At 31.6% G+C, this 144,179-nt stretch overlaps 1 protein-coding gene across 1 annotated transcript; it reads left to right on the top strand.

The window, feature by feature from the left end:
* The first annotated feature begins 33,197 nt into the window (after positions 1–33,197).
* SI (sucrase-isomaltase) lies at positions 33,198–135,292 on the top strand. Its single transcript, XM_050778250.1, has 48 exons — positions 33,198–33,261; positions 35,681–35,798; positions 37,017–37,153; positions 42,555–42,672; positions 42,936–43,045; positions 44,340–44,491; positions 46,466–46,637; positions 48,340–48,439; positions 49,394–49,506; positions 52,062–52,187; positions 52,793–52,924; positions 53,015–53,134; positions 58,037–58,150; positions 63,470–63,554; positions 64,090–64,207; positions 66,309–66,480; positions 71,012–71,128; positions 73,145–73,299; positions 74,276–74,360; positions 75,124–75,180; positions 76,107–76,231; positions 77,668–77,756; positions 81,367–81,416; positions 82,122–82,292; positions 83,910–84,065; positions 91,040–91,243; positions 93,476–93,630; positions 95,063–95,231; positions 96,766–96,862; positions 96,959–97,071; positions 97,160–97,285; positions 98,765–98,893; positions 99,602–99,712; positions 101,470–101,532; positions 105,019–105,135; positions 106,415–106,502; positions 107,400–107,538; positions 115,741–115,874; positions 117,638–117,672; positions 117,759–117,875; positions 120,026–120,174; positions 122,005–122,089; positions 122,169–122,225; positions 122,940–123,064; positions 127,191–127,279; positions 131,157–131,206; positions 131,791–131,958; positions 134,765–135,292. Exons 2-48 carry the CDS (start codon positions 35,681–35,683, stop codon positions 134,831–134,833), a joined length of 5,481 nt encoding a protein of 1,826 aa, XP_050634207.1. The 5' UTR covers positions 33,198–33,261; the 3' UTR covers positions 134,834–135,292.
* The last annotated feature ends 8,887 nt before the right edge of the window (positions 135,293–144,179 follow it).

Below are 144,179 nucleotides of genomic sequence, written 5' to 3'. Positions count from 1 at the left end.
CAATGCACACGCTAAACAAATACAAAAACCTCAAACTCTACATAAAAGTGGAATTTATCTCAGGGATGCAAGACTGATCCAATATTCAAATGTCAATAAACCATAACATGATCATATAAAATGCATTTTATAATTCCGTATCTATTTATAACAAAAATCTCTCAACAAATTTGAAATAGAAGGAAACTTTCTCAACCTAAGTTTCTGCAGCTAACATCACCCTAATGTTGAAAGATTAAATGTTTTCTATATTAGATAAATAACAAAGAAGAACATGTACTCTGATCATTCTTATTTGACATTGTTCTGGAAGTTCTGATGAGTATAGTAGATACAGGAATAAAAAGCTATATGGATGGGAAAAAAGGAAGATAACTGCCTTATTTATAGATGATGTATTATCCACCTAGAAAATCCCAAAGAATCTGTGATGGTTAGTTTTATGTGTAAGCCTAGCTAGGCTAAATAGATTTGTACCTAACTTAAAAACTAATACAGATCTTATAGTAAAAGTGTTTTGTAGATGCGGTTAACATCTACAATAGGTTTACTTAAATTAAGGGAGATTACTCTTGATAATGTATATGGCCCTCATTCAATCATTTTAAAGGTGTTAAAAGCAAACTGAGGTTTCGCTGAGAAAAAAGATTTTCCTCAAGACTGCATCGTCAACTCCTGCCCCCAAATGTCCAGTCTGCTGGCCTGTCCTACAAATTTTGGAATTGTCACCTTCCATCATCACATGAGCCACTCCCATGGGTCTCTCTCTCGATATTTTCTAGTTATTTTGTTTCTATGGAAAACTCTGAATGATGCAGAATCTAAAGCCAAACAAAACAAACAAGCAACAAACTCCTGGAACAAATCAGTGAGTTTATCAAGGGTAAAGCATACAGGGTTAACAGACAAAAACTCAATACTAATTACAATAACTTTAAGAAATGAAATACTAAGGCACGGATCTAAGAAAACATGTAAAACATATATTTGTATAAACTATGAAATAATAATGAAATGAAAGAAAACCTAAATGCTTGGAGAGACATACTGTGTGCATGGATTGGATTTTTCATGTACTCAACATAGTATTTATGACAAATCTCCCCAAACTGACATAGAGATTTAGTGAAATTACAATTAGCATCCCAGCAGGATTTTTGTTAACATAAACAAACTGATTCTAAAATTTTTATGAATAAGCAAAGGAACATTTCTAGTGGGAATGCTAAATGTTAAAGCCATTTTGGAAAATAGTTTGACAATTTCTTCTAAACTGAAACAAACACTTATCATAAAATCCAGGAGTTTCACTCCCAGATATTTATCTTAGACACATGAGAACTTACGTTAGCCCAAAAAATTTGAACACAAATATTAATAGAAATTCTGTTTATAATTGCGAAAACATGATTCAACAGATGAATGGATAAACTGTGGTACGTTATTTACAATGGAATATTACTTAGCAATACAAAATAATAGAGTATTGGGATATGCAACAATTTGAATAAATCTCAAAGTTATTACATGCTGGGTAAAATATGCCAGTTTTATTTTTTTTTAATTTTTTGAGGCAGAGTTTCACTGATAACCCAGGCTGGAGTGTAGCAGTGCTATCACGACTGTCTCACCGCAGCCTCTACCTCCTGGACTCAGGTGATCCTCCCACCTTGTCCTCCCAAAGTGTTAGGATTACAGGTGTAAGCCAAAATGGCAGTGTTAAAGGCTAGCTAGTGTACGATTTAATTTAATTAATTAATTAGTTTATTTATTTATTTATTTATCTATTTATCTATCTATTTTGAGACGGAGTCTCCGCAGTGGCATGATCTCGGCTTACTTCAAGCTCCACCTCCCCAGTTCGAGCCATTCTCTTGCCTCAGCCTCCCGAGTAGCTGTGACTACAGGCCCCCGCCACCACTCCCGCCTAATTTTTTGTATTTTTTAGTAGAGACGGGGTTTCAGCATCTTAGCCAGGATAGTCTCGATCTCCTGACCTCTTGATTCGCTCTCCTCGGCTTCCCAAAGTGCTGGGATTACAGGCGTGAGCCACAGCTCCCGGCCTGTACGATTTAATTTAAGTGGCATTCCTGAAAACACAAAACTATAAAGATTGAAAACAGATCGGCATTGGTCAAGGTTTAGGGTTAGGGAGAGATTTAATGACAAAGGAGCAGCACTAAAGAGTTTTTGGGGGTTGATAGAATTGTTCTTATCTTGATTGCAGTTGTGGTTACAGAAATCTATACCTGTGCTAAACTCAGAAAAGCATATACCAATAAAATGAAATTTTCGTGAGTGTTAATTTTGAAAATACAAAAGATTGTAACAATGCTATCTCCTGGCACGTACAATCACCTTCTTACTCATTTCTCTACATAACTCTTACCGTGTTCTAACACACTATATTATATACTTATTTAATAGTTTAATTGTTGGTTGTCTATTACTTTCCCATTAGAATCTAGGCTCAAAGTATAAGGACAGAGATATTTTTGTCCTTATACTTTTTTTTCTTCCTACTGGGCCTGAATCAGTAGGGCATTGCAAATAGCAGGATCTCAGTAAATAGTTGAAAGAGTATGAAGTCATTTTAGAGCATATTTAAAGAATGTTAAAATATTTATATTTTAATTCAGAAAACATGTTTCATAATTAGTTGAAAACTGAACTTTGTGTTCAAATATTTTCATCAAATATAATTGCAATAAAACAGGTAATTTATTGGAGGAAAAGTTATTATTGTACCTTGATCCTCTTATCACAGTGAACTTTGTGTTGTAAGCCAACTTGTGTTCTATCTTTGCTTCTTTTCTTAGTAGGAAGTTAGTTATAAAAATTACAAATGTCTTTTCAAAATGTTATATTGTATTAAAATGCATGAACTTAAAATATTTAATTGTAATTTAGTGTACCAACAATCATAGCAAGACAATTTTTTTTTCTCTTAGGCATATATAATTTTCTGAATTATGCTGGTCAATATTTGATTGTTTTTCATAGACAATCAAATAAACAAGGTTGAAGACACATTACCTTATTTAAATTATTTTGTTCTTATAAAAAATATACTGCCAATTATAATTAAATAAGTCTAGTTAGGTTAGTCTTCAGGTTTTAGGCTTAATGCAATAATTTTCTTTAGAGTTTCCATTCCTTTATTATTAAAGAACAGAAAAGAAAGTTATTTCCTTCTTCATATTTAAAGCATGGTCCATGTTCATTACTTTACAATCAGTGAAAAGCTTTGCCATATCTGTTGGTTGCTATGAGAAAGGCATTGTTTACTGACTAGCATAATATTTCACTTTTATCCACTTGGTATGATATAGAAATTTCTCTCATCACAATAAGATAACTTAGAAATATTTTACTAACTAGTATTAAAACTTTGAAAACTTCACTAGTAAGCTTATTTTCTTAACATTAAGCTCTCCAACATCAGTTTGCAAATCTACCTCTGAATTTCCAGGCAATTTTGGTTATTCAGCTATAATTTATTCTTTCTCACTTTCTGGAAAGCATTTCTTAATATTTTTGAACAAATTCAGTTCTATTTAATCCTTGCCACCTAGCATCAGGCTTTATACATAGCAGCTGTTTCCCAAATGAAAGAAGAAATGCAATATGTACGTTCATCATTCCATAGCTTCCTTTTGCTCTCTTCCTAAAACCATATTTTGTGATCATACTAGGTTACAGTGTAAGAATACTATACTACTAATAATAAAATGTTATGAAAAATAACTATTTTTATTAGTTTATTACAATTTGTCAAGAATTGTCAGAATTTTGTTTAATTTGTTATTATCTCTTACATGTTCATAAAATTTTTATGGTATATTTTAGAATGTCTGTTTGTAACTATGGAATAAATAAGAATTACCTGTAACAGGTTGATGTATCCAGTTGTACCCTAGGTACTTCTGATGCCCTGGCACAGTGGTTCTGCAAGTGTGGTTGAGGGATTTCTAGGGTCTCAAGAACCAATCAGGAACTCCTCAGTTCAAAACTGTTTTCATAATAACACAAAGATATTATTTGCTTTTTTTAATTCTCAATTTTTCATAAGTGTATACAATGTGTAATATCACAATAAGTTAATAACAGGAATAAATATGAGAAGACAGCTATTGTTTAGTAAGCCAAATATTAAAGAGATTTGCCAAAATGCAAAACAATAAAAACTTTCTCATTTTTTTGTTTTTGAAAACATTTTTCAAGAAAATATTTATTTTAATGTGTGATGGGCTATTATCAATGCTTTTAAATGACATAATATTTTAAATTCTCATTTTAATGTCAAATATGGTAAATGTTGATTTATAATATCCACATAAGTAAAACCTCTTTAGATACTTCGCTACCTTTTAAGGGTATAGTGACGTCCTGAAAGTAAGATATTTGAGGACCACTGATCCAGCTAATACAGGAAGCAAGCATAGGAGATCAGAGTAATACATATATAAAAAATTATATACCTAACTTCTTAATATCTCTAATATAAACTTGGTTTCTGTAATCTGGAGACAACAATAGAGCCTAAACTCAGAGCATGTTGTGAAATTTTCATTAAATGATTCGTGTAGTCTGTAATAAATTGTCTAAAACAAAGTAGGGGCTCAGTAAATATTCTTGAAAATGAACTTCCTAAAAGCTCTGGATTTCAGTTTATACTTGAATTCTAAAGTAATTGCTTAGAAATATAATAATCTATCTTGTTTGTTATAAATAAAACACTACATATGTTAATGAAGTGGAGCACATTTAAAAATTAAGAAATATCCTACTTGGGGAGTATCCTACTTCTGCACAGAAGAGGATTTAGTAGTTTCTTTTCATTTAGTTGAACTATGACACCACCACAATGCTCCAATAATTGTAATCATATTGAGCTAAGATAGTAGAATTCTGCATTCTAAAGTAGTAAAAAATGGTTTTGAATCAGAATTTGTATGCATTTTTATTTCTTTCATTTCAAATATGAATTACTGCTTGAAAATATTTTATTACTATTTAATTTTTGCAAAGAGAAGGTAGCAGCAAAATATTTTCTCAAGTAGTTGAATGCATTGACATTGGAAGATATGTATCAAATGCAAACTATTTTATTTCAATACAGTGTTAAGTTAAACTTTCTGACAATAATAAACTGATTTTTAGCTGCAATTCAAAGTTATCGGATGAAAAGAATGCTGTAACAGGTGAACATGTGCCATGTTCATATCATATCTTTATCATTTTACTTAAACCTATGGAAAATTAAAGGAAGTCTTAGATAACACATATGATAACTTAAAGGAAGGTTTAGAATATATGTCTGTTATTTCTTATTTCACATTACACTTTGATCTATGTTGTTGTGTATTCTGAGTTTAGTAATATTACAGGCTTTGAAGAAATATTAACATTCCCCAAATTTCTACCTATATAATAGAGCGTGGCTGTGGAAACACCAGAAAATCTCAGTGTTACATTTCGGTATCATTTTACCAGCTTAAAAATTTGTTTAAATGGGATTATATTGATTTTTCTCGTTAACACAGAAAGAATCAGTATCTTTATAACATTGAGTCTTTTGATAAAGAAACAAAGTATAATTTTGGATTAGAATATCATATTCACTTATTCCTATTTGCTAGAATTGTGATTTTTGGGAATCTGATACCAAGGGACTCCAATGATGTCTATGTTACTTGGTTCCCAGGGTAACCCTGACAACTCTACTGTGAAATTAAAATTTGACTGTGCTCCTGAACATCGCCATGGTAGCCACTTATTTTTCTCCTCTTTTTGTTTTCTAATTTTTAAAATTCCAACTTTTGTTTTATATGCAGGGAGTACATGTGCAGGGTTGTTACACGAGAATATTGCATAATGCTGAAGTTTACGGAACATATCCCATCACACAGGTAGTGAGCATAGTACCTAATAGGTACTTTTTTGACCCACATCTCTCTCCCTCCCTCCCCCTTCTAGGAGACTGCAGTGTCTATTGTTCCCATGTTTATGTCTATGTGTGTTCAATATTTAGCTCCACTTTTATGTGAGAACATGTGATATTTGGTTTTCTGTTCCTGTGTTAATCACCCCCAGTTATGGGACCTTCTTGAAGGCCAGAACCTAAGTCCTAGTAGGACCTTTTGTGTTTCTTCAAATCTGCCTCCAGCTTGGCAAGATTTACAAACAGTATTCCCAATTATTCACTCGTTTTACAACTCTTGAGAGTGTCTTTAATCATGGGATAAAGTCCGTGAGAGCCCATGGCTTCCCAGAACTTTGGAAGCCTAGATACAGATGCATTTGATCATGATACAGACGACGATCTGATGACCAACAGTAGCCAGGAAAACAAATATTAAGTGAACACTCCGTATTCCTTATCTATACCTATTTGTTTTAGTTCTATGTTGTTTGTATGTTTTATTGAGTAGTTTTAGTTTCCTTTGGATTATCATTGTTTAACGTAATAAAAATATAAGTATGCTATACAATTTACACAGTGCACAATATTGTCTAACGTTACATTTTGTTATATTTTAATGTGAATAAAATATTGCATCATATGTGTATTGTAAATGTTTTTTTTATTTTTATCTAATTATTTATATTATTTAACTAGTGCCTTTACACTTTTGTAAGATGTCTGTACTGGAATAAAAATTAGACTACAGTATTCCAAATGCACCACACACACACACAAATCAAAACAAAAAGCGTATCCTCCTGGATGAGGAGGGAATATAATTCTGAGGGATTTCTGGGCACCCTATTTTTACAAGTAGTTTCAAGTTCTCTGGAATCTGGATTTAGTACAGGTAAATTTGACAGACAAAGCAAATTGGGCCAGTCTTCCAGCAAAAGTGATCTGACAGCTGAAGAGGTGTTCCAAAGAGCAGATTGGTATTTGGATGCAGAGCTAGAAAAGAAAATGGGACCAGGCGGTGAGTGGAAACAGCTGTTTTGTGATATGGAGAATAAATGGTTAAATCGTATTTTTTGGACATTTTGTGTGTGTTGAGGAAAATAATTCTCTCCTTAATCTCTAATCTTCAAAAGTTCTGAAGTTGGAATTCTCATTGCTTTTGTGTATGTGTAATTGTGTGTGTATATATATGATGGTGTGTATGATTATATGAGTATGTATGCGTGTGTGTATTAAATACAACTCTATGCTGCTGCCACCACCAAGGTAGCTTAGCTTATTCAGGTTACACAGTGTATATTAAAGATATATATTTAATAAAATTTACCATCAAAAAAGACTATCATATTCATATTTTCTTATATGTCTTTGAGAATAGTACTAAAGTTTTCTTAAGTTAGGTCCTACATGTTGCACTTTATTTTGAATTTAGTTTTTTAATGAAGAATCTTTTCTAAATATTTATATTCCCATTATATTTTCTAAAATTACTATTAATATTTTATTAGCATGGTAGTCAACTATCACTATTAATTTTTTTGTTGCTGTTTTCTTTGATTTCCTTGTATTTTCCAGGTATATATTAATTTCATCTACAGTTAACATCTCAGTAGAATCTTTTCCCATGCTAATAACTTTGTTTTCTTTCTTCTATCTAACTGCTGAGATTAGTAGGTCTAATTAACAGTGTTTAACTGTGGTGACAATGTCCTGGATAATTTTTATTTTCCAGGACATGTTTTTTTGTAGCAACATGTTGAAAGTCTCAAATTTCCAATGGATTTGCAATTTAGAGGGCTGGATTTTATTACTGTTTCTTCTTTTTATTCTACTTTTAGCAGACTTATATAGATATAACTGACATGTAATAGACCATATATTTAGTATACAATTTAATAAGTTTTGATGAATACATATACCCATGAATATATCCACCAAAACCAAAAAAATGAATACTCCTATCACCTCCACAAGTTCCTTATATACTTCGATAATCTTTCACTCTTTCTCCTACCCTTCTCCTTAGCACACTTTGCTCTAGCAAAAATTGATCTAGTTTCTCTCACTAAAGATTAGTTTTCATCTTCTAGTATTTTATATAAATGCAGTCCTACTCTATATATTCATTTTTGTTTAATCCATGCTGTGAATGTACTGGGAAGGAAAAATTCTGTTTTCTCTATTCATTTTAAATTATTCACTGGAGGCCCTGTACCTTTGATTAAGAAAGGACAGATTGACAAGAGAAAAAAAAATTATTAACATGCATTATGGTAGTATTAAAAGATGAGTAATTGAAAGGATTGGCTAGAACTTGGCCTTACATACCAACTTAACAAAAGAATGGCAAGTTTTTAGAGAAAAGGGAGTTTATGATTTCGAGGGCAACAAACTGTGGGAAGATAAATATTAATATATGGGGAGATGGAATGGAAACTGACTAGGTTACCTGTGAAGGTCCATACGGCCCTGACTTTCTGTTCTTTTTATGACCATAAAACTTCCCTGAGCTAGGATATTTATGGCACTCCTCATTTTTCAGAAGTTTCTGCTTTTAGTAAGATAAGGGAAGCTCTGAGAAAACTTTTTTCTGTATCTGCTGATTCTCATTTGCCTGTAGCTTAAAATAATTATTATGCCAACATGGCATATTTTAGCACGGTGATTTTGATCCCCTACAAGTCCATTCATAGTCCATTCAGTTTTTTCTTCTTTTTTTCATTAAGATGTATTCCATTGTATGGATATAACACAATGTGTTATCAATTCACTTTTTGATGGATATTTAGGTTGTTTCTAGTATTTAACTATTACAAACAAAACTGGTACAAACATTAATTTACAAGTATTTATAGAAATCTATGCTTTCATTTCCTTTGGGTAAATATCTAGGAGTAGAATGGCTTGGTAACATGGTACGTGATATTTAAAGTTTTAAAAAATTCTAAACTATTTCCCCAAGTGATTGTACAGAGTTCAATTCTTCCACATCCTTACTATCATCATTTATGATGAGTTTTTTTTTAAATTTTATACAATCTAAAAGGTTTGTGTTAGTATGTCATTGTAGCTTTAATTTGCAGTTTTTTTAATGACCAATGATGTCAAGCATCTTGTCATGTCCTTATTTGCTGTAATAAATCTTGGAAACATCACTTCAGTATCAAGGGAAATGGAGAGGAGTCAACTTACAAGATCAAAGAGACCAGTTATGAGGCCATAAGAATGCAGGCATGAAGTAATGCATATCTGAGTTAAACAAAAAGGATAAAAGGGCTTTAGTGCAAAAAACAGAATAGATACAGAAGATATTATCACATTTTGTTACACTTTCTGTCTGAAGTACACAATTCTTATTTGCACTGTTTTATATAAAATGTATTTATGAAATAGCAATTTCATGTTATTTATAAATTTTGTTATAGTACCTTTCAGGCTCGTGTGAGCTTAGAAACTCACTCACTTTAAGTATAGCTCTTCTAATGGTTATGGAACCCCCAATTTTATTATGAAATAATATACCTTTCATATCGCCCATAAACTTATCACCAGATACATTTTTAATTGCTTATATGTGGACACTTGAATTCTTCCTGATTCTCTCATTCACCCCACTTAAAAATGTTGCTTAAATGGAATTGATGTTATTCATAAATGGCTTGATGAATCCAACAAAGATACTTTTCTGATATCATATTATCCCAAATTATTTTAATAATCTCAAAATAATATATTCCAGATTTTTTCCTCATTAAATCAGTTTGAACAAAAATCACTGAAATACTCCTAAACAGTTACAAAATTTTAAGCTGGATCAATATGCGAAGTCAATAGTATTTAATTCATAGATTCAGTTTTAGTTCTTTCTTTGAAGGAAAACATATGTACTCATTTTGACAGCACCATCTCTGTATCTTTCTACCACAATGAATGATTAGCATTTTTTCTATGATTTTGAAGTAACCTGAGATACAGCTAATCCAGAATATGAGACTTAATCCCATACTATGGAAGCCAGGCACTCTTGTATATCTTCAGCTGTATTGAGATTTATTCTTCCACCATACTATTTTAGTGAGAAAATTATTTTATTTGCCAGAGAAGATAATCCCCTATAAAAGGAATAAAGTAGTGTCTGTCATATGATATTACATATAATATTATTTCACCATTTGCCAAAAAGAATAATACTTTATTCATTTTTCAGTCCAAATGTAGTTTATGAGTTTTAGTAATTTTCACAAGCTTCTAATTTAGAACTTATGACTCCACATAGTTATCTTAAAAACTCATGTGACTCATCTATGTGTTTTTGTTTTTACCTTTTATTTCTATCATTTAAATATGCACTTTGTAAACTTTAAGTTCAGTGAGACTTGTCCTTGCAATCACTCTTTTTATCTTCTCATTTTCTTCTTCATTAATAGCTTTTGATTTCTATGTAAAAATTTTGTTTATGAGAAATTCCCAATAATATTGAATCATATTCTCTGAAGTATCATAAATGGAATCAACAAGTTAATGACACAAAATATTGTATAGTCATTCATTAATCTTAATCCTCTTGTAAGATGATAATTACAGCTGATCAAAATCAGATGCTTGCTTTTCAAGCAAAGTAAGAATGTTTTCAGAAGAAAGTTGGTGTAGGTAATTGAGTATAATTTCAGCCAATTAATTATCTGCAATTGGAGAGCAATAGAGAGCTTCATACTTTAAATATGCAGAATATTATCCCTTAAGGATTTGGGGGAGAGATAGATAATTATTTGAATATTTCATTGGTTTAAGTAATTTGATGGGAGCGTCATTTAATTAGATAAGAAGACACATCTCAATATGATGTCTATTTTTCTTCATTTTCTTTTCTTTCCTTTCTTTTTCTTTCCTTTTGTTTGTTTTGCTTTTTCTCTTTTGTTTTACCTTTTTATTTTTTCTCATTTAACAAGAATGAAACAGAAAATTGTTTTAATTTTCAGGAATGAAATAAAACTATTGAATAATAGTTCAAAATCAAGTGAGGTATAACAAATAGTAGACCATTATTTCTTCTATTATGTACCTGAATTCCCAGACTTCTCAAAATATTATCACGCCAGTAAAGCAGAATGAAAAAGTTGTTTTTGTAGGCTGACACAATGAACATAAAAAGGCATTTTCAAAAAAGTTTTGATTTTAGATTTTGTTTTCTTTTATATCTAAAGAAAAGTTCAATTGAATTTTCACATTAAACATTTTCAAATATTCACATTTATGAATGTGATAGTCCTGCTGAATAAGAATTTCATGAATTTAAAAATGTTTATATAATGTTCTCTGTTATTGAGCAGTAGCACAAATACTAAGCTACACACAACGGCCCATGCTCACATATAGATCCTAAGTGATTAAAATTTAGGTAAATAAACAACTAGATTGTAATTGCAGATACAACCAAATAAACTGATCATTACTTCACAATATCATAATTGTTAGCATGCTGTTATCTTACATTTTAACTATTATTTATCTTCAACTTCAACTTACTTATGGAGTGTGAGGAAATACAATTCTTATCAATAGACCCAGTTTTAAAGTTGCATGATTTTAGCATACTTCTTTTAATTGCTTACGAAGTACAGACACTTTAGAAACACAAAGATAATTAGGTCACATTAGTGTATAGTCCTTCTCAAATAAAGATGTGATCCAGCTCCCGAGACAAACTTGTAAATTTCTGCCTATATTCCAAGGTTAAGGAAAATTAGCTTTATATCAAATATATATATATTTAAATAAACACCTTAATTAACAAGTAGAAGTGGAAAAAATGAAGTGAGGCAGGGGATTGAGAAGCAGACTGAAGGGACATGACAATGACGTGAAATGAGCTGTTTATGGAACTGCTAATCCCCCTGAACTACTGATTGATACAGGCGTATAGCGTTTCTTGTTTGTAAGCTTCCTCCTCAATGGAGGTATATTTGTGTTAACTGATGCTGCTCTGAGTTTCTGATGACCTGCAAGGTTAAAAGCTAAACCTTTTCATGGTCCTTCACCTGGATTGTGGCTTAAGTGTCTCTAAGTAAGCTTTTAGACATGATAGTTGCCCAGGTGACTGGAGGCAGTCACTGGAAATTGCCAAGGACAAACTGTTCTGTTTAACTGCGTGTTGTGAAAAGGACTGTTTCCCTATGAGGATATCACTAATTTAAAATAAATGTGTATTGTTACATGATAAATAAATTGTGTGACATTTTAACATTCTAAAGAGACTTTGAGAAATTAGAGTGTATTTTGAACATCATTATGTGAACTGAATAATTTTTCATTCTCCAATATTTTGAGGAGATGTTCTAGTAATTCTTTGTTTCCTTTATTGTTTATATTCAGGCAATATGGATGCTTACTGAGATCATAAACCTAATTTTTGCATGGCTTTTTTTTCTTTAATCAGGGACCAGACTTCATCTCTTAGTATCAACAAAACATTCAGAAAATGGGTAGAAACTAAAGGATGCTAGGTAGTGCCAGACACAGCTATGATAATGCCCTGAAAATGATCTTGTTAGGATTCTATCAGCACTGCTAGACCCACAACTTCGCTGCTTTCCAGTGAATTATCTCTGGCAGTTAATGTTGCTGCTGAGAGCAAGGAAAACAAACTCTATGCTCCCTTTTATCATGAGAGACAGTCCTTATTTCCCATGTCTGGGATCTTTCCATTAATAGGAAAGATTTTTGAGATTTTATAACTATGATTTTCATTTAGCCAATCTCTATTGAAGATAAAAGAGAATATCTTGAACAAATTCAGTGTTTCCTGAGCTTGATATTTCACTACAATAATGACATTAACTAATAATAATATACAAGAGGCATTATACAAAATTTAAAACTAATCAAAGATGTCCTTTTTAACACCTTCTTAAATATTTTGTCTTATCTTTTCTTATGGTGACATTTGGCAGTCAGCCTTTTGATTTTATGTTTTATTACTTTGTGTTTATTATCTATGATTCAATGGGTTTTGTGTCTATAAATAACCTAGAATATATTCATATATAGACAATGATTTTATTATTCCCTCAGAATAGTGTTGCTTTATTTATCATCAAATAGAGTAGTTTCGAGGGTTAGACGTAGTGGCTCAAACCTGTAATCCTAGCACTTTAGGAGACCGAAGCGGGTGGATCACTTGAGGTCAGGAGTTCGAGACCAGCCTGGCCAACATGGAGAAACCCAGTCTGTACTAAAAATACAAAAATTAGCTGAGCGTGGTGGCGGGCGCCTGTAATCCCAGCTACTCGGGAGGGTGAGAAGAATAGCTTGCACCCGGGAGGCAGAGGTTGCAGTGAGCCGCTATCACGCCACTGCACTCCAGCCTGGCTGATAGAGCAACACCCTGTCTCAAACAACAACAACAACAAAACAAAACAAACAGCAACAGCAATAAAAAAGAATAGCTTCATTTTTGCAAGACTGATTTTTCTTTACTAATCTACCAACAGCTATTCATTATCTACTTTATTTTCAGAGTTGGACATGGTTTAAAGAAAAATAAAATGTTCCATGATATATTAGGAGAAAATACAATTGTAGAAAGTTTTACAAATTATACATCAGAGTAGAATTAAACCAAAGTTCTGTACAACTTTGAAATAGGCGTATTATTCTCAGTCTCATGAAACCATTGGTAAAACCGGAATTATGGGTTATATTTAGCATAATTTTGTTAAGATTGAAAGTTATTTAGGTAAGACATTTATCACGTAATGTTCATAGCTAAATCCACATATATAAAACCATTAGGGAATGAAACAAAATTACCTAATATTAAATGTATTTTTAAAATTCTATAGAAATTCTGAGAATGGGAAAAGCTTAACAGCTGAAATGATCAGAAGCTTCATGCAAGATCTAACATGAAGTCACCTATCTAATGAAAGATGTTAAATAGGTATTGAGGATGGTTACTTTAGAAATAGTAGCACTGAAAAGGTCTTGAAATAATTTAGGAGCAAGTTGAGAGAAAGAATACTGAATACTGAATTTGGTTTCAGAACTGTGGACTTTGAAACATAGACGCACATTCAAGTGAAACTGTGTGGCATTTTGTTAGGCCTATTGTGGCTTAGGTCAGAAGATGATACTAGACAAAATGTACAATAGAAAGTCTGGGACCTAGTAGTTTAGATGAGAAGAAAAATTAGAAAAGCAAATTTAGTAGTTTTCAGCATACAAATAATAATTAAAGAAAACATTCTCTGAGGGAAAGGATTTTAAGAAAATGCAGAGGTCTAAAGTAATTTTCAATTCAATAAACCATATTATTTTTGTTATTCTTTTAAGATATGCTCAATATTCCCTTTACAATTATGAAATATATTCCACTTTTAAAAGGCAAACGTTGTTTCCTTGAAATCATATCTGAAAAACACAAATATAAATCTAATTTCATTTTAGCTAATATACTGGTAAAAAGAAATGCTTCATTTATGAATCAGCTAGCTATATCTTTTCTAATGGAATTTTTCTATCCCAAATACTTTATCCATTTGGTATAACCAATCCTTGAGAAGCAGTAAAGTATCTTTATTTTCCTGTAATGTACACTTTCTAAAAATATCCTGATTAAAGTAAAAAATATAAAGTAAAAAACAAAAGTAAAGATAAATTGTAGATAAAAGAAAATGTAATGTTTTTCATAACCTTAAGTTATAATTGAAAATGTATTTATAGGCCGGGCACGGTGGCTAACGCTTGTAATCCCAGCACTTTGAGAGGCCGAGGCAGGCGGATCGCAAGGTCAGGAGATTGAGACCATCCCGGCTAACATGGTGCAACTCCGTCTCTACTAAAAATACAAAAAAAATTAGCTGGGCATGGTGGCAGGCACCTGCAGTCTCAGCTAATCGCGAGGCTGAGGCAGGAGAATGGCATGAACCCGGGAGGCGGAGCTTGCAGTGAGCCGAGATCAAGCCACTGCACTCCAGCCTGGGCGACAGAGGCAAGACTCCGTTTCAAAAAAAAAAAAAAGAAAAGAAAAAATACATATGTATATATATACACATATATACATATTTATTTATAAATTGTTGATTGCCAGTTCATGACAGAAAGTTATATCCGATGCAGATGAATTCATTTTCTTACAGATTATTAATCAGTAATCAATTATGATTAGAGATAGTCATATCAGATGCTTTCCCTTTAGGACAAGTTGTGTATTCAAGATGTAAGTACTGTAAGGATCGATATAATCAAATATTTTATTCAGTAGTAATTTTTTCTCTAAATTGCACAAATAATTTTATGTTTATGCTGTACACCTAAATATATTGTAAATCACCAAAAAGCTAAGATGGACTCATTTATTATTATTATTTTAGTTATACCATGTCTCTTAATATCTTTACCTATTTTCAAGTTTAATCCAAATTCTTAATATTTCTTTTTCTGATATTGAAGATACTTGCCTTAACATATTATTTTAATTATTTTTCTCATATCATAAACTTAATATATACATTCTCATAAATTTCTTTTCTAGTATTCTTTTTTCTGTTTTTCAAAAATGCCTGTTTTAAGGAAGGAGAAAATAAGACAAAAAGGGTAATGGATAGTATTTACATTTATATCTCAAATACTTGCACGCGTGCACACACACACACACACACACACACACACAGAGAACTTCCTTGGGTATACAGTTGAATTGTTGTCGCTCAAATTTATTTATCTTTCACTTTGGAAACCAGAGAGCAAGAAACACGATGTAGTCCTGATAGTGAGTAATAGAGTTAGTCTTCCGGTTTTAAACTTTTATGTTTCCAGAGATCTAAAACATGTTAAAAGATCTCAAATTATATCTTTCTTATTTTAATACCATAATATGTATTTCTGGGAATTCATGCATATTTTTTCACATTTCAAACCATGATCAGTTTACTTAAATTCATTGAGGCATAGATCGAGGAGAATTTTTTCAGATTTAATCACACCTAAAGATATTTTTCTTTTTTCAAATAGTACTACTTGGATTATCCCAATTAAATGTCCTAACTATATGAAACCTCTACTTTGTGATCACTGATATTAAAACTTGCTCTTTTTTTCCATTTAAAAAATATGAGAAAAATTCAATAAAATATTCAAATATGGTAGTTTCACAAAGATTACTCCACAGTTGCTAGGCAGCATTGGGTAGCTCAATTTATAATTGCTTAGAATATTTTTTCATCTGCTGATGTCTAGAAGTCTAGACTGGAATATAAAGGTAGTTTGTAGTGTCAGTATACAGGAGAACATGTAGGAAAATAAAAAATTGAAAACAGGAAGATTGAGTATTCTACTAACTGTACTTAGATTAAGCAAGATAAGCAGAAATTTAATCGTACAATGCCATGATTTTGATCATAAAATTGATCATACTGAACTACCTCCCTGAATAGACCCTTTGTTGGTCTGTCCTCACACTGCTCATAGAGACATACCCTGAGACACAGTAATTTATAAAGGTATGAGGTTTAATGGCTCACAATTCCACACGGCTGGGGAGGCCTCACAATCATGGCAGAAGGCAAATGAGCAGCAAAGTAATGTCTTACATGGTGACAGAAAGAGTGCTTGTGCAGGGGAAATTCCATTTATCAAACCATCAGATCTCGTGAGACTTATTCACTACTATGAAACCAGTATGGTGGAAACTGCCTCCATGATTCAATAATCTCCACCACGCCCTGCCCTTGAAACATGGGCATTATCACAATTCAACGTGAGGTTTGGGTGCGGACATAGCCAAACCACTTCTGACCCATCTTTCTTTAGGCCTCTATTGAAAGGACAAATGGATGAAACTTATTGCCTTAAATACTGTAACAAGGAGAAGTGATATCCTTTACTTTCCTGTACCCTATACCCAAAGACCCATGAGATAAATATATTTACACTCTCAATATAAGAAACTTATATTTTTTATGTGAGTTTTGTGGACAACTGGTTTGATTTTATTTATGAACACTGGAAATTACATAACTAAGTCTGACTCATTTCGCAGAGACTACTAGAGAGCATGAAACAAAATTTGTTAGGATCTGTTCGAATACTGAGGAAATTACATCATCAATATTTGTGTTATCATCAATTCTGGTTTCTTCTAATCATATTTCATGTTTTCTATTATCTTTCTTTTTTCTCTCTCTCCTGCTTTTCTCAGACACTCGTTTCAAATGTTAATCTATTTTATGGTGGTGTTTATATTTAAGCAAACTCTAAATTCTTTTTGTTATTCACTGAGGTAAACATATGTAAACAAGAAGAACTTGCTAACACATTGAGTAATGTTTGGAACACTAAAAGAGTGTTATTAAGATGGTTGGCAAATATACACAAATATTTATAAAACAGGAAAAGGGAGATAAAAGGAATCTAATGTACCATAATGGGGTTGCAGAGATAGAAACTGCTGTTAGCTAGGGTAAATCAAGTGGGGTGGAAGAGTACAAAGAAGTCTTCATTATAGTGAGGGCATTAGACCTGACCTTTAAGGAGTCTAGACTTTAAATATCAGTGCTGGGCTATATGAAATATAATGATTGTATGTCTATTGAGGTTTCAAGTGAAATTACTTCTAAAATTTTAAACTTACATTTCTTATAATAGCAGCCTGTCCAAATATTTTATGCTAAGTAAAAAAAATAAATTTCCCCTCACTGATTTGATAGGGTAACTTTCCGAACATCAGCAGATTTTAGGAAGGTTTATTTTGTTCAGGTTTACTAAGTAACTCTGTCTAACATTTACCAATTTACATGTCAGGCATGCCATTCACTATGAGAAATGAAAACATGATTTAAAAAACCATAAAAAATCACGTAGTGAATTACAGATTATTTCATGTGTATTATCTTAAAGAAATACTTCGATTACAATAACTCAAGTGAATAAAATATGAACTCATAGAAAAAAAAAACAAACACAGGCAAAACTTCAAACCCAAAACCCCATGATCTTATTCTGTTACAATTATTGTACAAGTATAAAATAAGGAGAAAATAAGAAGCATCCGTGTTTTTCTTATTTATTCATACAGGACATCAGATCTCAGAAATTAAGAGGATAAAGTATCAAAATAAAAAAGTAAAAAACAAAAATCAGTAACCATCTGCAAAAGCAAAGACTTTCATTCTGGAAAGCACTGTGACTGCCGGTGATAATCATATCGATCTTATTTGATCTTTATACACTTTACTTTTTAAAATACATTATCAAATGTGTTATGTTTAAATACACTATCAAATGTATCAAAAGACAAGGAAACGTAATCTCAAGATAGGAAGAACTGCATTTGTGGCTTAAACTCAATGAACTATTTACACAAAGATAAAATTTAAATAAACATACAATAACTATTTATATTGTTTTATTTTTAGTTTTAGAAATGAGGATGTAAACTTTTTTGGTTTCCAACAAATTCCTTTGTACTTATTAAAGGTTGTAACCAAAAACAAAATAAAATGAAAATGCCATAAACAAAGCAGAGTGAGAGATGGAAAGAATTGGATTTGAGATGTTTATGTTCTAAGTCTTTAGGATATTAGAGTTAAATATTACTGTATTTTAACTACTGTTTGTCTCTCTCTCTTATCCACTTAATTGTGTATTGAGCAAAGTATTGTCATTTTTGCTATTTAAACTTTGTGCCTAAAACAATGTCTGATAAAAAGTTGCTAAATATTGATGAATAAATAAATTTTAGGTACAAAAATCTATCTCATAGCAATTAGCTTTCAGAACTGAAAGTCTCTTGGAAATGATAATGTATTTGTGAAAAAAAATTGCACTTACTCTATAAAGTATTTGAAAACCAAAAAAAAAAAAAAAAGATTTTCTTTCTCACTTCAATTTACTTAATTAAATATTTATTCTAATTTAGAGAAATAAGGGATGCCTTTAAGCTATATTTGACTTTTATGAGGGACTTTGTGGTGTCATTAACATGACAAGTAAGTGGCAAGTTCTAAAGAAAGAAAAGCATGATTTAAACAAGAATTTCTAGAAGTTGTCTCTCTACTTATTTTATGACTCTTTATAAAATCAGACTCCAAGGCTGAAATCAAGCTGTTTCCATTTTATCTTGAACAAAAATGATCTACCAAAATATTTTAACTGCATTGATAATGATATTATTTACTTACTCTATTTACCTGAACTAAATTACCTGCCTAATATTTGTTTGACTTTTCCTTTTTTTAAGAGAAAATATTTAACTTTCGGTTAACCTTTTTTACATTTTACATTTTGGGTACCTTTCACCCCACAATAAATGGTAGTTGCCCAGGAAAAAGCAAAGCTATGTAAATTTACATCCATAAAATTGAATATATATATAAAAGTAATAAAGCAATAATTTTTATTTTGAATAACTCATTTATGTGGGAAATTAAAAATTAATGTTGTTACATAGTCTTATTAAATATCTTTTCAGTATCTCTATGCATAATTAATTTATGCAGTTTTTCTTTAAATTGTGATGATCAATTTACTTAATCAAACACTTGGTAAATTTATTTCTACTACTCTGGTTGCTCAGATGTGCATGCAGTCTTTAATGGGTCTAAACCAGATAGATGAGCAAAAAATTCCACTCAGAATTTAGTGAATCCAAATTTCTTATCTTTTACATTATATTGGATGATGACATCTGACCTCACATTCTAAATCAGAGTATATAGCTACTAGACTATAATATCTATGAAAAAATAATTTATATCTAAATATCTAGCTATAAAGAAACCTCCATGATCAGATTATTTCACTGATAAATTCTAACAAATATTTAAGAAGGAAATAATGGCAATACTTTATAAATATTGAAGAGAAGGAAGAATATAGGAGAAGAGGAAGCACTTCCCTGTTTATTGTATGAGGTAAGCTTTACACAGATATCAAACCAGACTAAGTAATTAGAGACCAATATCCTCATGAACACAGACACATGAAAGCCCAAGAAAATACTAGAAAATCAAAGCAACCATATGTATTATGAAAATATAATACATATGACCATGTATAATTTGTTCTATAAATGGAAGACTTTTTCTAATATTAGTAAACTAATCAAGGAAATTCACCAGTTTAACAGAAAGAAAAGCAATTGGATCATCTCAATACAAGCTGAAAAGCTTTAAGTAAAAATTAGCATCCATTTAGGCAAACAAGAAAGGTAACGTTTTCAACCTGATCAAGAGTATCTATAAAGAAAAACCTTATAAATAACATTATTTAAAATGGTGCATGATTGCAGAGTTCCTCTGTGATCAGGAACAAGGCAAGAATGATTTGTCACATCACCTTTATTTAACATTGTTTTGGAGGTCTCAGTGCAATAAAACAAGGAAAAGAAATAACAGGTGCAAACATTTTAAAAAAAGAAATAAAACTTACTCTATAAGCAGACAACGTGGTCATTGTTGTAAAAGTCTCAATGATTATCAATAATGATACAAGAACTCTGTGAGTTTAGCAAAATTTCAGGATAAAAGATCAATATACAAAATTCATTCATATGTCTATAATTAACCATTAAAATTAAAATTTAATATAAGACTTTTTTACACTAACGTCATGAAACATAGAAACATTAAGGTATACCTTTTAGAAAATACAAACAACATCTGCATGCTGAGAACTTCTGAATAAAGAAGTCAGAGAGCCTAAATATATGGGAAGATATACCATGTTATTGGATTGAAAGACTCAATACTGTTATGAAGTAATATCTCTAAACTTATATATAAATTCAAGGCAATCACAAGTACAATCTCAGCAGAAATTCTTGGTAGAAATGTCCAAACTGATTCTAAAATGTATATAAAGAAAGAGAGCTCAAATAAAAAAAGCAATTTTGGAAAAGAACAAATCTAGAGGGTGAACTTTACCCGTTTTTAAGAATTACTCTAAAACAGTAGGTAGTGTAGCATTTGAGAAATGCTAGACATAGATCGTTGAAAAAGAATAGAGTACAGAAATGGATCCACACTTATATAGACAATATATTTTCAATATAGATATGAAAATTATTCAATGAAGAAAGAATAAATTGGTTTCTAATGAATGGCACTGGAAAAACTGTACAACCATATGCAAAAAATAAATCTTGCCAGATTTTGCACAGTATTTAAAAATTAAGTCACCATGTGTTAGGCAAAGACTTTGTAGATATGACACTGAGGCAATGAACCAATAACAGCAACAAAAATTAAACTTTAAAAATTAAGAAAATCAAAACTAAGTTACATGAAATTAAAATTTCACATGGTCTTTGCAAATTAAATATATTATAAATATACAAAGTTATATATAATGATGTACAGATTATACAATCACATTATATTTTTTTATATAAGCTGTAGAATCACAGTTTTTTTTTTTTTTTCTGAGGTGGAGTCTCACTCTGTCACCTAGGCTGGAGTGCAGTGGCGTGATCTCTGCCCACTGCAAGCTCCACCTCCTGGGTTCTTGCCATTCTCCTGCCTCAGCCTCCCGAGTAGCTGGGACTACAGGCACCCGCCACCATGTCTGGCTAGTTTTTTGTATTTTTAGTAGAGACAGGGTTTCACCATGTTAGCGAGGATGGTCTCGATCTCCTGACCTTGTGATCTACTAGCCTTGGCCTCCCAAAGTGCTGGGATTACAGGTGTGAGCCACCGCGCCTGGCCTGTATAATCACACTTATAGTATATATAATCCATATATAGTCAGCTACGTAAATGTGTTTTAAATGCATAAATGTATTTATTTAACTACATACATGACTATATTATATAGTTATATATTAGGTATTTGAAATTATATAACAGATTATATATTACATATATGATTATTATATTTATTACATATATTCTGTATTATACAATAACATTACATCAAGTATGTCACATACATAATTATGTATACCTATATGCACATTTTTCTTTGTGTCCTTATTATAGGTGTACATCAATGATTGAAAAGTTCCTTTCATTTAAAGTTTCAAATTTTTACATGTAAAGCAATATATATGCATATTTTAATAAACAGCATAGGAGAATGACGTAAACCCGGGAAGCGGAGCTTGCAGTGAGCTGAGACCCGGCCACTGCACTCCAGCCTGGGCAACAGAGCGAGACTCCATCTCAAAAAAAAAATAAATTAAATAAACAGCACAATTTTATTTCTCACAATTCTAGAGCCTGGAAGTTAGAGATCAGGGTGGCAGCACGGTCAGGCTCTGGTAAGGACTCAGAGTTGCAGACTGCAGGCTTCAGGTTGTATGCTTACCTGGCAGAGATCAGAGGAGTGCTCCGGTTTTGTTTTTGTTTTTGTTTGTTTGTTTGTTTTTTTAATAAAGTCAGTAATCCTAATCATAAAAGCGCCACCCTCAGGTCCTAATTGACTCCCATCTCCTAATACCATTACATTGAGGGTTAGAATTTCAACATGTGCATTTTGGGGAGAAAAACATTGTCTATTGCAACTCCCAAGATTTTGTTACAAAAACAGCAGTGATTTTGTACATTGTTGGTCTGTCCTGTGTTTCCTTCCTTAGTCTCTGTCTTTGTCTCTGTCTCTCTCTCTTTCTCTCTTGTTTCTCTCTGTGCCTCTCTGTTGTACTTTTCAAACTGAGGTTGTGAGCTCCAATGTTATAAAGTGCCCTGTGCAGAGGCTTACATGCCAGAGAACCGAGGGAGTGCCTAGGCCAACAGACAGGGAGGAACTCAGGTAGCGAGAAATTCAGTCCACACTGAATCCTGCCAATACTCACATGAACTGAAGCTCCCCCAGTGCAGGTTCATTTGAGACCACAGTCCCAGCCTCCTCAGAGAACCTGAGCCAGAGACACCCAGCTAAGCTGGTGTCCAGATTCCGGTTCACACAAATTGTGAAATATTAAGTAGTTGTTGTTTAAAGATGCTAAGCTTTGGGGTGATGTTGTCAAAGAAGAGCAGATCACTAACCTCATCTCCCAGGGCCCAGGATCCTTCCTTTCAAGTCCTGCTCCCCACCCTCAGAATCTCTACAGCCACACTGCCCCCCTTTCTCCTTTCTTCTGCCAGACTCACTTTCAATTGTGAGTGTCTGTGCCAGGGGTGGCTTCTCTTTGACACTGTTTCCAGAGTTGTGCAAGATGACTCTCTACTGTCATTTTGATCATGACATAAACGTCATCTCAGTGAGGCATTTGTGTCTCCTCCCAAGCAGTGACTCCTTAACCCTCTCTCCCAACATAATCTTCGTTTTTACTTATAAATCAATAGTTTAGTCTTACTGTTTCTATTTAATATTTACTTCCTCATTAGTTTTATATCTTTATTGTTTTCTTCTGAATTCTAGAAGGGCATCTCTGTTTTTCTTTTGTATCTTCTGATTTAAATTTGCCAGTATGAAAACTAAAGACAACCAAAACAATATTCTTCAAAGAAGATGAATATACCAATTTAATAAAAGAAAACACCATAAAAAGGTAAAACCAAGATAGCAAATTTGGGAGGTGGAAAAGTTTGTTTGTTTGTTTGTTTGTTTTGAGACAGAGTCTCACTCTGCACCCAGGCTGGAGTGCAGTGGCGTGATCTCAGCTCACTGCAACATCTGCCTTCCGGGTTCAAGAGATTCTCCTGCCTCAGCTTCCTGAGTAGCTGGGACTACAGGTGTGTGCCACCACGCCTGGCTAATTTTTTGTATTTTTAGTAGAGACGGGGTTTCACCATGTTAGCCAGGATGGTCTCGATCTCCTGACTTCATAATCCACCCTTCTCGGCCTCCCAATGTGCTGGGATTACAGGCATGAGCCACCATGCCTGGTCTAAAAAAGTTATTTTAAATATGGGTCAAAGGTCTCACTTCTAGGGTGATGGTCAAAAATGTTGTTTTTACTTTGATAATGTTTTTACTTTGATTCTCAAAGAAATATTGATTTTATAGTAAATATCTATACAAACTGAATCCCAATAATAGTTGAAGTTTCTTTCTTAGTATTTAAGTGTAGGAATATTTATCCATTCTCTTAATATATTTTTCTAAATAATTTAGTCAGAAATTGCTAGACCATTTTAAAAAGTTTAAAAAAACATTTAAAAGGTTGATATTCAATTCAGGTTCTTAATTCTGAATTTTAATGCTAGCAGCAATTTGATCCATGTTTTGTTATTTTTTATTTTATAAAATTTATTTATTATTTATTTATTTTTTGAGACGGACTTTCGTTCTTGTTGTCCAAGCTGGAGTGCAGCAGTGCGATCTCAGCTCACTGCAATCTCCACCTCCTGGGTTCAAGCAATTCTCTTGCCTCAGCCTCCTGAGTAGCTGGGATTACAGACACGTGCCACTACATCCACTAATTTTTGTATTTTTAGTAGAGACAGGGTTTTGCCATGTTCACCATGGTGTCTCGAACTCCTGACCTCAAGTGATCCGCCCGCCTCAGCCTCCCAAAGTACTGGGATTACAGGTGTGAGCCATCACACCCAGCCCTTTATTTTTTATTTTAATTTTATATACATATGCATTTTTATTGTCTTAAATACAAATAGTTTGCATGAAGAATTTTAATTCCTACATATATACATAAATAAGCATGGGTTAGCATTTCTCCTGTAGTATACCTTCCGGCATTAAAACTTCACAGAATGTACATATCACATTGTATCACCAAAAATCTGCCTCAATACATTTTAATCAGCTAATATGCCATCACTAATATGTTTACTGTATAAGGCAAACAAAGGAGGATACTATACTATCCATGCTTTTATGGGCACACATTATTTAGCATGGTTGGATAATTAATATAAATCTGATAGTGAAATTAAATTGAGATATCTTTTGTAGGATAGTGGGGCCTGAGGTAAATAGTATAATACTCATGCCAGGAAGTGGTTGCATTTTTGCCTTTGCTAGGCCTTTATTGTGGAATGTTGTGTCAATCTAGTTAGGAGCTAAACAAGGTTTGGATATTGTTGTTTCTATGAATACCCTAATGAACTGCAGGCTCAAATATCTATAGACTCACCTTAAGTTTGAAACAAGGGTGGCCGTAAGGATGGTTGGCTTGCAGAGTGTGTTTTTCTCGATATCTGCTGACTCTTGGCTTTAGGTCATATATTTTCCTCTGTGCCTCAGAGAAGATGTCTTTCCATGCTCTTGACCATTCCCTTAACAGTAGACTGCTGTTCTATGTTTCTCAGTGCTCTACCTGGTTTGATAAGGGTGGTGTTCTCACTTCCAGTTTGGACTCCATTATAGCAGGTGCTGTGTACCTGGGTCTCAAGGGCATGGTCTTCTCAGTGATTTTGTCCCAACCCAGGGGCAGGGAGACCCTCCTAGTGGTCCAGGTCCAAAATATATTTCTACCGATTCTCCAAGAGAATTTTTTTTTCTTTGTTTGTTTGTTTATTTCTATTTCATTCCCCTAGCTTCAGGTCTCCATCTGTGTCCCAAGGACACCAGATTTGTTATCTTTTCCCAGCATCCTAAGGCCTTTGCTCTGTGGAGGAGCAGGTGGGATATTGTACTTTTCATTCTTTTCCACTAAAACTGTCTCGTAAGGGAGGGCTTCTCAAAACTCTCCACCCAGTCTGCAGTTCTATGCATGAGAACTCGTGAGTGGGTGGAAATTCCCCTGTGCCTTTGGTTCCCAGAGTTCCCACACTTTCATGATTGCCCACACTCAGCCTTTAGCAATTCATTACAGATTTCAGTGGTATTCTCCTTACTGGCTTGCATGGCATTGATGCCCATCTGCCTCAAGTACACAAGAGCTGATGTCCTGTAACTCTTTGGGTTCTTCTGGCTTTATTCAGATTTTGAGTTAATAGTTTTACTGTAACTCCAACTGTCAAATGGGTTCAAGAAAAGTTGTATCTTTGAAGAGTATTCAACTGTTTTCTTATAAATGTGGTAGCCTTATGTCCTTTCCAACTTTCTAAATTTTGTGCAGCAGGCAGAATCTAGACATTTTGAAGCATAAATAGACTACTTTTTGAAAAATCTTGTTGCCAAATTAACCTATCAAAAAAGTAGAAAGTCCTAACAATTCTGTATTTGTGAAAGATGCTGACATATTATTTCCATTAAAGCATGTCTTGATGTGGTGAGTTTTCAGTCTTGTGCCAGCAATCTAGTTCCTATCCAAAGCACAGTATGAGATGTTTCTAAGATCTTTTTTTGGGTAAGAGTGAAACAATTCATTAGGTTCATGTATTACATTACAAGTGACATGTAACATGGATTTTTTTCTCAATTAGGATTTCTTTTTTTTTTTTTGGAGACGGAGTCTCAATTTGTTGCCCCAGGCTGGAGTGCAGTAGCGCGATCTCAGCTCACTGCAACCTCTGCTTCCTGGGTTCAAGCAATTCTTCTGCCTCAGCGTCCCAAGTAGCTGGGATTACAGGTGTGCACCACCATTCCCTGCCAATTTTTGTACTTTTAGTAGAGACATGGTTTCACCATGTTGACTAGGCTTGTCTCGAACTTCTGACCCCAAGTAATCCACCCACCGCTGTCTCCTAATGTGCTGGGATTATAGGGGTGAATCACCAAGTCCAGCCAGGATTTCTTTTAATATAATTTGAGTACTACAGTGCAAACCTAAAATGAACCCCAACTATTAGTCTGACATCATATTGTAGCTATAGATCTTCGCATATTCTGGGGAAAATAATTACAATGCTAGTATTGTAACACTTGTCTTGTATATTCTGAAAACATCAAAGAAGTTTATTAACAACATACAATGTCTTCACGATGGCTTATTCTCTCATTTTAATAGAACACTTTTCCATTTTTTTCATCAAGAGTTTAATAAATTGAGACTTTTGCACCCAGTAGAAGGGCACATATTCTTTATGAAGTAGTGATTGTAGAAAGGGAATATTATTCATTCGTTTATTCTCCCTAATGCAGATACGGCATTATGTAACATACCGATAGGTTAGAATGGTCGTAAAAATCTCAAAATGTGGTAAGTATGAATTTTAGAGCTGGACAGTGTTTCTTCATTCTGTTGGTTGTCATTGGCTTAGAAAACATTTGAGTTAAATGAGCAATTGAGACCACATTTTGTGCCCCAAAACTTATGTTTCTAGAAATAATTGCTTATATGGATGAATACAAAAAGGGGTTTTGGGAGATGATTGCTGTAATCTTGATTGAAGAATTAAAAAGGTCCACGTCTTGGAGATGCTTACTCATAGATACTGCTTCGTTACTTTTGAAAAATTTATACTTGAATTGATTTCAAATGTACTTTTAGTAACTGCTATTTAAGTAAAAATATTATTCCCATTAGGTTTTATGTGTGAAGAAAAGAGAAAGTAAGTGTTTAGTCCCTGTTTCATTGATAACTTACTATCATTGTTAAAACCTTCACAGAATTAGAATTAAAAATTAGTTTGAATCTGGTGAACACCCAGGTCTATGAAGTTTTACCAGTTAACTTTAATAGTATAGCAATAACCTTAGAGAAATTTGGGAAAAAAAACAAGTTTCTAAGCTGGTTTTAGAATTCTCAATTTATTTGTCAAAGAAATATGGCCATGAGTTTCTGTCAAATATTTAATTAAAAGTAGGTAAGCCTCACAGTGCTCTTAGGAGAGCAGATTAATTTCATAGTTGCCTCACTTTATTTTTATTTATGTTTACTGTTATTTGTGAAACTTCTATTTCAGGAATGTATAAGTTAATAACCATTACAGAGAAATAATGTCCAGTTTAAATTTCTTACTGTCCCTAGTCTTTTCAGAATTTTCTAATATGTGAACAAATATTTTATATCCCAAAAGTGATATTTTCTGTAATAAATTTCCTAGAATAAAATATGGAAGTAGGAAGAAGAAAATTATTAACAAGTTGAATATTTTAGGACTGGAATCTTTCAGGAAGGAAATGTATTTTCAATTATATTTATAATATTTATAGTGATAATTATAAATATTGTTCTCAAACATTCATTTTTATTAGTTTAATTTTTGCGTATTTCATAGCATGGATAATATTATACAGAAAAAAAATTTTACATATCAAATGACTGAAATTTACTAGGTAGCAATTTGTTTTGTCAATTTTTTTCAGTGAAGATTAAAGAATGTTTTTTAAATATAACTTGAAGGAGTTCTCCAAGAATTTACATTTGAAATGAACCAGCTCTTCTCCATCTATCTTAGTCTATCTGGGTTTCTGTAACAAAATACCATAAACATGATGGTTTGCAAACAATAGAAATTTAATTCTCACAATTATGAGGGTTGAGAGATCCAAGATCAACATGCTGCCAGATTTGATGTCTGGTAAGGACCCGTATCCTGGGTTTATAGATGGTGCGTTCATGTTGTGCCTTCACAAGGTGGAAGGGGCATAAGCTCTTTTGGGGGCTTTTTTATAGAGAAACACTATTTTCATTCACAAGAGCTGCATCTCAATGACCTAATCACCTCCCAAAAGCCCCAACTCCTAATAGCATCATCTTTAAGGTAGGAATTTCAGCATATGAATTTGGAGGGGACATAAACCTTTGGACCATAACACCATCCAAGTCCACAGTTCCCATTTCAAAAATGAAGATTTGACAACACAAATAAAACTTTTGTCATCAAACAGCAAAGCATGAGTGAAACTCCTTTTCATTTTCTGTTTCATTTTATAATTATCTATAATGATATTATAGTCCTTTTAAGGTTTTTGGGTTTTATTATTTCTTCTTAGTCTTTCAAGTTTATGCAGTGTATCTATGCAAATAGTTTCCTGATTCATAAAAATACTTGGCAAGTTACATAATGGAAGGTCAAAGAAGGTAATAGATAATGCATATCATACAACTAAGAACCTCTAGATCCATAGTAGATGCACTTAATATTTTATTGTTAGAATTCATAATTCAATGGCCAATATCTTGTTCTATATTATTAGATGAGTATGAAACAAGCTACTCTAATGAAAAGATTCAAATGTTCACTGGCTAAAAGAAGATAGATTATTTATTTTTCATTTACTATTCAGAAGAAGGTGAACGATCTAGGGTAGACAGGTAGCTATGTTCCACAAGGATGTCATGGAATCTTATGAGATTTCTAACTTTTTACTCCAGTACCTCCTAGAAAATACGTGGTCATAGCTGACTTACAGAAATGCATATGTGTTTGGTTCATAGAATGAAGTAAAGGATGAGGGAGAGAAAGGTGTTTCTTAAAAAAATATATATATACTACGGAAGTCACACGCATGAAATCAGCTTACATCCCATTGACGGGAATTCAGCTACATACACAAAATTAGCAGCATGAACAGTTTAATGGCATAATCTGGACAGTCACATACCCTATTAAATGTAGGCGGTTCTATCACTAAAAGAAAGAAAAGAGAGAAAATGAAAAATTAGCTCTGGTAATGGTCAGATTACAATAAACCATGTTTTTAACAAGGCCATATTGTAGCTGCAAAAATTGACTTTTGAGTGTGTTGCTGTTTTATTACCAGTGATATCCCCAGCATGATTTTTTTTTTCCTCCAACGTCCTGAACAAAGATTATGATGCCTGGCAACTGTATTACTGAATTGCTCTTACTTCTGGACATTGTTCAATTCAAAGCTAGCCTTCCTTTCTTTAGCCTCTATAGTCACACAGTACAAGTCTAAATCCTATAATAAGCCCCTTCCACTTCTTGTTACTAAGACACCCTGCTCTTCCTTGTTCGACCACATTTGTGTTCCTTATAGACTTTGACTGGCGAGCTTTGGTAAGGGAGAATTGATATGGGTATACAAGTGGCAGTCACTGCTATATTCTACTCCATATAAAACATCCTGAAAAGCATTTTGATTTAAGTGAAGGCAGGGAAAGCATTGTCCTTACTCTCTCTGCATTTCCAGTCTCATATGACTAATTGAAGCAATCATGGATAGCTTTAATATGAGACAAACTAAGACAGCACTATACTACAAGCGTGACACACATTGTTATGAAGGGAAAAGCAGGGGAGATGAAATGGTAAATATGAAAGGCATAGGGTTTTAAATAAAAGGTTAAGAAATTTGGTTCTCTACCTCTAGGCATTAAGTATCATTGGACTACTGCACTGGGAATATAATGAATTGAATTATTTTATGGTGAAAGGTGGGTGGATTTACTTTAGAGAAAAGAGATAAGTTGAATAACTGGAGTTTGGGAAACCAGTTAGGAAACAATTACAATAATGTAATTATTATACCAATAGCAGTAAAGTAAATAGAATTACATATGAGACATTGAGGAAAAGCACTTGCAGAATTAAGTACCAACATATAATGCTTAACAAAAAGGAATTAAGAGTCTTGCACTCACGTTGCTTAGGGAGAAATAGAGATATCAATTGAAATAGAGATAAATAAAGAATGGTCTTGATGGAAATGGTAAAGAGTTCCACTTTAGACTGCTGAAGATATCTGGAAATTTGGGCATGAAGCTTGTAAGAATTGTTACATCTAGAGATACATGTAAAAAGTCATCTGTGCTATTTACTAGCAAATGTGTGCTATTATTTATTTATCTATGCATCTGTGCGCAAGACTGGAATACCAGCACTTGTATATGTCCTATTTTCTGAAAGCTCTTCACATAACTCTCCATCTTTTGGTCTTTCTAATGGTGCTGGTGTCTTGCCCCTGACTGTCTTCTCCTTCTTCTTCTAAAATCCTTTGTATCCAATATTTTTTATGACCCAGGCAGGAACCTTGGCTTGCCTTTTTATATTTGTGTTCTATTGCATTCTTTTCTGTCTTCTAGGAAGAAGAACTCAAACAAATTAACTCCTAGAGGCTTCTTCCATTCCTTCTTCTCTTACCATGTGGCTGTTTCCTTTTTAGTTTTTTCACAGGCCTCTAAAAGAAGCAGAACATTTTTTATTATTTAATATTTTTAAGTATCTCTGTATTATTACTGTGAAAATTCGATTTTGTCTTTTTGTTGCATCCTGGTGGCAAGTAACATATGAAACTAGTATATTAAATCATATGACTTTTAACCTAAAGTGCATATTTGATGTCCATGATTTAACTACCATACGTTTGCAATTCTGACATGTACATTTCAAAGACAAAATACGTAATACTCCATAAAGACAGTAGTTGAACAATCTGTTCTAATTACACTAGGTGTCAATCACCAGTATGAAGTTATGATTCATTTTGGTGTTCTCAACTTCTAAGCGTTTTTTGAACACCTTATTGTATTGACTGAGGTTCACTGTTGGAACCAGAGCTAGGGTGGCAGAAGTAATTACTTAAAGCAAAGGCCAGTTTGTCTCACACGAGAGGGAGATAAGGATATGAAATGGAAGATATGCAAATTCAAAATCACACAAAATTTTTAACTGGAGAAAACAAAAAATGTTACTTAAAATATTTCTATATGTAAAGGAACATGTAAAGGTGGACTAATTGAAACTTGACAGAGGTTTACCCTTTCAATTCAAAGATGCGGTAAGCTGGGAAGAATCTTTGCTCTCACTTTTAAAAGAAGAAATAAAAAGACAAGTTGTTAACCATTTCTCTTGAATCTATCAGATAACTAAAATGAAAGGGAAAACAACTGATCTGAAATATAAGATTTATCAATGTTGTTGCATAAATCAGTAGTTTATAACTTTTCATTGATGAGTAGTTTGCTATTGTATGGATATGCCAGAGTTTACAGACACTTTGGTTGTTTCCAGTTAGGGGAAATTATCAATAAAGTTGTTATACAAATTGATATACAAAATTTACAATCAGCTTGTCTATATTTACTTCTTGGAGTTTTGATTTAGATTATATTTTATATGTAGATCTAATAGTGGCAAATTGGCAGCTTAATACTGAGTTTTGCAATCTATGAATATGGCATACCTCTCAATTTTTAAAATCTTTAACTTTTTCATCAACAGTTTTTGATGCTACTCTAATTGACAATCTCGTTACCTATCAACTTACATCTCTGTCTATATCTATGTTTTAGTTTCATTTTCCAGTTGTTCCTTGCTGTTATTTAGGATTATGATTGAACTTTGTATGTTGACCTTATATCCTGTGACCTTGCTTTGCTTGCCTATTGGTTCTAGGAGCTTTGGGTTGATTTAGTGAGATTTTATACATATAAAATAATGTGGCGTATGAACAGAGAGTAAATTCCTCAAAAGTTTTGTTATATTTTTCCTACTTAGATCATTCTAGACTGATTTTAAACTTATTGTTACATAACTGATTTTATATACTGAAATTTCTCCTTTATGTAGCTACTGAGTCTTACAGAAATCCATGCATAATCTTTTAAAATTTTCTTTTTAGACTCATATTTAGTGTATTTCAAAGCCTAATTGCTCTACTTTATGCACACACATTATTTTAATATATATTTTGTTGAAAATGTAGTGTCCAGATGGTATGCAAAGCTGAGACTCTAATAATTTCAGAGTCATATTGAAGTCAATAATAATAAGCAATATTAGCTCATATAATTCTCTTAGTGATTTTATAGTTAGTATTTTTCCCACAATTTCTCAGGTAAACATAGTATAGTCAGCATTTATGTCCAAATCTCTTATATCAAATCCATTGCTTTTAAACATTATGCTAGCTTAAACCAGTAGCGTAATTAATTTTATAAATTTTACTATATAAAATGAGAGGGGTTTACAACATGATTTTTTTATAATTCAATGAGTGCTATGTATGGTAAATAAATAGATAAATATGTTGATTTTATATCTAAATTACTTATCTGTACACCTCTACTTTATGTCTTATACTTAAGGATTTGGTCACTTTTTCAACCTTAAGATCGAAGACAAGACACAGGGAATAATTTTTATTTAATAATTACTTTTTACAAAATATTACCTTCTAATTGTTATATCCTGCAAATTTTTTACAGATTCTGTCTTTCAAATATGTTTCTACTTTCCAGTGAAGATCTAAATTGCACACAATGAGACAAAATAGTTATTATAAGAACATCTAAATATAAAAGAAATATAATTATGAAAAGAGAAAAAAAAGAAAGAGCTACTTTTATGTTCTTAAGATACTAATAGTTCACAGCTTTGAGAAATCAAAGACTATCTGACAGTACAATTACTAATTAACTTACATTCCCAGAGAGAAAGACTTATGTAAACTACTTTCAGGGTTAAGGCTTTTAACAATTGCATGTTGAGCAGAAGATTATTAAACACTGATAGGCTGGTGAGGGTGCAATAAAACTTTATGAGTAGTTCAATATATACCTAAGCAACTTGCCCTGATCATTATTTTGGCAGCCTTATCCAAGTCTGGTATAACACAGCAAACAGAACAGGCTATGAAATAAGGTAAGTCTATAGCTCATTTTTTTTTGTTATTTTTATGTTTTCAACTAATTATATTTTTTCTTAATTTGTGTTAGCAGTATTCCCATCTGTCAGCACTAGGTTAAAATAGCAATATCATATATTTTAAGTTGCCATTTAAAACATGCAGTACCTTGTATTAAACAGGAAAACACATTTCTAATTTGTTTTAAACACAGGATTTTTTTTTTTTTTTTTTTTGGCCCAACTCTTCACTATAACTTTTGTAAGACTTAGGTGGAATCATAACAACTTTTGTTTAATGACTCTATATGAAAGAAAATAAGTTGATTGAGATTTTGAAAAATAGATAAAGTATGCTTACATATATTCTAAGAAAATCTATATAGAGCAGAATGCTACATTTATAAAACATTTAATGTTTCCTAGTTGACTTTTCAAAGATCATTCTTCAAGTTGTTATACAATAAAGTAATGTTCATCTTCATAATAAATATGCAGAGAAAGGGTATCAATATATAATTTCCAAGAAGAGTTGTTTAAAATTACTGTAATCCAAAATTACAGGGATCGTATTTTTATCACAGTAATTTTAAGCAATTGTTTTAAATTTTGTTTTGATTTTTCTAGACAAAGGAGAGTTTGACTCATGACCAAAAAATGCATTTTTTTAAGATTTCCCTTGTCAAAAAAGAAAACACAATTCTCATTACTGACTTCTTGGTAGCAAAGTAGGTTATCACTTCAAATGAGATTTACACTTATTTAAAGTTGAACACTAAATTTAACTTTGTCAATTCTCAACGTAGTATCAAGCAACTGGGCTTCATTTTTCAAACAGCTTTATATGTTACCTGTTGCTCTGTTTAGTTTACATTCATTTTCTTTGAAGATTACTGATGCAGTAATAAGCTTACATATCTGTAACAGAAAATTATATACTAAGAATGAATGCTAATCTGCAGATATTCATTTATAAGCTATAGTAAAAAATTAAGTTTTTGGTTACTTAATATTAGTCTCTGACTACTTTTACGATTTTTGCTAACAAGAATGTAACAATCTAATTGAGGAAATTGACATATACATAAATAATTGCAATGAACATTTCCTATGCTATGGTAAATGAAGAAAGGCTAGATTAACTCTGCCTCAGAGTAGTAAGGAACTCACCATGACATCTGAATTGAGAAAAATTTAGAATTCACCTAGAAGAGTGGATGAGCAGGGATTGAAACTGAACTGCAGGTATGAAGGCAATGTGTTATCTAAAAATTATGCTGTGGTACTGGGAATAAAATGAAGGCATAATTCTAAAAATTCTTTAAAGATAAAGTCAAATGGACTTACTGAATGATTGAATGTTGTAAAACCTATGGAAGAAGGAAAAAAAAGATGTTTAGGTTGGGAAAACTGGGCACTTAAGTTGACACAGTTACAGAACAGGGATCATTGTGAGACCAAAAAAAAAAAAAAAAAATGGTTTTAAACCCAGTAATTTATTAAAGCATTTACTATAGAAATTCCAAGTTCTACTTTGGTATATGTCTTTGAATTAAGATTTATATTAAAATCATGGAATACAGGTAATCCATGGAAACCTGAGAACTAAGAAAAATAAGATATATGTGGTCAAAATTAAATTAAACAAATATACTTTCAGTTAATTATTGTAGATGTGTTCTTTCCAGTCTACATTTGGGTATCTTCTATATGCTACCTCAAAAGTATAATGCCATCTAATAATAAATACATATTTTTGATATGAGAGTTTTGTATATCTAATTTGCTGCTGTTTGATGGAGGAACTTAGTGATAATTCAAAAGATTTTTAAACAGACTAGCAACTTGCAAATATATACTGTTCTATCAAATATATGTATTTATGTTCTTTTTGACAGTATCATTGTGGAAAGTAGTGTTGGAATTAGAGAGACGAGAGTTCAAGAAAAAAACTGAAGTTTTTAACTTTGAAATATAACTTATTCTCTCTTAAGCTTAAAGTTCCTAATTCATAAAATATGAATAACTATTTCCTTCATAAAATTGTTGTGAGAATTGAGAAACAGTGCAAATGGAAGCCTTTGCCTTGCAAAATGCTCTAAATGAGAAGGCAATGCACACCTACTTGAATATATTTTTTCCATCTATATTTTCATCTCAGCATACTACTACTGTAATGCACATCAGTAATTCATTCCTTTTACTTTAAATTGCATGTATTGCTTACATTTTATATGAGGATAAGTTACAAGTTATTAAGTACATGCTTAATATATTATTAAGTGGGTGCTTAATTTAGGATGTTATGGAAGTGCTGTCTGCCACTCTGCATTGTACTTACTAAAAAAAAGAATGTATGTAATTTCATGAGAATTATTGGTGGTTTATTATAGTTATATATTTTACATTTTAAATATATATTATTTTCTCTTTTTAGATGGCAAGAAAGAAATTTAGTGGATTAGAAATCTCTCTGATTGCCCTCTTTGTCATAGTTACTATAATAGCTATTGCCCTAATTGTTGTTTTAGCAACTAAGACACCTGCTGTTGAAGGTAAGTAGTGCATTAAAAGCATGTCTACATTATCGTGAAGTTAGGAGGAAGTTACTCCACAATAGTTATAGGTTTTAAAAAATAATCTGTGTAAGATGAAACACTCATAAAAAAATCCAGGGTCAGTTACACAACTACTCCAACTTTTTCTATTCATTATATTCAAGTTATTTCAATGACGAGCTATTGTAATTAAGGAATCCATGTTCTTTGACATTAATTGCCTTCCCTAGCTACTTGACAAAGAGCAAAGAGGCAATGGGATCAAATCGTTAATGTAAGGTGGAATAATAGCTTACTGGCGTGAGCATCATCTCATTAGTGGGAAAACCTGGGTTTTTGCTCCAGCCTTTGCACACTTGCAAAGGAAATGAGGATTTGAGCATATATTCTTTGTTCTGGCTAGATTTTATTTTAAGGAGAGAGAGGTTGTATGAAAAAGGCAGGTAGAGGAAAGTTGAAAAAAGACTTGGATAGTTTAATTATCTTTTTTCTGAATATTTTAATTCTAATTTAGAGTTGGTACATACGGAACGCTGAATCTCTTCATTATTCTCTCTTGAGCAAACCAGCCTTGTAAAAGATGTTACACATTATCATCTAGACTATAGTTAGCATCTCTTATTCCTGGTAGTCTTTTGTTTTGCCTACTTCCAGAAACTGAGAGCTTACTCTATTATGAAGCAATAGATTTTAATAATATCTCATTGCTGGAATGTTATTTATATGGAGTTGGTATCTACCATTCTTTGCTATTCCAGCTTTCTCTACTCTACCTATCAAATTATTCCCTTGAAAGTACGTACTTTCACCTATTTTCCTCTTCTCTAATTTCTTCTCACCTTTTCTTTATGCTTTTCGTAAATCATATTGCTCCATCTTGTTTCTTAAGCTATAAAATACAAGTTGTAAATACAGTATGAATGTATATTTTGTTACCTTTTGAATCTACACCAAGTTGTTTTGTAAATATATTTTGTATTTCTGAAGAAAAAGTCAATAGGATTCTACACTGTCAATTTTAAAAGTATGATTGGATCTTTTCCTTTTGATAACTAGTGCTTGAATTTGTAGGTCTTTTTTAAATGCAAAATTTATTTGAAAATTTTCATTTTATATGAATTCATGTATTATTTCAAAAAGTACTTGTTACTTGAAAAATCTGAGAAAATTAATTTAATGTCATGTTTTATTTTATTGAGTTCTTTCCTCCCCCAGAAATTAGTGATTCTACTTCAACTCCAACTATTACTCCTACGATTACAAATCCTTCTGATTCAGGAAAATGTCCAAATGTGTTAAATGATCCTGTCAATGTGAGAATAAACTGCATTCCAGAACAATTCCCAACAGAGGTCTGCAACAAAAGTCTTTACTATTTTTAATGAATATGTAAATTATTATATTAAGATAATTGTTCAATATAAGATCAATCTTATTTAATAAAGAGCTAGACATAAATTAGGCTGCATTTATCTTTTTATCATAGCTCTCTATTAAAAATGATAGATAATAGAAGTTACTGAGTTTGCTTTCCTTTATCTCTGCTCAGTTTAAACTAGCAAGTTAATATTCATCCATATTTAACAAATTATCATTAATTTTATAAATCTTCATGAAATTCTATCATCTCAAATCTACTTATTGAAGAAAATATACCTTTGATAATATAGAACATTTAAGAGATGATATGTATGTTCCAATAGAGTATTTGTAATAATAGCATTAAGAAGTATCTGTGGAACATAAAATGATACTCATTTTATGAAAATTATTATTTGTTTTTAATTTAGCAATTAGAAGTGAAGAAGAGAAAATGGAGAAAATTAGCGGTAACCAATTGGATTCATGTAACCCACATTCAATCTTCCTTTATTCCCACACAGATTTGTGTGGGAAATCTGTGTGGGAATAAAGGTCTATGTGTGTGGGTGTATATGCACATATACATGTGTATCCTCGGGGAATTGGTTTCAGGACTTCTGAGGATATCGAAATCTGCAGATGTTCAAATATCTTATATAAAATGGCAGTATTTGCATCTAACTTATGCACATTCTCCTGTATACTTTAAATCATCTGTAGAGTATTTATAAGTCTAATACCATGTAAATGCTATGCAAATAATTGTTATACAGCAGTTTTTTGTTTACATTATTTTTATTACCATGTTGGTATTTTTTGTTCCTTGAAATATTTTTGATCCACAGTTTGCTGTATCCACAGATGCAGAGGGCTGACTCTATGTACTGACATTTTGCAAATATTTGCATTTGCAAATATGATATGCAATTATAAATTTCACCTTCTCCACTCCACCTTACCACACACAAATTAACTGAATAAACTATAAAATTTATTTTGTTCCTATTCTATCTTCCCTACATCATAGTAAGCATATAATTTTCTAATTAATTTGCCACAAACAAATTTGAAAGAGATGAGATTTTCCTTAGAGTAATACTATGAATAGTAGGCCCTATAGCTTACCCACTGATAGAATAGCTAAATAACATAGTATTTACTGTGATACACTGAGGAAAGTGGCCAGATATTCTCTTTACTTAACCTTTTTAGGTGGAGCTTGCAGTGGGCCGAGATTGAGCCACTGCACTCCAGCCTGAGTGACAGAGCGAGACTCCATCTGAAAAGAAAGAGAGAGAGAGAGAGAAAGAAAGAGAGAAAGAAGGAAAGAAAGAAGGAAATAAATGATTGAAGTTGAACATATAATTCTATGAGGAACAATATGGGTTTTGAAGGTCTTATAGGGAAACAACATTTGAAAGTGAATGGTTTATAGTTTTGTTGCCTACTATTAGTCTTTACTGTCAACTTAAACTGTTAGATTGCTAGATTGCTGAAGAATGTTTTCAGTGTGTAATAAATTATATTTGTGAAGTAAACAAGTTAAACTTCAGCCAATATATTTATGCTTGTTATTTATAAAATGACAACTTACAGTTTAAAAAGTTTAACTTAGTATATCTCAAATGAATTTGAGTATTTTCTTGACATTTTTAACTAGGAAAGTGCAACTTAACAAAATGATTTTAAAGAGATTATCATTTAAGCGGTAACTTATTCATAAAGTTCTGGACTTATATGGAAGCTTAGAGTGTTTTTCAAGGCTAAATTAATACTCCAATGTCACTTTGCTAGTTTACAGGCAAAACTGGAATTAGAATAGTAGTATGCAAAGTTCAATGTGAGCTCATGTTTCACGAACTCAGTAGTCACTGTTCTTTAACGGGCATGTCATAATTTTCTCTAAGTGGATGAATTTTCAAGGTTGTATTTTTCTATTATACAAAATGGATTTAAAAAGTAAATAATAAAGGAATGAAAAATGAAATCTACCTGAAATTAGAAAATGGGCCTAGATATTTGCCTTTTTCTGCTTTAGGAGATGTTGCAATTTTCAAATACAACTTTTATTCAATCTTTGTCACTCAGGGTTTTTTTTTGTTGTTGCTGTTGTTGTTATTTATAGTTATATATCTTTAATAATACTTTTCATTAAATACCTTAAATATTCTTTAAAATACTTCAAATGTTAATTTTCCACCATCTTAAGTGATCAACTAAATAAATAATTTTCATCTTAAATATATACACTTACTCTTTTGAATATGAGAAGCATTCCATCTGACTAAATATTATTTGTTCCAAATGTAGTGATAGAGATTGAAGTTGGTTAAAGTAATGATTTTCAAAAAATTTCCTTAACTAAAAAAAGATTTATCTTGAATTTTCATATACATGAGGATAGATCATGATTGTTAAATATTTGAAAATTGGTTATATTAAACTTACTGTATAAATTATTGTATACTAGAAATGGCATGTTTATTGTATATTAGAAAGGGCATGTTTACTTAGTGCACAATGATGAGAAAATATAGAATAATCAAATGATTACCTAGGAAACAGCCATAATTCCATGCAAAGTGCATTAGCTCAGGCTGCCATAACAAAATTCCACAGAATGGTTAGCTTAAACAATAGCAATTATTTTCTCACAATCTAGGAGGCTAGAAGTCCAAGATCAAGGTGTCATCATCAAGGCTGGTTTCTAGTGAGGCCTCTCTTTCTCGCTTGTAGACAGCTGCCTTCTCATTTTGTCCTCACAATGAGTATTTCCTCTTTGTGCAGAGAGAGAGATCTCTGTTGTCTTTTCCTTCTCTTAAAAGGACACCAGTCCTAATGAATTAGGGCTCCACCCTTATATTTCTATTTAAACTTAATTAATCCCTGAAAGGACCTATCTCCAAATACCTTCACATTGGGGGTTAGAGCTTCAACATATGAATTTTGGGGGCATAATACAGTGAATATACATATCTATGTATTGTATACACATATGTTACTACATATAAAATTATTACCTTTAATATATATAATCACATAATTGTATATCATATATGATGAAATATGTTACAATATGATAAATTTATTATACTTTTATTTGCTAGAGTTTAACTGTGTCAAATGAAGCCAAAAGGAAAATAATTAGATAAGAAACTAAAAATAATGAGACCTGAAAAATAGGAAGAACAACTAAACATAAATAACAAGTATCAAAATCTTCACAAGATAAACTAAAATTACCAATATTTTTAAAGCAACAACAGGGATATATGTTTTTAATTAATATATTGGTGTGTATATGTAGTAGGTTAAATAATGTTTTTCAAAAATTCATATCTACTTGGAGTCGTTGGATATGACCTTATCTGGAAATACAGTTTTCCAGAAGCAATTAGTTAAGATGTAGTCGTGGTGAATTAAGTTGGGCCCTGGGCTGAATGACTAATGTCCTTATAAGAGGAAGGAACCACACACAGAAACAGACAGGGAAGAAAGCCATGTGAAATGGAAGCAGAAATTGGAAAAATACACCTATAAACCAAGGAACGCCAAGGATTGCCAGGAGCTACTAGGAGCTAGAGAGAGACAAGGGAGAATTATTTTGTGAAGCCTTTGGAGGCAGCATGGCTGCGCTGACACCTTGAGTTAGGACTTATAGCCTCCAGTACGGTAAGAGAGTAAATTTTTGTTGCTTTAAGCCACCTTTTCCAAGGTTTTTATGAAAGCCATAGGAAAATAATATGGTATATTTTCAGGAAATGAATGTAAGCCTATTTTACTCTATATTTTTTAATTATTTAAATTGGAATTAGAATAGTAGTATGCAAAGTTCAATGTGAGCTCATGTTTCACGAACTCAGTAGTCACTGTTCTTTAACGAGCATGTCATAATTTTCTCTAAGTGGATGAATTTTCAAGGTTGTGTTTATATATGTATTTATGTGTTTATATATGTATTTATGTAAATGTATTTAGACTTTTATATACAAATCTTTCGTAGAGACTGCTGTAAATAATATTTTTTTGTATTTGTATTTGTATTGTACAATTGTCTCTTTGTATTGCTAGGAGTATTTCTTCAGGTTAGATAACCGGAGATAAAATTGCCTGATCAAAAGTTGCACACACTCTAGGCTCTGATAAGTAATTAGATCCAATTGTAGCCCAGTTTACAATATATATGTGTGTATGTGTGTTTGGGTATAAATATATAAATATATACCCAAACACACACATATATGTATATAAGGTGTTTAGAGAGATTTTATATATATAAAATATATTATATATAATTATATATGTATATAATAATATATGTATTTTTATTATACATAAAAATAAAAATATGTGTGTATTTTTATTTAATATAAATATATATTTTATATATAATATATACTTTAATATATAAATGAATATATAAAATCTATATTTTATATATAATAAATATACATATATTCCATATACTTAGCTATTTAAATATTATATAAAATATATAAATATATAGTATATATACTATATATATTATATATGTGTCTGTGTGTCTGTATCTGATACCATTTTAATTTGAGGATGAAATAGCAGAAAGGCTAGTGCACACTTTCAGCTGATTAAAATGGAGGTTTTTAAGAACTTATTTTCATGGAAAGGAAGCAAAGGGGAAAATCCTACAATTTTTCGAATTATAAAAGTGTGTCACACTATTAAATTTACATAGTAAGAAGACTTGTAATGATACTGCTGTTCATGCATAGCGTCAATATTTAGCTAAACTATTTATATATAAACATTTATAATTTTTCTTTCACTTCACATAATATTTCATATGGATAATAAAATTACTGAGAATTCAGTATTTTGCTTTATTAATTGAATGCAATTGCAGCAACTACTTGTGATACCGGCACATAAACTAGTTAAGATAGTTTAATTAAATATTGAACTAGTAAGTAGGTAGAATTAAATCCCTTACAGATTTTAAGTGGCTTTAAATTCAGGGCCATATTTTCATCCTTCTAGTTTAAATTTCAGCTTGATAGATAATTAGTACAAAATAAATATTTCAGTTCTTCCATATGAATACCATGACAACAGAATAAATTATAACCGTTTGGAGATCAGGTTTCTTTAAAATACGTGAGCTTACAAAAATTTGTATAGATACGTGATTTTAATAATCACATCTCAGGTCATAAATTTCTGACAGGGTGTAATTAATTCAATTTATTAAATGTATTTCTTCCAGGTAAAAGAAACAAAAGAGCAAATGCTATTTTACCATATTATACATTTGAAAAAATTAGATTATTTAAAAATTAATTGGAAAAATAGAGACTGGGACATCTGATTAATAGTACTAATGATATAATTCCTTTTAAAATATTTTATCAGGGAATTTGTGCACAGAGAGGCTGCTGCTGGAGGCCATGGAATGACTCTCTTATTCCTTGGTGCTTCTTCGTTGATAATCATGGTTATAATGTTCAAGAAAAGACAACAACAAGTATTGGTAAGAAGTCCTTTACCGTGTTGATTCAATATGATATATTGTAAGTGAAGCAAAAATGTGCCTTAATTTTTTCTTTGGAAAAATACCTTAAATAGAATCAAATAAGAAATATGTTCCTGAGAATGTTCAAATTTCTTATTTTTGCATGATTGTAACAAATTTAAAAAGTACTCATTTTTGGTAAATAAAGTAACATAAATATATTTAATAATTGTTAACATTATACATCAAGTCACTCATGGCAGCTTTTTTTATTCTTTAAGGACTTGAAGCCAAATTAAACAGGATACCTTCACCAACACTATTTGGAAATGACATCAACAGTGTTCTCTTCACAACTCAAAATCAGACACCCAATCGTTTCCGGTTCAAGGTTCGGTTTTTAAGGTTTCCAAAGAAGATTTAATACTAAAAGACATTTGATGGGCCGGGCGCGGTGGCTCATGCCTGTAATCCCAGCACTTTGGGAAGCCGAGGCGGGCGGATAACGAGGTCAGGAGAACGAGCCCATCCTGGCTAACTCGGTGAAACCCTGTCTCTATTAAAAATACAAAAGATTAGCTGGGCGTGGTGGTGGGCGCCTGTAGTCCCAGCTACTCGGAAGGCTGAGGCAGGAGAATGTCGTGAACCTGGGAGGTGGCTCTTGCAGTGAGACATTTGATGAACACATCTTTCATCCTACAAATATATTTTCTCTCTTGAGAAATATTTATTCCAAGGCGAAGGATTAATTAAACTGCACTTCTCTCAGATTGTTTATGCAAATATAACATACAAATAATAATAGTGTGCTCTGTATTTATTTTTGAAGGATTTAAATTATATCATTCATGCAAAATATTTAGCTCAGTGCCTTGAAGAAAATAAGCATTCTCAAGAAACGTTTAAAAATTATTATTATTTAAACTACAGGCTATGATAGAAGATTAATCTAAAATTTAATTTGAGAAAAGTGTTAGTGTTGTATACATCTAACATAATACTTTCTTTCATTGATTATAAATTTTCTTCATGATTTTAAAAAGTACGATTCTTCTTTTTTTTTTAAGAATGTAGTTTACTAGTATAAATATTTTGGATTTGGAAGTAAAAACAGCACCAAATTATTTGTACATCACCTTTTTAGCAATAATTTCACGGAAACCAAATTTTTCTTTTTCTCAGTGATTCAATTTTATTTCAGTACTTCTTTTAAGTTTCTCTAAAAATTTTTAAACAAAATTTCTTTTCTTTATGGATAAGATAAGTTTCTTATCTTTATATAGTTATATAAGGACCCAAACATTGAAAAGCATTGAGAATGATTAACTTCACAAAGGTCTAGTATTTAGTGTCTTGATTTACTAGTATACAGTGATTGATTACTAGTATTCAGTAATCAATATTTGGTAATACTGTCATTTTTATATCAGTCAGTAAAAATCTGTACTTAATTTTATACACAATACTTCATAACCAGCTAAATCTATGTATTTCTTTAATATTTATACACTTTGTGCATAGCCACTCAAAAATGTTAAAATTAAGGTTCTGAATAGATTAATACTCTTCTATGAAACTAATCGCCACGTTATTTTTTGTTCAGAACTTGCATTTAATAGTTCAGAAATGGAATATTAAATAAAAGTCTAGAATCAAGTGATGTTAATTTGCTTAAATCTTTCCAGATTACTGATCCAAATAATAGAAGATATGAAGTTCCTCATCAGTACGTAAAAGAGTTCACTGGACCCACAGTTTCTGATACACTGTATGATGTGAATGTTACCCAAAACCCATTTAGCATCCAAGTTATTAGGAAAAGCAATGATAAAATTTTGTAAGTATATTATTTTACAATTATATGAGTTTATTCTGTTATTATAGAATTGGAAAGTCTTAATTTCAAGACATTTTTGGTAGAAATAAATTTCCTCCCAAAAGAGGGTAAGTGGATAGGTTTATAAAGTTTACAGTGATAAAAGAGTTTGGTTTCTTGTGGATGAAAGATGCTGGAGCATAAATCAGAATCTACAAATAAAGGTTGAACAAAGATGAAGGTGGAGAGCTTCACTAATGCAACTCTAGTCTTGCATATATTTGTACATACATAGAATAGCTCTTGTGTCTTTCCCCCATATTTATCATATTTTATTGCCAATTTGTAGAATCAGACAGTTACTATTCAAAGATGAAAGAGGAGTTAGTTCCCATATTAATATTAAAATAGTTTATATATATGTAGAATCCAATATAGACTGAACACCTTCATTATGATTGTATGAGGTGTGTAGGTGCAAGAGATTTAGTAATTTCCTATGAATGGTTTCAAGATAAATGCCCTTGTATCCCCAAGAATTGCTAATAAAGCAATTGTCAAGATTAAATCTCAGCAATTACTCTTACTAAATGTATTTTAGTACTTTTGTTAATGACTTTATGTTAAATCATAAAAATATTAAATACCATGTGAAATAAGCCAGACACAGAAAGACAAATACTATATGATCTTCCTTATAAGTGAAATCTAAAACATGTTGAAATCATAGAAGCGGAAAGTAGAATTATGGTTTCCAGAGGCTGGGAGTGGAGGAGAATGGGGAGATGTTGATCAAATGATTAGACAGAAACAACATGTTTTTGAGACCAATCAACACGGTGACTATAGCTAATAATAAAATAATAATTTAATGTATATTGCAAAAGTACTAAGAGACTACTATAAATTCTAAATATTTGCAGTAAAAAGTATGTAGGGTGATGGATACGTTAATTAGTTTTATCATCAAATCATGTGTATCAAAACATCACATTGTATCCCATTAATACAGACCTCCCTCAGTATCCATGGAGACTGCTTTCAGGACAATCCCCGCTCCCCCACTGAGTATACCAAAATCCATGGATGCTCAAATTCCTTATATAAAATTGTGTAGTATTTGTATATAACCTACGCACATCCTCTTGTATACTTAAATCATTTCTAAATTACTTATGATAATGAATGCAATGTATATTATATGTAAAGAATTGTTATACTAAATTGTTTAGTGAAGAATGATAATAAAAATATGTCTGCATGTATTTAGTATAGATACACCATTCTTTTTTTTTCCCCCCCTCAAATAATTTCCATCCCTGGTTGGTTGAATCCATGAATTCAGAACTCACAGATATGGAGGGTTGACTGTATATACAATAACTAATTGTCAATAAAAATAAAAGCATACAAATCTTAAACGTCATTTAGCATTTCTTGTAGTACCTATTTCATCTGCATAAAACATAAAACTTTTTTAGGGGAAAAATGCTTTCAAACTTAATTTTTAAGGGTGGAAGCCAGTAAAATACTGTATTTTAAAATCTAGTACCCAGAGCAAGCAGAACTGGGTTTGAAACTTGGCTCTCCTGCCAACCAGTTTGTGGTCCCTAAAAACATCAACTAATTATCCCAGTTTGTGTCATCTGTGAAATGTGATTGATAATGGTAGTTATGCTTTAAACTTGTGATGAAAAGTAAAGGAAGAAATGGATGTGAAAGATATTGGCAAAAATTGTATCGATGCAGTGAACAATTTTTTTTTATGGGGTAATGTGTGTGTTTCTAAGAAGTGACCAAAGCTAACCACAGGTGTGTTTAAAATGAAATATTCTGGATGACGTTAACATAAACCTGTATCTGGTAGAACTACATATATATATTTATTTCTTTATTTATATATGATTAATATATGATTATTTCTTTATTTCTTTTATGGTGATTATTTCTTTATTTCTTTTATATTATTATTTCTTTATTTCTTTTACGGTGCAGGTTTGACACCAGCATTGGTCCCTTAGTGTACTCTGACCAGTACTTACAGATCTCAACCCGTCTTCCAAGTGATTACATTTATGGTATTGGGGAACAGGTTCATAAGAGATTTCGTCATGATTTATCCTGGAAAACTTGGCCAATTTTTACTCGAGATCAACTTCCCGGTGATGTAAGAAACTATTTTTCTTGTTATAAATATAATCATTATAGTGCAGCAGATGATAATCTTAGCATATTTGAAAACATCATTTATTTTAACTGATCAACTAAACTATTTGAATGTCACTGATACCAACACAAAAGCTTATTGTTGTATTGTTTAGCTTGAGAGTGACAATTGATAGGTTTTAAATGGACTCAGTGACTAACAGATTTTGTGAAGTTTTTCATGGGATTTCCAGTTTATAAATGGTTTATTTTGACTTTCATGATCATATTTTATTATTCCTTTTCAAATCACCCTTGTACATCCATCAATGGCTAGCCATTGCACTAGAATAATTCTGTTTTACATATCTTCATACAACATAATGTCTGCCTAGCTACCAGATACTATCTCGTGCATCTCTGTCCTTCTTATTGTTCTACAATATATGATCATTTTCCATAACTTCATATCTTTGCACAGTTTGTTTTTTTTTCTGATAAGTACAGAAACCTGATGTTCTTCATCACTCATATTATATCATTCAGCTCTCAACCGAAATTTGATCTTGTAAGAACTCCCAAACTCTCCAATAAGGACTTAGTCTTTATCTTTATACTTGACTTAGTATAATAATCATATTAGTGTGTTACTCCTGTATATGTTTGTTTCTATGTTTTTTGCTCAAAAATGTGAGATTTTTGAGAGCAAACATCATACCTTTAAAAAATATTTTTGATTCATGATTGACTTTGATCAAATGTTTGTCAGTTATTTCTTTTTAATTGGCAATGCTGCTTCTATATCAAAAATAAACCAGTGAGTAGTTGTTTTAAAGAGTTTCATTTGGTACAGAATTTCTAATGAATTTTACTAATTTCTGTTTACAGCAGAGTGAGATTAATTAATTAACACCAGAGAGAGAATGTCAGAGCTAATTTACATACATTCTTTCCTTTAAAAATCCATATCCACTTAGTCAGGAAGTCTTTTTCCTTTCACCATATCAGTGTATTTCCAGTTTGTCTCTATCATGTAAGCTCTTCATCAGCTCTCAAGAAACAGACTACTAAATTTTTATGAGGGTACATATCATTTTGGAAGCTCCTGCAGTACCTTGGGCGTACATGAGGCCTAATTGATAAACATGCCATTACCTTATCATGACTAAGTTATTATTTTAATTTTTTATTTTATTTATTTATTTTTGAGATGGAGTCTAGCTCTGTCACCTAGGCTGGAACGCAGTGGCATGATCTGGACTCACTGCAACCTCTGCCTCTTGAGTTCAAGCGATTCTTCCGCCTGAGCCTCCCAAGTAGCTGGGATTACAGGTGCATGTACCGCGCCCAGCTAATTTTTCGTATTTTTAGTAGAGGCAACATTTCACCAGTTAGCCGGGATGGTCTTGATCTCCTGACCTCGTGATCCTCCCACCTGGGCATACGCTATTAAAACTAATGTAATTATAATAAACAGGACAGTTAAATAATATATTAATAGTATATGTTATATATTTTATACATTACTATATTAATAATGTTAAAAAGTTTGAAGTTTTGTTTTACCTATAATGTTTCATTGGTATGTATAGTGAAGACAATTAGTATAGAAACATGGGAAACAAATTATAGTAACAAATTAATTCATGAAGAGCATATAAAATATGTAATCTTTTTGTTTTAAATATATTTGAAAATTTTATTTTCACATTCTTGCCTTATAGAATAATAATAATTTATATGGCCATCAAACATTCTTTATGTGTATTGAAGATACATCTGGAAAGTCATTTGGCGTTTTCTTAATGAATAGCAATGCAATGGGTAAGAATAATTTATTTGATAATATATTTATAGATTTCACTTGAAATGTTTTAAATGCTCTCTTTATTTCAATCATGCATATTGTATGTCAGAGCAAACTCTATTATAGTTAATATTAACGTATGAAATTGTTATAAGTAGATTTTGAAATTAAAGACAAAATCAATTTTTGCATGCCAGTGCATCTATTATGGGGAGAGTATGCTATGTTGTGGCATTCAGGCACTTTATTTTCCTTTCAGAGGAGTACCGAAACACATCCATGCCAATCGGTATTTTCATTCCCTCAATCTCATTTGTCTAGATAAGTAAACATACCACTACAAATGAAAATAAAAAAGATGTCCATGGAAATAGAAGAGTAAATTTTTTAGTTCATCATAATTCATATAATGTAGTATTTTAGTTTTTAATATTATGAGTATAATATCTCTTTAATAGGTGAATTGATGATAACAAAAAATTGAAGAAATTAATCACATTTCAGCAAGATCAGTTTATTACATGGTTATCCAGTCAGTTACTGTGTCTTATATTTAGAAAAGTTAAATTAAAACTTTTGACACTTTGTCCTTTAGAAGTTAATATGTGATAATATGACCTTTCAGAGAATCTTCAATTTAAATGACTAATTAAAAACGCAGTTTTAGAGAAACATCTTTTGGTGTCAGAGAATTAATCCTTTGCAACTAACCCTTTGCAACGCAATATCCAGGGGGAGCTTTTGCCACCATCTGTGAAAGAAAATAGCAGGGACATTTTATTATAAGCCTCAGACATGTTGGCGTTTTACTTTTTCCCTATGTTATTTCCGCATTCAATATTTCATTATTTCTTATTTCAAAATATTGTAAAATAATGTAGTTAATACAAATTAATTTAAATGGAATTTGCAATTCATTACTATAAGCCCTTTCACGATTTACATATAAGTTTCCCAATTTTATTTTGTAGAGATTTTTATCCAGCCTACTCCAATAGTAACATATAGAGTTACTGGTGGCATTCTGGATTTTTACATCTTTCTAGGAGATACACCAGAACAAGTAGTTCAACAGTATCAACAGGTGTGTTTCAGGTCTATTTTATAAAATTTTTTCTGCATACTTTTATTTTATCTAATATGACCTCATATTTAGATGACTTTATTTTACATATTAGGGGCCTCTTAGCTAAATGTTTTTGAAAATCTTAACATATTTAAGATGCAGCTGGGTGGTTTTTGCTTTTCCCAATGAACTCTATATGTACTCAAGTTTCTATGTTTCTGAATTCAAAATTTCTTGCTTCTAGGCAGCTGAGTTCGATAATTGGATTTCATTGAGATTTTGAATATTAAATATTTACTTATTCATGACTTTATATGATGGAGTAAAGCAAAAGGAACGATCTTATTTAACAAAGAATAGGCAATAAATGTAGAGGTCATATATCCTTTTGGTCAAAATCCTAGAGGTAACTGAGTTGTGGGAAAACCGATGAATTTAGAAATTCCTATTTCTGTAGTGGGCCAAGCAAGTTCAGTGCAAGAGAGTATCAGTGTCACATTACAACGGATGGTATAATTTTGCACATGGAAATTTGGATGTAACTGGTGTTATTTTTTTCCACTAAAAACTGAATATTAGGTTATATGTGATGCATAATCATACTTGACATAAAAATTTTTCTTTGGTTTAGGCATATATATATATATATATATATATATATATAGGATCCATGATTTCTAGGTAACAATCAAGAAATTACTCATGTTGGGTTATTGTTTTCTATTCAAATGAAATAATAATAAATTCATAGTAGGTAAACTCCAGGAAAATTGACTCCTATCCTGGGGCCTTCAGAGGGTTGAGTTTAAAACCTAGTCTGAAACTGTACATCTCAAGTTACTATCTAAGCAACTCTTATTTATATATTAAGTAACATCTTGTATACTGGAGCTCAATATGGGCTTTAGAGAGCTGGGGAATCCAGGACCTACACTGAAGATGATTCTAAAACTTGCACGTAATTTCTCTCTTCTAACTGTTGATATATATGATTCCTGGTGTTATAATGGAAAAGAAAATTATTTTCATTGGTATAAGATTTAAAGATTATGCCTATTTTAAAAATCTTATTTTCTTGATATACCTTTTGACATAAAATTCCCATTTGCAAAAATGATCTCAAAGGATGATTACTATAAAAAACTTTTAAAATTAGGATCCAAAAATCTGAAATGAGAGTAGCTAGGGTTTTTTGCTGTTTAATCATTTACAATGTATAATCATTCCCAAATTTATGTTTATAAATGTAAAATTTAGAAAAGAAACACACAACATTTACAGTCTCTCTAATATAAAATCATAATTACAGTTCTAGGCTGGTCTACATATAGACTTTGTGTGTGGTTATCACATGAACAAGAGGGAGAAACACTACTCTTTGACATTTCAACTGTCAAACATCAGTTGGCATAGCTATCTCCCACATGTTGAGTAAAGTCGGCAGAATGTCAAACTATTTCAAAAAAAGTATTGTTACATATATGCTGATTCTTCACATATATATGAGAAGAAATTTATGTCAGCATATATGTTGATTCTTCACACATATATAAGAAGAAATTTCAATCACATGTCTAAATCCTTAATTTTATGGGACATATGGTGTTTAGGAGTATGGTATAAAAAATACTAATTCTTGAAAGCTTTATTTGATATAAGGTTTATCTGATACCAAGTTTGAAATAGGTTTAGTATTTCATTTGAATAGAAAACAATAACCCAACATGAGTAATTCCTTGATTGTTACCTAGAAATCATGGATCCTATACGTATATATATATATATATGCCTAAACCAAAGAAAAAATTTTATGTCAAGTATGATTATGCATCACATATAACCTAATACTCAGTTTTTAGTGGAAAAAAATAACACCAGTTACATCCAAATTTCCATGTGCAAAATTATATCATTCGTTGTAGTGTGACACTGATATTCTCTTGCACTGAACTTGCTTGGGCCACTACAGAAATAGGAAGATATGGCAATCCATTTGCCCCCAGGAGGAAGAAATGAAGCTGAGGCACTGCATGTGAATAAGAAAGAGTCTATGCAATAACTGGGTGGGAGGACTGCAGAACATATATTTTATTAACATTTTTGCAAACCAGGAGATAGATAAGTGCCAAAATGTAGGGAAACAGAAATTCTGTACTTTCAAACATTTTTTCTGTTTTTCTTATATGGTGACTTGTAATAGAAAATAGGATGGTGGTGGAAAATTTTCCCTTTTATCATCATTTATTTGTTGTTTTTATTGTATTCTCTTATTTAACTTTCTGCAATACTTGAAACATATCTCGGCAAATGCTCCTTTTTGGTATGCTGCACTTTCTAATTTTTAAGCACAAACTAAAACATGAAGTATAAGACTTAAACTTGTTAAAAATTTCATAACACATTCAAATAGAATAGGAAATTGTTTAGAATCCAGGTAACACTAATTGTTTGTTTAAATTATATAAACAAATGAATATTAGAGATATAAGAAAATAAAAGGCACATTAACCTTGGTTATTAATGCTAACTATATTTTTTCTACTCAAACTAATTATATTCTCATTTACTTTAAGCTTGTTGGACTACCAGCAATGCCAGCATATTGGAGTCTTGGATTCCAACTAAGTCGCTGGAATTATAAATCACTAGATGTAGTGAAAGAAGTGGTAAGGAGAAACCGAGAAGCTGGCATACCATTTGTAAGTAGAATGAAGGGTTCATGGGAATATATAACTTAAGTTAAATATTGTCACATAATAATACCTATAGGAAACTGTCACGAATATCTACTATATACATTATATAATATAATTACAAGGCTACCTTTTAACTGTAAAGTATATTTTATCTCATATGTAATGCCCTTGCCTCCTGAAAGTACAAATATATGCTTTTGAAGAACCGATTGTTAGTTATACTAGAACAGAATACATATTCCACTGTAAACAAAACCATTTTTAGTTTTAAAAATAAAACTTAATTTTAGAATCTATATATTTTCAAAAAATGCTGAAATGTGTAAGTTTTTGATTTTTGTGCATTGAAATCTACGTATATAAAAACAATGCATATCTAGTCATTATCACTGAAAAATATGAATAATCACTTAATGCTTTTGTACTTAATAATTAGAAAAACCAGTTTTACAAACAATACAATTACTTCTTAAGTGAAATGAAAACGATGGATGTTCATTTATTTTTTAAAGATTATGTTTATGATACACATTCATTGGAGTTAAAGATTGACCTGACTGAGAGCTCTTTCAGTACTATGTATTGAAATACAATCTTCTAACTTTCAGGATACACAGGTCACTGATATTGACTACATGGAAGACAAGAAAGACTTTACTTATGATCAAGTTGCATTTAACGGACTCCCTCAATTTGTGCAAGATTTGCATAACTATGGGCAGAAATATGTCATCATCTTGGTAATAATCAATTATACATTAATACATTTTTAGTGTCTACACATGTGTAAGTTAATAGATTTTTGCATAGTTTCTTCTTTCTGTTATTAGGATCCTGCAATTTCCATTAGTCGACGTGCCAATGGAACAACATATGCATCCTATGAGAGGGGAAACGCACAACATGTGTGGATAAATGAGTCAGATGGAAGTACACCACTTATTGGAGAAGTAAAATATATTTATTAAAATTGTGTCACTCAAATTTTCTTCTCTGAAACGATGAAGTTTCTGTGGACGTGCATGTGTGTGTGTGTGTGTGCGCGCGCGCATGTGTGTGTGTATATCTGCTTTCAAGTCTGAATTTTGTATTTTAATTGTGGAGGAAAACATTAGACGAAGAAAATAATCAAAGAATTTATAAAACAGTTCTTATAAGAAGTCATGTAAAATGTAAAGATATACCAGATAAATTTCTCCATGGCTTGATCTTAGTAGATTGTATGTGTTTAGGAATTTATGCATTTCTTCTAGGTTTTCCAATTTATTGGCATATAGCTTCTCATAGTAGCCTCTAAAAATTACTTGCATTTCTGTGTTATCTGTTGTAATGTGTCCTTTTCAATCACTGATTTTATTTATTTGGGCCTTGCTTTTTTTCTTAGTCTAGCTAAAGGTTATTTGATTTTGTTTATATTTTCAAAAAAACAACTTTTCATTTTGTTCCTCTTTTATACTTTTTTTTTTTTTTCAATTTCATGTATTTCTTCTCCGATCATTATTTTTTCTTTTCTTCTACTAATTTTGGGTTAGGTTTGCTCTTGATTTTCTAGTTCTTTAAGACACATGATTAGGTTGTTTATTTAAAGTTTTTCAACTTTTTTAATGTAGGTACTTACTGCTATAATTTTTCCCCTTAGCATTGCTTTCATTTTATCCCATATATTTAGTACGTTGTGTTTCCATTATCAGCTGTTTTAAGACATTTGTAAAATTTTTTCCTAAATTTATTCATTGACCCAATGTTTATTCAGGAGCATATTGTTTAATTTTCATGTTTTTATGTAGCTTCCAAAGTTATTCCTGTTATTTATTTCTAATTTTATTCCATTGCGGTGGAAGAAAATACTTGATATGATTTCAATTAAAATATTTTAAGTCTTGTTTTTGACCTGACATATGGTCTACCCTTGAGAATAATTCCTGTGCTTAAGAGAAGAATGTCTGTAGCCATTGGATACAATATTCTGTAAAAATCTATCAGGTCCATTTAATTTATAATAAAGATTAAAGACAATGTTTCTCTGTTAGTTTTCTGTCTGTCTGGATGATCTGTACAATGTTGAACACGGGGTGTCAAAGTCTCCAGCCCTATTACATTGAGTTCTATTTATCTATTTAGTTATTTGTTTTATACATCTGGGTGCTCCAGTGTTTGATGCATATATATACGCACATATATATGTGTGCTATATGTGTGATATATATACATTCATTGCTGAATTGATCCTGTTATTATATAATTATGCTCTTTTTCTCTTAATATTTTTTGTCTGAAAATCTATTTTGTCTGATATCAGTATAGCTATTCATGCTCTTTTATGGTTTCATTTGCATGGAATATCTCTTTTCATTACTTTATTTTCAGTCTGTGCATCTTTATAGGTGCAGTGTGTTTATTGTGAGCAATAGATCATTAGATCTTGTTTTCTAATCCATTCAGCTGTTCTATATCTTTTTATTGGAGATTTAGTTCATTAACATTCATCGTTATCATTGATAAGTAAAGGCTTACTCCTGCTATTTTTACATGTTTTCTGGTTGTTTTATGGTTGTCTCTATCTTCTTTCCTTTCTTCTGTCTTCCTTTTAGTGAAGGCAATTTTATTAGGTGGTGTGTTTTAATTTCTTACTTTCTATTTTCTGTGTATATGTTGTAGTTATTTTGATTTGAAGTTATCAGGATGCTTGCAAATAGTATCTTACAACTCACTATTTTAAGCTGATGACAACTTAACACTGATTGCATAAACAAACTTACAAGCAGAGAGAAAACTAATAAAATCTCTACACTTTAAATTCATCCTCCTGCTTTTTAAACTTTCAGTTTCCATTTATATTTCATTATACAGTCTGTCTTGAAAGGTTGTAGTTATTTTTTATAAATATGACTTTTAATCTTTTTATTCAAAATACAAGTAGTTTACATACCACAAATGTATTGTTTTAATATTCTGTGTTTTCTGTGTACTTACTATTCCCAGTCAGTTTTGTATCATAATTTCTTTTTTTAGTCCTTAACATCCGTTTTTGTTTGTTTGTTTGTTTGTTTGTTTGTTTTTCCATTCTCCTGGCTCAGCCTCCAGAGTAGCTGGGACTACAGGTGCCCGACATGACGCCCGGCTAATTTTTTTTTTTTTTTTTTTGGAGTTTTAGTAGAGACGGGGTTTCACTGTGTTAGCCAGGATGGTCTGGATCTCCTGACCTCGTGATCCGCCCGCCTTGGCCTCCCAAAATGCTGGGATTACAGGCATGAGCCACTATGCCCGGCCTTAACATTCTTTTCTTTCAGACTAAAATAATTCTCTTTAGCATATCTTATAGGATTTGTCTTGTGTTGATGAAATCCCTCAGCTTTTGCTTGAGAAAGGCGACATTTCTTTTCCAGGTTTGAAGGATATTTTCACTGGATATTTTAAAAATATATATACTTTGCTAAAAAAATATATATTTTTTTCCTACAGCATTTTAAATATGTCATGCAACTCTCTCTCCTGGCCTGTAAAGTTACACCGAAAAGTCTGCTGCCAAATATATTGGAGCTCCTTTGTAGGTTATTTGTCTCCTTTATCCTGCTGCTTTTTGCATTCTTTCTTTATCCTTGACCTTTGGGAATTTAATTATTAAACGTCTCGAGGTAGTCTCTTTTGGGTTAAATCTTCTTGGTGTTCTGTATCTTTCTTGTACTTCAATATTGATATCTTTCTCTAAGTTTGGGATTTTCCTATCATTTTCGCTTTTAGTATACTTTCTACCTCTCTCTCTCTACTTCCTCTTTAAGGCCAATAACTCAGATTTGCACTTTTGAGACTATTTTCTACATCTTGTAGCCATGTTTAATTTTTCTTTATTCTTTTGCTCTTTTGTCTCCTCTGACTGTGTATTTTCAAATAGCTTGTCTTCGAGCTCACTAATTCTTTCTTCTGCTTGATCAATTCTACTACTAAAAGACTGATGCATTCTTCAGTATGTCCATTGCAATTTTCAGCTCGAGTTTCTGCTTGATTCTTTTAAATTATTTTAATCCTTTCATTAAATTTATCTGATAGAACCCTGAACTCCTCCATGTTATCCTGGATTTCACTGAATTTCCCCAAAACAGCATTTTAAATTTTCTGTCTGAAAGTTGACATATCTCTGTCTCTACAGGATTGGTCTCTGGTACCTTATTTAGTTCATTTTGTGAGTTCATGTTTTCCTGGATGGTCTTTATGCTTGTGGATGTTTGTCATTGTCTGGGCATTGAAGAGTTAGGTATTTATTGTAGTCTTCACAGTGTAGGCTTGTTTTTGCCCATCCTTATTGATAGGCTTTCCAGGTATTCTAAGGGACTTGGGTTTTGTGATCTAAGTCTTTGTTAACTGCAACTGTATCTGCTTTAGGAGGCACCTAAAGCCCAATAATGCCATGACTCTTGCAGACTCATAGTCTATGACTAGGGCTGTTCTAAATGCTCCATCTATGGGTGTCAGCTGATTTCTGCCCCTTCGTACTTTCCATTGTGGCAGGCCAACACTGAGTTCCAATGCAAAAGACCATAATCGCTTTGCTGTCCCTTCCCACTGTGCACAGATTCTCCCTCCATGCACCATGGACACTGTTGGGGAATGTGAGAGGGGTGGTGCATGCATTCCAAGACTCTCTTTCCTACCCTCTTCAATGAGTCTTCCCTTGATATGATGCTAAAATCAGGTACTGTGATCACTCATGTGAATTTGGTTCTTAAGAAGGTGCTTTGTCATGTGTGGGAGTAGTTGTTCAATTTGGTGCTTCTGCAGGGGAACGGTCATTGGAGGCTTCTTTTCAGCCATCTTGTTCTGTCTCTCTGCCGTAAGCTTCATTCTTATCACATTCATCCAACTTAAAGTTTCTGGTGAAAGTCTTTTAAGTAATTATGAACTCCTTCTGCAAAAAAAGAAAACTCATGCAGTTTCTTACCCTTAATTGATATTTCACAGAATACATGTTAATACCAGCTTTGTTCCTTATGGACAGATCAGACAGCCAATTTGAAATATTTGGATACAAAACAATATAATTTAGCTCAATTTATCTGAAATTAAATTCTGCTTGCCTAATGTTATTATTGTAAGTAATAAGTAAAATAATATAAAATAATTTCAAGAAGCATAAATCAGAAAAAGACAGCATAATACACACAGTGTTTAACAGCATGGACTCAGATGTAAGAGTGTTTGGGCTTAAATTGCTGCTGTACCTGTTATTAGTGGTTTGACTTTGAACAACTTACTTAACTTCTCTGCATTACTTCTGTAATCTGCAAAATGACTTTAATTATAGTACCTACCTCATCTGTAAGTGGTAATAAAAATAGTACCTGCTTTCAAAAATTCTAATGAAGATTATATGTTAGTAATTATGAGAGTACTTGAAATAGTGCCCAGTATGTATCATATTCATGTTTATTCATATAAAATAAACATAAAGACGCTTAAAAAATTTCTTGGAGGCATATGCCTTTGGAAATAAGCTAATGTGCTTTATTTTATGGGATATAAAATATATTATATAGAATATTTATTGTGTATTTATTAAGCTATCCTACAAGGATGCTCAAAAACAAATTTACAGTTAAAATAGCAGCCTTATGTCATGTTCTGATAATTTTTTCTTTCTAAATGCTTCATATTTCACTTTCTTTTTACTGCTCTTCTTTAAATGCGTTTTAAATAGTCATGATATTCTTGTAAATTTAGATAATGTATGAGTCATATATACCGAAATAAGTAGAATAACTTTAATTTTTTACTATTCTCAACTTCTTTACTTTGAAATTCCATTGATTTATTGTTCTCTTTTTTTATGTATATATGTGAATGATCTATTCTTCTAGGTATGGCCAGGATTAACAGTATACCCTGATTTCACTAATCCAAACTGCATTGATTGGTGGGCAAATGAATGCAGTATTTTCCATCAAGAAGTGCAATATGATGGACTTTGGATTGTAAGTAGCTATTTTAAACCAACAATTTTGGTCAATAACTGTAGAATTATTTATCTGTAAAAATTACTAAGTCAACAAAATATATTTTTTCTGATGTATTCAACATAAAATTTAAAGCTACTATAATGTTTTATCCTAGAATATATAGGTATACCCATCATGTGCATAAGTAAGAAAAAAATGCCAATTAAGGTTTTTCTTTTTTAGCAATACACTTTATAGAATAAATTTTACTTCTGTATCCAAGGTTTTGTTCCTTTACGTGTAATAATTTACCCAAAAATTAGTTAATAAAATTTGGTGATAAACCTATTGCTTATCAATTAGCAAAACATTTATTAAAGTTTTTAACAGTCAAGCAACAGCAGCAATATGAGCTGAATAAGCCCCTGTCCTTTAGAGACTTCTCTTTAATAAGCTATGGAACAGAACAAATAAAAATTGGCAATAGGTTAAGTATTACTGTATTTAAAAAAAGCAACAAACAGAATCCTAGTTTGCTCATAAACTTATTAAAGAAAAATACAGTCATGCATGGTGGCTCATGCATGTAATCCCAGCACTTTGGGAGGCTGAGGTGGGCAGATCATTTGAGGTCAGGAGTTCGAGACCAACCTGACCAACATGCTGAAACCCCGTCTTTACTAAAAATACAAAAATTAACCGGGCTTGGGGGCACATGCTTGTAATCCCAGCTACACTGGAGACTGAGGCAGAAGGATCGCTTGAACTCGGGAGCTGGAGGTTGCAGTGATCCGAGATGGTGCCACTGCATTCCACCCTGGCCAACAAGAGTGAAACTCTGTCTCAAAAAAGAAAAAAAAAATACAAGTGTTTAAGAGTTTCTTTAATGAAGCTGTATATCTGTAGTTATTGAAGGCCTGCTGCTAGGCATGGAAACTAAATTACAACTGAGTATAATTTTGAAAAAATACATAATGGACACACTAGTGATGGCTATATTTTCTTTGGTGTTTTAGGTTCACACCATCTCTATTTTCCTTAGGTGCTCATTATTGATTCAGTCGTTATTCTAATTATTCCCTTATTTATTAAATCAATCAATCATTTAGTTAGCAAATATTTATTTTGCACCATATGTCTATCAGACATGTTGTTGGGACTACAAAGATGGAAAAATTATGTTTTCTGCTGACAATATGGATTTGGGTAAAGGGTTAGCATAATTTTCAGAACTCCTATGATGACAGTGACAAAAAGAAGATGAAAAGGCTTCAGTTATTTAACATAAAATCACTGATATCACACCACTAATAACCAGCAATTGGTAGAAATAAAAAAAATACTGTTATCTTGAGCTTTATTTTAAGTTCTAGTTCTTGTATTATTTAACTGATACTGAAAGTTTCTTAAGTCTTTTATTTTTTTCCTAGTTAGGAGCCACTTTGATTACAGCAAAGTTACAAGTATAAATAATACTGTAGGAATCGTGAGACAGAGCCTGATTGTGTTATAGAAAGACAGAATATTGCATTTCTTGCATTCATTGAAAACTGAAATTCCTGATTGACCTCCAAAGTGTGGGAGAGAAGGTTATCTGAGAAAGGCAGAGTATTTCCAACACTGATACAGAAGCATTTTAACTAAGCCTTAAACACACAAACAAAAAAACACAACATAAAAAGCAGTGCAATTTCAAATATCAATGAACTTCAGTGAACTAATACATATCATGGATAAACAGTGGATATTTTACTTCTAGCTATTAGTTAAATACTTGCCATATCACACTGCTAAGCAGTTTATCTAATTATTTCACTTTCTTTGGATTATTGTTTCTGATCCAGCTAAAACAAGTTGTTATTCAACTGATAAACTTTTAAATTTATGTCAAGTATAAAAATAGTTTTATAATTTACTAGATTTGTAGTTTAGTTCCATGCTAATATTTGTGAATTTTAAGTTTAAATATTAAAATCACTTTGGGAAACGATGTGAGCTTAATTGTCATTGAAATATGTTTTTGTGTATAAAATATAATAAATTTGAATTCTCTTTTTTATGAGAGATAATTCCCTAATAGTTGAGAAACAAAAGCCTACTGTACTTAGTATACTTAAGACCAAAGCTATGATTTCAAAACAAAAGTGTTAGTCAATATTTTAAAAATTAAAATATCATTTCCATTTTTTGAATACATACACATGTTTTGATATCATGTTGTTATTTTGGTTCTATTCTTAAAAATCTAATAAGAAAAATTATTCAATGAAAAAACTGAATAATTTAATGCATAGTATTTGGAAACATAAATTTTATTAAGAAGATATGTCCAAATAATTTTATATATCCAAATAGCTAGAAGCGTATTTGGTTATATTCTTTCTACATTTCATGTAATTCTTATAAAAATGAAATTCTTTTACAATTTTTTTTTTTAAAAAACAGGGCTATATTTATCTAGATTTAGTTTAAATGTGAGTATAAAATGCCATCAGAATACTATCACAATTTTCAAGCAATTTTAAAGAAGCTTGAGGTACATTCTCAGAAACAAAGTTGACAACTTTTTTTTTTTTTTTTTGAGACTCAGTCTTGCTCTGTCACCCAGGCTGTAGTACAGTGGCACTATCTTGGCTCACTACAACGTCCGTCCCCTAGGTTCAAAAGATTCTCCCTGCCTCAGCCTCCTGAGGAGCTGGTATTACAGGTGCACTTCACCATGCCCGGCTAATTTTTGTATTTTTAGTAGAGACAAGGTTTTACCATGTTGGCCAGGCTGGTAGGTAACGCCTCAGCCTCAAAAAAAAGTTTTTAATAGACTTAACATGATTTGAATGACACCTACATAACTTTAGATGTGCTTATTAATATCAGTCTACTGAGGCTTTTGCCTCATGACTACAATGTTCCAAATCTACTTGTTGTAATATTAAAAATGTTAATTTAATGCACTGGTATCTAATACTAAATAACTATAGTTTCACTTAAATCATTTGGATATGTTACAGAATTAAAGTGCTTTTATAATTTTCAAAATGCCACTTAAAAATACACTACAATAGATAAATTCTTTTAAATATGTGTAGTAAGTTTAATTTAATACAGTCTTGCTATATAGACATACTTTAGACATATTTAAGGAAGGTTACTAAAATATTAAATGGCATGTTTTATGTAAAATATGGTTAAAATTATGAAAAAATGTTATTTTTTTTGACTCAGTAGGCTAAAAATATATATTATTGGTTCAAAAAACTATTTCCCCTTTTATTGTGAGTTGGCAAAATAATCACATTCTGATTCAATCATGTAAAAATGGTCGTAAAATAAAACTTTTAAATATTTTTGTCAATTCTTTTCAGTAAAACCAATTAATTTTTTTTCTAAAAAAATTTGTTCATCATTAAATTACATAATAATGTTTACTTTCAGTGATGAAAGATTTTGTGAAATTTATGGCAAATTTACACATATGTAGCTCAAATAGAAATGATATTAATATCATAGTTGAGTGTTTTGCCCTTGTAATTCCTCAACTATACTATATACCCGGATGTTAAAATTGTTTAGAAAAAGACTCTTAAAATTTAAAATAATGCAGCTCACTATTCCCAAATTATACATTTCAGCAGCAATTTTTTAAAACTTGAATTTTATTGATGGAATCATGAAGAAAAATGTAGTTTACCTACATTTATTTGCTGTATATACCATTATTAATTTCTACTGGACATAGGAAACAAAATTGAATATAACATTCCAGACAATTTCAAAAAAATAACTAAATGTAGCTTTAGGTATTTTGTACTTCGGAATAACTATATTAATTTCTCTCATTTCTGCTTACTCTGAAAACATTTGGGAAGTGGAAATATATACCATTTAAATCTGTCATGATAACAAATCTATTGTTTTTCCCCTTGAGCACTATTAATTTATCATTTCAATTCCATGTATCAAATTTCCTTAGCTTCTTTTTATATCCACAGTCTAGACACTTTTATGAGAATATTTTGAGAATAACAGAATTGAATAATCATATTGAGTGGGCTTCGGTCAGAATAACTCAATATTTAGGGAAGCTTTTGCAAACTAAATCAGTCTAGTTGTAGTTATAATTTTAGGAAAGAAATGTCTAACTATAATACAAATGATTCACCATTACATTTTAAAAATTATTTTATTAGTGTCTTTAAGTGACACCATCAGTCTCAGATCTTTTCTAATCTGTTGATAAATATTATCTATTTGGGGAGTCTCAGAAAGCAGTATAAAAGATAGGTTTAATGATTGCAAAGTTAATATAGGAGTGTTAAGGTTAAAGGGAGGATTGAAAGCTGAAATAAGAGGGGAAGGATTCAAAAAGGTGAAAAGCAGTGAGTCTTAAAATATGGGCATGATGTAGATGGGGAAAAGGAAATGTAATTAACAAAATCTACTTTTTCTGAGTGAAGTAAAATTACCAGAGAGACAAGGATGTGACTGAATGTGATGCCTTTATATGAAAGGAGACAATTTACTATAGAGATGTGAAAAACAAGGCTTATAGAAGTCCTCGACACAGTTTGCAGAGAAGAAAGACAAAACACGTATTTCTTGAGTATATGTTTGGTAATATATGATTTTATAAAATTTATTTTTTTTAGTGCAAAGACTTAACTGGTTTATGGTCACACAGCTAGTAGGTAGTGGGACAAGATTGGGGCCTGTGTTAAAATGGCTAGAAAATCCATGAACATAATATCCCACCACTATTTCTTCAAGAGCTGTTTAGGTCTTGGTTCTCAGAGTGTGATCATGCTGACCTAGGTTTCCCTGAGTGTTTCAGAGATTCTGTGAGGCCATAACTATTTTAATTAAAACACTAAAGTCTATTTGCCTTTTTAAAACTTTCATTCTTTTATGAGTGTATAGAAGCTGTTGGTAGGCAAATTTTGCCTCTAGCAATGTGCTTAGCACATCATAGAAACTAGATAAAGGTTAAATGAAACAAAATACATTGAATCAATGGATATGCAAAGAATGTGTATAATAATGGACTCATAATGAGAAGACTAACAGCTATTTGGAAATGACTTAATACTTATAAGTAATATCATATATATATATATATAAAATCAAAACTAGATACATGAACTACATTTTGATTGTTTAAAATCTCTCTATCCCATCTAAGATACTTATCTGATACAGGCATTCTGTTTATTTTTAGGTTGTTAGCTTATATTTATCTTCTAGGAATTAATGAGCATTATGGTTATCTTATATAAAACATTTTCAAAGAACTAGAGAGTTTCTGCTAATAGGATTTATAATTATGTAAAATCTGCGGTTCTTCATTTTGTATCCATTCAGGACATGAATGAAGTTTCCAGCTTTATTCAAGGTTCAGCAAAAGGATGCAATGCCAATAAATTGAATTATCCACCTTTTACTCCTGGTAAAATTTATTTGGTTATCTAATTACTGTTTTAATTTAGAATAATTTTCTGTTTTGCTGGTAATTTCTAGCATATATTTCTAAATTACAATTTTTGGTATAGTTTTAAAACCATAAAATCAACTTGTTTATTTTTTCTTCAGCCAAATATTCTCTGCCTAAGATTGCATTAAAATAGACTAATCTATTATAAGGCTTTAAAATGGGTCCATAAATATATGATGTACAATATAGTTGGGTGTAGGTATATTTCTATATTGTTAAAGGCTATTTTGTTATTGAAGTTAGAAAACAGAGTATTTACCAATGTAAATATAAATCTAATAGTTAATCCAAGTTTAGCAAGAGTGAAAGATGAGGACCTAATTGGAACGTAGTTTAGGTTTAACTGAATTGTCCTTTTTCATCATTTTCGACCAAATATGGAATTTCATAGCACAAATGAAATGGGATATAACATTTATGATGGAAAATATATATTATAATGTTTATAATGGAAAAATATAAGAAATGTTTCTTATGTATTTTCTCAAAGATATTCTTGACAAACTCATGTATTCCAAAACAATTTGCATGGATGCTGTGCAGAACTGGGGGAAACAGTATGATGTTCATAGCCTCTATGGATACAGCATGGCTATAGCTACAGAGCAGTAAGTGAAATTGCATTCAAATAATTCTTTCATATTTATTTTTTTTAAAGTTTTTGATAATTTATCAATGTATTAATAGGAAATAGTAAAGTTAAGAAAAAGAAAGATAATATTTTATGCCTGCTGAAAAGTTACGGCATTCATAATATCAGTTCTCTTACTAATATTCGTGGATTTGGGACTCATTTATTAAGAATGACGTGGTCGGCTGGGTGCGGGGGCTCATGCCTGTAACCCCAGCACATTGGGAGGCCGAGGCAGGCAGAGCACCTGAAGTCAGAAGTTTGAGAACAGTCTGGCCAACATGGTGAAACCCCATCTCTATTAAAAATACAAATCTACCTGGGAGAGGTGGCGGGCTCCTGTAATCCCAGTTACTTGGGAGACTGAGGCAGAAGAATAGTTTGAACCTGGGAGGCGGAGGTTGCAGCGAGCCGAAATCGTGCCACTACACTGCAGCCTGGGCGACAGAGCTAGACTCAGTCTCAAAAAAAAAAAAAAAAAAAAAAAAAAAAAAAAAAAAAAAATTGACTATTTATATGTATTTTATATATATATATATATATATTTAACTGAGACCCTTTATTTTAACTCCTAGATTTAAATTATCCTTTTATCCTTCAAAATTTTACCGTTTCTGAATATAACTGTGTTTTAAGCTTGAATCTCACAACTGACCTGGGAAAATACTGCCCCAGGAACAGGTCTTTAACTATTTTTCAAAAAGAATGATTTTAATTAAAACATAGTTTTCTAATTAATATCCTTCTAAGTAATATTCTAGTACATTTTTTATAAAATATGATATTAAACAAAAGAAGAAAACAATAATATGTTCATTATCTGCTAATTTTCAAGCATCGTTTATGGTCCTGTGATATTATAGTCAATGAACCCAATACTGTTTTCAATATACTTACGATTTTCTCATAATTAAACAGTTATGATTGAGTGTTTATTCAAATTTATATTTTTCTGGTCCTAAGTCATACTGATACTCAAACTCTTGAACACTGTCTTCATGGTGTTAATTTACTTTGTAAACTCAATAGAGTATCACATGTAGCGGTGTTTAACTTAATATATCCTAGGAAAGAAAAAATAGGCTATGTTTCAATATAATAAAGATTATAACATGGAAAAGCACTTGAGAATATAGTTACCCATTTCCTAATTGCTTCCAATTATGAAAACATTATAAATAATAGTTGTGTAACATGAGTGATGCTTGTAGTTGTGGACAGTGGTTAACTTCTAGAAACAAACAAACAAACAAAACCCTCTTAAATACTTTTTATCCCTACCTTGTCTGCTAATATTTGAAGATGTAGAAATGAATATATAATTGGAGTCACCACACTACAAAAAGTGTATTGGGTTCAAGTTCAGGTATAATATTTTCTATTTATAAGGGAATTCAATTAGTTTAAATCATATATTTCAAAAACAAATGCTGAGTGGATACCAAATGCACATGTTTATTTAATTAATTTGGTAAAGGATGATTGGAGTCATTCAAAATTTAGTGATTTCTAAAAGTTCCCTTTCACTATATTTTACCGGAATATATTTAAATAAGTAAATATTAGTAGTGACATACAAAATTGATATGTAATTTTGACATAATTATTATAAATATTATGACATAATGCATTAGTCCATTTTCATGCCACTGATAAGGCATACCTGAGACTGGGCAATTTACAAAAGATTTACTGGACTTACAGTTCCACATGGTCGGGGGGCCTCACAATCATGGCGGAAGACAAGGAGGATCAAGTAACATCTTATGTGGATGGCAGCAGGCAAAGAGAGAGTTTGTGCAGGGAAGTTCCCATTTCTTTAAAACCATCAGATCTCATGGGACTCATTAACTATCACAAGAACAGTGCAGGAAAGACCTGCCCCCATAATGCAATCACCTCCCATCAGGTTTCTCCCACAACATGTGGGAATTGTGGAAGTTACAATTCAAGATGAGATTTGGGTGGGGACACAGCCAAACTATATCACATGGCTTGGAATTATGAAATTTTATAATCTAAATGCCAACTTTATTTTTAAAAATAATTTTTATTAATTAATTTGGTTTTATTTTTAGAGCTGTACAAAAAGTTTTCCCTAATAAGAGAGGCTTCATTCTTACCCGCTCAACATTTGCTGGATCTGGAAGACATGCTGCACATTGGTTAGGAGACAATACTGCTTCATGGGAACAAATGGAATGGTCTATAACTGGAATGCTGGAGTTCAGTTTGTTTGGAATGCCTTTGGTAAGACAGTTGCATACAGTATTCCTCATAGAAGCAACAATTATGTTAATTTTTAATGTAATCTTAATGAATTTTAGTAAAATGATCAAAAGGTATGTTACAGAAATAATTCAGCTTTTTATTTTTATTGAGTTTATGAAGAAAATAAGAATACAGATGGCATCTATAATTTTCATACCATTAAAGTGAGAATGTAGTACTAATAAAATTCAGTGAAATCAGGATAATTGAGGAAAACAAATATAAATATAAACGCAGCATAGAAAAGCTTATATAAAAGATATAAAGAAAAAAATAAGGTGGTGAAGAAAAGTTCAAATATATTGGTTATAAAAATAAATGTCAGAAGTCTAAGTGTATTTAAAATACTAGATTACCAGTTTAGATTTTAAAAGATAATCTTTTGTTTAGAATATAAAACATAAGAACAGAAAAAAATGTTTAAAATTTCAAAAGTGGAGAAAATGTGTACTAGGAATTGCGAACATAAAATATCTGAGAAGTCAAACTCTATCAAACAAAAAAAAAGTAGTATCCAATGTTGATATTCAAGACTAAAGAGAGACACTACATAACAAAAATAAGGTAGAAAGTATTATAAAACTGTAGTGATTTGTTTTTGTTCACATGCACAAATAAAACAAACACCAAAAACCCAATCAATAAAAGTAACACCCCCCCCACACACAATCTTGTGTTTGAAAATTGAAAAATAGGCTGGACAAGGTGGCTCACTTCTATAATCCAGCACTTTGGGAAGTCGAGGTAGGTGGATTACTTGAGGTCAGGAGTTTGAGACCAGCCTGGCAAACATGGTGAAACCCTGTCTCTACCCAAAATACAAAAAGCTGGGCATGATGGCAGGCACCTGTAGTCCTAGCTACTGAGGAAACTGAGGCAGGAGAACCGTTTGAACCTGGGAGGTGGAGGTTGCACAGAGCCAAGATTGGGACTCACATTTTTGAGACCCTGTCTGAAAAAAAAATTGAAAAACGTATTATCAAATTCATTCATGAGTCAAAGATAAACTGAATAGAATTAAACAAACAAACAAAAAAACCTTAGAAAATTAACTTTTAACAATTTTACTTATTAAATCTTGGGAAATTTCAGCTGCTAGTATTTAAAGAAAAACCTACTGATTTAAATACTTAAAAAGAAAGACACGCTTAACAATTAGTGAAGTGCATGAATTTAAAAAGTGGAAAAAGAAAAACAATAAACCTAAAGAAAGATATAAGTAATTAAGCTGAGAGAAAAAATTAATGCAATGTAAGCAAAATCTCTAGAGGAAAAATTTTAAAATACAAAGGCAGTTCTTCAAAACTTTTAATAAAATAGACTAATTTATAGCATATTTGTTAAAAAGGAAGGAAAAACAGGCAATATTCAAATGTATTTTAGTATAAGGTGTCATTTATTATAACAACCAATTAATAAACCATAACCAACAGTCAATATTAAAACTAAACGTAGGACTTTTTGAGAAAATGTAAGTGATAGCTAAGTAAATTAAATATATACCCTGTTCAATAATAAGAAGATTCAATATATTAGGAATAGGCATTCTCTACAAAATGTTATCAAAGTTTTGTGGAATTCCAATTTAAACAATAAAAGGGATTTTGGGAAACATAAAAGGTGACTCTAAACTTCATATGGAAAACAATACATTTTAAAGAAGTAGAGAAAAAGAATGAGGATTAGTTCTAACCAGATAAAGCTACAATTATTAACACAAAGATACCGGACTGTGAATATGCAAATAGATTAACACGGCAATATAAGACACAGGCCCATGCATATATAATTTGTTAAATGACAGCACTGAAGGAAAATATCAACTATTTACATGGACTATTGACTCAGTATTTAAGAAACAATATACACCCCAATCAGACGTAGATTTGGTCTTTTCAAAAGAAGACATTCATACAGCCAACAGACACATGAAAAAATGCTCATCATCACTGGCCATCAGAGAAATGCAAATCAAAACCACAATGAGATACCATCTCACACCAGTTAGAATGGCAATCATTAAAAAGTCAGGAAACAACAGGTGCTGGAGAGGATGTGGAGAAATAGGAACACTTTTACACTGTTGGTGGGATTGTAAACTAGTTCAACCATTATGGAAAACAGTATGGCGATTCCTCAAGGATCTAGAACTAGATGTACCATATGACCCAGCCATCCCATTACTGGGTATATACCCAAAGGATTATAAATCATGCTGCTATAAAGACACATGCACACGTATGTTTATTGCGGCACTATTCACAATAGCAAAGACTTGGAATCAACCCAAATGTCCATCAGTGACAGACTGGATTAAGAAAATGTGGCACATATACACCATGGAATACTATGCAGCTATAAAAAAGGATGAGTTTGTGTCCTTGTAGGGACATGGATGCAGCTGGAAACCATCATTCTTAGCAAACTATCACAAGAACAGAAAACCAAACACCGCATGTTCTCACTCATAAGTGGGAACTGAACAATGAGATCACTTGGAGTCGGGAAGGGGAACATCACACACTGGGACTTATCATGGGGAGGGGAGAGGGGGGAGAGATTGCATTGGGAGTTATACCTGATGTAAATGACGAGTTGATGGGTGCTGACGAGTTGATGGGTGCAGCACACCAACATGGCACAAGTATACATATGTAACAAACCTGCACGTTATGCACATGTACCCTAGAACTTAAAGTATAATTTAAAAAAAAAGAAAGAAACAGTATAAAATGTGTCAATTTCTCACATCGTGCACAATAAACAGTTCCAGATAGATTTAGGGACCTATGTGTGTAAAATAAACTTTAGCCATTTCGGAAGAAAATATAGAAAGATAAATTTATGACATCAGGTTAGAGAAATAATTACTTAAGCAGAATACAAGGCGAACAAATCTTATGGGAAACACGTATAAATTTGACTACAGCAAAATGAAAACTTCTGTTCCTCAAAAGACCATTTGAAAAGTTAAAAATTAAAGCAACTCACCAGGAAATGTTATTTTCAATTCACATTGTTGATAAATGATATTCAGTTTGAAGTGCCTACCTTAAATCTATAAAAATTAAGAACAATAGAAAAGAAGTAAAAGATACAAACAGGCAATTCTACAGAAAGAGGAATCTATCGGGACCCAATAAAAATATGAAAAAGTTCTCAACTTCCCTGTAATCAGAGAAATGCAAGTAAAAACCATGATGAGATATATTTTATGAAGAAAGATGATAAAAATTTGTCTGAAAAATATCAAGAATTGGCAAGAAAATGAATAAGGGGAACCTTCATGTGCTATTATAGTGCTTGCAAATGGTTACAAACAGTTCTGATTATACAATGCACATTATAAATAAAAAAGAAAAATAATCCTGTGTATGTACACCATAGAGTAAGAACACATTTTTTACATATTCACAAGGATATCTATACAGGGTGAGTACCCCCTATCCAAAATATGTGGGACCAGAAAGTTTTCAGATTTCAGGTATTTTCAGATAATTTAGTGTTTACATATATGCAACAAAATGTCTTAAAGGAGCAAATTTATGTTTCGTATACACCTTACACACATAGTGTGAAGGTAATTTTATATGATTTTGTTGAGGAAACAGTTTTGACTGCAACCTGTCATTTGAGGTCAGGTATGGAACTTTCCACTTCTGGCATTATGTTGGCACTCAAAATTTTTTTTTTTTTTTTTTGAAGCATTTCAGATTTTGAATTTCTGGATTAGGAATGTTCAGCCTATATATAAATTTCACAGAAGAATTTTTATACTCATGAGTTCCCATACATTGGAGAACTAGAGCAACATTAATACAACTGAATCTCACACAAAAAGGAAATTTCATTACAATGCATACAATATGTCATTTATACAGTTAAGAAAGCATGCAAAACAATGCTATATAGTGTTTATAGATACATATATACTTACACGGAAAAAATAAAGAAATATTTGTAAATGGTAAACACTAAATTCAGGATAATATTTTCTGGAGAGTCCTTGAATAAGGATAATGCGGTCTTATATGGGTACACATTGTGCAAAGCAGCTCAATTTTATTTGGAATAATTAATTTCAAAGCTCAACATGAACACATGGTCACAGTTTGTTATTATTTTATTCCTACAGTTACATATTATACTATAAATAGGAAAAATCAGATCGAAGAAGGTTAGTTTGGGATTAAGAAGCAACATATTTTAATACAATAATTTCATCTTTTACAATGAATTAATGAGAACATCAAAATAGAAAATGAGTAAAATGTAAATACAAAAGGCAAAGAAAATGCATAAAGGGACAATGAAGGAAACTTGTAAAATAATGCAACTAGAGACAAGGATGGAGCAAAAGTGGAAAATAAATTAGTTTAAGGAAGTGCATATAAAAGGAGTAAAGCAAATTGTAAATAATGCACATTAATCAGTTGAGGCATACAGTGTGATGCTCTAGCCAAATTTGAGAATCTTAATATTATAAATAGTAAATATATTTGTTATTTAGGTTGGAGCAGATATCTGTGGATTTGTGGCTGAAACCACGGAAGAGCTTTGCAGAAGATGGATGCAACTTGGGGCATTTTATCCATTTTCCAGAAACCATAATGCTGATGGATATGAAGTAAGTGCCTCTTGTTCTCCATGTTGTGAAATAAAACACAACCATAGTTTTTATTAATCTCCTTAAATTAAATCTATACAGCATATGGTCTGAAAGATTGCAGCATAATTTATAAAGGATTGTTAGAAGTCCCTTTCTCAAGTCCTATACATATTTTGTATATTCTTACATTAAAAAAAAAAGGGTTAAATAAGGAAATCATGAAATGAAATGTAGTCACAGCACAAATATCTTAGTTGAGACTAACGCATGCACTGTACGAATGTATTAGATTACCAGTATTTTAAATTAGAGCCAAAGCTTTTAGAGTATGAATTCTTGGATTCTAACAATGTAAGTTCCAGATAACTTTTATATGAAGAAAAGTTATAATATACTGTAATGGATTTCGAGTTTTTGTTTAATTCATATGAAACAAGAATTTAAAGATACCCACAAAACAATTACAGTCCAGTGTCTTTCAATAATAAATAGAACTGGAATGAATACATAGGGACAAAAACAAAACTAACACTTTTACAACACAGTTTTGGACTGGTAGGAGCAGAAGTGCAAGACAGTACAAAGCTAGTCTACCAGCCCTGAGAACTCAGAATACTGTTGGCTCATCATGATAAGCATGTTTTTCAGAGAGAATAATAAAATTCAGTTAAACTATTACGTCAATTAAGTACATATTGGTTAAGAAACCATTCAATGTTTACACACTGGTTGCATACAGGGCTTATATTGTGTTTGAGAAGAGACACAACTACTGAGCTCAGCCTGGAGAGAGGCATGATCAAAAAGAATTAAAAGGTACAAATTGGAGATTAGTTTCTTCTTAATACACCTAAATGATATTTTCAGGAAATGTGCATCCATGGGAGATTTTGATAGAAATTGCATGACACTCCATGTTCATAGAAATTGCATGACACTCCATGTTCATTTGTGTTCTCCAAAATGCTGATGATAAGACAGAAATAAATTTTGAAATTTATTGGTGAAATAATGTGAATGACAAAGAAAGTGAGCATGAGAAAGTGGGGAGAGCCTGCAGACCACGGTTCAGGTCTGAACTTGATGAAGGGGAAGGGAAGGTGGTTTGGGAGGGAGAATTCCGAATTGCAGTCTAGTTCTAACCAAGTTTCAGTCAGGTGAGTGGGGAGTCCTTAAGGGAAAGCTGACCATTGACCTTTCTTGCATCTCCCAGGAATGAGTCTGCATCGTGTTCTTACTATACTCTTTTAAGGCTGGGAGCAGCATTGAGAAACATGGTTTTCAGTGCAAACTTAATAGTGGATTCAGGGAGACAGTAGTTGAGGTCTTCAGTTAATATCGTTACCCAAAGCAGGAGACCTAAACCGGCTTGTCCATATCAGTGTTACTTGGCTGAAGGAGTCACTTTTCTAGCCTGAGCTCAGTAGAGAGACTGCACTTCAAATTGTAAGTCTACAGGCTGTCCAGGTAGCTCTGTTCCCTGTGTTCCTGAGCCAGCAACCTACCTGTGATAATTCTAATAGCAATGGCACAAGACAGTAAGTCCTTAGGCAAGTCTATTTCAAGCCTCTGCTTTAATGTATCACGTATAATAACATCCTATTGGCCAGAGTGGATTGCATGACTGAGTGCCAAGTCAAAGCGTGGGTAGGTACACTCTACCTTCACTGGTAGGGATTACACCATTCCATGATAAAGGCTGTGGGTACAAGGAAGCATGAAACATTGATGCCAATAATTAATTCTACCACAATTACAAGATAAAAATTCTCTTTTGTTAAAAAATATTTATTTTTTCTGTGGCAATACTTCAAATATGTTGAATTGTCCACTTCAAAACTAAGTTTAATTAAAACATATAACAAAACCTAGACATATTCATTCAAACACTTTGATGATGAAATTGGAATAATTTTAATTTCTCATAAGCTGAAATTTATGTAGTTTGCTTTAAAAAGCAGATTAAAATGCTTCTACTTTAATTTTCACTCATATTTTAGCTTTCTTATTTTAATTTCTCTTTCTATCTCACAGCATCAGGATCCTGCATTTTTTGGGCAGAATTCGCTTTTGGTTAAATCATCAAGGCACTATTTAACTATTCGCTACACCTTATTACCCTTCCTCTACACTCTGTTTTATAAAGCTCATGTGTTTGGAGAAACAGTAGCAAGACCAGTTCTTCATGAGTGAGTATTACGTACAATAATTACAATAATACTTTTTAAAGTATTTTCAAACTTATACAGAAAAGATTAATAGAGATAAATCAAGATATAAATTAAATTTCTGATGCTTGTTTTTACATTTGTATAGATGATTTGAAGAGCTTTATAATGATACTAGTAAATATAATTAATTGGATAATATTTAGGTAGAAATTAGAGAATTAAATAGAACTTACAAGGAAAAGATAAAAAACATGTTAGGATATTACATCAGTAAGAAAGATTAAGCATAATATTATTAAAAATATATCAACTAAATATTGAAACAATAAACTAAACATAGATCAAGAGTACAGTATAGTACTTACTAAAAAGGGAAATTGTGTTTATCTTTGCATATATCTTTGACTGGAGTGGGGCCTTTCTGTGATGAATGACTTAAAGATCCTTTTAAATTCAGGTAAAAACTAGAGTTTACCATGAAAAAGCTCTAAGTGAAGAAAGTAGAATATGAAAGATTTCCTATACTTTATGAATCTATCTTATAGGAGAAAATAATTAAACAGAAGAGTTTTTGTATAAATAAAAGGTAACTTTGTCATCTATGATAGATTTTTCTGAGTACGAGATAAATTTATTTTCTCCTTCTCTTTTCTTCCTTCTTTCTTCCCTTCCCTCCCTGCTTTCTACTTTCCTTCCCTTTGTTCCCGCCCCTTCCTCCTATCCTCCCTCCCCTCCTTCTTTCCTTCATTTCTTCCTTTTCCTTTCTCCCTCTTCTACTCCCCGCTTCTTCCTTCTTCCCTTCCTCCCTTCCTTCTTGAATGTCAGATGAATAATAAAGTATGTAAGAACTATGGATTCAAAATGTCATCTGAAACAAGCACAATTCAAGATAATAACAATTCCCAGGAAAAAAACTGAAAAGATAAACTGAACCAGGAATTTGGCTAAATTTATTTTTTCATTATTATACTTTAAACATTGTCATTGTTCTTAGGTTTTATGAAGATATGAACAGCTGGATTGAGGACACTGAGTTTTTGTGGGGCCCCGCATTACTTATTACTCCTGTTCTAAAACAGGTAGGCTCTACAGGTTTAATAACCTTATTGTTTAAACTGAAGTTTGTACAACTAAATCGACCCTACATTACAAAACATCTGAATAATAGATGATACTCAGTGGATTGTTTCAAGCTGATAAATATCAAGTTGGAATTCTATGATGTGAAACAAATTTCAAAAAGTTATAAAAATATTAAGTAGATCTATGCTTACCAAATATGTAACATCTAACTGGGGACAGGAAAATTATATGAAGTTATTGTTCTCCTGAAAAAAAAAAACTATATTATAGAATCAAAATCAAATCATAATAACAAAGGGCTCTCATTTAAGTAGACATATACGTTGAAATTGTGCTCAATTGTAAATAAAGAGGAACTGGAAAACTTGCTGATCAGATGAAAATGTTAGAGAAACACTGGAGTGAGTTGGTAATTATTACCTATTTTTAAAAGGTGTATGTGTCCATGGACGTAAACAGAAATAAACATATTCACATTCACAATGACCATGTGGTTTATAACAGTACACATATATGCATACATTATTTTAATTGCTATCTAAATTAATTATTTCTTTACCTCTTTGCTTTTATAAGTTTTATAATATATTATCTAAAGCTAATAAAATAGCATTTTGATTATTATCTATAGGAAATATCGGAGTGTAACAACATAAAGTTTTTTTCCCTTGACTATGAAAACACAACTTAATATTTGACAAGATCCTCTCTGTTAAAAATTGAAATTAAAAAAATACATATTATCTTTCTTTATTTTAGGGAGCAGATACCGTGAGTGCCTACATCCCTGATGCTGTTTGGTATGATTACGAATCTGTAAGTAATCTTAACATACTAATGGACTCACAAGTATATTTTTAAACATTTCTACATAGAAACTTAATTCCATAGAAACTTAACTATATAGCATACATATTTTTAGAATTTCTGTTATTAACTATAAAAAATAATAATTTCAAACTTTAGAAATATGTCAAAATTTTTATAAGTATACCCTTTTTTGCGCATGAGCTAGACTCTAATATGAAGTTATATTATTTAGCATAAATAGATATTATTTATTTTTAAATTTTGGAAATAAAAGTTAGCAGTAATTTAGGAAGGAGTGGCAACTTATTTTAATGCTTTTTCTTATTTTACATATTTATCTTATTGCCAGAAGACTTGAGTACTGAGCTAATCTTACATATTTGTTTTTATATGGTATATTCAAATATTTGAAAAAGGCTTTTATTTCAACCTTGAAAAGGCAAAATAACAGCACTCATATACACCATCCATTTTTCTCAACTAAACAAGACTTTTTGAGCACTATTTATTTTCAATGATATTATTTCGTAAATCACTTACATTGGCTAAGTATACCCTTATTTTTACAGGAATAATGATTTTAAGAAAATCCTTCCTAAAGACATAGTTAACTTTAAACCATAACAAAGAATAAAAAAGCTAATTAAAGTACTGTTAATTATTGTAGAAAGAAAACGAGTCTCTTTATGTTGATTTTTTTTTTTATTTTTGAGAAAGTGAACTTACTTTTCCTCTGCTTTGTTCAGCAAACTGGAAAAAAAAAAAAAAAAAAAAAAACTCTCCTAAAGTTAGAAAACAATATATTGTATTCATTTGGATGACATAAATTGCTCATAATAAAAATTGTTTCTATGCATACCTTTTAATTCTTGTGAAATAGAGTTTAAAGTCTTCAATAATATTAAGAATATTTGTAATCTTCCAATTATTAGGGTGCAAAAAGGCCATGGAGGAAACAACGTGTTGATATGTATCTTCCAGCAGACAAAATAGGATTACATCTTAGAGGAGGTTATATCATCCCCATTCAAGAACCAGATGTAACAACAACAGCAAGGTAAAATGAAAAATCATTAACTGAAATCTAAAATAAAATTTAAATTCTAATATTTCATATTTGTGTTAAGAATCGGAGATAATATTTAGCTTCTTCACCTGCAGATATTTGACACACAGAGGTAATACTGAACTATAACCATTGTAGTTATAAAAAGAATGAAATTATTTATATTATTATAAATATCTTGATTTTCAAAATTTCTAATTTACTTAGAAGTTAACTTCCTGTATCAAAAATTTACTCACATTAGCAAAATTAAAGATAATATTTGATTCTTAATAAATATACAAAATGTGAATGTTTGTTATATAATTGAGTAAAGTATTTGTTAATTTTTACATATTTGAATTTCCATACATAAATAAATCCCAATGTATTTTTTTCTGCTAAAATGCTTTAAGTTCATAAATGAATGGGATATTTCATGTTAGGTAAAGAGCAAGAGAGAAACTAAATTGCTCACTAAGTGTAAATCTCAGAAATATTTTCTAAAAGTAAAAGAAACTTGAAAATGCTGGTGCTCCATTTCGCATCATTCATTCTGAATACAAAGAGCACAGAAAGTGCCGTATTGAATTCACATACTTTTCCCTATTCTGCCACAACCCAACAGGAAGTTACTCTTTATTTCTTACCCTACTGTATTTTCTTCATAACATTAAGAATATCTGAAATTATGTTATTTATTATTTTCTTTTATGTAGTATGTTAGCGATACGCATTAGTAATTAGTAATTTAACTGTTTTGGCATTCTAGAATGTAACTGATTCACGAGTATGTTCTCAAAAAATTGTTATACATGAGAGCTGTAATGACCAACAGCAACATATAACTTGGTAAATGCATACTGGAAGGAATACATCCTATACAGTCCAGGACATGCCTGGACTGTATAGCCTTGGAGATAATATTTTATGGTAAAATGTAACTTAAAAACAAACATATTTCTTGACTACATCTCATTTCTCCTGTTGTAATAATTTCATTTATAATATTCTTACAGATTCCACTAAACATTTTTTAAATTTTAATCTTTTTTAAATTTTTTTGCTCATAAGAAGTAGACATTGAGATTTAGGGTTATACAGGTTGAGTTGAGCCTTAATATGACACATTTAATTTTTCTTATTTGAATGAAAATATTACATTGTTTCAATTTTGCAAGTATCTCAGCCTTCAAAAAATCCATTATTGCATTTACTACATTTATTCTTTTGACTCATTTTCTACATGTATAAAGTACTTCTGTAATCACATAAGAACATTGATATCAGTAAATTATTAATACATATAAATACAAATTTATTGATGTCAATTTTCTTACTGAATTCAGGACCCATAAAACAGACAGGTCGAAGTGGACTTATTTATAGGATATTGTATTATTACGCATTTATTTTGAATCATATATGCATCCAATTTTTCTTAATAGCCGTAAGAATCCTCTAGGACTTATAGTTGCATTAGATGAAAACAACTCAGCCAAAGGAGACTTTTTCTGGGATGATGGAGAAACTAAAGGTAAGTCTGAAAGCGATATGCTTTAAATGTTCATTCTGGTAACTGGAAGTTTTGGCTTTATTGATATAGGTTTTTTCATTTTTAAAATATCACAATTTTTACTTTTAATTCCTAAATTTTTATCTGTTGCAGGTTTTTAGGTTACTTTAAACATTTTACCATTGTTATTTGCTTTATCTATATTTAACTAAAATATCCAGTTTTGTGCTTTTGTTTGTTGTAAGTCTTTGACAAGACTTTTTAATCTATCTTTATCTTTTAGATTAAAATAGTCAATAAATTCTCAGGTATACAAATTGCATTATATTTTCAACTGTTTTTTTTTTTTTTTTTTTTTTTTTCCCAAGTGAGCCAACTTTATTGATGAGTTAAGTAGGGTACAGAAAAATTAATAAGATCATTAAGTTCACTCAACTTAGAGGAAGAGTGGCTAGTTCTCTTTGATTCTGAGTCTTGTAAGTTTAAATTAATTTGCTACAAAATTCTCTATGTACAGCATTGTTAATTCAGGTTTTCTGGCTGGTAAATTTATCCAAAAATAAGCTTGAAGGTGATCCTAACCTCTAAGTTGATGGGTAAACTTGTTTGTATATATAATTTGTGTGAGGGAGATGGGAGGCTTATATCATTCATCAGATTCCTCATTTGAATCTAAATCACAATCACATTTTTACTAATCCATATGTTACTAAAAATGTAAAACAGAGAATTAGGACTTTTAGTTAAAGAACAGTAGACAAGTATGAAGTGTTAACAGTAAGTGTAGAAGTGGGATTTAGGGTCATATATTAAGAATGGAAAGTTAGAAACACATTACCATAATTGAAAAAAGAGAAGCTTGCACACTGATTAAAATTCTATTAAATTCTGTTAATAGTTACATCAAAAGAGTATTTCATACCTTAATTTTAATAAATATTACTTCACTAAGCAAGATAAAGCAACTGAACCAATAAGAAATAAAATTCCGCATATAATATATAGTCTTAGGATCAACTGTTTTGAAGTAAGAGAGTGATAACTAAAATTTTGTCACTGTAAACAGAAAATAAAACCAATATTTAAAGATTTAGTTATTTAATGTCAAATTATTTGAGGTAAGAATGTCATTGTATCAATTGTTTACAATTTATTTTCCTTATTATCTTTCATTGTATTTCTTGAGCTCCAACCTTGAGAATTCAGTATACCAAAGGAAATATTTAAAAGTAATTTTATGCTATGGTATTTCTAATTATGCCATAGTAAGTTTGCCTATTTGTATTTAACTATTCACTTACAATTTTCCTTATACATTTTTAGAAACCTTTTAGAAAAATCTCATTTCTTCTAATAGAGGGCTGTTAGGTATGTGTTTTATATATGAGTACAAAAGATTATAATTTATCTTCTATTTTAATTAACTACTTCTTAGGTGTATTAAGGAATATCCTTGTACAAATTTTAAAGAGTTACAGATAAATATAAGAAGGACAACAAGAAAAAAAAGACTATCCTAAATGCCTTTAAATGTATATGAAACATGTGAATATTTATGTATTTTTGAAAATGTATGTATTTAAAAATTACCACAGGATTCTGTAATTTTCTCCTAAGACTTATATTCACCCTCAGTTAACATTCATTTAAACAAATTACATTTATTTATGGCCTTATATCAATGCATTAGCAATCAAACTTATTCGAAGGAAAGATCTGTTCTCTGGGTGATTTTCTCAATGCAAGCTGTGAATTACTTATATCATTAACAGCTACTAATCATAAATGTCCTCTGTCTTTCAATTATTGTTATTCTTTACCAGTAGTCCTTTCCTTGATAAATGTAGTCTTTTATACCATTTACCTGACTTCCAAATTTATATCTCCAAATCAGTCTTCTATGTACTTCTCTATTTGTTTGTCTAATAAAAATCTAAAACATAATCTGCCAAGATAGAACTTGGATCTTACCACCATATATCTGGTCCACCTATGGTGTTCCCTTTGTCAGTTGATGGTAACTTCATTGCTCCAGATGCCAACACCTTGGAATGGGCTATTCTCTCTCACAACCTAAGGATTTCATTGGTTCTACTTTGATCTGAATCTTCTCATCAGTTCCACCACTATCACCACCATCTTTCATGTTAATTTAGGACAATAGCTTCCTAATTGCCCTGTAGCTGTTTTCAATCCCTTTTTAAATTTTATTACAATCCAGCAGATAATCATTTAAAAAGGTGATTCCAGTAATTGCATCTCTTCTCAAAACCTCTAATGATCCTCCATTTTACTCAATTAGGAGACAGTGTTTTATGGAGACCTAGAGAGCTTATGGTTTGTGCTTTAACATTTGCATATGTGCACATGCACACCCCAAACGCGCACCCACACATCTATTATCCTGTATTGCTTTCTATTTCTCAATTTCAGCACACCAACCTTCTTGCTCTTTCTTAAAATACCCTGGAGTGTAAACACACTAGGGTGAGCCCTTCCGTGAGATTAGATTCCAAACCTATTCTCTGGCTTATGTAGTAAGCCAAAAAACTTCCTGCATGGAAGTTTTATAAAAGTGGATTTCAGCTGAACTTACATTATTTGTAGTTATCAATCAAACAATGTCGTTGAGATGATACCTCCATTGATAGCATGTGTGGTACAATTATAAGATTATTCCTATTACTCAAATTATATAAATATTCCAAATACATACTGTCTACTGATAAAGATGCATATGAATAGCTTACTTTCATATAGGTAAGTAGCTAAGAATATGAATAATATAATTCAGTCAGTTATCTAATATGATACCTATGTAGCTATGTGCATTTAAAAAGTGAAAGAAAACCAGAATTCTGATTAATGGATTTGTAAGCAAACATGGAGACAGTAAAGTGATCTTCAGTTCAGGTTCTGAATATAATTTTATTTCCTAAGACTAAAATTTTAAGCAAATTAATGTTGTGGAAAGTATATTATATGAATCCTAGGGTTCCCTTTATATTTTAACACTGTTTATGACAAACTACTTCAGTCCTTATCTTCAGTTTTTCTTTTAAAGAGATATGTTGAATAAAAGTTTTATTATATATGGTACAGAATCATTGTATTCATCCATCTTCCTCATTAAAGTTTATTTCAATTATAGATTAAGGTTTATTTCAGTCTTCAACGTGTCTCCAGATTTATTTTTTCCTTGAATACAAAAATAATAGAAAAAAATAAACATAAAGATGCAAAATATATTATAGTATGCCATGTCTTCCTAAGAAAAATTTACTGTTATGAGGTTTACAAGGGAGAGAATATCATTCAAAACAATACATTTTTAATTATATATTATTTACTGTAAGTTTGGCTTTCTCTTAATTTCCAGAAATATCTTGGTAGTCTTTGAAAAAGTAAACAAGGCAAATATGCATTCATTACCTCTACTTGCTGTGAAAATAAAATACCATTATTATATTAGTTAGAGGAAATTAAAACATTTACAGAGAAAATGTTTGAGATGCTTCATTAATAAACAGAATCTAATTTGTTCAAATTTCTTAAGTGTTATATAAGTGTAAAACCAGAGCAGAGAATTTAACATTACATTTTGTACTGATCATGATATATTTCATTTCAGATACCATACAAAATGGCAGCTACATATTATATAATTTTTCAGTTTCTACTGTAAGTATTCTCTTTGTACTTATAGCTAAATGTATAATTTGTTCATGCCTAGGTTATTCTTTTATGGTGAATATTTTGGAAAAGGTGTTCACATTTGCCTACAGATTTTAATGGAATGTAATAAAATAAGTTGTTCATTTAAATTGTTATATTTAAATTGTTAAATTATAAACAAATTATCTTAAAATTTTATAAAGTTTGTGATCATATAATTGATGCAAAGAAACCTTTAGAGTTCTTAACATGTTATGTTTGGTTTTAGGCAACATGCCCTAGGAAAACAATTTCAACATATTTGAAAATATTTTAATGAATTAGTCACAGTAATAATTGGTGTGGATTTTGGTTTATTAAATTTTGAATAGTTAATAGAAGTGATTTTTTTCATAGATGTTGGTTTTTTCATACATTCTCTTTTGGCAAAGTTAAATTATTCTTCATCAATGTTATGACTAGAATAAGAATGAGTATATATGTGTTGCATATGAGTGATTAAGGTTGTCTCTGAAAGTAAAATTTTCTGGCATATATATATAAATTAAAATAGTTATTAATGAGTATATTTCTATGTGCTACTTGGATGAGGAGAGCTGGAAGGAATAGAGGTGTAGATGATGACCTTTCTTTGCTGTGTCATATCGGTATTGTTATTTCAGGTTTGTATCTGATGACCTAATATATAATATCATATACTATTTTTCCCAGAACACATTAGATATTGTGTGCACACATTCATCATATCAGGAAGGAACTACCTTAGCATTTCAGACTGTAAAAATCCTTGGGTTGACAGACATTGTTACAGAAGTTACAGTGGCAGAAAATAATCAACCAATGAGCGCTCATTCCAATTTCACTTATGATGCTTCTAACCAGGTAATTACAATCTTTTAAAATATTTTAGCTGTCATATAATCTCACATTTAACATTATATAATGATTCGGGCACTTATATTTCTCCTCTCAGTGTGTATTCCTTCCTTCTCTTCATTGCTTCCCTCCTCCCTTCATTTTTTCTTCACTTTTTCTGAATAATATTCCAATTTACGTCAATCCAATTTGTATTTAGATATCAACATGAAGGGAACTCCTTGCAATTTCTCTCTCCCTATTTTATTTTCTCATGCATACTAGTTATATGGGCCTTGCTAATATTTTCCATAAAATTCTTCTAATCTGAACTCTAACCTACCTATTGCACACAAAAGAAACTCCAAATGTTTTAGCTGCTTTAGACTCTTTAATATATTGGTTCAGTTCATTTCTTTAGTCTTTCTCCTGTTTCTTTTTTAGTGAGGTGTCATTGTCCTCAAAATATATCTTGTACTCTTCTGACTTCAATTTTGCATTTACACTTTTCTTCTCCTGTAGAAAGCCTTCCTTGTGTTGTGATTTTTGTTTCTTTTGATAGTTGTAGTATAGAGGGGAAAAGAATAACCAAATTGGATGCAGTGTTATTGGATGCACAGATTCCAGCTCTGCTATCTCTGCTTCTAAACACATTAAATAAATCTCTCATTATTTTAGTTTTCTCATTTGCAAAATGTAATATTTCAATCATAATGTTGCTTTGGGTAGTAGATTGATGTATTAAAAAAGAGACTGTAATATTTAAAAACACGAAAGCAATTATTTTTGTCATTTACCTTTTCTCCATTTATATAATACCAAATTATTAGTAATATTGCCATAAATAATTTCTGAATTGTTTAAGATATAGAACATTGTCTTATAATATTTCTATCTAACTCATAAGACCTCTGGCCCAGGGCTTTTCAATTATTTATTTTCAGAAAATATGTACTGATTAATTATTTTTTATTTAGTAGGTATATTATGATTTATATTTCATAGCACTATAAGAACAAATTGATATAAATTAAGCAATACAAGCTTATTGTGAACTTTATGACTGTAATAGAGATTAAAAGAGGGAATAATAAAAAATAATTATATTGGTTAGGTATACAATATAAAGGTCTGTCTGTGGCTATTTGTATGTCTACTTTTATGTTTATAAATATATATACATAAACACTAGTAGTATACCTTTATAATTCTGCTGTGCATAGATTGATCTTTATATGAACTTTCATTACTCAAAGTAAAGTTTTGCAACTATGTTTGGTAGATATCAAAAAGTAAGTTATGCAGATGAAAATCTGGGTGTGGGATAAATTTGCTCACATTATTCCCAAGGTATATAAGAAATAATCAAACACAATTTTGAAATCCCAATTATAGACATAATTGTATGTGTGTGCACATACATATGTACATATATGTAGATATACATAAATACACACATATATATTGCATATATATAATTCTATTTTTAAAGTATTTTATCAAAACTACTAATGATTTAATTTGAAGAATTGCCGTAATTGCCACATTTCATAAAATGTAAATTTTTTTTTAAATCATCCGATGATCAGATACAGTGTTTAAAAGTTTTGATTGTTTGTGTGTTTTGTTTGTTTGTCTTCAAAGGTTCTCCTAATTGCAGATCTCAACCTTAACCTTGGAAGAAACTTTCGTGTTCAATGGAATCAAATTTTCTCAGAAAATGAAACATTTAATTGTTATCCAGATGCAGATTTGGCAACTGAACAAAAGTGCATACAACGTGGCTGTGTATGGAAAACGGTAATAATAATTTTAATTATTACTCATGATATGGTTTTCACATAAACATTTCAATGAAAATTTTACATGTTATAATTTTAAATCTGCAGCATATAAACTAAATTCAATTAGATAATGATGTGGAATGTGAAGTTAGCATCTCTGACAGGCAGTTCACTTTTATTTTAATTAATTATCCAAAGACATATCTTAGTAAATGCCAGGCTGAATTGATGCGTAAATTGCTTTCCAGGCACTTCGGATAGTGTAACTTTACTTGATAAAATAATACTGTCTGTTACACTTTACTTGATGTTGACTGTAGTGGATTTGCTCATTTGGATAAGATACACCAGTAGTGGATACTATTTCAAAATCATTGTCTCAAGTTATTAAGATATATAATGTTGAGTAGAGGGCTAGTTCTCTTCCACTAAGGATGGTAATCTCTGGCCAGTTATTTTGACTTTCATTTTAACAAAATAATGATGGCTGAGGGTGGCAGGTGTTTTTACCAATGTCACAGGAAGGACATTGTAAAACATTCCCTCTTGCTATGCCTGTTTTTCAAATTCTGAACTTTTCATTACATCATTGAGTTTTGTCAACAGCTACATTTATTTAATATAACTAAATAATTAAATGCGTTTGTTATATCACTGGGATGAGTCAAGACATATCTGTCAGCAATTTTCCAGAGACATTTACATTTATATAAAGAGATGCATAGAATCTCTGCCTCCAGAGAAATTATCCCGATTTCTCTGCATTAATTGTTAAAACAGCATAATCTGTATCACTAGTGAAGAATAGGGAAGAATATAAGAAGAGAAAAAGTGAAGAGGAGAAAAGATTTTAAAATCAACAGAAATCAAATGGTGAAGTTCATTTCTCTGAACCTTCTCTTTAAGTTGCCTCTCTTCAGCCAGATTCACATCCATTCCCCTTTACATTCAAAGTATGCTAACTTTATCAAAACAAATATGAAGGACAGGTGGGAACAATTCATCTTACTAAAGCATAAATAGCTTCTAAACATGAACATGTGAAATTTTATCTTTCCCATTAAATACTTTTAATGTGATATATATATATAATGTTAAATCTATATAATGTTATATATAGTGCTAATGTTATATATATATAAAACTATATATAACTATATATAAAAATATATATATATACACACACACACACACATCACAGTTTTTTTATCTGCTCATTGATTGATGAACATTTGGTTTGGTTCCACATTTTTGCAATTGCAAATTGTGCTGCTATAAACATGCACTTGCAAGTATCTTTTTTGTATAATTACTTCTTTTCCTCTGGGTGGATACTCAGTAGTGGGATTGCTGGAACAAATGGTGGTACTGCTTTTAATTCTTTAAGGAATCTCCACACTCTTTTCCATAGTGGTTGTACTAGTTTACATTCCCACCCTCAGTGTAGAAGTGTCCCCTTTTCACTGAATCCATGCCAACATCTATTATTTTTTGATTTTTTGATTATGGCCATTCTTTCAGTAGGAACGTGGTATCACATTGTTGTTTTGATTTGCATTTACCTGATCATTAGTGATGCCGATCATTTGTTCATATGTTTGTTGGCCATTTGTTCATATTTTCTTTTGAGAATTGTCTATTCATGCCCTTAGCTCACTTTTTGAAGGGATTGCTTGCTTGTTTTTCCTGTGAAATTGTTTGAACTTGTTGTAGATTCTGGATATTCGTTCTTTGTCAGATGTGTAGATGGTGAAGATTTTCTCCCACTCTGTGGGTTGTCTGTTTACTCTGCTGACTGTTCCTTTTGCACTGCAAAAGTTCTTTAGTTTAATTAAGTACCAGCTGTTTATATTTGTTTTCATTGCATTTGCTTTTGTTTCTTGGTCATCAAATCCTTGCCTGAGCCAATGTCTACAGTGCTATCTTCTAGAATTTGTGTAGTTTCTGGTCTTAGATTTAAGTCCTTAATCTGCCTTGAGTGGATTTTTGTATAAGGTGAGAGTTGAAAATCTAGTTTTATTCTCCTGCATGTGGCTTGCCAATTATTATGGCACCATTTGTTGAATAGGATGTCCTTTCCTCACTTTATGTTTTTGTCTGCTTTGTCAAAGATCAGGTGGCTGTATATATCAGGGTTTATTTCTGGGTTCTCTTCCAATGGTCTGTGTGATTATTTTTATACAGTACCATGCTATTTTGGTGACTATGGCTTTATAGTATAGTTTGAAATTAGGCAATATGATGCCTCCAGATTTGTTCTTTTTGCTTATTCTCACTTTGACTATGCATGGTCTTTTTTGATTCCATATGAATTTTAGGATTGTTTTTTCTAGTTCAGTGAAGAATAATGATGGTGTTTTGATGGGAATTGTATTGAATCTGCATATTGTTTCAGCAGTATGGTCATTTTCACAATATTCTTTCTAACCATCAATGAGCATGGGATGTGTTTCCATTTGTTTGTGTCATATATGATTTCTTTCAGCAGTGTTTGTAGTTTTCCTTGTAGTGGTCTTTCACTTCCTTGGTTAGGTATACTCCTAAGTATTTTATTTTATTTTATTTTATTTATGCAGCTATTGTAAAACGGGTTGAGTTCTTGATTTGATTCTCAGCTTGGTTCTTTTTAGTTTATAGAAGAGCTATCGATTTCTGCACACTAATTTTGTATCCGAAAATTTTGCTGAGCTATTTTATCAGTTATAGGAGCTTTTTGGAGGAGGCTTTAGGGTAGGTAAATGATCATAACATCAGCAAATAGCGACAGTTTGACTTCCCTTTACTGATTTAGATGCCCTTTCTTTCTTTCTCTTGTCTGATTGCTCTTGCTAGGACTTCCAGTACTATGCTGAAAATAAGTGAGAATGGCCATCTCTGTCTTGTTCCAGTTCTTAGAGAGAATGCTTTCAATTTTTCCCCATTCAGTATTATGTTGGCTGTGGGTTTGTCACATGGTTTTTATTACATTGAGGTATGACCCTTGTTTGCTGATTTTACTGAGAGTTTTAATCAAAATGGAATGCTGTAATAGGATCCTGTGATTTTTGTTTTTAATTCTGTTTATGTGGTGTATCACATTCATTGACTTGCATATGTTAAACCATCCCTGTATCCCTAGTATGAAACCCACTTAATCATGTTGGGCTATCTTTTTGATATGTTGTTGAATTTGGTTAGCTAGTATTTTGTTAAGGATTCTTGCATCTATGTTCCTCAGGGATATTGGTCTGTAGTTTACTTTTTTGGTTATGTCTTTTCCTGGTTTTGGTATTAGGGTGATACTGACTTTATAGAACAATTTAAGGGGGGTTCCCCCTTTTTCTGTCTTGTGGAATAATGTCGATAGGATTGGTACCAATTATTCTTTGAATAACTGGTAAAATTCTGCTATGAATACATGTGATCCTGGACATTTTTTTTGTTGGTAATTGTTTACTATCATTTTAGTCTCACTTCTTGTTATTGGTCTGCTCAGGTTATCTAATTCTTCCTGATTTAAGGTTGTGTCTTTCCAGGAATGTATCCATCTCTTCTAGGTTATCTAATTTGTGTGTAAAGGTGTTCATAGTAGCCTTGAATGATCTTTTGTATTTCTGTGATGTCAGTTGTAGTATCTCCCATTTCATTTCTAACTGAGCTTATTTGGACTTTCTCTCTCTTTTTCTTGATCAATCTTGCTAATGATTGGTCAATTTTATTTATCTTTTCAAAGAACTAGACTTTTGTTTCAGTTGTCTTTTGTATTTTTTTGTTTGTTTCAATTTCACTTAGTAATGTTTTGATCTTGGTTATTTCCTTTCTTCTTCTGAGTTTTGGTTTGGTTTGTTCTTGTTTCTCTAGTTCCTTGAGGTGTGACCTTAGATTGTCTATGTGTGCTCTTTTAGACTTTTTGGTGTAGGCATTTAGGGCTATGAACTTTCTTATTAGTACTGTCTTTGCTGTATCCAAGAGCTTTTGATAGGCTGTGTCACTATCATCATTCAGTTAAAAGACTTTTTAAATTTTCATCTTGATTTTATTTTTAACCCAATGATCATTCAGGAGCAGATTATTTAATTTCCATGTATTTGCATGGTTTTGAAGGTTCCTTTCAGAGTTGTTTCCAGTATTATTTTACTGTGGTCTGAGAGAGTGCTTGATATAATTTCAATTTTCTTAAATTTATTGAGGCTCATTTTGTGGCCTATCATATGGTCTATCTTGGAGAAAGTTCCATGTGCTGATGAATAGAATGCATCTTCTGTGGTTGTTGGGTAGAATGTTCTGTAAATATCTGTTAAGTCCATTTTTTCCAGGGTATAATTTAAATCCATTGTTACTTTGTTGACTTTCCATCTTGATGATCTTTCTAGTAGTATCAGTGGAGTATTGAAGTCTTCCACTATTACTGTGTTGCTGATTCCCTCAATTCTTAGGTCTATTAGTAATTGTTTTATAAATTTGGGAGCTCCAGTGTTAGGTGCATATATATTTAGGACTGTTATATTTTCCTGTTGGATAAGGCTTTTTATCATTGTATAATGTCCATCTTAGCCTTTTTAACTGCTGTTGCTTTAAAGTTTGTTTTGTCTGATATAAAAAATAGATACTTCTGCTGGCTTTTGGTGTTCATTTACATGGAATGTTTTTGTTCCCATCCCTTTATCTTGAGTTTATGTGAGTCCTTATGTGTTAGGTGAGTCTCTTGGAGGCAGCAGATGGTTGGTGAATAGTTATCCATTCTGTTATTCTGTGTCCTTAAAGTGGAGCATTTAGACCATTTACTTTCAATGTCAGTATTGAGATGTGAAGTACCATTCCATTCATTGTGCTATTTTTTGCCTGTATACCTTGTGTTTTTAAATTATGTTTTGTAGGTCCTGTGAGATTTATGCTTTAAAGAGGTTCTGTTTTGGTGTATTTCTAGGATTTGTTTCAAGATTTAGAGCTCCCTTTAGCACTTACCATAGTACTGATTCTGGTAGTAGCCAATTCTCTCAGCATTTGTTTGTCTGAAAAAAGGTTATATCTTTCCTTCATTTGTGAACCTAAGTGTCCCTGGATACAAAAGTCTTGGCTGATAATTGTTTTGTTTACGGAGGCTGAAGATAGAGCCCCAATCCCTTCTAGCTTGTAGGGTTTCTGCTGAGAAACATGCTGTTTTCTTTTGTAGGTTACCTGGTGCTTTTGCCTCATAGCTCTTAAGATTTTTTCCTTCATCTTAACTTTACATAACCTGGCAACAATGTGTCTAGGCAACGATATTTTCACAGTGAATATCCCAGGTATTCTTTGAGCTCTCTTTTATTTGGATTTCTAGGTCTCTAGCAAGGCCAGAGAAGTTTTCCTTGATTATTCCTTCAAATATGTTTTCCAAATTTTTAGATTTCCCTTCTTCCTCAGTAACAATAACTATTCTTAGGTTTGGTCATTTAACATAATCCCATACTTCTTGGAGGCTGTGTTCATATTGTCTTATTCTTTTTTCTTTGTCTTTATTGGACTGTGTTAATTCAAAAACCTCATCTTCAAGCTTTGAAGTTCTTTCCTCTGCCTGTATGATTCTACTGCTGAGACTATCATTTCTTTGTTTAAGTCCATGTGGTAGGATGATATCATCAACAAAATAAGCTTGAATAGATGAGAAGTATTCAAAGACTAAACCCTGGGCGATTACAAACTTTAGCCAAGGAGGAAATGACAAAGGAGGCTTAGAAAGAACAGCTCAAGTGTTGGGTTGGAAATAACATGCTGGGTCCTGGAAGCCAATTGAACAAAGCATTTAGAATGGAAGAAATGATCAACTATGCCAGTTGTTTGTTAGTAAGATAAGGACTGGAAACTGACATGTGGATTTGGCAACATGGAAGTCTTTGGTAACTTTGGCATGCAAACATTAGATGTAGTACTAGGGATAAAAGCCTGGTTAGAGTGAATTCAAGAGAAAATCAAGGGACACATTAGAGATAGCGAGTATGATGAACACTTCTATGTTTTGCTGTAAATAAAGCAGAAAAAATAGAACAGTAGTCAGAGAAACTACTGAAGTGACATTTACTTCAAAAAAATGAGATGAATAAAATCAGTTTATGCTGTTAAAAATAACATAATGAATGTAATATTTTTGATGCAAGAGAGGGTGGAGATTTGAGGAAGAAATATTTTTATAGGTAAGGAGGCCTGGGATAGGGTACACAGATGAAATTGTTCACTTTAGATAGAAGCCAGACAGTACGCCCTCAAGAAGGTGAGTCAAACAGAGTATCTCAATTTAGTCAGCTTAGGCCCCTTTCTTTTAAAGAGCTTTTAGGAGGACTTATACAATTTCTTTAAAAGGAAATTGGAAATGTAGATAAATATATTTCTCCGCAAAATATAATAATAATCAAGGAAGATAGGGAGAATGGATTGTGGTAAGGAAACTAGCCATCAATGCCACAGTTTATAATTTTCTTAGGTTTTGTCTCTCACTTCTATGTAAACCAATCAACTCTGATTCTTGGCCAGGGTTCCTATTTCAAATCCAGGTCAGGATGTAATTGACCGGTATAGCAGTAAGTTAAGAAAAGAAGGATTGAGAGTTTCATTATAAGTAAAAGGACTCTACCACTTGCCCTTTAGAGGCATGTCATAATGCCATTTTTATACACAATAATCAATAATCAATATGAAGAGTAAGAACAAACATGGAATCAAAATGTATTAGTAATATACTTGCTTTTGCAGACGACACAATTTAATGCTATTTTTTGAATTAAAAAAGTACGATATTTGATCCTTCTGCTCTACTGTTCTTTCTGTAGAGCGTAAATGCAAATATTTTGTATAAAATTTTAGTACATGGGATCCAAAATTACATATAATATATTTTGTGTTATGACTGTTATTTCATTTTTTTATTAATGAAACTTGTAAACCATACAATGTGTGACTAAACATCAATATAATTTTAAAGAGTCGAATATTACAAGGCTTATAATTTCTGGCAATGAACATGCATTGTGTTTTTAGGATTCTTCTTCCAAAGCACCTGAGTGTTACTTTCCCAGACAAAATAACTCTTATTCAGTCACGTCAACCAACTATTCATCAATGGGTGTAACAGCTGACCTCCAACTAAATACTGCAAATGCTAGAATAAAGTTACCTTCTGACCCCATCTCAACTCTTCGTGTGGAGGTGAAATATCACAAAAATGATATGTTGCAGTTTAAGGTATGCTTGATATAAACTACCTCAAAGCTAGTTTTGATTTTGGGTAATTTTGGAGATTTTGGATAATTCTGCGATTTGATATTTAATGTAGTATTAAAGGTTATTAACAGTTTTGATAATATTTTGATTCTATAAAAATATTTTTTCCTACACAACTCATAGCTAGGTGCCCAAGAAATGAAACTGATCATTCTTGCTAACTTTGTGATTAATACAATGATGATTTAAAAACTACCTTTAAATTCTTGCAAAATACATAAGTCATTTATTATCAAACTATGCTGATAGTGTCATTAAAATAAACAAAATTGGATGCCTACTCTTTTTACTATTTTTAAGTTGTGGCCTTAATTTTCTGGCCAATGTAATAAGACATACCAAAGCAATAATTTCATTCAACTTTTAGAGATAGCATATTTTTGTAACTTAAGAATCCCAAGGGATTCCATTAAGATAGTATTAGAAATTTTAAATATCAACACAATAACTAGATGTAAAATGTATTTCCAAAGATATTTTCTCGTACATTGTTGCTCACTATTTAGAAGCAGAAATGGCAACAAATCTCATTAGCAAACTCAAATGAAAAAATCAAATAATAAATCATCAAAAATTATAGGACTAAATGGACTATCTATAAGGAGAAAAACTATTAAAAATGTTCATATTAAGTATTTTAAAATTATAAATGAGTCAATTATCTTTTAAATGTTAATTCACTTGAGCTCAATCGCTGCTTTTAAAGTATTTTCATATAAATCTTAGTGAAATATCTTTCGAGACTTCATAAAATAACTTGTAAGTTTGTCTGAAAAAACAAACACCGTGCAATGGTTAAAATTCAGCAAGGGGTAAAGAACAAAAATTCACATAATTAAAACAGTGTGGAACTGGAGATAGAATTGCCTGATTGTTTATTGAAACGAGATGGCACAAAAGCATTGAAGATTGTGTGTGTGTGTGATGGCACAAAAGCATAGAAGATTGTGTGTGTGTGTGTGTGTGTGTGTGTGTGATGGCACAAAAGCATAGAAGATTGTGTGTGTGTGTGTGTGTGATGGCACAAAAGCATAGAAGATTGTGTGTGTGTGTGTGATGACACAAAAGCATAGAAGATACGTGTGTGTGAAGAAAGGTTTGCAAATTAATAATGAAGAAGTAGGTTATTTAATAATTTATATAGAAAAGTGTCTGTTTTCTGTCATATACTAAAATAAAATTTAGAATGAGTTGCATGTGAAAACTAAACATAGCCTAAAACAAATTTAACTGCATATTTATTTTGTATCTGGCTAGCAAAGGCCTTTCAAGCCACAGATAAAAAGGCATAAGTGACATAGGTAAAAATCTACACATTTTCTTACATACAAATAAAACATGTTTTCACATGGAAAAACACTATACACAATTAGAAGACAAAAAATGGGTAAATATCTGATAAATATGTGACTTAGGGAAAGCAATTTCAACTCATGTAATCAAGAAAAAATATCAAAACCTCTCATAAGAAGACATTTAACAGAAGAAACTAAAATATCAAGATAATTACACTCATTAAAAATTCTAGGAACAAAATGCAATTTAAAGTACAGTGGAACATAAATGCTAATAATGTAGAAAAAGATGAAATCTCATAAGAAATGAAATGAATAACAATGAAAAATAAATGCTTTTAATTTAACATAAATTAGCACTAGAGTACACATTTTGGTGAGAATATTAATCAGTAAACAAATTCTGGAAAGCAGTTTGTCAATAGTTATCAAAGACCCTAAAACGGTAAGTATACTCAGTCCCTAGAGGTATTTAAGAAATGTGCTGAAGAAATAAAAACACAAATAAACATAAATTAGCATTAGGGTTTATTGTATAATCATAGGTATGACAAAAAATATTGAAACAACTTCTGTTTTTAACCATGAAATAATTTTGGTATACCCATACTGTAGAATATTTAGCTCTAAAATTTCTGTTTTGATCTTATTGTATAGAAAACAAATCACAAAACAATTTTTAAAGGTTCAAAAATGCAGTACTCAGTTTGGTCCCATTATAAATGTGTATATGAAATTCTATATTGATATGGTTATATGGACCATGAATGTAGAGTTAGAAATTATATGGAGAAAAATTCTAAATATTCTTATTTGAGCCATTATTTAAATTATTTCATGACATGTACATGCTATGTCAGCAATCAGAGTAAACTTTTTTACTACTTATCTGCAATAGATTTACGATCCCCAAAATAAGAGATATGAAGTTCCAGTACCATTAAACATTCCAAACGCCCCAATAAGTACTTATGAAAACAGACTTTATGATGTTGAAATCAAGGAAAATCCTTTTGGCATCCAGATTCGACGCAGAAGCAGTGGAAGAGTTATGTAAGTGATTCCATGATTTGATATAAAGGATATTTTAATTTCAGCTTAGGATGGGAAAAGTAAAATGATTAACAACCTTCACTGTCCTAGAGTAGCATCACACAAAAAAATTTAAGTTGTGTTAAATAACTTTGCCCATTTTAATATTTCTAGCTAAACATAGTCCATGGGACTATTTTAAAGGATTGACCCACAATTTTATCTACAGTTTAGAGGTGTTCAATTTCACTATTAGTATCAGATTCATTCTTCTAATCAAGTTGAGAACCAAAACCAAAACCTCTTTTAAAAAGCATGATGAGTGTTGGCAAAAATAAGTATTTGGAAACAAATGAAGTAAATATTTATTAAAACTGTTGAAATAGTTTATTGGTGCTTGAATCTGATAGAATTAATAATTTATCTGCCATGTATTAGTGAAAATAAGTTACAACACATAAGTCTAGATATATTTTTATATTACAATGAATAAATTTAATTTTAAAATTATGGTCTTTATTCAAAATATCTAGAAACTATAATATATTGAAATATACTTTTATGTAATTTAAGTTTGCCATGCCATTCCTTAGATGATGTTATCAGGATGTTTTCTGGTATTGTCAGGATATGTACAAATAATGACTAAAACTATATCTGGATCATTAATTTTGTTGTTATGACAATATTTTTGTTCAAAAACATGTGAAGTTAAGTCATTTTATAAAAATATCTTGGTACAAGGGCATTATTCATTGTCATTTGGCAAGCATTATTCTCAATTAGTTTTCCAAAATAATAAATATAAAAAGTTAAAATATGCCCAGATTACTTGTAATACTTACGTTTCCTCTCCTTGCCAATGTTACTTTCCATCCTCCTTTATGTTCTTGCAAATGAGTTGAATAATATGTTTCTTGAAACACATTACTTCATACACAACTATTTTTATGAACATAAAATAAAGGAAGAAAAACACAATTGGGAGTAGTAATTGGCAAGAGTTCAACATTTAAATATCCATTAAACTTAAAATTCATTATAATATTGATTTATTTTTATTCTACATGTAGAAAAAAGTGTATTGTGATTAACTCAAGGGAGCAAGAAAATTGAGAACTTTTAATTTCTAGGTCACACATTACTGAGTCATTGATGATTTCATATTAATTTTATTTTTAAAAGGAATACTTGTCTAAAGAAGGACATGTACAATCATATTATTTATGATTCCCCTATAAGTGTACGAAACATATTTTACATATTCCTTAACTTAGCTAAAAGAAAAAATGTATTAGAATAGTTATCTATTTCCATTTGGTACCTGGGTATAATTAGGAATATAGAAAAAATATTGATTTTTTGATAATTTAAGAAAGAATTACCATTATCATTTGTGATACTATTTTGCATATATTTTGACAGACATAGCTTTATTTTCTTTTGTTTTCAGTTGGGATTCTTCGCTGCCTGGATTTGCTTTTAATGATCAGTTCATTCAAATATCGACTCGCCTGCCATCAGAATACATATATGGTTTTGGGGAAGTGGAACACACAGCATTTAAGCGAGATCTGAACTGGCATACTTGGGGAATGTTCACAAGAGACCAACCCCCTGGTGTAGGTACCAACATGTGACCACTCCATGAGGCAACTAAGACCATGAGTAGAATCCAAGCGACTTCTTTATAGGCCTGTGCTTTAGGATTGAAGTAATGACAAAGGCATTAGTTAGCAATCTCCAGAGCAGCTATAGCAATTTTCTGAGAAACAAACCCAAAAAGTCACCAGAAATTACAGGTGGAAGCAGAGGAGTGGATGGATAACAATTTGCTTGACTACTGTGAGAAGCCAGGCTTTGACTCAATACCTTAACTGTTTCAAATGCATAGAAAGGATATGCTGATTCTGTATTCCCAGTCAAGTTTACCTTTACTCCACTATAGAAAATATCTGCCTAACAGTTTCCTTGATTGTTTTTTACTTCTCAGATACTGATTTGATCTTTTTTCCCTTTATAAACCACAGTTGCAGTTGTGTAATTTTATGTGGCCAAACTGCAAATTACATCTTTACAATGTATTTTTATGTCCTCATGACACTTTTTCCAAAGATTTGTCTTGTTAATACAACACATTTTATGAATATTTAATGTACTGTACAACAAATAATATTATCTATAATATTCCAAACATAAAAATATATTTTAACAAAAATTATTCTATTTGTGTTTTTCACATGTGATGTGTACTTAAAAGGATATACTCAGTAGCATACTATAAGTTTGCATCCTATTGTAAGCATTTTTTATTGTTAGGTGCTCAAAGAGCTTGCATTTATAACATAATACTCCAAAGTTAGGTTATTGAAGGCTGTTTTCTATTAACACTAACTTGAAAGAATACGTTTTACCAAAACTGATTTCTTAAAATCCCTTCAGCATTTGTACAGATATTATTAGATTAATATACTTTTGATTATTGATATCTAAAATTACTTTCACTAGTAATTTTGTATATTACTGAAAATAAATTACTACAAAATCACTTTCAATGGTAATTTTATATATTAAGAATCAAAAGTATATAATCTAATAATATCTGACTATGATTACAGTATGAAACAATGAATTAAATATTTTATAAATATAAAAATGTAAATGTTCTATAAATATAAAATATATAAACAAGATATTTTCTGGACAGTTTAATTGTATTCATCACTTTTATCATTTCTAGGACATTTTACTATGGAAAAAATACCAGTTTATAGATAAGTTAAACATATAACCTTTGGAAAGAAACCAAACTACTCTAATGGCATAGTATTCTACATCAGATAATGTGGAAGCATTTGTGGTTGTTACATATTTGTATATTAATAGAAATTAATTTCTATTAATATACAAATATATAAAATACAAATAATATACAATATTACATAAAATATTTGTAAACTACTCTAAAGCAGGAAAAATTTAAACAATTATTTTCTAGGGAGACACATTTATTTTAACTGAAGCATGGTTTAAGGTTCGAGAAAAGAGGAATTTAAATACCACGGCTTGATTATATAATAAATTGTAAAATAACATTGATTAAATTCACATGCTATTGTTACTTAAAATATATTGTGCTTAATTTTTATATTTCAGTACAAACTTAATTCCTATGGATTTCATCCCTATTACATGGTTCTGGAAGAGGAGGGCAATGCTCACAGTGTTCTCTTACTCAACAGCAATGCAATGGGTAAAAATGTCATTTGTTGAATATCTCTTATTTTATGTGACTTTTTTATAAACTAATATATGTAGATAAAAATGGAATCTTATTTTGGATTTCCAGATGTTACATTCCAGCCAACTCCTGCTCTAACTTACCGCACAGTTGGAGGAATCTTGGATTTTTATATGTTTTTGGGCCCAACTCCAGAAGTTTCAACAAAGCAATACCATGAAGTATGGTTGCATATTTCTTTAAACAAAATTAAAAATGTTTATAGCATCAAGTAATTCTCTTAGTTCACACGTGAATTTTTTTTTAAAGGTAATTGGCCATCCAGTCATGCCACCTTATTGGGCTTTGGGATTCCAATTATGTCGTTATGGATATGCAAATACTTCAGAGATTCGGGAATTATATGACGCTATGGTCGCTGCGAACATCCCCTATGTATGTATATTAATTTTAAAACAATGTTAAATATGTAATATGTAAAAGTAGAATGAAATAATTAAACATGTATACTTTAAAATTAATTTAAGCATTATACTTTAAACTAATTAGACATGCTTTGTTTTTTTACTAGCACCTTATGTATTGGGTATGAGATTTATATACAGTGTCTTTGTCAGACAGATAAAACAGAGGAAGAAATACCATTCCTTTTACCTTTCCCTCCCTAATTATATCATGCTGTGTTGTGCTAAACAAGTCACTGTGCACTTGCTTTCCTCTCACAAACTCTGGGTTGCACAGGCAGTCACTATGTTCTCTTCATGTTAAGAGTTCACAGAAATGTGTATTGTCAACAATATAAGAATCTGTATCATCAACCGGAGAACAAGTTGGATGTGGAAATAATTTTTTTTTGCCCTGGAATAGATAATAGTTGTAATATATAATACAGATTCACTCAATATTCAGGAAGCTAAATATTCCAAAGTATCCACAAATGATCAATCTCTAAATCTCCTCATTATTTAGCAAAATTAAGGAACCTTGGGTTGCTGCTGGTAATACCTAAACATTAAAATATAGAAGACTTGATATATAAGAGTTTATTCTAAGAACAATCAGAAAAACCTCATTATAAGATATTGGTATTTATAGTAGGGTCCAATATAGGGTTCCTGAATAACTAGCATGGGAAATTAATTATGTATGTTGACCATATAGAACCATGCAAGTGGAAATTTATTATTTAAAAGGAGGTATACATTATTGACCATACTTTCTATGATACCTCGAAGAAGAAATTGAGATAATGTCAAATAATATAAAATAATTAACAAATTTTGTATTTAGGCTTAAATTGAATATTCCATGATATAATGCAAATATTTGTTGGTTTAAACATACTTGCAATTACCTATCTTACAGCAATTCTTGTTTATATAAGCAGGGCTATTATCCTAAAAATGACTTTGATGGATATTACAAGAATCAAATCATAGTAATTGATGTAATTGGTAATACTCCTTTTGCCAATATTAGAATTATTTGAAATTATCCAACATTTGCTGTATAGTTCCCAGAAACAGCAACACTTCTTTCTGTATATACTCTACAAAATTCCTATTTGTCATGTAACCTAATTTCATACCATCATAAATACTATTGCCCAGTGTCTGTTTCCTTTGAAAATTACATAATATATATCAATTTAGAACAGTTTTTACCTCTAAATCAAAATTACTAAATGAACTGTCAACAAAACAGAACATTTATAGAAAGTTGTTCTTAGAATACTTCATATCTTTACATGCTACTTTTATTCCTTGAACAGTAAACCACTTAATTCTTTTTAAGATCTAGTGAGGAGGAACTCAAACTTTCATTTTGCTGTTACTTTTATAGGTATAATAAAATATGATACATTTACTATTTTGTATTTTTTGCCATACTGTGATGATTTTTTGTGTATTTCAGGATGTTCAGTACACAGACATTGATTACATGGAAAGGCAGCTAGACTTTACAATTGGTGAAGCATTCCAGGACCTTCCTCAGTTTGTTGACAAAATAAGAGGAGAAGGAATGAGATACATTATTATCCTGGTCAGTACTTGGAGTTTATCTGGGTCTTATTTCTTGTTTCTATTAATTCTCCTAAAATGAGGAGGAGGAAGGTGTTTCAAAAATAGAAAGTATATAACTTTGGATAATACTCCCAAATCTAAAACTCTTTTCCTTTAGCACTTCATTTTATTTGCATGGGTTGTGATCAGCTACCTTTTTATTTCGGTATATCCCTAGAGGTTTAAATCCAAAACTGAGTTAAAGGCAAGCTGTTTTCTAGTTATCATCCAAGCTACAAATAGGTCTCTATTTATGGGAGTTATCAAAATGTCATGGTAGAGTTTCTATTTTTATATAATTATTAAGTCATTCTCTGGTATTGCTTCTGATGTTTTTTGTATTTAAAAATTTGCCTTCAGATTGGTGATTCAGTGAGGATAATTTTTTATCACTAACATAGGAAGTAAGCTAGGTAGCCAGATAGCTCACCATAGAAATAAAAACAAAAACCTCTACTAATCTTGCTTGAAATGATAGCTAATGCATTTCTGACAGTCCTTAGAATTTCCTTCTAAGAAATTTGGAGGGCAATCTAGCTAGAACACTGATGTTTATATCATTTGTCATTTCATGTGAGAGCACATTATTATGATAATGTAGTAATGAAAACTTATGCTTCATAACCACTGTCCAAGTAGTTATGCTTTTTTTCATGTGTACTTTGTTTATATTTCATTTTAATTTTAGGATCCAGCAATTTCAGGAAATGAAACAAGGACTTACCCTGCATTTGAAAGAGGACAGCAGAATGATGTCTTTGTCAAATGGCCAAACACCAATGATATTTGTTGGGCAAAGGTACTAAATCGATATCTTGAAATGGAATAAAAATTATATTTCAATGAAAGTTTCCATTTAATTAGTAAAAGTTAAAAACGTTCATGAGAGCTATACAGAAATGTAATGATTTAATAACTAATAAAATAATGTGTAGTCTTTGCTTCATTCCAAATTATTAGACACAAAGAAAGAATTCATATAAATCACATGTCCAAATATGATTTGTTTAATTTTTAAGATGTATTTTATTATATTTCTTGGCACCACTTGTAATTTATTATAAAACTACCATTAGTAAGATGGCTACTCATTATTCTGTACTGCAAGATATTTAAATGTTCACTTCTCTTAAAAACATATTGTTAATAGTAGCAACAACATGTTTTGACAGCTATACTTATAGTTAAAACTTAGATCATGAAGTATAATTCACTGTATTTTATATAAGCAATTATATTCAGACCTGATATATTAATATATTACAAAAATATTTTGATTTGACTTTTATATAAAGCAATCAAGAAAAAATCTCATAGTAATAACTAGAATGAACAACAATGATAAAATCCTCAAAAAATCTATGATGAGAGACACAGTTAAATGAAATGTGAGAGGCTTTTTGAATCTTGGACTGATATTAAGACATTAGTGATTAAATCTGTGAAATGCAAACATGTTCAGTAAATGTTTGTTGTACTGTATCAACATTAATTTCCTGGTTTTGATAAGTTCACTATTGTTATATTACATGTTAACATTAGAGAAAGCTGAGTGAAGAGTATAGACAGGGCTGGGCACAGTGGCACATGCATGTAATGCTTGCTGTTTGAGTGGCTGAGGTAGGAGGATCTCTTGAGCCCAGGAGTTCGAGATCAGCCTGGGCAACACAGGGAGACCTTGTCTCTACAAAATAATTAAAAATTAGCTAGGCATAGTGGTGCATGCCTGTAGCCCCAGCTACTTGAGAGGCATATTAGTCCAGAAGGTTTTTTTTTAAACTCCCTACTTTCTCCTCATTCTGTATTTCTACACATTTTGTCAGATTTCTACCCTTTCTCCCCTTCCTTTAGAGCACTATTCTCTGTCAGTAGCTAATCTCTTGTAAATAATTTCTTTTTGATGGATTATTTATATTTTTATATAGGACTTTCTAACTTCTACAATATAGGTTCAAATTTCCAGAGCTTTTGGCAAACTGAATTTGAGCTCTGTTTTGTGTGTTTCTGATTGGAGGAGAAGGAAGAAAAAATGTTGGTAGGCAATGAGGTCAGGCTGAGAATAGTGGTGGGATGAAGGGAGAGGAGGATTTAGTACTAATTCTGAAAGTCAATGGGATGTTTGACTCAGCATGACATTATTCAATCAGATCTTTTCTTCCTTTCAAACAAAAAAAAACCTGCTTTTAGTTTTTAACCCTGGAGTAATTCTAGATGTAGTTCAAATATACTATATTAAATTAAATTTAGCATATATTTTTCATATTCTTTTTTGACCAGAACATTTTGGTTATATGTATTATTTTCAAAATCACTAACTACCATAAAGGTTGACATTTCTATTTTGTATTTGCCATATTAAAGAGTAGACTAACATGGAAAATGGGAATAGTTTGCAAATGATATGTATGCCAATAATAATGATATTTGAAGGGATTACAGATCTGAAGACTTTGAGTTAATAATATGCCTCTAATACTCCATTACACTTCATTTACATAGGAATCTTATCATGCTGACTATGTTTTGATCTGCTTTTCCATGTCTTGTCTCTTGTAGGTTTGGCCAGATTTGCCCAATATAACAATAGATAAAACTCTAACTGAAGATGAAGCTGTTAATGTAAGTTTTACTTTGGTTAACTATATAATGAAAAGAAATTCAAAACTTAGACTTCATTATTTTAATCATTTACTCAATTTGAATTCTTTTCTTTAAAAATAGATGGCCATTTTAAGTTATCTATATCAGACCATATTTAGATCAAATTTACCTAATTTTCCTCAATAACAAAGTATAAGTCAGCCTATTAAGCAATTTTATATTTTGCTTTATTTAATCCAAGCATTCCTTCTTTTATTTTAAAAATTATGCCCTGGCATGGTGACTCATGCCTATAATCCCAGCACTTTGGGAGGCCAAGGCAGGTGGATCATGAGATCAGGAGTTTGAGACCATCCTGGCTAACATGGTGAAACCCCATCTCTACTAAAAATACAAAAAAAAAAAAAAAAAAAAAAAATTAACCAGTTGTGGTGGCAGGAGCCTGTAGTCTCAGCTACTTGGGAGACTGAGGCAGGAAAATGGTGTTAACCTGGGAGGTGGAGCTTGCAGTGAGCCTAGATCACGCCACTATACTCCAGCCTGGGCAACCAAAAAAAAAAAAGAAAAGAAAAAGAAAAAAAAAAGTTATTACAGTAATAACACTCAACATGAGACCTACCATCTTAATAAATGTTTATGCATATAATAAATCATTGTAAAATATGGGGGCAATGTTGTGCTGCAGATCTCTAGAATTTATTTACCTTGCATAATTGAGATTTTATGCCTGTTTCTTAGCAAGCCCTTATTTCCCTCCACTTACAGTCCTGGGCAACTACCATTCTACCCTATGTTTTATGAGTTTAACTGTTTTAGATACTTCATGTAAGTTGAGCCATACAACATTTGTCTTTCTGTTACTGGTTTATTTTACTCAGTATAATATCCTAAACATTCATTCTTGAAAGCAAAAGGAATAACTAAGATACTAAATGCAAATGATAACCAAAAGGGAACAGGAGTGGCTATAGTTATATCAGAGAAAATAAATTTTAAGTCAATGACTGTCACAAAAGACAAAAGAGGTCATTATAGAATGACAAAAGGGTCAATTCATTAGGAAGATACAATGATTATAAATACATGCACCCAACATTAAAACACTTAAATATTTAAAGCAAACATTAACAGAACTGAAATGAGAAATAGCAATGTAATAATGTGTGAAGACTTTGTTACCACACATTCAATAATAAATAGAACAACCAGAGAGCAAATCAACAATGAAACAGCAGTCTTTAACAACATTGTAGGCAAAATGGACTTAACAGACATACATAGAACTTTCCACTCAAAAGCAGCCATATATACATTCTTCTCAAGTGCCCATAGAACATTTTCTAAGAGCGATCACAGGTTAAGTCATAAGCCTTAAAAATTGTAAGAAGATAGAAAACATACCATTTATCTTTTCCAGTCACAATGAAATTAAACTAGAAATCAGAAAAAGAGAGGAAATAAGTTAATTCACAAATACGTGGAAATTAAACAACACACTTTTGAACATCCAGTGGAACAAAGAAAAGATCAAAAGAGAATTAGAAAATTTCTTCAGACAAACAAAAATAAAAATACAACATAGCAAAAATATTTCTGGGATGCAGCAAAAGCAGTACTAAGAGGGAAATGTATGACAAGAAACACCCACATTAAAAATAATAAAAATCTCTAATAAATAACCTAGCATTACCTCTCAATGAAGTAGAAAAAGAATAAACTTAAAGTTAGCAGAGGGAAGAGAATAAGGATTAGAGGAGTAAAAATTAAAAGAAAAATACAAAATGAATAGAAAAATGTCAACAAAACTAAGAGCTGGTGATCCTTCTTTTAGCCAGATGAATTTATAATCATTAAATTATACAAGTTTAGGTAAGTGTAAAAAATTTGGGAGCTTAAAACTTACCCCAAACTACTTCTAAAACAGAGTCAAATAATTGAACCTACTAAACTTTGTCATTGAGGAAAAAGTGTTATTTCAACTTGGGTTCTGCCAACTATTCTTGAGTAATATTGTGTACCACTAGAGAGAAAAGCATCCATTTTTATATAGGCATTAGAGGACAGTGTCAATTTATGTAGAATGGCTTATGCAGAATCTTTTCGGATTCTCTTCCACAAAAGGTATCAAGAGTGTTGGATTACATGTACCTGACTGATTTTCTGGATATAATCAATGCTTTTATTTAAGGGATAGAAGCAGCCACCTAATAGAATAAGTTAAACTAAAAAAAAAAAAAAAAAAATGAATTATGTAAAGAGCAGAAAAGTGAAAATTAATAAACAAGATCTGGCGCTACCATTTGTTGTTAATTATCATAAGGGAGATTCTTGCATAGAAAATATTCAATATAATCCCACCAAGCCTTCTGCCCTTAAGAGTAAAATGTAATTAATGGGTAAGATGATAAAAGTAAGTCCCTTTCTACTCTTAAAAATATTCATCAGAGGCCAGGCACAGTGGCTCATGCCTGTAATCCCAGCACTTTGGGAGGCCGAGGCATGTGGATCACCTGAGGTCAGGAGTTTGAGACCAGCCTGACCAACATGGTGAAACCCCGTCTTTACTAAAAATACGAAAAATTAGACAGGTGTGGTCGGGGGCATCTGTAATCCCAGCTACTCTGGAGGCTGAGGCAGGATAATCGCTTGAGCGTGGGAGACAGAGGTTGCAGTGAGCTGAGGTCATGCCATTGCACTCTAGCCTGGGCAACAAGAGCAAAACTCAACCTAAAAAAAAAAAAAAAATCCATCATACATATTTTGTAAATCTATATATTCCCCACTCTGTGCATTTTCTTTATGTCCTCCGATATCCTGTTCATGGAGAAGACTGTTAAGGCAATTACAACAGAATCTTAACATGTGCCAAAAAAGCATCCAGGTTGTCATGTCATGTTTTTGAGACATATCCAATTAACTTAGCTGCAGGTCAATCTTTTGCTAAGGCACGGTTACTCTGACACTGGAACTTATATGTTTCAACTGGCAAGTAGGGAATATTCTTAGTAGAGACTGGAATAAAACACCTCTTCTCTGCTGGGATGAAAAGGATTAGAAGTGAAAGATGAAAAAGAAGCAGTTGATTAGGGTGGTGAGATGGTTCTGGGAAGTGAGGAAGCTGTATAAAAACAGGCTTTACTATGGCCCTTTGCTCTTTCATTGTGCTCCATAAAGGTAAACCTGAAGTATGGGCTCTACAGTAATAGTGAAAAAAAAAGCTTCCCCATTACTCTAGGAAGCACTAAAAAGATGCTTTTGTGGGTTCTGAACTGTTCCTTTATAATTCACATAGGATCCCAAGACGGCTCTATTCTCTCCACTGACGTCCCTCTTTATTAAAGTGATGAGGAAGAAACCACATACATTTATGTAATTAAGGTTGATGTCAATTGCCTTCATTATCAGTCATACATGACTTGTGAATCTGCCAGATACATTTAGATTTATATGTATATAATCTCTCTTAATACTTTCCAAATGTGAGTCTAAATTTTGGTTTTACAGGCTTCCAGAGCTCATGTAGCTTTTCCAGATTTCTTCAGGACTTCCACAGCAGAGTGGTGGGCCAGAGAAATTGTGGACTTTTACAATGAAAAGATGAAGTTTGATGGTTTGTGGATTGTAAGTCAACTTTGAACAATCTACGTTTTAAGTTATTTGTTGTACAGTGATTATGCAAAATTCATACTTGGCTCAAATAATGTCAATAAAATATTTTATTTGAAAACTAGTCCACTTTTTTCCGCCATAGAATTTTCTTATGCAAAGGACTGCTACAGTTTTAAAAATTAAATTTATGTGTACGGATGCTATTTCCTGGACTTTTTCAATTTGCAAAATTCAAAAAGCAAAATACCCTCTTATTATATATATTAATAAATACTTGTAAACATTTATTTTACTTTTACCTAATATAGGAATAAGTCTCAGGCTTAAATAACTATTAGTCCTTTGTATAAGAAATAAAATTTTCTTAAATTTGGTAACATTGTATTTTAAAGTTTCTTTTTTGATGTAACCTTAAAATGTTAGTAGTAAAATTTTTATTAATATATTTTTGAGATAGCAAAAAATAACTTACTTTGCTACAAGTAAGTGCTTAATACAGAAAATGTGATGTAATGTATTTCTGTTTCTGGAGGTGAAATTTTTTAATTTGTTGATTTTTCCAGGGTAAAGCATTAATTTACTTATTTTTGAAATTGAAGAAAGCTTTATACAGCTGTCACCATGTGGAAATTTTGTGGCTATAAGATCTTATAAAGCATATATTTTGTTAAAAAATTCATGGAACATCTATGTTTATTACATGTATCAATTGGTATACTAAAAGGGATTCTCTTAAGTATATTCCTGAGAATGACATCTGGATCCAGAGAAAATTATCTGTTTTCAGGTGGAGGCAATCCATTTTAAATGGTAGCTTACTTATTTATTTAGATCATGATTCTTTTATATATGACTACTGAGATTCTGAGATATGTGCTCAATGGTGATACTTCTTGAAATTATCTGCATTTGTAAACTATTAATATATCTTGTAGTTTTAGCAGTAAAAGCAATTGGTATCAGGCTCAGGGCAGGAGTGGAGGGGAAGGAGATGATAAGGCACATACTATTATAAAGCTAGGTCTTAAAAATATGAAAATAAACCTTTTTATAGGTATAATGAATAATACAGAGAAAATAGAACATTTTATTTTTCAAAAGGAAACTGAAAAAAGCGAACGAGATAAACTAATATAATTGAGATGTTTTATAATTTTGTTTGTTTAGGATAGTGAGTATATGTAACATTGTTCAAATATGCCAACCTACTTACTTTTTGAACTAGCTCTTTTCAGAATATATGTTGTAAATTTATTTTTTGTTTACCTTTCTCTGTCGTCTTTTTTTTAAGGATATGAATGAGCCATCAAGTTTTGTAAATGGAACAACTAGTAATCAATGCAGAAATGACAAACTAAATTATCCACCTTATTTCCCAGGTACAATATTGTTGGTATGCCTTTGATATTATCATGCTATTATTATTTAATAGGTATATAATATAAACATATATATATGTTAGATATATATAGAATGTAGGGATTAGGATTTACACACCCAATTTTCACTACCCACCCACACACTGGACCACACCTTAACCCATTACCAATATTGTTTAACACTATTTTGAGAAAAAAAAAATCTACAAATATATGTTATCTACTCAAGCACAATTCTAAATTTGTTTGAATTTGTTATTTTGGTTGGCTTAATAATTGTCCCAAATTCAAAAATGTTAAATACTCTTTAAGATAAACAAATGAAATTATTTTGAAAGGATTTTTTTAAGTGTTTCTTTACTAAGGATAAGGGAAAGAATACTAACACTTCTCTGTTTACCTTTGACATAGAAGGAAATGAAGATTAATGTGATGTTTCATATTCATCATCATTCTCTTATGCAGGCAGAAAACGTCGCAAACTATTAGCATATAAAGTGATGGCAAAACTCTGGAAAAAAATCTTAAACTGAGAAAAAGTGAATCGAAAGGCAGTGTTATAACATTTGCCTAGCCCTTAAATTCTGGGCTTTATGATACCAAGTGAATTTTTAATAAGACTCTAATCAGTGTTTTCCATCTAAATGCACTAGAAAGAGTAGACATTGAGGAGTGTACTTATTTTCCAGGTTTTTATTAATTCATGTAATTCAGTTACAATTTCAGACCATTTAAGTTTATAATTAACTCATACAAAGTATACACATGGTTAAAATATAAATAGCTATTATAAAACACTGATTAATATCTTTGCCAAAGAATACATAATTATGAGTTACACGTTTCATTGTAGGGAACTGTATAACACATTAATATTTTTTCATTGATTCTTTCCAGAACTCACAAAAAGAACCGATGGATTACATTTCAGAACAATGTGCATGGAAACTGAGCAGATTCTTAGTGATGGAACATCAGTTTTGCATTACGATGTTCACAATCTCTATGGATGGTCACAAATGAAACCTACTTATGAGTAAGCAATGTTCTGAATTATCCCCTCGGACTCTTCTATTCTTTGGATCGTATATTTAATACTATCATTTTAACCATCCCAACAATCTTCTCTTGTATCCCTTTACTTTCCAATTGTTCTCTGTAACTTCTTCCTTCATAGAATTTAGAAAAATTGTGTTTCTTTCTATCTAATTTATCTAAATATCTTTATTGTTATTATTCTAATTTTTATACTATCCCAAAATAAATCCTAGACCATTTGTCTTTTGTTCCTCATTATGTACCCATTATAGTGTCTGGCAAATTGTAGGTGCTCAATAAATAATACTAATAATGTTAGTAAATGAGTTAATAACATATAATTTGATGTCATTAACACATAAAGCACCAAACGTTTGCCTAAATTTGTTATTTGAATTCATTATCAGGCCAGGCACAGTGTCTCACGCCTGTAATCCCAGCACTTTGGGAGGCCAAGGCGGGCAGATCACTTGAGACTAGGAGTTCAAGACCAGCCTGGCCAACATGGTGAAACTCCATCTCTGCTAAAAATACAAAAAATTAGCCAGGAGTGGTGGTGCGGAGCTGTGGTCCCAGTTACTCGGGAGGCTGAGGCACAAGAATCGCTTGAACCTGGGCAGCATATTTTGCAGTGAGCCGAGATTGTGCCATTGCACTCCAGCATGGCAACAGAGCAAGACTCTGTTTCAAAATAAAAATAAAAACACAAAATAAATAAATTTATTATTAGTAAATAAGAGCATTTTTAATGACCTTGAACTTCTGAAATATTAATGATCATACTAATTATCTGCATTTTTAACAAACATTTATGTAAGGCCAATGATGATGGAATACAGACCATTCACTGAAAATCAATTCTTTATCAGCACTTTCCAACACAAGTTTTGCAACGATTGAAATTTTCTGGCCAGGCACAGTAGCTTATGCTTGTAATCCCAACACTTTGGTGGGCTGAGACAGGAGGATCACTTGGGCCTAGGAAGCTGAGGCTGCAGTGAGCTGTGCTCCTACCACTGCATTCCAGCCTGGGCAACAAAACAAGAACCTGGCTGAAAAAATAAATAAATACATAGAAATCTTCTATAATCCTGGGTGCCAATGTGGTACTCACCAGCCATACATGGCCATTGAACAATGTGTCTAGTATGACTCAGGAATAGAATTTAAAATTTATTTAATTTTAATTAAGTAATATAAAATAATTACATATGAAATAATAATTAGTGGCTACCATATTGGACACCACAGTTGTAGATCCCTGGCTTTTAACTACACATTATAATCACTTGGAGATTTTCTTCTTAAGTTTTAGATTTTTTTTAAAGTGTCACGTGCACATAGTAGGTGTGCATATATATTGGGTAAGTGATATACTTTGATACAAACATGCAACACACAATAATCACGTCATGGAAAACAGAGGTATTTATCCCCTCAAGCATTTATCCTTTGTGTTACAAACAATCCCATTAAACTTTTAGTTTTTTTTTTAAGTATACAATTAAACTATTATTGACTATCATCCTGTTGTGCTATCAAATACTATATATTATTCATTCTTTCTAACTATATATACATATATGTATATATAGTACCCATTAACCATCCCTGCTGTATTAGTCTATTATCCCTCTTCCATAAAGATACTACCTGAGACTGGGTAATTTAAAGATGTTTATTTAAAAACTGGGCAATTTAAAGAGGTTGAATTGACTCACAGTTCTGCATGGCTGGAGAGTCTTCAGGAAACGTACAATCATGGCAGAATGTGAAGGGGAAGCAAGGTGCATCTTACATGACTTTAGGAGACAGAGATAGTGACAGGAGAACCGCCATACTTTAAAAGCGTCAGCTCCCATGAGAACTCACTCACTATTACAAGAACAGCATAGGGGAAACCACCCCCATGATGCAATCACCTCCCACCAGGTTCCCTTGGCAGATGGGGATTGCAATCCCTGATGAGATTTGGTGGAATCACAAAGCCAAACCATAACACTTGCTTTCCCCTCACCCCCACACAACCCTTCGTAGCTTCTGGTAACCATCCTTCTACTGTCTATATACATGATTTCAGTGTTGTGTGTTTTTAAAATTTTTGCACCCACAGTAAGTGAGAACAGGTGAAGTTTGTCTCTCTGTGTCTGACTTAATTCATTTAACATTTAATGACTTCCAGTTTCATACATGTCATTGCCAGTGACACAATTTTATTCTTTTTTATAGCTGCATTACTCCATTGTATATATGTACCGTATTTACTTTATCTAATCATCTGTTGATGGACACTAAAGTTGCTTCCGAACTTGACTATTGTGAACAGTGCTGTAATAAACATAGGACGGCAGATATCATTTTGATATATCTTTCTTTTGGATGCATATTCCGCAGCAGGACTGCTGGATTATATAGTAGCTGTATTTTTAGTTCTTTGGGAAACTTCAAACTGCTCTTCACAATGGTCGTATGAATTTACATTCTCACCAACAGTGAAAGAGCTTTTCCGTTTCTCCACAGCTTCCACAGCATTTGTTACTGGCTGTCTTTTGGATAAAAGCCGTTTTAACTAGGGTGAGATGATATCTCATTGTAGTTGTGATTTGCATTTCTCTGATGATCAATGATGTTGAGCACCTTTTCATATGCCTGTTTTCCATTTGTATATCTTCTTTAGAGAAATGCCTATTCAAATATTTTGCCCATTTTTAAATCAGAATATTAATAGTTTTTCCTATAGAGTTGTTTGAGCTCCTTATATATTCTGGTCATTAATCCCTTGTCAAATGAGTATTTTGCAAATATTTTCTCCCATTCTGTGGTTTATCTTTTCACTTTGTTGACTGTTTCATTAAGTCTTTATTTTTAATCTGTTCAGTCACTCTGTGTCTTTTGATTGGAGCGTTTAGTCCATTTATATTCAATTTCATTACTGATAAGTGAGGACGTAACTCCCATCATTTGTTATTTGTTTTCTGGTTGTTTAATTGTCTTCTCATTCCTCTTTCATTTCTTCCTATTTCCTTTTTCTCTAGTGTTCTTTGATTTCTTGTTTTTTTAATATTTTGCATATCTGTTGTATTTTTTTCACTTGCAATTACCAGAAGGCTTGTGATTTTTAAATAAATTATTATTTAATTGTTCTCTTTCATAACCTAAGCATGAATATTTAAAATTTTTCCAGGCAGTTCTAATGAGCACACAGGGTTGAAAACTTCTGTTCTAACAAATAACTGAAGTTGATAAAAGAATAAAAAGCATTTTGAAGTAAAGAGTATGGATAACATTTCTTGCTTAGTAAAACCTACTTATCTTATTTCTAGCAATTAACTCTTAATCAACTCAGAATAGATGAATGTATTACCAAAAATTCACTTGTTCACCAAATCCAAAAATAAAACACTAAGTTATTTTAAGAGTGAACAAACTGGCATTTAACAATGCCTTTTTATTGGGGCAAATATTACTTTTGATTAGTCCTTCTGGAACACAATATTGGGGCATAATTATCGACAGCTAAATTTACTTTAACTAAAACTGTAGACATTAAAAAGAACAAAATATTTAAAATTGATGATCTCATTGGCAAAAATTATGTGCTTTGAGTTGAAACTACGTAGCTTAACAAAAATTGAAAAAAATAATTCCTCTCCACAGAAGACAGGAAATAAGTATACTTCTGAAGCACATTGCAGAGTGAAACATGGTTCCTGACACATTGTGGATGCTTAGTAAATTTAAATAAATTCATCATTATCCTGTTATAATCACAGGTATCAAAGTTGTTTTGATAAGTTCAAGGTAGATATAGGTAAATTTCCAAATTGTCCATATGCAGAAATATTTAAAACATATGTAAGGTCCCTTTCCACTTTTAAGTAAAATTATGAGGAGGAAGTCAGCACAATCTTCCATAGAATATCCTTGAAAATGAAATCAATATACATATACTTATTAGTGCTAATTTTGCTGTTGTTCATAAAATTTTTCAGTGCAAGTTTCAACCACATTACTTAAATTGAGCAGATTAATTGGATTAAGTATTAAGTAGCCTAATTTATACAGTCTTAAATTTTTCATGTTTCAGATACTTTCTTAATATTTTAATTTTTTCAGTTACAAAAAAGTGTTGAACTCAGAAAATTTTAGAAACTAATTATTAATCACATGTATAAAGACCTTGACAAATGTAAAAGAATACTATAAATAAGGTACATGTTACATGTAAACAAATTATGAAGAGTAAAGTCTTTCTGTTTATCATTGAGGAAAACTGAACACATTATAAACACACTTTTTTTTCTCAAGTTATATAGACCACAGCATTTTGGTTTTTAGTGACATATTTTCTGTCTTACAAACTGCCACATATTTGACATTTAGTTATTTCTTGACATACTGTGCTCTTTCACTTAACATGAAACAAACAAGAAACCCAACAAAAGAAGAGATTGCATGGATTCAGAAATGGGATTTAATCAGCTTGAGAAACTGCAAATAGTTTTACAGAAAGAATCATGGACACCAATGGCAAATAGAAAAAACTTCATATAGAAATCCCACACCAAAAGTTTTGAGTCTTCAGTTGCTCTTGTCTCTTGTAATTTAAAATTCAATGTTGTACTGAAATAAAGCCTATTCTTCAAATGTAGAAAGAAATACATTTAAAAATCTACTTTAAATTATGGGTTTAAATTTCAGAGAAATATTCAAGGATTATGTAACTACACATATATTTTCATTTTTACCAATAGCTTTAAAGATGTTAGGGATTAGTACACACTATTCATTAGAGGGGACTTGGAAAATTAAATGTCTTTGACTCTCTCTGAATGCTTAGGTTGTGTTTAAATATATAATTTTTAAATAAGTGCCCAAGAGTTTTATAATCATAGAATGGAATGGAAAAAGTCAATAGTTACGAATTATTTTTGCAGATATTCCTATAAATGGGGATAATTTGCAACTTGGAAAATTACATTGCTTTGTTATATTTAATGTAACTTTCTGGAAAAAATAAGAGTGTCTTTTTGAAGTGGGGGAATTGTAAACTATAGGAAGTGGTCTCTTGTATTTTTTTTTGATAAAAAATAGTCTATGAAAAACAAACACAGTATACCTCACCTCTTCACTAACGTAGAAGTTACTTTAGTTATAGCTGTAACTTTCTATTAATCAGCTGTACATCTCCAGACCAGATAGTAAATGCATGTCTTCTAGACATTAGATTCTGAATGATATAGATGAATGGAACATTGATACAGTTTGTATATCAAAATGTAAAATTTGAGATATGAATCTATAAAACTCTTTCCATTATATAGTCTTTCACATTGTCTTCTTACTAAAGGAAATTTCAAATTTCATTAATTTATTATACACTAAAACGCGATGAAAATATTTTAACCTACAAAATACTTGTTATCCAATTTCAAAGTTAAAACAGATACTACGTTTTCTGATATAATGGTGACTATTTGAAATGTGAATTGGGAAAATATATATTTCTAATAAATACTAAATACATACTACTAAATATATTGCCTTCAAAAATAATTCAATAATATATTCTTGATTTTTCAAAGAGTTGTTTTCATAAAATTGAGGATAACAATTCTGTAATAATTTCGTTTCTCTACTATACACCAGTCTATATTCTAAAATAATTTAACACCATCCAGTCATGAGATAGAAGTGTTTGGAAAATGTTTATAAATTGATTTCATCAGTAATTAAAGATAATAGTCAAGTTAATTAATTTAACATTTTCTTTTAGAAACTATGACTAAAATAAAGATACTCATTTATTGTTGGAAGCTTAAAAATATGTTTAAAATTTTTAAATTTAATATTCTCTTCACATATTTCATTTTTGTAATATACACGTAGAGTTTCTAAATTGTTTTACTTCTATAAAAAACTGTTTTATAATAATCAAAGATATATTCTAATTTTTAAAATATATTTCAAGAAAATGCTCATGTAGGCAATAATAAACACACAACAAAAATATCTCTTTCCTATAAGCTGAACTCTCCAATGTCAAGTGGTAACAAAGAACAAGCTCTCTGGCTTAAAGGTGTTTCTCAAGAATAACTTAAACTAAGTTAATTGTGACTGAGCAATTTGTAAAATTGAAACAATGTTGGAAATAATTATAATATATTTACCGTGTTTGAAATTTATATCTTTAGTGGTGCCAAATAAATATTCTGTGTGAGGGTTTACAGAGGAGATTCCTCTTATATAAGAGGTTAGAATACCCTTAAGAGAAAATTATTATGAAAATACTTCATTTATTTTATAATTTTAATTTACAATTAACAATAGTAAATATGGAGCACATTGTGATGTTTTCATACATTATACAGTGTGAAATGATCAAATAAGGCTAATTAGCTTATTTATCTTCTCAGATATTTATCATTTATTTGTAGTGAGAAAATTTAAAATTCTTTTAGCTATTCTGTAATATACAATATATTATGGTCACTTTGCTAAATTTATTCTTCCTATCTAACTATAACTTTGTACCCATTGTGTGAAACTACTTTATGTAGTATCCTTATCAATCAGAAACCTGAGAAAGCATATATTCAGCTGTTAATTTAAAGCATCAGTAAATAATTTTTGCAAGTGTAAGGTATATAATAGAGAAAAAAAAGAAATTCTTCAGAAACGTAATTTTCTTGCATATGAACACATTAAGAATTTGTGACAACCCTGTCCTTGTAAATAATTTTTATATTAAACAAAATTTTGTTTGCAAACTAAACTCCAAAAATACATTTTCATATAAATTTATAGAATTATCACCAATTATTACTCTTCATATTATATATTTATTTCTTATTAAATTTCAAAAAATGCATGTAGTGTATATTTAAAAGATTAATATTCCTAAATGGCACTTTTATATTTGTTATGAAAAAATAAAGCAGTGAAGATCATTTTCTTTTTTTGGTCTTCTAAAAGAGTGACAATTTAGAAGCAGAAAGTTTTAAGTTGACTAACATAATATTGCCTTTATTAGCAAACCATGGTTTCATATATTATGTCTGTTTAGTACATGTTTAGTTTCCTGTACTTTTGACTTGAGACATTTGTTAATTCCAAAATTTCTTGAGCTTACATGCCAAGAATTGTATTAGATATAAGGGATGCAAGGAAGACTAAAGTATCGTGCTTGATTTTAGGAATCTCACGGTGTCATGGAAGGGGCTTTATATATATACAAACACTGGGATCCAGCAGTAACAAGGAAATGATTCAATGCTGTTGATAATGTGTTAGTGCCCAGTAAAGTCTGCCTGATTATGTCTTTGTGGTATCTTCTTCTAAGATAGTTCTGTAGCTCTAATTCATGTTCAAATTATTTGAGTAATATAAAAATAAAATTTTTATTTCCAACTAATATTAGAGTAAAATGTTATTAATACTCTTATAATGTAATCTCAGTGTTCAGTCAGAGAGAAAGACAGAGGGAAAAAAAGGGAGATAGAGGAAAATAGATGCAGATGATATAAAATAATTATTGCTTTTTTTCTAAAACTAGAACATATTTTAACATGCATGTCATGAAATTAATTATCCAAAGACTGAGAAGGGAAATAAATCATATGATTTCATTTACACAACCCATTCTGTTGAGAAGATCTTACTTCCAATAGATTCTACACTTGAAATAGATCAATTAGTTTTAGTTTTAAGACCCAAGAATACTTTGTTCTCATCAAATTAACCCTTTAAAGCAAAGAGTATGATAGTAGGCATTCTCTGCACAGTAATATGTACATTAAGTGTTGATATGTTACAGTTGAGAAGGATTGGAGCAACGAATAATTAGAGCATAGGCCTTTATTAAAAATACATTAAAGTAAAATAAAACCTTGATATGATGAATTTGTTGATTTCATTCAATTAATAGTTGATTTAACTTGTATTCATTGAAGGAATATATAAAGGCCTCTTAATACCTGCATGTCACTCTGGTAAATGTTGGAAGGGAAAAAGATGTCCTTTATGCTTCTGAGGATTTTATAGTTTAATGAGAGAAGACAAACTTATCAACAGCCAGTTGCAATAAGAGACAATATAAGCACCACGAATCACTATTTTTTTTTACAAAGTAGTCATAAGTAGATATATTTGGAGAAAATATCTCGTGTAAAAACTCAAAAATACTTCTCCACTATATTAGTGCATTGCAGAGGACAACGGGAAAAAGAGGGATTGTAATTTCTCGTTCCACATATCCCACTGGTGGACGATGGGGAGGACATTGGCTTGGAGACAACTATGCACGATGGGACAACATGGACAAATCAATCATTGGTAAGTGAAAGTCACCATCTCTATTATTATTTTGTGTTTTCTATTAGATATTCACCTTTGCTGATGCTAGGTCATAAAATTTGTAAGTCCTCAGAATTTTGTTCTTCACATCATACTTTATGGCATAGAGCATCAGAAAAAGACAGTGGGCCAGGAAGCTGGATGAGGGTGCTGTGCAGAAACTAATGATCTCCAACTAGTTTATTTTGAGGAAACACTGTCATTGTTTTTGGCCTCAGATTCCTTGCCGAGAAGGGCAGGAGCTGGCAAAGATAACATCTACAGTCAATAAAGAAAAATGACTAGAAATTCTAGATTTCATGGCTATTACTGAAAAGTCAAAAAATAACAGATGCTGTCAAGGTTGTTGAGAAAAGCTGACACATATACTGTTGGTGGTATTGTGAATTAATTAAACCATTGTGAAAAGCGGTGTGACGATTCCTCAAAGAGCTAAAAGCAGAATGACCATTCAACCCAAAAATCCCATTAGTGGTTATATACCCAGAGGAATAGAAATTATCCTATCACAAAGACATGCACAGGAAGGTTCATTACAATACTATTCACAAAAGACATTCTTCATCAAAGACATGGAATTCACCAATTCACTATTCACCAAAGACATAGAATCAGCCTAAATGCCCATGAATGGTAGACTGAATAAAGAAAATGTGGTACCTATACACCATGGAATACTATACAGCCATAAAAAAACGAGATCATGGCCTTTGCAGGGACCTGGATGGAGCTGGAGGCCATTATATTAAGCAAACTAACACAGGAACACAAAACAAAATACCACATGTTCTCACTTATAACTGGGAACTAAACACTGTGTACACATGGACACAAAGAAGGGAACAACAGACACCAGGGCCTATATGAAGTTGGAGTGTGAGAGGAGGGTGAGGATTGAGTAACAATCTGTCAAGTACTATGCTTAGTATCTGGGTGACAAAATAATCGGTACACAAAACCCCTGTGACAAGCAAGTTACTAAATAATACACTTGCAAATGTACTTCTGAAACTAAAATTTAAAGGATTCTAGATTCTAGGGAATATAAATCACTGATAGATGCTAAAAAATGAAACATTTTGAAGCAAATTTGAAAAGAAATTTGTGACAATAATTGAATAAGTGCTAAATAAGACATTATCATTTTAATAGGGAAATAGATACTTTTGTGCTCTATGTTTAGTCTTAAAATTTGTTCACTGTTGATAAATAAATTCAAGGAAAACAATTAATTCTTAGAAATATTCCTTTAAAATAAGAACTCAGAAATCATATTCATTCTATTTTATAGAATTGATTACTCCTTAGAGGATTTTGTTTAATAAGGATGATTCAATTTGTTTCAAATGATAGTCTGAAATAAATTTAACCTATAGTTCAATAAGACCTATAGTTAAATGACTGCAGAAATAGCATCTTTATTTTCAAAAATGAAACTGTGGACACCACTTCCTTCTCACAGTATAATGTGTTCATAATGTATTTGTTCTCTGAATATGTCGCCTGGCAAGTGTCAAGGAAGCTTATAGTATCTCATTTTTGTAAATATCACTAATGCTACAAAGTCAAAATGTATTAGCATTATGAGAAGCATTATGAGATAATTACATTCATAATCTGAAAAATGTTTCATGTTTGGATGTTGATATTAAAAAGAGAACATCTTCATAAGTAGAAATAAAAACCAATATTAAAATACATGAAATAATAACTTTCTAAGATATATTTTCTAACTTTTGTAGGTATGATGGAATTTAGTCTCTTTGGAATATCATATGTAAGTAGTTTTATTCCTTTTATCTTCATAAATTATAAATATTCATAAACTATTCAAATTTAACTAAATATAGCAATGTATTTTAGACTGGAGCAGACATCTGTGGTTTCTTCAACAACTCAGATTATCATCTCTGTACCCGCTGGATGCAACTTGGAGCATTTTATCCATACTCAAGGAATCACAACATTGCAAATACTAGGGTATGTAATTACTACATTTACTTTCAATATTTTCTTACTTGGGCTACTCTTCATTATACTTTAGAGTACATGGCCTATTTAGCTGGCATATTTATTGACGTTATATATAATTTTGGAGTAGTGAGGAAATTCTCTGGAGGAACTTTTTTTGAGTAACTGGAGAGCAACAGACACCAGGGCCTATATGAAGTTGGAGTGTGAGTAACAATCCTCACCCTCCTCTAAAAATTATGGAAAATTATGAACAGTTAGAGCCAATATCTAAATAAGCACTAAATTTCATGATGCTGATTTTCAGTGAAGAAATGCAGAGAAATGATAAATTAGCAAAATGCACATGATGGAAAGGTTAAAGACAGAGCTGGGCTTTAAAAGATGTGTTCTGACTATAGTAAATAAATGGCAGAGCTCATGATATGCTGTGAAATCCATATGGCCCCCCCTACTGGAAAGGTGGGTAGAAATACAGTAGGATTTATTTTAGAAAATGCTGAAATACAAGGATTGTAGGCAGAATGGAACCACATTTTGAAAGAATTTGAAAGTTGGACAATAGAGACATAACTTGATGACACAGCAATATCTCAACAGGAAAATCTGCTGTCAATAATGCAATTTAGAAAGCTGTAATACTGGGAAAGTAGAGCATGAATCAATGAAAGCTTGGACAGAGATGCTTTATTGAGAGTATACCATTTCATATTTACCAAGTCCTTGCTCCAATGATTTATATATTCTAAAAAGGGATATAAATAATAGACCATTATATACGTAATAGGTCAGATACAAATAAATGTCTATAAGGGAAAAATATATTAAGCTAAAGTGATGGAGTTTTACAGAGATTCTGCTTTAGGAAAAGTGCTCAGAAACATATTAAATGAAGAAATACTAGAGCAGAGATGGGTGTGGGGAACAATAACCAATATAAATATATGGAGAATTCCACATGGAAGGAACAAAGTAAAATACCCAAAGATTGTAATGTGGTTGGAGTGTTTGAGGAAAATTCAAATGCAGAAGGAGGAAATGACTGAGGAAGTATTTCTAAATAAAAATCTAGAGGACAGAAACCTCTACTTAAGTTTAACTATGAGTTGGTACAAATGAACTGTTGAAATGTATTACTCGAATTGTATGGTTTATAATTAGATGCTTGTGTATCAACATGTTAAAACTAAAATTATATCAATGAGGTCAATAAGAAACAGATAATGATTTTTGCCTTTTTTCTTCTTCTTTTACTTTGGAAATATCAGTAATAAGATCACATATAGTTTAATAGTTCTTGGATCATTTTTACTTTCAAGGTTTTCTGTATTCTAATACTGCATATAACAGCTATGACAGTAAATTTTCATTCAAACTTTCTTACTCCTGAAAATACAGAAAGATTGGAATCATCATTGATATGACACAACTATAAAGGGCCCCAGTCATGCTGATGTCAATGAAAAACATTTAAATGTTACCTCGAGCTTTGTGGTAGCCTTGTTTATTCCCCTGGTGCAAATCGAAATATAAAATAGTAATAACTTTTCTTGCCTATTATTTTTAAACTAATACGTGCAAGAACTTTTTTGTAGACTTTTAACCTTCCACTCTAAATTTTAGACTAAAAATTTTAGTCTTTTGAGCTGGAGTGTGCATTCCAGAGAATACTCAGGCATGTTCTTTCCTTTCATTCAAATTTATGCCTTCTCTTCTATCAGTTTAGTACCACAATCTGTTCATTTCTCCTGAGGACCCACAATGTACGTGGTCACCATCATTTGCTCTGCTTGTCTGTGTTTATTTCAATTCACTTTGGATAACGTATCATTCCATTTCTCTCCTATACTTATCACTCTAACACTGACTATCACCTAATTGACAATATATTTGTCATCTATTAAAATGTGAACTTTTCTCTGGATATGTTCACTTAAACTAAATCAAGTCATGGACTTAATTTGAATTTATCTTATTAAAATATTGTGTACCTTTTCTCTTTATCATGTGACAGAAATATTATTGCATAATATTTTGGGGAGAAAGTACATAGCACATGACAATAAATTAATATCATTTCTTTTTAGTTCTTCAAATATGAATATTATGATTTAAACAAAGACAAAAGTTTATAACTATGTTATTTTGCTTTGTTTCAGAGACAAGATCCCGCTTCCTGGAATGAAACTTTTGCTGAAATGTCAAGGAATATTCTAAATATTAGATACACCTTGTTGCCCTATTTCTACACACAAATGCATGAAATTCATGCTCATGGTGGCACTGTTATTCGACCCCTTTTGCATGAGTAAGTACAAAATTTGTTTTCTCTTATCACAGAGAGATACTTTTCATTTAATTTGTCCAATTATCTCTTATAGTGCAATATAAAACATTTTAGATTGTTAACTTTTCCATTGTTACATTAGCATGCATTTTTGATTAATAAAGCATTTACACAAATATGTCCATTAATAGTCTAGCATAAACCATTGAAGAATGAACCACATTCATTAGTTATTCAAAACTAATAATTCTATTTCAGAATAATTACTGTATACTAGGTATTGTTCTACATGCTTTGTATATGTGTTTACATTGAGTATTCTCAACATTTGTAGGGAGATAAGTAATGCCCCTCATGATTTAATTAATCAAGGTTTACTGCAGTTATGTAATCTACTATATACAGATGTCTGACTGGAGACCATCTCACCTTTTCCTTGATGTATCCCAATAAGATATACAGGAACAGTGTCAATATTAGCCTTATAAATTTGTTTTGGATTAACCTCTTAAAGCTCAAACTTATATATGACCAAACCTTAAAAATTATATTTCATGGAACATATTTGCAAAAATTTTTACCCACTTTAAGTTGAATACAGCAAATTCTTATTGTAGATATCACAAAAAGCAAAACATGCAATCAAATATAAAAACAAAAAACCTGAATAATCACAGTATATTTAACTTTTTGAGCACCCTATATTACTAACATAATTGAATGAGTTGATTTGTTAGATTTCACTATTGATAAGCGCATTTTAAAAAGGCAAATATTTACCTAAATTAAAAAAAAAAAAATACCCAAAGTAAATTTACCAAATAAGTTAATTGGTATGCCTTCTCTTTTGATGACAGGATAAGTGATCCAGTTTTCCTAAAACAACAACAAAAGATTCTTTCTGGATTCAAATTATGTTCTGGTTGCTTTATTAATTTGTCATCTACCATAATCCCTTCTTTATTTCTGATAACATTTTATTGATCTCCTTTTTATTTACAGACTTTACCCTTTTTGCTATTCCTATTTACCTCCCAGGATAATCGGCGTATCAGCTCTGGGTTGAGTCACTAGTCAGAAATATTATTATTAACTATACAGACTGTTGTCCTGTTGAGAATACCTGAGTTCCTACTTTCATGAATTTATGGAGGAGTAAGCCCAGCTTTCCAATTCAGCATTAATCTCAGCTTTTAATAAGGCAAAACAAAACCACAGCAAAAGAACAAACAAATTTTAAGAAATAACTTTTCTTTTTCATTTCAATTGGAGAAGAAATGTTAACATTTAACAGTGGCTCTTAAAACATTAAAAAAAAAAAAAACTTTTGTTTTTCCTAGCCATTTATATCTCAAATTCAGAAATCCATTAGCATGTTACAGAGCCTTTAGGAACATGTAAATCTACTATTTAGAGAGTTTATTAAGTAGGATAAGCAAACTATTTTTAAAATTAATGAATTAAAATTATTATAATATGTCTCACAATTTTCTTCGAGTGTTTTTAATATGCTTTTTAACTTGTTGATCATATACTAGACAAAGTTAATATTTGTACCTCTATTAGTTCTCTTCCAAAGTAATTTCTCATTTAGTTGATGTTACATGTCCATCACAATTCTCTATTTTCTCAGGAAATTTAGTCATAGTCTAGATTTACTCATAAAGTATTATACTGCTGCACATTGTACTATTACAATCCAACTGATACATTTTAAAATTTTTTTATTATTTTGTTTTTATTTTAATCCAGAAAAGTCTATAATACAAAATATGATTTGAATAATGATTTTATGGTATTCAGGAGAAAGTTATTTGTTTTAATTTAATTATTTGTGATAATTTTGTCAAGGTTCTTTGATGAAAAACCAACCTGGGATATATTCAAGCAGTTCTTATGGGGTCCAGCATTTATGGTTACCCCAGTACTGGAACCTGTAAGTCCTACCACATATTTTTGTTTACAAAATTTTATTTGGTTTACATACAATTAATGGCTATTTATTTACATTCCAGTATGTTCAAATTGTAAATGCCTACGTCCCCAATGCTCGGTGGTTTGACTACCATACAGTAAGTATTTAAGGAATTCTGGGGAATTGACTAAACAGAAATGGGTAATTGTTTGGTCCCAGCCTTTTCATTAATGGTGTGTGGGATTTACTTTCCACTTAAAAAGAGTGGAAAGTAACATTTCTGGTAAATTATAACTGAACTGGATTAACCCACAGTGAAAGAGAGTTAATTTATTCTGCTGCACTTTGTTGTGTAGTCATTGATTTATTTTAGCAAATAAACATGGTAATTACACATTACACACAAAAAGATAATTGCCTTTTATTGGATATGTAAAATGATCATTAAAGGTAGTGCAGTCCTTCCAAGAATAATGTACATAAGTCAAGGAGAGCTTTTGTGACCTTTCAAAAATCCACACACTTTAGGCATGTGAGCTCCACAAAAACAACACTATAAATGACTTTCAATGCTATCAAAAAGACTTATATTTAACTAGATTCTAAAGATATACTTTAAAAAATAAATTGCACTGTGTATATTTAAGGTATACAACATCATGTTATGAGATACATATATATATATATAGAGAGAGAGAGAGTAAAATGGTTACGACAGTGAAACAAATTAAGATTTTCTGAATAAATGTTAATTTTTAAATTTAAAAGTGTATCATTTGATTTTTTAAAATGTATATCCTCAAGTACCAATGTTGCTGATGATTCCACTTCTTGCTCCATCTGTTCTTCTTTCCATCCCTTTCATTTCCAGGGCGAAGATATTGGTGTCAGAGGACAATTTTATACATTTAATGCTTCTTTTGAGACAATAAACCTACATGTCCGTGGTGGTCACATCCTACCATGTCAAGAGCCAGCTCAAAACACATTTTACAGGTAAGTGAACTGTTTACAAAGCTCAGGTTAAATTATGAGATACACCATGCTAGCATTGTTAAGAAATAGAAAAGGTTTGAAATTTTACCCCATTGCCAAGCTTCTACATTAGCCTGCCTCGGTACTATGATTGCCAGGTCAGAGACAAAGGTGTTTGTGGTTTATGACATAGCAAGAAACAGGAACTTTATCTTAGCATCAGGTTTTCTTTTCCACCAAGTCCCATGGGGATGACATGGAGAGGCCCAGGCAGGCATTGCACATGTAGGAGGTCTGTGTCACAAACAAGAAATCCCAAGTTTAGGAAAACAGTGTCTTTAATAAGACTACAAACAAATCTGTCCATTATTTGTTTTGAAAAAAAGATTATCTTTTTTATATTGGACAGTAAGAAGAAATATTAAGAATTTTTTTTAAACCCTGCAATTCAATGCTATTCACTTTTAAAACATCCCTGAAAAGACAGCTCAGAAGACAGGCTGTCAGTGCCTCTGCATATGACATACAAAAATGCAAGAGACCCATGGAAAACTGTCTTCCAACAGGATATTTCCTCTTAAAGTAAGAAAGCTTCCCAGATTAAAATATAAACTAAACCTTTATGATCTATCTATAATATGCAGAAGTAATGACAAATTAATGTCTTATATTTTGAATGATTGCCTCAACAAGGTTTTACCCTACTTTTCTGCTTCTGACATGTGGAAGATCTAGTATTATGAAGATCATTTTATGAAAACATGAAATATTGATGAACTTTTTTTAAAAGACTTATTTTTTAGAGCAATTTTATAGAGCAAAATTGAGAAGGTCCAGAGATTTCCCATTTACCCTCTGCTGTCTCACATGCATAGCCTGTCTCATTTTCAACACCCCCCGTAAGAGTAGCACATTTGTTACAGTCGTTGAACCTACACTAACACTTATCACCAAAGACTATAATTTACATTAGGGTTCACTGTTGATGTTGTAGATTCTCTGGGTTTAAACAAATGTATGACGACCTGCATCCACCACTGGTGTCATTTAGAATTGTTTTACTCCCCTAAACATCCTTTATTTGCCACCTATTCATCGCTGTTTCAACCCATGGGAACCACTGGTATTTTACTATCTCTATAAAATTGTATTTTCCAGAATGTCATATAGTTGGAATCATACAGTATGTAACCATTCAATTTGACTTTTTTCACTTAGCTATATGCATTTAAGGTTCCTCCATGAGATACCTGGGTTGTATCTCATTTCTTTTTAGCACTGAATAATATTCCATTTGATGAACCTTTTTATAAACTTTAAGTCAGTATAGCTTGGAGGTGTCCCTTTCTTTTCCATTAATTTTCTGTTTCCCTTTCTTTGCCTCTCTTTGTCTGTCTTGTGATATATTTCCTGACTCATTATAGTCCATGAAAATGTAGACATTCACGGGCAGTATCACTACTCCATCAAACTACTAAGTGTCCTGCCATCCAAGAGGAACCAGACCTGTTTTTTTCTCTTTTCTTTCCTTTTCTTTTTTCTTTTTTCTCTTTTCCTTTTTCTTTTCTTTTCTTGTCCTCTCCTCTGCCTTTTCTTTCTTTCTTTTTCTTTCTTTCTTTCTTTCTTTCTCTTTCTTTCTTTCTTTCTTTTTTTCTTTCTTTCTTTTCTTTCTTTCCCTTTCTCTCTCTCCTTCCTTCCTTCCTTCCTTTCTCTTTCTTTCTTTCTTTCTTTCTTTCTTTCCTTTCTTTTTTTTTTTTTTTCTTTCTTTCTTTCCTTCTTTCTTTCCCTTCATTCCTTCTTTCCTTCCTTCCTTCCTCTTTCTTTCCTTCTTCTTTCTTTCCTTCTTTCTCTCTTTCTTTCTCTCTTTCTTTCTTTTTCTTTCTCTTTCTTTCTCTTTCTTCTTTCTTTCTCTTTTTCTTTCTTTCTTTCCTTCTTTCTTTCCCTTCATTCCTTCTTTCCTTCCTTCCTTCCTCTTTCTTTCCTTCTTCTTTCCTTCTTTCTCTCTTTCTTTCTTTCTTTCTTTCTTTCTTTCTTTCTTTCTTTCTTTCTTTCTTTCTCTCTTTCTTTCTCTTTCTTTCTCTTTCTTTCTTTCTTTCTCTTTCTTTCTTTCTCTCTCTTTCTTCTTTCTTTCTCTTTTTCTTTCTTTCTTTTTTCTTTCTCTCTTTTTTTTTTTTTTGACTGACTCTTGCTCTGTTGCTCAGGTTGGAGTGCACTATCTCAGCTCACTACAACCTCCAACTCCCGGGTTCCAGTGATTCTCCTGCCACAGCCTCCTGAGTATTTGGGATTACAGGTGCCTCCCACCACGCCTGGCTAATTTTTTTGTTTTTAGTAGAGACAGAGTTTCATCATGTTGGTGAGGCTGGTCTGGAACTCCAGACCTGTTTCTTAATGACCTTGTCCTATATAAATATGAAGCCTATCCCAGATTTTCTGTCTAGCACCATTTTTATAACTGATTGTCTGGCCAGGCCCTTCTCTTCTTTGCCTGAGTACCTCGACCTGGATTTCTCTTTCTATCATTCAGCAATAGGTCCAATTTACCAGGGACAATGGATCTGCTCTGTGTTCTCAGACTGACGTAGGTGTAAACTTCTTATTCCAATCAATCTTTATTTCCCTTGCAAAATTCCTTGCTTCAACATTCAAGTTCTAGAGGATGCTGTCTCTGTTTTTCTTCTCTTTTTGTGCTGTATCATCTCTTGGTCATCTATATGCTGACAGCCCCAGTTGGCATGAACAGAATATTCTAATCTCCTCGACCTACCCCGGTCCGTTTCTACTAATATTCTATCCTAATATCAGTTAAACAGGAGATACATCATTGTACCTGAAAAGTGAGGGCTTCATGGAGGAGACCATTCATAACTTGTGCCTTGAATAAACCTTATTTTTTTTTATGAGAGAGAAGACAGATCATTGTACAGTATAAAAAGTTGTAAAACTCTTTCTAATCACAAGTTTTAGTATATGTCGGGAAATTGCAGGTTAAGCCATATTTTTGATGTTTCTAAATTATTTTTAAACCCTAGTGACTGTGAACTGAAATTCATATACATATTCATGCTAAGATATGTTAATATATTTCACTGAAAAATATCAAATTACTGTGGAGATTTGAACTCTAGAGATTCTGGAAATTTTAGGAGACTTCCATGGCCATATATTCTTTAGCATTTGTGATTGGAAAAGGCAGACAGCTAAAACATTTGATCTGATAAATTATTTCAAACAATATGAGGCTGCTAAATCAAGTTGCTTCTCAAAGATTGCTGGAGATTTAACATGGAAGCAAGTATTTAGTTCACAAATAGCCCTATGTAGAAACATGCTTGAAAGGTATTGTCTATTACAAGGACGTAACTTAGAACTTGGAGACTACTTTATACATTCTTATTAATTTTAACCAGTGATAACTCAGTTATTTATGTACAGAAATCTGAGGAAGGCTTAAATCATAAAAGATTTAAAAATGCTATTAAAATTGTTTCATGTTTAATGCTTAATGACAGGATTACCCAAGAGAGGCATGAGGAAATATATTAATAAACTTAACGTGGTTTTAATTACTTTCAATGAGGCCACTTTTGATTTGTTACATTATGTTAACTCTTGAGATCAAAAGGCATGCATGATATTTCCTATTAAATGCGAATAATTTTTTTTTTTTTATGGAGTCACGCCCTGTCACCAGGCTGGAGTGCAGTAGTGCAATCTTGGCTTACTGGAACCTCCACCTCCTGGGTTCAAGCAGTTTCCCTGCCTCAGCCTTCCAAGTAACTGGGGCTACAGGCACCCGCCACCACGCCTGGCTAATTTTTTGTACTTCAGTAGAGATGGGGTTTCACCATGTTGGGTAGGATGGTCTCGAACTCCTGACCTCATGATCTGCCTGCCTCGGTCTCCCAAAGTGCTGGGATCACAGATGTGAACCACTGCACCCAGCTAAATATGAAAAAATTTATTGTTTTATATAATTTCTGTTAACTAATTTAGAAAAATGGGAATGCTTTAATTTTCTTGGTCTAAGTCATTTGCACACTCCTTAATGCTTGTGTTCCTGTAGATCCTTATGTGCATATGATATCATACCTAGACATATGCTATCCTACAAACATGGGTAAAATTATATATTTCTTTCTTATAGTCGACAAAAATACATGAAGCTCATTGTTGCTGCAGATGATAATCACACGGCACAGGGTTCTCTGTTTTGGGATGATGGAGAGAGTATAGGTGAGTGCTCTATTTAGTAGATAAATTTAATTGATGACATATTTTATCACATTACTTTTATGTTTTCTATTATTTTTCTTTGGAAGCTGAGTACAAAGCTATTAATATTATTCAAGGCTAAAAGATTTTACTAAATTCACTGAATCAAGTTAAATAGATAAACAATGTCACAAACATTTAAAGACTTTTCTTATCCTAAATTAGTCAATCCCTATGGTAAGTGCCTAGGTAAGAAATTTGTGTGGTCAGGAATTACGTATCTATTATCTTTGTACTTCCAGAAGCTAGCACAGTGCTATTCACATAACAGACACTTGGCATATATATAAAGTTAACTTAGCTGAATAACCACATTATTATATGTGCAAAATATTGATGCTGTAGGGACAAAAAGGAGTGATACTTTTCCTCATTTACCCTAAAGGTCAGAGCCAACACCTCTATAATAACAAAACACAAGTTAACAAGAGAAAAGCATAACAAGCATATGTAATCATAGTTTTATGTGAAACAGGAACCTTCAGAATAAAGGCACAAAGACACAGAGAACGCTCTCAGACTAGCTTTGGGGGAAAAGGGTTCTAGTTTCTATGACTCGCCTTTGGGAAAAGGAATTCTAGTTTCTATGACTAGAGAATAAGGGGCAAGAGACAGGAAGGCAGGAGAAGGTCAGGGAGAAACTTTGCTTCCAGTGTTGCTTCTGGGACCTTTATTTTAAGAAATCACTTTCTGAGACCCCAAAATGCACAAGCGGTGCCTCTACAACAAGGAGGTAGTCCAGAAACCAATTTCAAGTAAATTTGATTTCCGTGTTTTTATGTCTACTGTTTTTGCTTGTTCGTTTTTGTTATTAGTATTTGGCATTTTTTTACATGAGGAGATATATTTTACGTTAGATCTAGGCTTATTCCATTCATAACTGTTCCTCCAGACCATACTAAACTTCTAAACTCCTAGCCATGTGAAATCCGTTAGCTGTTGTTATCAGAAACACCTGGGACAGCTTGCTAAGAATGCAGATTATAGGACTCATTCAAGTTTCATTAATTTTAGGAGAAACTCAGAAATCTCCCATAGGAGATTTTTATGCTGTATGTAAACACTGATAGAGGATAGGTTTACTGACTGCCATTTAATAGTGTTAGTACTACTAGATGAGCGTTCTGAACATTTTCTTGACACAAACTTTAATCACAAAAACTGACATCTGTGTGAAGTTGATAGTTCTCTACAATTTAATATTACAATTTGAATAACTTATCCAAAGATAATAGTTTTCTCATTAATAGCAAAGACATGCATTTTTTTATCTTTTAAGATGAATCATAGTTAATATTCTGCAACCATAAGAAGTAATCCATTAGTAAATAAGTATAATAAAGTTGATAGAAGAATTGTATGCTAGAGAGCAAGATCCTTGGGAAAAATAAATCCCTCTTTATAACATTTTGTGACTTAGAAAGTGAAGATACCAACATGAGTTAGTCCTTTGCTTTTAGAGCTCTGACCTTCATTACTGCAACAACTGAGGGTCTGTGAAGTTTTCAGCCTTTCCCTTTGCATCCAACAGGAAATTTGCCTTCAATTTCCCAAGGGTGTAAAGTTTAGGTCTGCAACTTGGGATCTTTGAATCTCATAATTAACAAATTAAGTCAATTCATTTTATCCCTTAGGTAGACAAAACTTCTCTTAGAATTTTCTCCAGCTCTTCCTATCAAACTAAGGCATAGATGAAAACATTTGGTGTGGACTTTACCCTATTCAAGTTTCATGGCAGACTTTTTGTAATCACTGGAAAGTCCCTGAGCATAATTCAAATATTTCTCTATGATCTCCTCATGCAAGTATAAAAAATAGCTTTTTGCCAATTGGGTCTACTTATTTTGTTATGTTTCACAATATCAGTATACTTGGTATAATTAAGTATAGATATTTTTAAATAATCCCTTGAAATTTCTTGAGTTAACAGCAATAATCATATATACCAAATGCTTATTCTCTGGATTTGTTAGATCAGAATCTCCAAAGAGGTTTTCTCTCGCAGCAAACGCAACAATCTAATTGATGGGCATCCTATCTGAAATGACTTCTTTCTTTTAAACAAATATGTTCAAATTTTGTGATATATTATAATGTGGTAACAAATTATCGTGAAATAATTAAAGGTAAATCAAAATGAACTTCTGAAACTTAACATTAAGTAAATTTTGACCATTCTTGATTAATAAAGTTAGAGCTTAGTAAAATGTTAATTTTTCTACTTATCTTAATGAAATAGCTATGTGTGTGTCCCTGACTAAGATCATATGTGAGATACTTCTTCCTCTTATTAAAAATAACAAAGCTACCCATATCTTCCTAATAACTGTCACCTTTGCTTTTTTAACTCAGAATTCTATACTTAAAAGTTTGTTCATGAAAACTTAAGCTGTAATTTTATATTGAAAATAAGAACTAAAATGGTTAAGGAATATTGACACTTATATGTCTTGTAATACATATTAAATTAGCCATACATACATTAGCATATATAAAAAAGTTTTAGGCAGAATATCCATTTTAGTATAGGTAAAATCAATAGCAAATTAATTTTAGTGGGTTAATGAATACAGCCCTGATATGTATAAGGAGAGAAGAGAATTAAAATATATTGCTCTTTCAATGTTACTCCAATATTGTTTTATTTATTTCACTCTACTTTGCTCTTTCTATCTTATGTATGCTTATTTGTGTTTTTACATAGGAATACAATCTTAGAAGCCAAGGAAAACTGGGCTTGATTCCAGACCTTGACAGTAATTAGCTTTTATGGGTTTTTTTTTTTTTTTTTTTAACCTTTGGCAATTTATTTAACTGCTTTGAAAGCCACTTTATTCTTCTATACAGCGGGAATAATAATAATAACATACCTTTCAGAGTAAATGTGATAAAGTATTTAGAATTTGATAAATAGCATTTAACAAGTTTTAGCTCTAGGATTATCATTAAAATGGGTTTTAAATACAGCAAGATTATACTTCAAACTGGTGATGGTGGCTCATGACTATAATCTCAGTTCTTTGGGAGGCTAAGGCAGAAGGATCATTTGAGTCTAGGAGTTCAAAACAAACCTGGGCAACATAGGGAGAACCTGTCTCTACAAAGATAAAAAAAAATTAAAAAACCAGGCATGGTAGTGAATGCCTGTAGTACCAGATGCTTAGGAGGCTGAGGTGGGATTATTGCTTGAGCCCAGGAGGTCCAGGCTGTAGTGAGCCATGATTGTGTCACTGCACTTCAGCTGGGACGATAAAGCCAGACTTTGTCTCAAAAAATAAAAACTAAAAAATAATGATTATACCATAAAGAGGTTGCTATAAACCTATATTTTGTCAGTTTAATTTTAGTTGACCTGTAACAATCTCTTAACAATTGAATTTGTTTTTTCAAATGACACTAGAATGTGTTGCTACCATGTCTTTTTTTCCTTTATATTATTTTGTCAGTCACTAAGGTGGCAAGTAAGTGTCCATTGATATCATCACTGAATTCTGTTTATTTTTGGACTACTTGTGCACTTCTTGCCACCTTCCCAGTGTTGTATGTGAAAGTGATTTTCAACTTGTTACTGCTTTATCATTACCCCTACACACACATATACCACCTAGCTTGTCTTCTTAGGACCTTACCTGGTGACTCATCCTTCATTTCCAGGGCTTCTTGAATTGTATCTGAATTACTTAAATAGGCTTAGAGAAAAAATAGATACAACTTGATACTATTTGCTACTGTTTATACTGGGAAAGAGAAGCAAAGTATACATACTTTGGTATTTACTATGGTTCTTCTTTGGAAATAACAATATATCACTTTTTTTTTTCTCTCTCTCTCTCTACAGACACCTATGAAAGAGACCTATATTTATCTGTACAATTTAATTTAAACCAGGTATGTAAGATTATTTATATGCAATTCTGTTAAAGAATATTTGAAGTTCACAGCTGGGTGGGGTGGCTCATGCCTGTAATCCTAGTTCATAGGGAGGCTGACATGGGAGGATTGCCTGAGGTCAGGGATTCAAGATCTGTCTGGGCAACATAGTGGGACCCCATCTCTATAAAAACATTAGCCAGGTATGGTGGCATGCAACTGTAGTCCCAGCTACATAGGAGGCTGAGGTTAGAGGGTCACTGGAATTTAGGAGTTCGAGATTGCAGTGAGTCATGACTGCACCATTGCACTTCAGCCTGGCAGTAAAGAATTCACCTCCCCTTCTCTTGCATATTTGATGACTGAATCCAAACTTTCTGAGCCTAGGTGGCAGAGGGAGACCCTGTCTCAATAAATGGATACATAGGAAAAAAGGAAGTATATTTGAAGTTTTTTCATGTTTATTATATAAAATACCTTATATCACATACACAGATAAACAATTTATTACACTATGAAATATACTTTTGTGTATTTCTTTTTAGATTGAATTGCTTTTACAAATGAAGTGTTTATGTTATTCCTTTTTCTTTATCTTACAGACCACCTTAACAAGCACTATATTGAAAAGAGGTTACATAAATAAAAGTGAAACGAGGCTTGGGTCCATTCATGTATGGGGGAAAAGAACCACTCCTGTCAATGTGGTTACTCTAAAGTATAATGGAAATCAAAATTCACTTCCTTTTAATGAAGACAATACCAAGCTGGTAAGTAACAAAAAAAGATATTTTTCAAAAACGTACGTATTTAAAGCATCTACGTGGACTTCTTATATCTCTCATCCATAAGAAACATAATTATGAGTGTATTACGACATTCTTCATATATTCCTTTTCATTGGGCCTCCATGTTTATTTCCTTATTATTATCCTTAATAAACTGTCATACAAATCAATCTAATGACATGTATTTTATTGTTATTATGATACAATCAAAGCAAAATTAAATTAAAACTTAAAATAACTGTTATCCCTATATGATAAAGTGCCTCAGAAAATACATTTTAAAAATAAGATATCTGCATTTAAGCATTGAATATGTCTTGAAAATGTATTTGAAAATTCTTGCAAACTTAATGAAACTGTCAGCACCCATTAATACAGGAATGTGATACATATGATACAGATACTACACAAGGAGTCAGGATTCTTGTGTTAAAGCATCATTGCTGCCAGTATTTAGCTCTTTACCTTGAACAAAAAACTTTAGGCCTTTTGTTGTATCTAATTGAATTAAAAAAAAAAATCAAGTAAATGATCAATCTCTTAAGCTCCTTCCAGTTCTAAATTCTGTGAATCTATGGCTTGCAAAGGTGAATTTCAAACACATATTCTAGAAAACAGCTAACTGTTTTAAGTGTTCATTTTAAGTTTAGGCCTACTTATGTACTTATGCACTACTAAAATTGTGTAAATGTGTGTGTACCCACCCTTTCTGTTTAAACTTGGGTAAAAACAAAGAGCCATTAATCAGTCACTTTAAATGAACTTAACTTCTAAAATAGTCAGTTGTTTGACTAACTTGAACCTAAAAAAGAAAAAAAAAAAAGTCCTTCTTGGACGCAGTCTTAGATCCTTGTAGGTGTCAGAGAATGCCAGAGTTAAACAGCACCTGAAAGTCTGTTCCATCTTTTTGAAACTTAACACGCATCCTACTGCTATTGCTGTTTTGTTGACAAGTGGGGTTTTCCTTTAATATGGAACTATGTTTTTCTTACTGCTTTTGCAGTACAACTCGCTGTTTTTCTTAAAACTATATCAAGGATGGGAAGTATAAAATATAATTTCCTAACTTTGATATATTTAATGTGTCCTTCCCCAGTAAAATAAAAGTTAATATCTTAGTGCCTTACACTCATATTTTTATTTTTAAAATTTGATTTGTTTATAAAATTCCAGAATACCTGATTTAGTCCAGTAGTCTTATGTGACTGACAAAGAAATTAGGTCCCCAAAGAAGTAAAATTAATTCCCCAAAATAACTACTCAATAGTTATCAATCACAATTAGAAATCACTTTTTTGGACGGTCCAATGTTCAATCAGATAAATAAAAGATGGTTTGGCTTAAATAATGTCTTGCTTTTTATTTACTAATTACAATGATGAAAATTAAGCTCACAACTTTTATGGTAAAAATAAAGTAAATAAACAATGCCAAATAAGATAATTTAATATTTTGGGGTGTTATTTCAAGGTCGTTTTGATCAAATATGTAGCGTAAAAACAAACCATTAAAAATCACTTTTTCTACTCTCTTTAAAAACATTCACAAAGAATTTTAAGCATTGAGAACAAATATTTGAGTTTCATTACCTCAGTGATGACGAAATATACATTTACTTTAACCAACAACTCTGAGCAGTTCCTTCTAAATGTATTTAAATAAACTCAATATTTATGAGCAATTACTGTTTTCCAAGCCTTCATAGATATGTAGGAAAGGAAGAGAGGATGATCAATTTCTTTCTCTACCCTGCTTGCCCTTTAATTTATGACAGAGATTATTTAATTGCTCTAGCAATATAATTTTTAAAACATTTTTGTAGCAACAATTATGTCCAACTGATTTTTGTAAAAAGTATTAAAAGCTATGTGGTGTATTTTTGCTTTCTACATTTAAGTTAAAAAAATAGTTTAGATCTGTTTTAAACCTGTCTAACGAATACTCAATTCTTTAACTATTACTTTTTAAATTCATTTATCAAGTGTGGTAAATTAATCCAGATATGCTGTGTTTTAAGGAAGATTAAATTTTATAAAGTCCTTATGAAAAGGCCTGGTATGTGGTAGGCAGTAAAGGATTCACCTCCCCTCCTCTTGCGTATTTGATGACTGAATCCAAACTTGCTGAGCTAAAGCACAGAAAATCTTGTCAGTTCATTGGACAAAAAGCAGCAATGGTAAAGTCTTCTGAAATCATCATATCATAAAACTATGACAGAAGATCATTTTACTACAGCAACTTAATAATCTCCGTGATAGAGATAATAATCTCTCTACAGTCTACTTCAGATTATCTCCAGTGAAATAAAGTAACACATGCAAAATTGAATCATTGGCAATAAATTAAGCATCATAAAATATTTTTTGATTGAGGTAAAATAACACTTTTAAATCTAAACTTTGACTGAAAATGTCTGGATAATACTTGAAAAAGGGATGCATTGAGATTCATGTAGCGCAGTTATAAATAACTCCATATTTAGAAATTATGTGAAAAGAGTAAAGTCATAGAAATCAATAAAATTGACCAAGAGTTATGGGTTTTTCAGTATCTTTTGACAGCAACTCCACCTTTCTGAGATTTATTTTAACCTTAGATAAAATGGGTAGATTGGGTGAAATTGTTGCTGAAATGGTTGCAAACTTTCCTAGAGTAAAACTTTCTCAAGATATAAAAGAAAATAAAGGTATATACTATTTATTAGAAAACTTGTTTTTGAAATATCATTCATTAAAATAAGAAAAATGTGGTTCTGATTAAACAAGTAATTATCATTTTACTTTTTTAGATATTAAATATTGATCTGACCCAGAACAATGTTACTCTAGAAGAACCAATAGAAATCAACTGGTCATGAAGATCACCAGCAATTTTAGTTGTCAATGGGATAAAACACCAGGATTTAAGTTTCACAGCGCTTACAACTTTCCCTCTTCACTTGGTTCTTGTACTGTACAAAATATGGCTTTCATAATATCGAAAAGCTATTTCATTAATGATAATGCTAATTTTATTATAGTAATGTGACTTGGATTCAATGTTAAGGCATATTTAACAAAATTCTAATAGCCCTATTTATCCTCTTTAAGCATCAGCTACAATTGTAAACTAGTTACTAAACATGTATGTAAATAGCTAAGATATAATTTAAACATGATTTTTAAATTAAATAAATTTTTATGTAATTATAAATTATATACTATATTTTTCTCAACGTTTAGCAGATTTAAGATATGTAACAACAATTACACAAGATTTAATTATTTCTTAGTATGTATATTTCATTAGAAAAAGAGAATAAACATATGTAAGTGTATAAAATGTGTATTTTGTCTTTATTTTCCTAATGGAAATTGTCTTAGCTTGCACTACTATAACAATTTATTGTAGACTGGGTGGCTTAAACAACAAACGTTTATTTCTTACAGTTCTGGAAGCTGGGATGCCTGAGATCAAGGCATTAGCAGATCCATTGCTGATGGTGGCAGTCTTTATGGCTTACAGACAATTATCTTTTTGTAACCTCATATGGCAAACAGAGAGGAAGCAAACTCTCTCGCGTCTCTTTTTATAAGAGCACTAACCCCACCATAAGAACTCCACTTTCATGATGTAAATGACTCCCAAAGGTCCCATTTCCAAATACCATCACACTGGATATTAGGCTTTCAATGTATGGATTTTGGAGTACACAAACGTCAGTCTAGAGATTCAAATTTCCTTAGCTTAGTTTGCTTTATATAGAAGAGAAAGAAATAAAGGGCATTCAAATTGGAAAGGAGGAAGTCTAATTGTCTCCGTTTGCTGATGACAAGATCATATGTGTGTGTACATATATATATATACACACACACACACATAAATACTGCACCAAAAACTATTAAAATTAATAAATGAATTCAGGTAAGGTGCAGGATACAAATCAACCTACAAAATTTAGTAGAATATCTATATGCCAATAGTGAACTATCTGAAAAAAGAAAACTATCCCATTTACAATAGTCACACACACACATAAAAATCACATCACCACCACCAACAAAAAAATATCTCGGAATAAGTTTACTCAAGCAGGGAAAAAATATGTATAAGGAACACCAGAAACATTGATGAAAAAATTGAGGAAGCACAAATAAGTGGAAAGATAACCCATGCTTATAAATTGAATGTGAAAATACGTTAAAATATTTGTACTACCCAAAGTGATCTACAGATTTGATGCAATCCCTATCAAAATACCAATAACTGTCATCACAGAAATAGATAAAGCATTCCTAAAAGTTGTAGTGAACCACAAAAGACCCAGAATAACCAAAGCAATCTTGAGCAAAAAGAATAAAGCTGGAAGCATTATACTACCTGACTTCAAAATAAACTACAATGCTGTAGTAACCAAAACAGCATGGTACTGACTAAAAAAAAAAAAAAAAAAAAAAAAATACACATAGACCAATGGACCAGAATAAAGTCCAGAAATAAATTTGTGCATTTAGAGTCAACTGATTTTTGGCAAAGGTGCCAAGAACACACATTGAGGAAAAGAGACTTTCTTCAGTAAACAGTGATGGGAACACTGGATAGCCACAGGCAGGAGAAAAAAAAAAAAAAAAAACAGATCCATATTTCTCAGCACATATAAAAATGAACTCAAAGACTTAAAGAGTTGAACTATGAAAATACTTGAAGGAAACATAGGAAAAACACTTCATGACATTGGTCTGAGTGAGAAATTTTGGATAGAACCTTCAAAGCACAGCCAACAGGAGCAAAAAGAGGCAAACATAATTATATCAAATTAAAAGTTATCTTTATAGCACAGAAAGCAATAGTAAAGTGAAAAGATATTCCCCAGAATGAGGGAAAATATTTGCAAACTGTGCATCCAACAAGAGGTGCATGTCCAAAATATACAAAGAATTCGAACAACTCAATACCAAAAACAACAAATAATCCAATTTACAAATGAGCAAAAGGCCTAAATACATATTTCTTAGAAGAATACATACAAATGGCCAGCAGATATATCACAAAACGTCCAACATCACTAATCATCAGGAAAATGCAAATGAAAACCACAAAGAGTATTATGTCACCTGAGTTAGAATGTCTCTTATAAAAAAGACAAAAAAAAAAAAAAAGATCCTGGCAAGGAAACAGAATAAAGGGATATTTTACGTTGTTGGTGGGAATATAAATTAGTATAGCAATTATGGAAAACAGTATGGAAGGTCCTTAACAAATAGAACTATAAAATGATTTGGAAAATTTCACTACTGGGTATCCAAAAGCATTGAAATCAGTGTGTTGAAAAATATCTGTACCCCTTTGTTTATGGCATCACTATTCACAATAATCAAGAGAATGAATCAACCAATATGATCATAGTGGAGGAGTGGCTAAGAAAAGGTGGTATATATATGCAATGGAATATGATTCAGCTATGAAAAAGAATGAAACCCTGTCATTTGTGAAAACATGAATGAACCTGGAGGCCATAATGTTAAATAAAATAAATCAGACAGGGAAAGACAAGTACTTGATAATCTCACTTATTAAGAGAATACCAAAAAAAAAAAAAAAAAAGCTTATCTCATAAAAATGAAGAGTACAATAGTGGTTATCAGAGGCTAGGAATGGGAGAAATGAAGGGGGGTATGAAGGGAGATAGGTCAACAGGTACAAGGTTACATTAGATAGGAAGAATAATTTCTAGTGTGCTATCAGGTAGTAGAGTGAATATAGCCAGTGATAATCAACTGCATGTTTCAAGGTTGCTAGAAAAGAAGATCTTGAAAGTTACAGCCACGGCCGGGCGCGGTGGCTCAAGCCTGTAATTCCAGCACTTTGGGAGGCCGAGACGGGCGGATCACAAGGTCAGGAGATCGAGACCATCCTGGCTAACACAGTGAAACCCCGTCTCTACTAAAAAATACAAAAAAATAGCCGGGCGAGGTGGCGGGCGCCTGTAGTCCCAGCTACTCCGGAGGCTGAGGCAGGAGAATGGTGCGAACCCGGGAGGCGGAGCTTGCAGTGAGCTGAGATCCGGCCACTGCACTCCAGCCTGAGCGACAGCGCCAGACTCCGTCTCAAAAAAAAAAAAAAAAAAAAGAAAAAAAAAAAAAGAAAGAAAGTTACAGCCACAAAGAAATAAAAGTTTGAGGTGATGAATATACTAACTACCCTGACTGGATCACTATACAATGTATATATGTATTGAAATATCTCTCTGTACCCCATAAACATGTACAATTATTATGTGTGAATTATAAACACAATTTTAAATATAAATTGACCGTAAGTTAATGGATTTATTTAAAAACTCTCAATTCTATTCGATAGATCAGTATGTCCACCTTTATCCCAGTACCACATTATTTTGATTACTCTGGCATCATGGTTAAGTTTTGAAATCAGAAAGTACAAGTCCACTAATAATTTTCTTTTCCAAAATAGTTTTGCCTATTCTGTGTCTCTTGATTTTTTTTAAGAATTTGAGAATCAACTTGTAAAATTCTATAAAAATAGTAGGTGGGATTTGATAGAGTATGTTTTGATTTTTAGCTCAGTAGGGGGAGTACTGCCATCTTAATAATATTAGGCATTTCCTTCTAATCATAATTTTAACAGACTTCCACAAGCGTAATTTTATATTTTGCCTTTATTCTCATTTAGCTCAAAGTATTTTTTTTTAACTTTTATTTTATGTTCGGTGGTACATGCGCAGGTTTGTTATTTAGGTAACCTCATGTCATGGGGGTTTGTTGCATAGATTATTTCATTATCCAGATATTAGACTTAGTACTCAGTAGTTATTTTTTCTCATTCTCTCATCTCCTCCCTCCTTACACCTTCCACCCTCAAGATGGCCTCAGAGTCTGTCATTCCCTTCTTGGTATTCATGAGTTCTCATCATTTAGCTCCCACTTAGAAGTGAGAACATGCAGTGTTTGGTTTTCTGTTCCCGCATTAGTTTGCTAAGTATAATAGCCTCTAGCTCCATCCATGTTCCTGAGAAAGACATAATCTCATTCATGAAAAATTGAATCAAACTGAATTACAGACATAAATCTAAGACCTGAAATAATAAAACTATGAAAAGAAAATATTGGGGAAATTCCCTAGGACTTTGGACATAGATTTCTTGAGCAATATCCCACAAGCACAGGCAATCAAAGCAAAAAATAGACAAATGAGATTACATCAAGTTAGAAAAATTCTGCACAGCAAACAGTCAATAAAGAGATAATTCATTGAATGGGACAAAATATTTGCAAACTATCCATTTGACAAGGGATTAATAGCAAGGTTATATAAGAATCTCAAACAATAGGAAAAAAATCTAATAATCTGATGAAAATGAGCAAAAGACCTGAATAGACATTTCTCAGAAAGCATACAAATGGCAAACAGGCATATGAAAATGTACTCAAAATCACTGATCATCAAAGCAATGCAAATTCAAACTATAATGAGATATCATCTCATCCCAGTAAGAAGACAACAACAAATGTAGATGAGGATGTGAAAAATGGGCACCCTCTTATATTATTCATGTAAATGTAAATTAGTATAGTCAGTATGGAGAACAGTATGGAGTTTCTTCAAAAAACTAAAAATAGAATTATCGTACAATTCAACAATCCTACTGCTAGGTATGTACCCAAAAGAAAGCAAATCAAAGATATATCTGCATTCCCATGTTTATTGCAGCACTATTCACAATAGCCAAGATTTGGAAGCAAGCCAAATGTCCATCAAAAGATGAATAAATACAGAACATGTGGTACATATACATAATGGAGTATTACTTAGCCATAAAAAAGAATGAGATTTTGTCATTTCAAAACAGCATAGATAGAATTGAATAACATTATATTAAGTGAAATATACCAGGCACAGAAGGACAAACTTCACATATTTTAACTTATTTGGGGAGCTGAAAATTAAAACAATTGAATTTACGGAAGTCAAGAGAGGAACAATGGTTACCAAGGCTGGGAAGGGTGGTAGGTGGGTGGTGGAGGGGAAGTGGGGATAGTTAATGAGTACAAATAAATATTTAGAAAAAATAGATAATATCTGCTATTTGATAGCACAACAGGATGACCAAGTCAATAATAATTTATTATACATTTCAAAATAACTAATAGAGTATAATTTGATTGTTTATAACACAAAGGATAAATGCTTCAGGTGATGAATACACCATTTACCCTGTGGTGGTTATTTCACATTGTGTACCTGTATCAAAATATCTCAAGAACAGCATATATATCCATATATTGCATACCCATTAAAATTACAAAGTAAATAATTTTTTTTAAAATGTGTTTAGAACCCAGTCTCTACTAAAAATACAAAAATTAGCCGGGAATGGTGTCAGGTGCCTGTAATCACAGCTACTCAGGAGGCTGAGGCTGGAGAATCACTTGAACCCAGGAGGTGGAGGTTGCAGTGAGCCAAGATCGCGCCATCGCACTCCAACCTGGCTGACAATAGCAAAACTCTATCTCACAAAAAAAAAAAAAAAAAAAAAAAAAATTTGTTTAGGGGAAGGAAATAATGGTACAGCCACCTTGGATAGGAGTTTGCGAATCTTAAAATTTAAGTGTTCACTTGCTATCTTGGCTAGCTATTTCATTTCCATGTATTTATCTAACTTAAACAAAAGTCTGTGCTCACAGGAAAAAAAAATTTGTAAAATCTTATAGCAGCTTTATTCCTAATTGCCAAAACCTAAAAACCACCCAAATGTCTCTCAACTAGGTGATGCATAAATAAGCCATTATGTGCCACATTTTCTTTATCCAGTCTAACATTGATGGACATTTGGATTCGTTCCAAGTCTTTGCCATTGTGAATAGTATCGCAATAAATATGTCTGTGCATGTGTCTTTATAGTAGAATGATTTATAATCCTTTGGGATTATAAACCCCATTGCTGGGTCAAATGGTATTTCTGGTTCTAGATCCTTGAGGAATCGCCCCACTGTCTTCCGCAACGGGTTGAACTAACGTACACTCCCACCAATAGTGTACAAGCGTTTCTATTTCTCCACATCCTCTCCAGCATCTGTTGTTTCCTGACATTATAATGATTATCATTCTAACTGGCATGAGATGGTATCTCATTGTTGTTTCAATTTACATTTCTCTAATGATCAGTGATGATGAGCTTTTTTTTCATATGTTTGTTGGCTCCATAAATGTCTTCTTTTGAAAAGTGACTGCTCATATCATTCGCCCAGTTTTTGATGGGGTTGTTTTGTTTGTTTGTTTTCTTGTGAATTTGTTTAAGCTCCTTGTAGATTCTGGATATTAGCCCTTTGTCAGATGGATAGAATGCAAAATTTTTCTCCCATTCCGTAAGTTGCCTGTTCACTCTGATGATAGATTATTTTGCCGTGCAGAAGCTCTTTAGTTTAATTATATCCCATTTGTCAATGAAAAAGAATGAGCTCATGTGTTTTTCAGGGACATGGATGAAGCTGGAAACCATCATTCTCAGCAAGCTAACACAGCAACAGAAAACCAAACACCATGCGTTCTTACTCATAAGTGGGAGTTGAACAATGAGAACACATGGGCACAGGGATGGGAACATCACATACCGGGGCCCATCGGGGAGCTGGAAGGAAGGGGAGTGATAGCATTAGGAGAAATACCTAATGTAGATGATGAGTTGATGGGTGCAGCAAACCATCATGGCATATTTATACCTATGTAACAAACCTGCACTTTCTGCACATGTATCTCAGAACTTAAAGTATAATAATAATAACAATAATAATAATAAAAGAGGCTCTAATAAAGTAACTATTTAGAATTTTAAAATATAAACTACTATACACCCATAAATGAAATGAACTACTGATATGTGTAAAATTCTGGATGAAATTCAAATGGCTTACACTAAGTGTAAGAAGCCAAATTCAAAAGCCAAAACTTTATGATTTCCTTTCTGAAAACATTATATAATAGCAAAACGATAGAGGCAGAAGCTAGACCAGGGTTATCAGGGGAATGGAGTGTGATAAGTGATTTACTACAAAAAGGCCACAGAAAAACATTTTCAGATAATGGAACAGTTCTATATCTTTAATTTGGTGACAGTTACACAGCTCTATGAGTTTCTCAAAACTTGCAGAACTGCACACCTAAAGTGTAAATTTTACCATAAAAGAAGTCATATACAAAAGCAAACATACAATATGATGCCAAGTATATAAAGAGATAAAAAACCAGGCAAGACCAACTAATTGTGGTAGAAGCCATGATTGACAGCCTTCATGGAGGTAGTAACTGGAGAGACATAGAGGTGCTTTCTGAGTTTTGGCAACATTATTTTTCTTGATTACATTATTAGTTTTAAAGATGGGTTCATTGTATCCAGAACTTAAAATAAAAGTTGAAAGAAAGAAATAAATAGTGACAAAAATCAAGAAAGCAAGCGAGCAAGAAAGACGGATTCTTTTTGCAAAATTTTGTTTAGCTCTACATGTAGTTTTGCATGCATTTTTACATGTATATTTTATATATATATTTTAATAAAAAGTTATTAAACTTGAGGGTTTTATAAGATGAGTTAAATAGAAACATGTTTGGTGGTTTACATTTAGTTCCTGTATATTTTTTCTTGAAGAAGTCCTTGTCTTATTATGTGAAAAAAAATGTTAATACATAAGCATAACACACTCCATAACCGTAAATTTTATATCTAGGACAAAGATTATCTTAACAGCAATAACCGTAGAATAGATGTAAATATCCTTGTCTCTGAAACCATATGACAATATACAATCAAATCCTGATAGATGTTCTTTTTATAAGTCATTTTGTTCCAAATTAATTTGACATTTTCCAAGATTCAGCTAATAGTTTTCTGCTGGTCTCTTGCTTCATGTTCTCTCTTGATTATATTATTAATTCTTTTGGTTTCAAGTATCCTCCTAATGAGAACAACTATCACATAAGCAACCCCCATACTTTTTTTATGCTCAATTTCAAACTCATGTTTTAATCTGCCTATGAGGTAAGGTATACTTTTTAATTATTAAAATGTATTATATGGCAATATAGTCACATGGCTCAAAAAGTAGAAAAAAAAAATAGTAGTGAAATTATTCTCTGAAACACCTGGCACTAAGTATTCATTTATCCCACAAGCAATGTATCATCTTCTTATATATACCACTGTGGATATTTCATACATATTCAAGCAAACTTATTTATATGTTCTTTTCCACCACAACCCTCTTTAAGTTACACAAATGGTCAGACTGGCATGTGCTTTAGTTTTCTGAAACTCACTCAATCAGAAATTGAACATGTAACATCTATAAGACGTAAAATTAAGATCAGAGAATGTTTGCAGGTCACTGAGCACATTTAATCTCACCTTTCCCCCAAGACAGTTCCCCCTCCTTTCTTTCATTGCATATTCAAAATTCTATAGACAGATGCTTGAAATTTGTATTTATTCGTGTATTATTATTATTAATTATTGTTATTATTTTAGAGACAGGATCTAACTCTGTCACTCAAGCTGGAGTGCAGTGACACAGTTATAGCTCACTGCAGCCTTGACTTACAGGCCTCAAGCAATCCTCTCCACTCATCCTCCTGAGTAGCTAGGACTATAGACAAGCATCAGTACACTCAGCTATTTTAAAATTTTTCTGCAGAGATAGGATCTCCCTATGTTGTCCAAGCTGGTCTTGAACTCCTGGACTAAAGTGATCCTGTCACCTCAACCTCCCAAAGTGCTGCAATTACAGGCATGCACCACCATGCCTGGCCCTTGAAAATTTTGACATTATTTTTTATTTGTTTATAATTTCTTCAACCCCGTCCATCCAACCTCATCCATTTTTTTGCACAATGGCATTTATTAATTTTGTCCCTCCTTTTCTCTACAACAACTATCACATAATGAAGACCCTCATTACCTCGTTTGTATCATTGAAAACAATTTGTAATTAGACTCCCTGACTTCAAACCTTCATCCTGTAATCCACCCTAAACACTGCCTCCAGATAAACTGTCTCCAGACTTCACCGTCATGATTCCTCATTTACTTCTCACTATACTTGAAAAGTTCTTCATTTCTTTGTGACGCAGTTAAAGTTTAAAACCATTAGCCCATCATGAAAGAGCCATCATGTGAGGCTCTCTGCAACTTGAAACTATGAGAGTGAGTTAGG

Source organism: Macaca thibetana, chromosome 2 (assembly GCF_024542745.1).
Source record: "Macaca thibetana thibetana isolate TM-01 chromosome 2, ASM2454274v1, whole genome shotgun sequence".
Taxonomy (NCBI): domain Eukaryota; kingdom Metazoa; phylum Chordata; class Mammalia; order Primates; family Cercopithecidae; genus Macaca; species Macaca thibetana.
The sequence above is the reverse complement of the archived record's forward strand: the minus strand, read 5'-3'. Positions and strand labels throughout refer to the sequence as shown.

Bases quoted from the DNA above. Each gene is read 5' to 3' on its own strand.
- SI (XM_050778250.1), top strand. From the start codon at position 35,681: ATGGCAAGAAAGAAATTTAGTGGATTAGAAATCTCTCTGATTGCCCTC. The intron at 73,300-74,275 runs GTGAGTATTACG...CATTGTTCTTAG, and splicing joins GCAAGACCAGTTCTTCATGA to GTTTTATGAAGATATGAACA. The intron at 98,894-99,601 runs GTCAGTACTTGG...TTTTAATTTTAG, and splicing joins TGAGATACATTATTATCCTG to GATCCAGCAATTTCAGGAAA.